The sequence below is a fragment of the Microcebus murinus genome, chromosome 20, assembly GCF_040939455.1.
Source record: "Microcebus murinus isolate Inina chromosome 20, M.murinus_Inina_mat1.0, whole genome shotgun sequence".
Classification (NCBI taxonomy): Eukaryota; Metazoa; Chordata; class Mammalia; order Primates; family Cheirogaleidae; genus Microcebus; species Microcebus murinus.
This window is the reverse complement of record NC_134123.1, coordinates 27,086,289-27,230,467: the sequence shown is the minus strand read 5'-3', so window position 1 is coordinate 27,230,467 and position 144,179 is coordinate 27,086,289. Positions and strand designations below refer to the sequence as shown.

General features: G+C 44.2%; 1 protein-coding gene and 1 non-coding gene across 2 annotated transcripts; one reads left to right on the top strand and one right to left on the bottom strand.

Annotated features, from left to right (window-relative positions):
- Positions 1 to 48,615: 48,615 nt before the first annotated feature.
- Positions 48,616 to 127,431, bottom strand: VAT1L (vesicle amine transport 1 like). Its single transcript, XM_012749328.3, has 10 exons — positions 127,412 to 127,431; positions 126,866 to 126,910; positions 124,845 to 125,005; positions 119,626 to 120,103; positions 97,140 to 97,269; positions 90,146 to 90,361; positions 59,526 to 59,668; positions 54,253 to 54,356; positions 53,786 to 53,841; positions 48,616 to 49,485 (listed from the first exon to the last, which is right to left on the bottom strand). Exons 1-10 carry the CDS (start codon positions 127,429 to 127,431, stop codon positions 49,213 to 49,215), a joined length of 1,626 nt encoding a protein of 541 aa, XP_012604782.2. The 3' UTR covers positions 48,616 to 49,212.
- Positions 93,826 to 93,973, top strand: LOC142863007 (small nucleolar RNA SNORA15). The gene has a single exon (XR_012913894.1). It is a non-coding gene; the product is annotated as a small nucleolar RNA SNORA15 (small nucleolar RNA).
- Positions 127,432 to 144,179: the final 16,748 nt, after the last annotated feature.

Genomic DNA, 144,179 nt, shown 5'->3' with positions numbered 1-144,179 from the left:
GCAATGAGAGTTAATAATGCTCAATCTTTGTTTGGGGTCGCATTTAGTGCTTCATAATATTCAATTTCCTTTTGAATGGTGTGAAAGGCACAAAGTCATTAGGGTACAAATGACACCACTTAATAACCACAGTGCTCAGCTTGTGCTATGAACAGTAATAAGCATAGCCAGCTAAAATAGGACAAAAAAAAATAAAGATGAATAATTCCACGGATGACTGTTTCTATTAGATGATAAATTAAAAGCTTTGAAAAGAAGAAATGAGTAATACTATAATTAAGAAGCACATCTACCAAAGTCATCTGTGAAATATTACTCGTATTAGCGATGCCCATCTTTGGGAGGGATTGATTGTTTAAAATCCAATGTGGGTGTTTCAATGTAACACACAGCATTGCAGGCAGGCTTGGAATCTGGAATTTCTGGGCTCTGCCAAGTAACTGCTGAGTGAGCCCCAAGATTTTGACCTAGATGTTAGAGTGACTGGAAAAGTAAAATGTCAATAATCTTGGATTGACCTACTGGGAAGGGAGAGAAAACATTCAGACACTTGACTCTGGGATCATTAGCAGGAACACTGGCTTAGAAGAGGTGAGAGTGAACAAAGAAAGGCACAAAGCAAGGCAGTGAAATATGGATGGTGTCACCGGTCCTTTTGTCCTGCTCTCTTGGATGACACTGACTATCTTGATACATCATGGTCATATGTGGTTCAAATGAATGAAGCATTGAACCAAAGCCAGAATGTTCTGTAGAAATCTGCCTAATCCTTAATCAAACCAAACTATATGTTCTTGTCCTATTGTATTTTTGAACTGAAGCAAAAGATGAGAAAAAGATCTAGTGAATTGGCTCCAGTGTTTGTGTTATTAACAATGTACTGCAATGTTGGATCTAGGTGGTTGAATAGCACTGAAATGGACACCCCGTGGGTGCTGATTCCAATGTGGGAGTAAGAACCGGGGAGGAGGACAGAAAGGATTGTGAGATGCTTCCTCTTCTTTGGTCTCTCATGAAGACCTGCAAAATTACATCGATGCACAATTGATAAGAGATGTTTGAAGTGTGAAGAGGAGGAAGGAATTTGTTTGGGATGGGAGAAGGAGGAAAACTAGAGGAAGCTATGGAAAAGGAGTAACTTTTAGCCAGGGACTTGGAGGTCTAGTAGAAGTTTTTCACCTAGCCACACAGAAGGACATATAAATAATCTAAGGAAATACTGGTCTACTTAGAGAAAAGAAGGGTTAGAATAACAACCTGAGCTCCTGTTGCACCTGAAATTCCATATGACAAGGGTAGAACTTACAACATATATTTTTAACGTGTTCTTGCTTTGAATCCTTAGCAAAACCCTCAAATCAGGGAGAGAGATGCTGTATTTGTGGTTGGAGGACTCTAGTTCTTTACTAATGATGTAACTACCTTGCTTCCAGATAATACTGGTTTTATTTATTCCTAGAATGATAACAACATCATTCCATAATGCCACAGGGTTTTCACCTGGAATTGTTGAAATGAGAGTTTATGGAAAAGGGCTAAAATTATAAGGCATCCAAAGACCCCTCAAAGCCTTGAAAGTTCCCAAGTTCCGACCCATCTTTGAAACAGATGACAGCCCCACCTAATAACGTTTTAGAAAGTACAGTTTGGAAGACAGAGGTGACCACTCCTTAGGCTTGGAGAGAAAGGGCTGGTTTGCAAGGATATGGGGATATTTTTAGCACTAAGGGAATTGAGGTATGTTGACTATATCATTTAAATATAACTGTCATCTAGACAAATGCTAGGGGGCCTGGGCTGCAAAATTAGAGGTGCCAACAGAGGCAGGGTCCATGCCTGGGATAAGCTGTCTGGGAACTGTGGAGTGGTCTAAAGAATAGAGTGGAAATAAAAGAGTGATCCTGTTTGTGTAAGGAGCATTTGCAACCAAAGTGCAACTGTAGAAAGATGGTTCTCCCATGTTTCGACTAAATGGGAGTATCTATTGGATCCTCCCACTTAGAGGGGAGGGCTGGAAGGGGCTATTTTCTCTGGACCGAGGAATGTAGGAATATGAGAGTCACCACCTGCCCATAGGTTGTACTGGGAAAAGGTGAGAGTCTCAAGGAAAGAGCCGAACCCCAAAGCCAGCTAAATTTAAAGGAAAAGGCAGAGGTGGTGAATCTATGGGATGGCAGAGGTTGTTGCTCATCATCATCACAGCAGCTGACATGTGACAAGTGCTCACTAGGGGATGTCACTGAGCAAAGCATCCTATATGCATAATCTCATTTCATTGCATCAACCCCGAGACACAAGTGGGAGTTTGTCAGCCTGTCACCCCGGGGTACATAAAAATATTCACCTCTTTTCTTCTTGCATCTCTGTGGCTCATGGAGGAGAGTTGAGATGACAATGAGGTTCAGTGAGGTTAAGCGAGGCTTGCCCAAGGTTAGACAGTGGCATATGGAGAATACTGGCTTCAAACCGAGCTCCACACAACTTGATAAAGCTTGATGCATGGTTGCCAGGTATGAGACAGAGGGTTGGAAAGCAAGGGAGAGTGACGCAGTGGGAGAGAGGAAGGAAGGAGGTAGAATGCTGGGTACCACATCACCGGGCTAGTAATGTGTTATTTCCTCCATACTTTTATATGCATCTTCCTTGTTCCTGGGTTCTTAGACTTATTCTATTCTCTCTTTGAGAATTTCTCCACCTAGAAACTATTGGCGTGTTGGGTCAGATAATTCTTTGTTGTCGCATCTGTTCTGTGTGTGCATTGCAAGATGTTTAGCAGCATCCTTGGTCTCTACCTGCTAGATGCCAGTAGCACTCATTATTTGTGACAAACAAAAATGTTTCCAGGCACTGCCAAACATCTCTTGGGCGACAGAATCACCTCCAGCTGAAAACTGCAGTATTATGAGAACTCCCCCCCCACCCCACCCCCCCGTTTCCATCTATCCCTCCCATTCGTCTATGGGCTCTTGAAGGGCAGACCTGTCTCATCTCAGTACCCATATAACACCTTGGACAGGGACCTACCCACAGGAGATTTGGTTCTGCTCAATTCCCAGGACTGGGAAGAGACTGGGAAGGCACGCAACTTAATAGGTGCTCACTAACAAAAGAACACAATATGCTCTCTGACTTCAAAACGCTCATTGATTACATTAGATTTTCTAAAATATGCATTGAAGACTGCCTGTGTGAATATCACGTGTGCTGCTTTTAAAAAGTGACATGTTGGCCTCACCCTAGACCTACTTGTTGGGACTGGACAGGTAGCCCGCTCCTGCTGATTCTGGGCCTCTGGCATTCCAGAACCTCTGACTTCAAACAGTGCTTCACTTAACAAACATCGCCTGCCTACTGTGAGTCAGGCGTCACACTTGGCTGACTCAGGCAAGGACGGAGAAAGACAAATCCCCTGCTCGTTCCGAGGGACAAGTCACCCTGAGAGAGTAAGGCGGCATTCCACTTTTTAATATCTGGATGGGGCCTAGTTTTAGGCTTGGCTTAAATATCATGGCATGCAGGAAAGCAGCAGAGAGCTACAGTTACAACCCCTTTCATTCTAGGGCAACAGAGAAGGAATTGGATCTCAGCTTTGGTTCTACACAAGCATCAGACAACTTGATTTCTGCTCAGTGCATGAAGCAACCCATAGCATATTGTTTTACTGTTAATTAAACCCACTCATTCTCTCTCTGTGGCCCCTTAAAAAGGACCTGGCAGCTGAGTTTCATCTGCTTATGGTTTGAGGGACGGAGCTCCGTGGTGGTGGGACCAAGGATATGTGTGAGGAGTTAGAATCAGCGAGTTACTAGAGGGACCAACAGCCTGCAGTATAATGAGCCAAATCTTATTGCAACGTGAGCAGGAAAATTAGAAGGAGAGTTGCACGCTGGAAATGTAGCAGGTGGGCTTGCTTCTTTTCAAAATAGGAAACAGCAGGATCGAGTGTTAATCAATGGCTAGTAGAGATGTACATGCTTGAATTAAGAAACACAAACTGGTACTCGATCAAGCTAAAAAATGTCCAGAAATAAAACTCTATTTGGCTATAACTACAACCAAGTAAATAATTGTTTGTATATGAACAAGGATCTAGAAATAATGCTTTGAAAAATCATACCCAGGTTTTCAGCTAAACTGATTCTTTTCCTTTTTTTTAACAAAAATTATGAACACATGGTAATGTTGGGATCATATATTAGTTTCCTAAGGATGCTGTAGCAAAGTACTGCAAACCAGATGGCTTGAAACAACAGAAATTTGTTTTCTCACAGCTCTGTAGGCTAGGAGTCCGAAACCAAAGTGTCAGCAGGGCTGATTGTTTATGGAGAGAATCTTTTCCACACTTTTCTCCTGTGTCCTGGTGGTTGCCAGTATCCTTGGTGGCCTTTGGCTTGGAGACATATCACTCCAGTCTCTGTCTCCATCATACACCATTTTCTCTCGGTCTCTGTATCTCTTCCCCTCTTTCTATAAGGACACCACTCATATTGGATTAAGGGTCCACCCTAACGCAGCATGACCTCATCTTAGCTATCTGCAATGTCGCAATATCTCTGCAACAACTCTATTTCCAAATAAGGTCACACTCTGTTTTTAATTTCAAAATATTAAGGGAGTACAAATGTTTTTGTGACATAGACACCTTGTATAATACTTAAGTCAGGGCTTTTAATGTGCCCATCACCAGAATAGTGTTCGCTGTACCCAACAGGTACGTTCTTACCCCCTAGCCCCCCACCTTGATTCTAAATGAAGCACAGAATCAATTTTTCTAGATATGTGAAATATGACATTGATATTTTAATAGGGATTAGGTTGAATCTATAAATCACTTTGAGCAGTATAAAATAAGGATACATTCTGAGGTTCAGGGAGGAACATGATTTTGAGGAAACATCTAACCCAATACAGGAAGTAACAGTCTTTAAAGTTTGTTTTCTTCTTCTTTTTAGTGTTTGTTTTGGATTTTAAAACCTTTTTTAAATTATAAAACACAGCTAATACATAGAAGAACTTTGCCAACCACCCCCAAATCCTATTTGTGCACCCTATGCTAATCTCAGCTCCTTCCCCTCCCCCAATGTCATTATCCTGACTTTTAGAGTGATCACTTCCTTGCATTTCTTTAGTTTTTACCCAACTATGCATCCCTAGGCACCACAGTTTTGTCTTGCCCATGACAAAAATTACATAACACACACTTGTTCATACATATCTTTAAGCTCTCTTAAATCTACAAGTTTTCCTTCCATTTTGCTGTTGTTCCCTGCAAATTCTATTGACAAGCTCAGGTTGTTGAGCTCTGTGGAGTTTCCCACTGTCTGGATTTTGTAGGAGCTGGGATGCCAGTGCAGTCCAACGTATCCCCCATTCTCTGTATTTCCTCTGAGTGGTTGCAAGGTTTGACTACTAGTATGTTTCCTTTGCCAAGACCCTGGGAACTCGCTGTGTCCTCACTGCAGGGGACACACAGTGGCTGGTTGGCCCTCTTTCCAGGATAGCAGCTTAATGTCCAGATCTATTAATTTATCGAAGGCTGTAAAACAGTGATATTCTAACACCCTGTGTTCAATTATTAGCTGCTATAATTTTATAAGGAGATAATTCCCTTCATCCATTATTTGATTACCAGTGATCAACAGTTCATATAGGAAAGGAAGGATAAATAATTGATTGTTTTCTTACATGTACCAGTAAAAACTGATTTTTAAAAGAAGAAAAATTAAAGCAATGGAATAAAGCTTCATGAGTAAAACACTCACTAATTTAATAGTTACTATTTCTTATTTCATATTTAAAAGTAAGAAATTAGAGCAAAATGTCCATCAGGATTAGCATAGTTAAGGGTGTTACAGAATATACCTGTGAAATCACCTCTTTTCATTTCTGATTAACATGATAAGCAGAAAAAGTAATTGTATCTTCGGTGTGATATCTATGTAAAATATATATTAATACAAATAGTAGGTGTATCAACCGTACAGCCCTGGCTACATCTGAGTGGTAGGGTTAGAGCTAGCTTTCCTTTTCTCCATTGTTCTTTTTCTATGTTTTAAAAAGTGTCCACAATAAGCACATGCTCGTGGTATAATGAGTTATTAAAAGTGAACATAAGGAAACCACCAACTTCACTTTGATCACCACAGCAACGGAGTGAAGTTACAGAGCTGGGCTAACAGAAAGCCTGTGGGGCAGTGTAGTCTGGAATCTCCCATAGGGAGATGTGTAAGTAACTCTAAAAGAAAACCGACAGCCAGCTACATAAGAGAAGATGCACGTTTCACAAAAGGCAGAACAAGCTCGGTGATGGCATGATCAGCAGCCTCACACTCACGTCTCTTCAGCAGGATGCCCACCAGGGGGCGCCCCATCAGTACCGCAGAGACAGCGAGGCTAAGAAGAAACCCATTGTCTCCCACTGCCTCCTCCCCTTCCCCTGACTTACTCTCTCCAGGGACCAGAATCTAAACTTGGCCTTCCATTGCAGAAGCACGTCCCCTGCTGCAGCCAGTCAGTCGGGGGTCTTGGCTCCAATCTCCTTGTGTGTGTTGTCTCCACTCTCTGCCACTGCCCCACCCAAGGCCCCATCATCTCTGGCAGGATTCTTTTTCTAGCCTCCTATTTGGTCTCTGAGCTTCCTGCTTTTCCATGCTCCAATCTGCCCCAATTCTGCTGCCAGAGTCATGATTACTGATCGACACAGTCTTATGTCTTTTGCGTCCTAAGTGCTTAGGACGGTGCTGTCAATTCAGCAGTTATGATGATAATGATGGTGAATCTGATGGCTGACACTGGGCTGGGCACCTGCTAAGTGTCAAGTGTTTTTCCAAGACTGGTCTATTTGCTCCTCATTATAACCCTATGATGGACCCACCATAATTATTCTCATTTTACATGCATAGAAAATAAAGCATTAGGGAGGTTAATTAACCTACCTAAGGTCATAGGCAGAGTAGGTAGAAGAGGTAGGATTTCAACCTAGTCTGTTGATAAAATATATTTAGATAAAATATTATGCCTGGGATTCACCTTAAAATACCCCAGCAAAATAGTGAGGAAGGAAAGGCAACGAAGGAATCAAAATTGGCCAAATGTCAGTCGTTGTGGAAACTGGGTGCTGGGTACTGCTGGAAGAGGTGTCAGTATCCTATTATCACCGCTTTTGAATGAAAGTTTGTAAAATGTGAACTTTGACCTTTCTTCCCCAAACAACAACTATAACAACGTTACAAATCCTCAACCATGACACAACACTGCTAGGAACACAGTATGTGTTTGGTGATGATGTTACGAATTAAGGGTTTGGGGTTCCTCAGAAGTTTTATGCTACAGAAGTTCAAAGTGTTATTCCCATCTGCCCAGATAGAGGAATATATCCTTCCAACCAAAGAACCCATCTTTGTGAGGGTGATAACTTCCACCTACTATGTGCCAGGTAGCATGCAGAGATGAACGCATGTGGTCCCGCCCTCCAGAAGCCACCAGGCTAGGAGAGGAGGGGAGGTGGCCGCCAAGACCACGTAGTGTGGGAAGAGCTATACCCAAGGTATAAATGAGTTGGCGTGCGAACCCCAGGGCAGGATATGACTCAATTTAGAAAAATGGCATTTGGGTTGGGTTTTGAAGAGGTGGGAGGCATTTTTCAGGCAGAGAAACTGCATGAACTCAGGCAAGAGAACAGGATCCTGAAAGGGAATGCATGGCTCATTCGGGGGACTGAGTTGGTGAGAGTGGCACGGTGTGCTCTTGGGACGTCGTGTGCTCTCTTCCAGGGATAGTAGGGAGCTGGGAGTGGTCTTTACTTGGACATAATCAGAGGTGTGTCTGAAGAAGACAGCCTGAGAACAATGTCAGCAGGTGGGCACTGGATGAAGAGAAACTGGGAGACCAAGGACAGTGGGGAAGTAGGGATGCTGCCGAGGTAGAATTGACAAGATTTGAGGTGGGATATTGAAGTGTACTGTTAAAACCCACTTCATCTTTGAGATCAGTTGAGGTTGCTTGGAAGTCAAGTAATTCTCCAAAGGGCAGAGAGATTCTCTCAAAGGACCTACACAAGGAGACATGAGATCGGAGGTGATTTGGTTTATCTTCCTCCATTTTAATTAATGCTGGCAACAGATGGTCTTGCCAGCACTGGAATCTTCCTAATGTTCCCTCTGTCAGTGTCTGTGTGACTTTAAAATCTAATTTTTAATTATCTCTGCTCATTTGCAGAGAGGCATGGAGGGGAAACAGAAAAGGGCTCCGCTTTCCTTTCCTGTATCTCTCCCGCTTGCCTGTCAGCCGAGGTTTTTCCTCTAAGCAGCAAGGAATACCTATTAGCCTTGAGCCTGTGTTGCCATGGTAATGAGAAAAAACAGGCTCTCTCTATATGGAATAAAAGTCAGTGGCTGAAGGAAGTGTTGTCTTCCAGCAACTTTCCATTCCTGCTCAGAGGCCACTGGGCAATGTGTTGGGGAAGGAGTGGCCAGCTTTCAGCCATTATTGTTCCCAGCTGGGGTTCCCTGGGTGGTCAAACTGGGCTGATCCCCAAAGGGTGGCTTTCAGACCACAGTCAGATCCTCTGCAGTCAGGAAAGAAGGATGGGAAGTCCCTGCAACAGACAAAGAGTTTGGTGGAAGTTGGGGAGGTAGGTGGCAAATCACACACACTAAGAAACTGAATTATGTCCACCATGAGCAGTGTAGGAAATGTTTGCAGAGTCTTTAAAAGGTCTTACAAACATCTTGCAAAGTCTTCAAAATTCTCCAACCTAGCAATTCTATTTCTGATAATCTATCTCAAAGAAAGAATCCTCCGTGGAAAATTATTTTTTTAAAAGCTTTATATCCAAAATGTTTGTTGCAGCTATACCAATAAAAATGAAAAAGTAACTTAATTGTCCAGGAACAATGTCACCCAGGTGAGTGGCTGAGTGAACTCTGTTAAAGCTGCTTTGTTAGAATATTGTGTAGCCATTATAGTTTAAAATGCCTATAAGAGAGGAGAAGAGGAAAAAAGCAGTCCACAAATTTTTTATACAGTGTAATTATAATTTCTAAAAAATGTCAAGTCCCTAAACAAAATAAAGGCAAAAACAAAACCCTATATACATAAAAAGAAAACACTGGAAGAAAAGACAACGTAATATCCACAAGGGTTATTGTTGGGGATGGGAATATAGGTGATTCCTTTCTTTGATTTTTATTTCTTGAAGGGGCATATTTTTAAATATGTCCATTATGTACGTGTTACTTTTCTTATTGGGACAAAATAACAATTAAAAAATAAATTCTGGCTGGGCAAGGTGGTTCATGCCTGTAATGCTAGCACCTCTGGGGAGGCCAAGGCAGGAGGATCGCCTGAGGTCAGGAGTTCGAGAGCAGCCTGAGCAAGAGCATGACCCTGTCTCTACTAAAAATAGAAAAAAAAGTAAAAGAAAAAAAATTCTGCAATTTGTAATCAGCTGTGTTTCCAAGTGAATGAGTCAATGGTCTCACTAAGTATAGACACTAAAGCCACTTTATTTTTGCTGGGGGGGGGGCTCTTCTACATGTCAGAGCAGTTCTAGGCATTGTGAAAGCTATAAAAACAAATGATAGGGTTTCCTTGTCCCCACAGATTTGACAGACTAGGTTTGTTAGCTTCTGGATGATTCCAAAATTAAACACTCTGAATGGACTTTGACACAAGCTGAATAATCTGTATGAACACACAACCGACAGGCTTTTGTGCAATGCTGAGTCTATAATTAGCCTCATCATTCTTCATGACTTGGGATTCCATGCAGGTTTTAAAGAAATTACCCCACGGACGAAGGAAGCTTGAGAGAGCATTGAGTTTTTCTGAGTGTGTCGCTGGGGAGGGGAGGATTAGGAGACACCTGCCCTGGTGAAGGTCACATCTGTTTGGATTGTTTTCCTTTCCTACTGCTCATCAGTCTGCAGAGTCTGAGCACAAAGGAGAGACAGGTACACATGCCTCCCAGCCACCTACAACTGTTTGAGAAACTAAAATAAATCTAGAATAATAATATTGATGAGAATAGCTGTTCGAGCTCTGACTACCTTAGGCAGCATAATAGTAACAGTAGTAATGACAGATCGTTTATTAAATAATTGCAACATGCCAGCAGTAACTGGCTAACTGGTTTATAGGCATTCAGCCCCTTAATCTTCATAACAGCTTTGTACAAGGCAGGTGCATTGCTTATATTTTACAGATGAAGAAATGAAGGATCCTAGCACTTAATATGCTCAAGGTCACACAACTCAAAAAGTAGAAGAGTTAAGGACTTAAAAGCGGGAATCTGAGTGCTCAAAATCTATTCTATCATCCCCACCACTGTTTAGTCATTTAGTAGTTCTAATAAGCTGGAGGCATCTTTGTACCTCTGCCTGGGGAGGGGGAGATTTAGTTACAGTCCTCAGGGGTTAGGCCACTCCTTCTCAGGATGGGAGGCTAAGGAATCTCTCTGCTATTCTAGCGGACTAAATGCATCTTCCAGAGCGACCCGGCTCACTTAACCCTTGGAGCAGAGTTTTCATCCTTGGCATAGTGACATTTTGGGCCAGATAATTTTCTGCTGTGGGGGTTTATCTTGTGTTTTGTGGAATATTTAGCACCATCCCTGACCTCTACTCACGGGGTGCCAGTAGTATTCCTCCAGTTGTCAGAACCCCAAATGCCATCAGACATTGCCGACTGTCCCGTAAAGGACAAATTTGCTCCCGGTTGAGAACCATTGCCTTAGAGGTAGACATTAGAAATAAGAGGTTGGAGAGTCAGTCGCCAGGCATGAGGCAGGCAAATGCAGGTGGAACCAGAGCTCTAAAGGTATATATCATCTTTGAAACCGTCCTTTAAACAATGCTTCTTTGTCCTGATTGTGCAGTTGTGGCGGGTAAAATGGGATGGTGATCCTAATGGCATCCCCATAGCTGCCACTTGCTATGTGAGAGCCTTATGCTTTGTGCTAGTAAAAACATTATTGCTCTAGAGGTAAAATGACTGGCCTGAGGCCACACAGCTAGGGCGTGGCAGAGCTGGTTTAGAAATGTAAGAGGGATCCTAATTCAATCCACTGCGCTGCACTGTTTGCACAGGCAAGTGATCCTAGGGCCTCCTAAGCTGATCCTCTTAAACTGGAAGAGTCAGTAATTGCAAAAGGGAGAGAGAAGGCTGTACATGCAAGCCCCGTTTCTCCAAAGAAGTCTCTTCCTTTCAAAGATGTTGTAATACATTGCCACTGCTGCAATTACCACTCTGACCTCTGGGGGGGCGCTGCTTTCCTTCACTGTCTGGCTGGAGCATGGTGTCATTTTTTTTACTTAAGTACTGAACGAGTTGAGAATTGGCTATAACCTGTAAATAAGACTCAACTAAAGGATGGAAAAAACCGACTCTAATAATTTACTCATCTTTCTATTAAAGACATGACATATTCTCTTAGTCTCACGATAACCATGTGGTGATCGAGAGTAAAGAATTTAAAGGAAGAAATTATAGTGAGAGGTTATCTTGCCTAGGGACACACAGCTAATAAGTGACAAAGCTTAGATTAAAATCCAAGTTTGCTTGACTTGAAACGCCTGGCTTTTTCCACAATTTTTGGAAGGCAGGGAATCCACATGGAAGCTTAAAATCCAGACTGACTCTTACTGACTTCCAAGCAAGCCATGGTCATTCCTTCTTGGGCAGCAGCAGAAAGGAACAAGAAGGGAAAGAAAATCGGATCTAGTGTTTGGAAGACCTACTACGGACTTGACTTTGGACATCTCAGAGGAATTTTGAGCTTTGGAAGTCACTTCATTTTCTTGCCTTCAATTTTTTCATCTGAAATAAGGTGCAAGGTCTACCTGACTCCCAGGTACAGGTGTTTAAAAATCCATGGCTTGTCTATCTCATGGATTGTTTTAAAGATCCAATCAGAACATGCTTGCTGCTTCCTCAGTAGGGTTCTAGCAACTCATCCTCCCTGCCTCTTGAGAGAGCCACAACAACCTTTCTAGAAATGATTGTATAATATTTAAGGAGGCTTGGACAAGCAGTTAGGGGTACAGCCAAACTGCCACAATGTTAGACACTAGTCATTGGAGATTCTGGCCTCAGATCACATGCTCCCCCACCATGCAGACTCAAGACAGACTTACTGCTGAGCGCTTGTCTCTGAGACAGAGTGCTTGGGAGAATGATCCAGAAGCACCAGTGCAACCAATATGGATCCAACTGCTAATGCCTCCAGGTTTTTCTGCCCCGAAAAGCCCTACAAGCACACTCCGCAAGAAGCTGGGTCTCATCCTCTTGAAGCAGCCCTTTACACAAATCAATAACGGGGTGCACGGCAAGAACTATGGTAAAGGCCTAGCTAAGAATAACAATGATAATGACTTACTGTCCCCCTTGTTTGCTTCTCTATAATTGTCACTCCAGAGCCACACAGCTGGAGTCCATAAAGATTCTTAACTTCTCCCATAGCTAGTGTCCATAAGGAGTCTTTAACTTTCTCCATAGATAACATCACCTTTTTGAAACCTAAAGGTAGTTTTTAAGATATCTTCCACGCCTCACAATCCAGTGGATGGATTGCCCCACCCCCAGACCAGCAGCCCATACCAAGAAACTGACCCAACTGGAATTTTGACCCCAGGGACTAGAGCAACACAAGAAGATGATTTCTATACCCCTATGATTTTGCCCCAATTAACAAACCTAATTGCCTAATCCTTTGCCTGCCAAACTATCCTTAAAAACTCTGTCTCCTGAATTCTCAGGGAAGCGGATTTGAGAAATTTCTCCTGTCTCCCCACTTAGTGCTATGCAAAATAAAGACTCTTTCTCTGCAGTAAAACCTGCAGACTCAGATGATTGGCGGCTTCTTGGGCGTCAGGCAAATGAACCTGGTTGGGTGGCAACACTCTTAGGACTCTCAACTGCAAGTAATTTTTTCTTCATCCAGTTACCACTTTAGTCCAAGAAACAAACTAAGTAACATACTAGTAACATATTTAAAAGAAAATCCTGTCCTACTTCCATAAATGCGGAAAAAATCAGCAATCAGCAATATTTGCCATAAACCACTGAACATGATAAGTAAAATGAAAAGAAACCATTTTCTTACATTCTAGTCTGATACTGCTGGCTGCCAAAGACTCTGAACTTGAGACCTGTTGCCTCTTTGTTAAAAAGGGAACAGAGCATGTTCAAGAGGCATTAAAGCAGATTAGCACCCCACTGAGAATTTAATCTTGATATAATTGGGAGGATTGAGAGAGAAATGCAAAGGAAATAACTTGCTCACTAGGCCACTCCATGCGAGGCTATTCCATGCCTCAGTCCCAGCCCTAAGTTATCACACTTGAGAGCTCTTTGGGAAACGTATATTAGATAATGCTGGAAGATTTGAAGGCACAGAGAAAAACACTATTAATATTTTTAAATTAAACCTGAATATATCACTGAGCTGAATGCAAAATTCGTATAAACTTTTAAGCTAACGTCAGTAGTGTGTTGGTCTGGCTTGTACTAGCTCATGTGACTTGAAAGCTAAATTTCCAGGAATTTAGCAAGTCAGTTGAAAGCACATCAAAAACTTAAAATTGGTCATGGTGGGAATCTTTATACTATGGAAATTAGCTACACATCAGAGCTCCCCTACACCAAAGATCTGGCCGTTAAAAAATTCACTAGCATACCACTGGTGAAAGATTTTGTGCGATTTTAAGCTTGCTTAAACTCTTTAGATTATAGCCTTGGACACCTGGGGATGGTCATTCTTTTTTCTCCTGCCTTGGGGAATTTGTGTGGAAAAACTTGAGATGCACTGAGCAACTTCCTTAAGTCTGATGATCTCATTTCCATTATTACATATTAAAGATGAGTGATAGAAACTGCGGCTGAGAAATCGGCTGTGATTGATTATTGTATATAAAGTAGACTAACAAGCCTTCTTCCCAACCCACACTCTTTAACGAGCTATTTTAGTACTGGCCCTGCTAAGTATTTGAAATTTATAATGCCCTGGAAACACATTAATTTCTGAGGGTGTAATCACTATTAGGAAAAAAAAAGCCAAAAAAAAAAAAACCACAAAAAACAAAACCAAAGTATAAGACAATAAATTGAATGCAGGAATTTTTTAACCTTTTGTATTCCCTCAAGTAACTACTGTCTCTTTTATTCCAAGCCTTTCTGTGTATTTTTTGGATCTAGAATCTCAAACCCTTTGGTCTTTACTACCCATGAGGCAAGAGAGGGACTAAACCTAGCTTCCTGGATATAAGGGGAAAGATAGGATGTTGGAATTATGCTGTGTGGCTGTTTTTAGCACCTAAGTGTTAGCTTTGGTGGGATGATAAATATGTAACCACAGGTTCTCCAGATGCTGATTTGTTACAGTCCTTGGTGTAACTACTCCCACCTCCAGCTGATTTCAAGCTATGATACAAAATCACTGATGCAGAGCTGGAAAGAGACACACAGGGCTGGCCCTTGGGGGCCGGTGCACGCTGGCTCTCGCACGCCACTGAGTATGGCTCAAATAAATCTCCAGTCCTTCCAATGTTTCAGAGAATTGGCAAGTGCTCAGTCCTACAGAGAGGCATAGATAGGTATTATAGTTCCCCAGAATTTGCTTGGAGAAACGGTGACAAATTCTAGCAACTGGCAAAGCAAGGTTACAGGGCTATGTGCTGTGGGCGGAGCGCACAGGAGAGAAGGGTACTGCAGAAGAAGCCCAGAGCTAACCCATCCTGTGGGGACAGGCAGGAAAGATTTGAAGCTTCAGTCTAGGAGTGGGAAAGAATCCAGGGACACACCAGCCAACCACCCCTCTCTCCCATCCCCGCACTTATGTTCCCTGTTTATCTCCCTGTATTTGTTTTTCTTAGCATTCGTCACCTTCTGATATTAAGTGGAAAACAATTGACTTATTGATTATGTTTCTTGCTTATTATTTTCCTTCCCCACTTATCTACCCCTGCATAGTAGTACAATGTAAGCTCTAGAAAACAGACTTGTGGTTTTGTTGTGGCGGTGGTGTTTTTATTTTTATTTTTTGGGTCAGTTTTGTTTACAGGTGTATCCCAAGTGTATAAAACAGAGCCTGGCACACAGTTGGAGTTCAATAAATAACTGTTGGATCAGGATCTAGTAGGCTAGGGAGACACAAGACGGAAACTTAGAACGGTGGTTCCTAATTTGCAGTGTGCAACAGGACCACCAGGGGGAGCACTTTCCAACAGAAGACCCTGTGGTCCACCTGCAATAACTTCTGACTCATTAGGACCAAAGTGGAGCCCAGGAATTGGTCTCAGTGGTCCACACTGGATGCGGTCTCTGTAGTCAGAGGGTATAAGCAACAGTGACCAGTGCTCATAGAGGAAGCGTTCTGCCCTTTAAGCTCTTAGAGTCATTTTTTCCAGGTAGGGGCAAGAAGCTGAGTGGACCTACCCAAGTTTACCTGGTCAAGGAGACAGTGGCAAGCCGTGGTCATCCCTCTAGGTGGATTCAAATTAGCTATTGGTGGCAACAAATAGATTTGACAGTGACATAAGTGACCATTCTACCTATTCAGAACAATGCTTTTTATTTTTAGAATTGCATATTTTCCTAAAAATCTTAAAAATTCAATGACTCAGCATCTTCCTTCAGAACACCATGATTCTATCTCAAGTATTTGGTCAAGTTCCCTTAAGTAATTTTCAACTCTCTTTAAACTTCTTGTGAATCCCCATCTGGTTGGGAATCACTGTTAGTTTAAGGCTCATATTGTCTTCTCCCTTCATGTAATTCTAGGGCTCCAACTCTGCTTGTCAAGGAGGTCTCTCTCCTGGTCTCTGAACTTGGATCCTCCTCTCTGCTCTTGGCTTTTACATAAAGGTGTGCAGCAGGTGCAGTGTGGCAAAAAGAGTGACGTGGGTGAATTGAGAAGATTCAGCCTCCTCCTCCTGAATATAGTGGTCTTAGGCAAGCTATGAAGCCACTCTGAGCCTCAGTATCTTTAGCCATAAAGTAGAGATATATATTGCCCCAGAGGCCTTTCATGGCGAGGAAACGTGGCTACAGAAGTACAAGTGTTCTGTAACCTTAAGTCTCATATAGCGCAATAACCAGGAATTTCTACTCTGGGCTAGGGGTGTGGAAGCTCCCATTGTTTCCCACCAGGGAATGTATAATAAAAGTCATTGGTGCTATGATCTCCTTGCAAGCTTCTAAAGCCTCCTCATTTCTTTTTTTTTTTTTTTGAGACAGAGTCTCGCTTTGTTGTCCAGGCTAGAGTGAGTGCCGTGGCGTCAGCCTAGCTCATAGCAACCTCAAACTCCTGGGCTCAAGCAATCCTCCTGCCTCAGCCTCCCACGTAGCTGGGACTACAGGCATGTGCCACCATGCCCGGCTAATTTTTTCTATATATATCAGTTGGCCAATTAATTTCTTTCTATTTATAGTAGAGACGGGGGTCTCGCTCTTGCTCAGGCTGGTTTTGAACTCCTGACCTTGAGCAATCCGCCCGCTTCGGCCTCCCAAGAGGTAGGATTACAGGCGTGAGCCACAGCGCCCGGCCAAGCCTCCTCATTTCTTCCTACCTCATTTCCCTTCCCCAAGCCTATATCACTGATTCCTGGGAGAGGAAAGTCAGGGAGTGTCAAGAACAGAGAGACAGAGGCAGGATGCTCTAGAGAATGAAATGAATACTTATTAGGTATCTACAATGTTTTAGATGGCGCTGTGTACTTTAGATACAGTTTCACATCACTATTCCTAATAGCAACACTTGCAAATAAGTGTTACGACTGCAACGTGATGGATAAAAAACACTGAAGCTATATCATACTACTAAGTGAAGTATCCCAAGAATGGAAAAACAAGCACCACATATATTCACCTGCAAACTGGTATTAACTGAGTAGCACCTAAGTGGACACATAGGTACTACAGTAATAGGGTATTGGGTAGGGGGGAGAGGGGAGGGGGGCGGGTATATACATACATAATGAGTGAGATGTGCACCATCTGGGGGATGGTCATGCTGGAAACTCAGACTTGTGGGGGGGAAGGGCATTTATTGAAAACTTAAAATCTGTACCCCCATAATATGCTGAAATAAAAACAAAACAAAAAAACCCAAAAACACTGAAGCTCAGAGCAGCGAGACATTTTGTCCCTGGTCATGCAGGTCTTGTGTGCCAGAGATGAACTTCAAATTCTGGCCAGCTGAACCTTATAGTCACGGCTGAGTTTACTGAGCAACTCTGTCTCCAGCAGTGGCTGTAGACCAATCCAATAAGTGAACTTCTTTGCCACATTTCTCACATTGCCTTCTGATCTGCCTTCTCTCCCTCTCCCTCTCTGATTTGGAATAAAGGTAGGATTTTTTTTTTAAGCATCATTGCGTGGGGAGTGGAGGAAGTACTAAGCACCAGGCTCCTCCTGATTGGAAGGTGCCCCAAAGAGGTTGCTCACCTCCAATTTCCCAAAGAGCTGTAATTCTGTAGAATATCAATTCCATTACCTGCACTGCCAATTTATTTCATTATCTGTAATAAGCAGTAATGACATTTCTTAATTGCACTCTATAAAAATCTCAATTATCACTTTAGAATTATATCAGATTAAATTAAGAGACATCTCATACAACCCCCCAAAATTAACTCTTCAAATGAATCTCTTACTCTTTTTTCAGCGATGCCATATACTCTGTAAGTCATTTTGCTGATTTCAGTCAAAAGTCCAGACCAAGTGGAATAAACTAAATTTGGTGATGTAAGTATGAGAGAGAGAAGACCTGTCAGAAGAAACATTCCGTGGGACCACAAGGGAACTGAGCACCGTGACACCTATTTTTCTCAACTCAAAGATGAAAACTAGATCAGAGTCCCTTTTAGAGGTGAAAAGAGATGCAGGCCCATTAAGCTGCCATGAAATTGTTCCCCATCCTGCAAATTCATCCACCACGCCTGGCCTGCATCTTCCTCATCCTTACAGCTCCCCAGTTTGATGTAGGATCTGCCATAAACTGATGCCTCCTGCTTGTCAGTGAAATTTGGGATACCACACAGTTAAGTACTTCTTCATTTTAAGGTTGAATGATAAATCTATCCTGTCTCCCTCTGTCCTCCCTGCTATAATTCCTAGTTTTCTGTGGGGATCACCCTGTAGTGTTTTACAGGTTTAAAAGCATTTTTCCACATACCGTTGTATTAGTTTCCCGTTGCTGCTATAACAAATTCCTGCAAACTGAGTGGCTTAAACCAACACAGATTTATTATCTTACAGTTCTGGGGGTCACACCTCCAAGATGGCTTTCTCTGGCCTCAAATCAAGGTGTCAGCTGAGCTGTGCTTCTTCTGGATGCTCTTGGGGAGCATCTGTTTCTTTGGATTCCACCTGCATACCTTGGATCGAGGCTGCTTCCTCCACCTTCAAAGTCAGCAGCCTCTCCAAATCTCTTTCTCACTTTGGCCTCATGCTTCCCTCTTTCGATGACCTTTGAAATTATATTGGGCCCACCTGCATAATCTCCCCACCTCAAGATATTTCAGTTAACCATGTGTATAAAGTCTCTTTTGTCATGTAAGGTGATACATTCACAGGTCCAAGGGATTAGAATGTAGACATCTTTGGTGGGGGGGGGGAATTATCTGTCTACCACAACCATAATTCACTTGATTTCTCAGGGTGAGTGATTCTCTCCTCCCTCAATCTTTACATCCAATCTGCCAGTAAATGTGGTGGGCTCAACATCTGAAATAAATCCTGAATTGAACCACTTTTCACCTCCTCTTTGAGCACTCTTATCCAGGCTACTGTCACCTTTTCCGTGAATGACTTTAGTAGCTTCCTAATTCCTCTCCCTACCTCTATTCTTGTTCCCCCTTTCCCAGATGGTCTATTTTACACAAAGGAACCAGAAGGACCTTTGAAAAACAAGAAAATCAGGCTTCGTCAATCCATTGCCCAAAGCACTCCAATGGCTTCCTTCCCATCATGGTTAGAAAATTCTCAGGCTCCTGACTACAGCCCCTTGCCTAGACTCTGATATGATCTACACCTGCCTCCTTCATATGCTTCCCTACTCCAACCATATCTGACTTAAAGCTGTTCACCTCAGGACCTTTGCACGTGCTGTTTCTTCTTCCTCCAGCTCTGTTGAAGACTGCTGCTTACTTCCTGCAAGATCCTGTCCTCAAACCACTTCCTTGAGCTTTCCTTGACTTCCTCTACCTGAAATCGCTGCCCTCCCCATCCCCATCACTCCATTCCCTTAGCTTGTTTCATTTTTCCTCCTACAATTTTCCATTATTGAAGTTATTTGGTTATTGTTTATTATTTTATCCTAATATGAACTTAAGTTCTATGAGAGCAGTGTCTGCCAAATCTCCCCGCCCCCTGTATCCTGAATAGTGAATGGTACATGTCGGTGTTTAATAAATATTGGAATGAATGAAAGGATTTCTGATTTAATCAACCCTTATAACATCCTTGCGAGGTAAATACAGTTTTGGGAGTCAGGCAGAAATGGGTTTGAGTCTGGCTTTGTCACTTAGTAGCTGAAGGAACCTTGGGCAAGTTACTTCATCACACTGAGTTTCTCAATTGAAAATGGGAACTAAGATATACTGCAGGTTTGCTATAAGTTCAAAAAAGATAAAGCAATGAAACTTCAAGGTGTGACAGCTGAAGTATTCTATCACATTAATTTCCTTTTCTCCTCTTGGCCACTGAAATTCCTAAGGGGTTAAGGCTTGAGGTAGAGACATCTGTACTTACCCATATGTGGTTCTCCTCTTCCCGGGCACTCAGAAATACTACACTTCCCAGCCTCCTTGTGGGCAGGTGGGGCCATGGGACCAGCTTTAGTCAATACATTTGTGCAGGAGAATGTTCCCCAAGTCCTTGGACCCACACTGCATTGTCCCTCTATTTGCGTAGAGTTCTAACATGCTTGAATCCTAACATCCGTTTTTCTGCAAGCTATCTCAGCACTCCTGGGAAAGAAAGACCCCCTTTGTGTTTTCCCTGTGGATTTCTGTGAATCTATTGAGGCAAGCAAGAATGCAAGTTTGTGGGCAGAATAGAGAAGGGGAAGCTTGGGGTACAGTGGCCCATAAAGAACGAGCAGTCCTATCTCAGGGATTGCTTTGTTGGGAGGAGGCAGCATTCTCTTCCCCAGACACTTTCTTTTTTCTACTGCAGGTTCCAAATGGCAAAAGATTGTCCTATTCTTCTCCCAAATTTGAAATAATTGCATTGCTGGCATTTGGCAATCTAATGGCAGAGACTAAGCTCTATACTTGTAAAGAAGTTAGTTTCCCAAACCCTGTTTCGTGGGACACAAATATCTTGTGAAATTTTATTAAGTGAGATACAAAAAGTTTCCACAATCAAATAATTAGGAAAATGCTATATACTCTGTCAATGAGAAGTCCTGTGGCAAAGAAACTTAACTTAGTTTAATCTAATGTCTTTTAAATTTACTATATTTCAAGCCTATATGATGCATTTCCTGCCCTGCACCAAAGAATAAGAATCCACACATTATGTTGTACTAAAGGCTCAGGTATGGATGGATGAGTGAATGAAAACTCAAGGAAAAATAATACACAATGACCACCTTACTGGTAACATAGGCAATGTCAAAACATCACAGTAGGCCGGGCACGGTGGCTCAAGCCCGTAATCCTAGCACTCTGGGAGGCTGAGGTGGGTGGATTGCTCAAGGTTAAGAGTTCAAAACCAGCCTGAGCAAGAGTGAGAGCCTGTCTCTACTATAAATAGAAAGAAATTAATTGGCCAAGTAAATATATATATATATGTACATATATATATATATATATATATATATATATATATATATATATATATATATATATAAAATTAGCTGGCCATGGTGGTGCATGCCTGTAGTCCCAGCTACTTGGGAGGCTGAGGCAAGAGGATCACTTGAGCCCAGGAGTTTGAGTTTGCTGTGAGCTAAGCTGACGCCACGGCACTCTAGCCCAGGCAACAAAAGTGAGACTCTGTCTCAAAAAAAAAAAAGAAGAAATCACAGTAAAGATATAACTTTTTACATTAGATTGAAGTTTTCTTATCCAATCTAGCAAGCTAAAGTCCACACAGATGCTTACGTGTAGAGTTTGGGTGGTTCTCTTAAATTTATTACTACTAACCCTACCATGTACCAGCATTTAATAAGCCCAATATGCTTCTTTCAGATGTGTGATTTTCACATCTCTCCTGCCTGCAAGGGTTTGTAAGATATTACTATGTTTCCAGACGTAATGATTTCCTGCTAGGATTCCACAGTACAGCAATCTGCATTTACATGAATAAATTATTTTCCTCTATAATGATGAAAAGTACTTTCTTGCATGGAATTTCTTTATAGGATGGGGTTATGTTTCATATAACTGATGAATTTTACACATCCACAAATATAGTATTTGACACCAGAACCCTTCCCTCCCTTCTCCAAGAACTGTTTTCTTAACATCTCATAGGCCTACTCCTCTGTGGAACACATTTTGGGAAATCTGATGTCAAAGTTAATTCTATGTAGGCTGTTTTGTTTGTTTCCCAGAAGTAAAATGTGTGATCTTGGCTGAGTTATTTCTTTTCTTTGGATCTTGGGTTCCTTATTTAAAAGGAGCTATTGAAAGGGTTAAAGACCAGAACCTTTCATTTCCAATATTCTGTCATTTTGTGTGTGCTGATGTCATTTTATATGGAGCTAAGCTGCCTATTGCCCACCCACCCTATTCAATAAAAGAAATGTTTTTATGAAGCAATAACTGTGATCTAGGATGCAATCTAATAAAAGAGTTAAGGCATTGGGCTCCAGGGTAGAATAACCTGGGTTTGAACTGCAGCTCCATAACTGATCGGCCATGTGCTCCTGAGCAAGCGACCACTTTTTAGCCACATTTATAAAATTGGAAGAATAACCATAATCCACCTCTAGAGTTCTGAGGTTTCAATGAGATTGAATTTAGGATGCTTAGTACGGTGCCCGGCACATCATAAGCACTCAACAAATTATGTTGAATATTGTATCTTAGGTCAGGTTATAGCCAGAGAGAATGCAACGTCAAGAGACCAGCCCACCTTTGTCCACTTGCTCTTTCTAGAAGGACAGACACACTAGGCAGGAGAGAGAAGAAGGAATCTCATTTGTATGTTCCTGTGGATAATTCTCCAATACTGGGGCAAGCCAAGGGGAGATGTGCATGTCCCAGGAACAAGAGTGAAGAGTTTTCTTAATAGTTGAGGCTTTCAACACCATGAGATTAGGACTGTCCAAGCACACAGGTGATCCCTGCCTTGCAGAAGGTTTTATTAGGTGCCAGAGAAGTTATCTTGAGATGCCTGAGGCCAGAGGCCTAGGAACTGTCTAGAATGTTGGATTAGGTTTGGGAGTGTCTCTTTGAGTTTGATTCAGTGAGGTGACATTTACATCGCACCTCTTTGGAAACAAGTCTCACCTGCCATGGCACAGGGCCATGCCAAGGATAGGGTCAGACTAAACTGCTCCTGGCCCTCCTCCCTGTGGTGAGAGATGGGACTTATGGATGGGGTAGGAGGAGGTGGTCATTGTGTGGGAGACAGCTGAGCAGTGTCCCGCATAGAACAAAAGTGGTGGTAACTCTAGGGAAACCTACTGGCTCCCACTGAGGCCACACACGACCAGGCAAGATAGACAACATGGGCTTGGGGTGGAACTCCATGGTTCATCTCAAGAATGATAAGGAATATGGGCTGTGGGGGTGGTGAGTGCTGGCGGTTCATTGCAAGGAAGAGAAGGAATTTGGACTGGGAGGTGGTTCATTCCAAAAAGGATGAGGAGTATGGGCTATGAGTATGGGTTAGAAGTTCATTTGGAAATAAGGCATCTTTTTCTGGAAAGGTACATAGGAAGCAAAGTATATTAAGCTGGATAGAATAGTGGCTTGGAGGGCAGTTTGGGAATTACTATGCTGACTTCAAATACCAGTTCTACCACTACCTAGCTGGGTCTCCTCAGACAGATCGTTCAATCTGTGCTTCATCAAATACAAAATGGGGATAACTCTAGCACCCACCTCATGTCATCTTGTGAGTATTAAAGCACATAGTAAGGGTGAGGGTGGCCCTCAGTTTCTTTTGTGAGCAGTCTTTAACTAGCAAAAGTGTTCCCGTCTGATTCTCTGTCTCCCACCCTCTCTAGCCTGAAAACATAGGTGGTTTGAGATATGTTGTCTCTTTGGGAAAATGGGGCTCTTTTCTTCCACTTGCAATTGACTTTTATATTTTAAATGTTCTCTGCAATACATCCATGATTTCCTGGCACTAAGAATGGCCCCTAAGGCTTTATTTATGAAGTATTAAACACGGAAGGAAATTCAGCATGTCTTGAAACTCCTTAGGGCATAATACAAATATGTGTACTTAAAAAACACATGCACAGAGAGCTCGTGTAAATCCTGCTTCTGGCGATGCTGAAAAATGTTGCTGTGCTTTCCCTTGCTGATGGTCCCTGCCTGGAAGAGACTATCCCATTGTTCAGGCGGCACTGAGTCAAGAGACTAATTATTGAAGGAAAGGGAGGAGACTTTCTGGTGACAAAGAAAGATGTCGCATTCCATCAACTCAGAGAATGCAGAGTTTGAATAGAGACCATTCAGAGTACATCAGCATCACGCAGAATAAAATAACAGAGGATCCTGGCACAGCCACCTAGAAGGCTTCAACCCTCATTTAAGGAAAACATTTCTTACTTTTCTGACTCTTCCATCAATGTAAGACATTTTGTACAATTGTTATTATAACTGATTTTGGTGAGTAACATGAAACGCGTCATTTAGGAGGGGCTTGCTTTCAAATTTTATTTCCTTGGGTATAACTAATTTTTTAAATATCATCGTGGTTAGAGGAGGGGGCTAAAAATGTTTCATTTAAGGAGGAAACATGGGATGCAACAGACACCCATGGGAGAGGTCTCTAAGATGTCAATTATGGAACATTTGGATATGACTTTTGTCTGACATATAATAGTATTGTAAAAAAAAAAAAAACAACAAACCTCTCAGTACTTAATGATCCTTTAAAATGTGAGAGTCAACCTCCCTTTATCCCTGAATCCTCCCCCCACTGTGATATATAGTAATAGTAAGAGAGAAATAATAGCAGTAACAATAGCAAGAGTAGGGAACAGTTAATGAGTTTTTATAAATGTGCTGAGTGATTGTATAATTTTTCTCATTTAGAGTTCTTATCACACTCATTTGCCAGAGGGGAGGGAGCCTGGCAACCAGAAAGGTGATGGCTTCCCACAGGTAGCAAATGGTCCAGAATCAGGTCTTGCAATCCTCAAATCTTCACAGAGGGAGGCCAGCTCTGGGGTCTTCCATGGGACTCAACTACATCAAAATGACTTTGTCAATAAGTTCTGCTGTGAGAATGACCCACTCGAGCCCAGCAGACACTGAAGATACTAAATCGCTTTATTACTCTGATATTGTGAGTAATATATAAAGCATAAAGGGAAGGATCGAGTTAGAGGTCAAACGACTTTTGATTTCCATAAACAAACTGTATGTAGATCAAGATTTTTAAAAGAATTTTTAAGGTCAAAACTTTATTTTTTGAACTGCAAATCAGAAGACAGGTGACCTGCTGTGGAATAAGGGGTGTCCCTGGAGTGGCTAAGTGTGCAGAATCTGGAGATGGTCCGATTGGTTTTGACCCTGGTTCTTCTTCTTACTAGTCGTGTGACCTTGCTGAGCCTCAGTTTATTCATCTGTAAAATAGTGATGATAGTAGAAATCTCTCTATGCAAAGCCCTCCTAGCAGTGTGATGCGTGTGCTGATTCCTCAGTAAATAGCTGATGATTGTTACCTTGCGTCGTCTATTCCTAACCATAGAGGTGGCATGTGCAGATGTGTAATGGTCCTCGAAAATCTGGAAGAAGTGACTGGTTGATGTATCACTTCAGGGGCAACCAGGACGGAGTGACCTGAGGAGCCAGTGTCCCTTTGTAGGTCACTTGTGGAGGTGTGGGACACACCTGTGTCTCAGGGCTGGAACAAAGGGTCAGGCAGTGCTCTAGGTGGGAAAGGCGCAGGATGAGAAGGGTCACTGGATGTGGGTTGGAGCTGTAGGTGTGAAGAATCTGAAGCCAACCCCCTACCTTTTATTCTGAAATACTTTTTAGAAAATCCGGCCACACTTCCATGTACTTAATCAACCACCACCTCTTCCAGTGGTCTTCCCTCACCACTCCCCCCCCCCCTTATTTTTTAATGACAGATCATTGGCAGGAAAAGGATCAAATACACATGTGCTATTGATCATCAAAGGGGCCGATACGGCATCTAGTCAACTTCATGGTCAAGGACTTTCAAAGCAAGAAGGAGCGGGGGGGAGAATGAAAGAAAGATGATGCCTCTGGCTTTTTATGTTGTTTTAAAGATTTCTCAAAAGGCAATGTGCCATGGCCCGGCAACAACTCTGCAGCTCCACGATCTATTTTATCTTTTCAATTTCCTTTAGTCCCTCTTCTAGACTTTACATCATCCGCAGGGCCAGGGAAAAGCAAAATTGATTTTAGGAAGGGAAACTGTGAAAAAAATGTTTCTGGGTTAATCTTGTCTCCCGCTGAGTTCATTTTTATTAAAGGAAGCAGAGAAAACGCTAAAACTTGGAAAGCTGAGATGGTTCCTTTTTCTTGTATTAACTCTGGGCAGAGGAAAGCACTTTTTTACTGAGTGAAGTGTTTTGCATATATAGACACTTTGAATCCCCTCAACAACCCTTTCCCTGAAGGGGTACTAATATATTAGCTCGATTTTATAAATGGGACACTCAAGCAACTTGATTGAGGTCAAATAGTGACTTCTTGATAAAACTGGGATCAAATTCACATCTGTCAGATTCAAGTAACTACAAGGGATTGACAGTTATAGTCAGTCCTCTTACTGGGGCCAGGACTAGGTAAGGCAAGGAAGAGATCAGGGGTGCAAAAGGTAAGCAGGGTCTCACTCCCCAGCTGTCTGTGAACACGAGGATGAGTCCCTTCTTAAGCTTTACACACTAGGCACTTCGTTTGCCGTACCCTAGTCTGCCCTGGCTGTTGTCATTGGTAGTGGTGGGGTAGGCAAATTAGCTGTTAACTTTAAGGACCTGCTATGAGCTACACACTCCACCAGGAGCTTCGAATAAAGGAGTGCCATCTGCACAAAAGCCTCATGGGAGGGTTCACTTATCTCCAATGCATGCATGATTAGATAGAGGTGGTTTTACATACCAGAATCCCTCTTATGGAGAAGGTTATATGTTTAGAAAGATTTTTTTTTAGTGTTAATAAAATGAAAAGGGACACATACTGAGCTGGCTGTCTCCCTTTCTGGGGCTGAAGTGTTTGCTGATGCTTTTAAGGGTCTTAAGGGAAAGGAAGAAATGACCATGCTAGGTAGAGGGAAATGAATGGGAATGTCTTGGAAGCTGGGATGAAGGAATATGGACAACAAAGGAAACACATAGAAGGTTAGCAGAGACTGAGGGTGACAACCACCTTGTTGTACCCTAAGGCTCAAAGTGCTTGATGTGTGTGGGAGGAGGGGGTGTCTTAGGGGACCCAGTGAAGGTGCTCAGCTTGATGCCAGGGTGGTCCTGGTTGAAACAGAGACCCTGCCCACAGTCACGACGACAACCACCACATCATAACCCCCAGGAAATAGCATATATTAAGGAAGAGTTTTAGACTTTTATAGATCACAAGATTAATGATGGGGTCTGAGTCAATGTAGCTCCTCCAGGGAAATGGGGGACCTCAGCTGACATCTGTATTATGTACAAATGGAGACAATGAGGTTCAGAGAGGTTGAGTTAGCTGTTCCATGTCTGGTAGGAGACAATGCAACCTCCAGTGTAGTTAGCTTCAGAGCTGCATAAACACCTCCTGACATGCGCTGGGGGAGGGCAAGGTGGGAAGGTAGGCCCCAAACCATGAGGGAGACACCCAGGCTTGTGGAGACTAAGCCAGCTTGACAAAAGGCGTCCCGTGCACACCAGTGCGTGGGCTGCCGTGCTCCTATTGGCTGTCCTCGGATAGTTTCCCGGCAGCCATTTTTTCGGTGAAGGCAGCTTGTTTTCCAAAGCTGTGCACCCCAGCCTGGTGGAAACTCTGAGCAAGAGGCCTTGAGGGAATTAGAATTCCTGGGGATCTTTAAAATGCAGATTCTTGGGCCCCAACCCAGGCCTATTTGTTCAGCTTCTTGGCTGACTTCTACATGCACTGAATCTTAGGAGCCACCATGCTGTACTGGTAGCCTCTCAAAGCCAGAAAGGACCTTACCTGTCCTTCTTATTTTAGAGACTGGGAAACTGAGACCCAGAGGAGAAAGACTATGACCAGGCAGGGGGCTGGAAAAGCCAAAGGGATTCTACGGGAGCCCAACAGACACCAGAAAAAGGCTGACAAGGGAAGAAGTCTCCTCGATTTTGTTCACCTCAATCTCCCAGGAACAGGGATTTTAAGACCTGATTCTGAGACCCTGAGGTCACCCCTTTTACTGGATGCTGCTGGCTCGCTGCCCAGTCCCCTTCCCAGCTCCTGTGACTGTCTGCAGATACATTCACAGCTGCCTCTTCTCCCCACAACTGCCCTCCAGACTCTGACGTCTAGGGGGGTCATCCAGGCTCCTGGGCCTGGTGGCGGGGGAGGCGTTTTGAATTTGGGGAAGTCTCCAAAGTCCACCACTGTAGCAAGGACCTGCTGGCTTTGAGAGGCCACCAGTACAGCACGGTGGCTCCTAAGATTCACTGCATGTAGAAGTCAGCTGAGACGCTGAACAAATAGGCTTGGGTTGGGGCCCCAGAATCTGCATTTTAAAGATTCCCCAGGAATTCCAACTCAGGTGGTTCACATTCCCACACTCTGAGGGACGTTGGCATGGTGAAAGTCGCATGGGCTGGGAAGCTGGGCAAAGCAGAGTTTAAATCCTGGCTCCGGGAAGAGGAGATTTCATGTGTCTGTGTTTCACCTCTTTTCATCCATCAATCAGATTGGAAGTGTTTTGGGGAGTACAGGTTTAAGGAGAGTTTCTAAAAAGCACCTGAGTGCCAGGCACACAGTAGGAGCAGTGTTCAGTTTAACCCCCACCTCCCTCTGTGCCCCTATTTTTGAGGCCACTTTCCTGGTTCTCCCTTAAGTCCTGTCCTTGCTGTCACATGTCACATCGCTTCTCTTGTCGTCACATGCCCAGCTGTGACAAGCCGCCAGCAGCTGCCTGTCTCCTCATCATAAAGAATTAATGCCATTGTATTCTGAGGCCAAGGCAGGAAAAGAACGTCCCCTCGAAGCCATTAATAGGCAGCACGTTTCTAACAATGGCTTAGGGTCCCTTTGTCTGTTCAGTCGAAACGTGTCTAGCTCTGCTGCCTTGGTGGAAATAACCTTGCTTATTACTGTAATTCTGCGGCTCCGAGCAGCTCAGCTGGAACATGGTGCCTTTTAATTCCAAGACCTAATAAGAGTCACATAGATTCTATACACATATGTGTGCACATACAGATACATGCACAGATACACACAGACACTCTGCCTCACACACAAGGAGTCTTCATTTATCAAATATAACATTCCACATGTTTGAATTCATATGATAATAACAACTTGTCTCAATAGGTGCTAATCTGAAACAAAAAGTTTTTTGAAAGTGCACACAATTCCCTGATTGTTATGTATTCAAGCAGGATTGGAAATGACTTTGAAAAATACAAATGCCTGAAAGTTGCAAATAAAGCGATCAAATCAGGACAAAGGGAAAATATTAATAGAGGCATAAAATTAAGTCAGGGGTAAGATGAGCAGATAAAACACACAAAAGAGGTTTACAGTAGACCTGTATTTGCCAATGCAACGAGGGGAATGTGACCCATTACAGGGTTTGTGGTGCTAAGAAGATCGATTCCGCAAGAGAAACATGGTTCTTTCTCTCCCCGGATGTATTTCTCCCATGAGTCCTCATAAAGGGGAATATATTAAGCGGATAAAGTTTTCAAACACCCCTATGAGATACACAGTTGAGATTCTTTTTATTGCAATATCTCTCAGTGTAAGAGAGGGAAAATGTCAACACCCTGTTCATTAAAGCAGCTCAATGAGGATTCAGAGCAATAGTCTTGATGTACAATGTTCTTGGGTTATGATTCGTTCCCACTGGAAAGAGTAGGAAGACTGACTTGGTTCTCTGCCACGCCCATGACACTTATATTCCCATCAGCAATAGCCCTTCTTACCTCCAAGACAAGATTTGGCCTCAGAATCCTTCTCCACACAGATTTCCAGGTAGCCACTGCCAACCCATCAAAGTCAGCATATGCGATAAAACTGCCACTGCTGAGCTACGGCAATGGATATTTGTGTTAACTTCTGAAGAACTCTCTCTATATTTCATGTGTGTGTGTGTGTATGCACATATACACATACATACAGTTATTCATCACTTAATGATGGGGACATGTTCTGAGAAATGTATCATTAGGCGATTTTTTCATTGTGCGAACATCATAGAGTGTACTTACACAAACCTGGATGGAACAGCCTACTACATATCTAGTATAGTATAGTTTTTTGCTCTGGGCTACGAAGCTGTATAGCATGCTACTATACTGAATACTGTAGGCAGATGTAACACAATGGTAAGTATTTGTGTATCTAAACATAGAAAAGGTAAAGTAAAAACACCGTGTTATAATCTTATGGGACTACTGTCTTATATGTGCAGTCTGTCCTTGACCAAAATGTCATTATATGGAGCATGACTATATATATAAATGTACATAATATTATGTACAATATATATGAAGTATATTATATAATATATAAATGTGTATATATATTTATATATTAGGTGCATTCATATACATATTATATATATATTTAGATACTCAGTCTTCTAAGTATAATTCACTGGGGGTTTCAAGAGCTGATGAGGTGTGTAGAATTGTTTTGTTCCTATACAAATGGCAGCTGTGTTTTGGTGAGTCCATTAGGGGGCATTAGGAGGTCTGCTCTGCTGCTTCTTCCTCCCTTGCTGGGCTAGTGGCTGTCACTTCTGGCAGTTGTAAATATACCTGCCTCTATCAGCTCCTCCACCTTGTGAACCTTCAGACCCCACACCAGATCAGATTGGACGCAGCCAAGATTTGCAGAGGTGAGAAAAGCAAAAGTTCCCAGGAACTGAGCCAGGTCTCGCTTGACGAAGCATACGCTTTGGCAGCTCCGTGGCTTCCCTACAGTGATCGCTTTGCTCTTCTTTCGGGAATTTTGGCTGTGTCTGCATAGGGTTTGCTTTGTAGATAAATGAGATACGCCAAACCTGTCTTAATAGTACCAGGTATCTCTTCCTTTCTGAATTCCTACTTTCCTAATTCTTGCTATGAAAACTCAGGAGCCAAAGACATTAGACAGTAAGAAATATTTTATCATTTCTTTCCCTTTATCACAGTCATCTTTCCTCTGATTCACATCCAGGCTCACTTTAGCTTATCTGCATGAGAGCCACAACTTGAAAAAACAGGACCTGCGGAGGCAGCTCAAACTCATTCAAAGAACACTTGTAAATTCCCACATCCTATTCATCCTGCCTCAGCCCTGTTAGGCAGGGGAGGGGAGGATGTTCTTTAGTTCCACATATCTCCATCTCTAATTAATTTTAAATAGGCTGCCTGGCAACATTGTTGCTGAACACTCCACATCCCAGCTCCAGCCTCTATTTCTGTTAATTAGAGAATGTTTTGTTTCAACTCATCGGCCAGGCATCCTTTCCAATCTAAATAGCATCCTGGTCTAGGTGCAGCACCCAGCACGAAAAGGCACAAACCGGTTTGCAAGTCAGGGAACACAAGGGGCTTTCTGTTTTCCCCTGGACACCCAGATTGCAGGCAAAGCATCCTGACACACACACACCCCTCCAAACTCCAGAGGGACTTTTAGGGTTTCACCAGTGGCTAGTAGATTTCAATGCCCTGCCCTTCCCCCTAGCTGCAGCTGTACTGTGAGAAGCCTCCGTCTCATCTAGCCAGGGCTCCCTTGAGTAAACAAGCAGCTAGATAGGAAGGAATGATGTGCGCTGCCTGCTTCCTGAACAACCTAATTTTATAGTAAGTAATATAAGCTCACAAAAGAGAGAACTCATTCCACCGAGCAAACATTTACTGGGAGCCTGTCTCAGGCCGGTTGTTGTGCTGAACATTCTGAACCTTGAAATGAGTAAGAGAAGGTTCCTGCCTCCCAGGAGCTCAGAGTTGGAAGAAAGAGAAAAATGGGTGAAAGTAAGAATTGTATACGAGCAGCTTGGGAGGGCCTGATGCGTCACCTTCCTATTTAAACCTGTATTTTCAGAGATGGAGTTGGATGTTGAGAAGTGACTGGGAGAGGAGATTCTCCATCCTCCCTAGAGCACCAGGCAGCCAAGTGCACCATGGGTAGCACCTCCACTCCCAGCATGCACTGGGGCCTGGCATTCTCGTGTTGGTCACAGTGAGACAAGGAGGGACAGCAGGAGTCAAGGGATGGGACAGGAGGCAGGGAGGCAAGTGGCCAGAAAAGGAGTCTAACAGAGGCAGTATGGCAGGTGGAATTATAGCAGTTGCTGTGGGATGGAGAGAAAAGACTAGATTCAAGAGAAATTTAGAGAGAAAGGGGACAACATACGTGTTTGAGCATGTGCTTGCAGAGAAGGAGAGATGTCTACTGTGGTTTCCCGTGTGGACGAATGGTAGTATGATTACTTGAGATGGAATGAGAAAAACGTTTCTAAGTGTCTGAGTCAGTACTTAGCTTATTGGGCTCACTGGAGCACCTGGTCCTGGCCCCGGAGACACCACAGAATAAACAGCTTGCAGGGCCAGCTGCTGCGGGGTCAATGAGAGAACCTTCCAGTTTCTTGAGCCAATTAGCAGGTTCCTTAATGGCTTTGCTTTGCATCCCCGGAGCACCCCATTCACATACTTATCGGACATGAAATTCTTCAACATGTGTCTTTTTGACAGAAAAGATGCAGGCCTATGTCTCTGTTATCTATTTTCCCATTTCTCTGCCTAGTCGTGGGACAAATCATTGGTGGTTTCCTAGGGAGATGGGAAGAGGTATCCCAGATCTAGAGAGTCTCGTATTATCCAGAACTTCAGTGTTTGGCTTCAACTGACTTCTAGCCCTGGGGCTTCCCCCAAACACGAAGACTAGGGAAGTCTGGGCATTCGGAATCCTTCCAACCCATGAATCTCCTCCTCGAAGGCAGAACAAATCATATACCCTCTTTATTACTCTGTAGCGTATTTTCGTAATAATCTTTCCCACATTCCAAGATAATTCACTGGAACTCAAAAGGCAAGGCAGCATAGAGGCTGACCATTAGATTAGATAAATACAATCTAAATCTCTGCTCCACCCTGTACCAGTCCTTTTCAGCCTAAGTTTTCTTATCCGTTGCCCTTTAATCCACCTGTGAATAGTAGCTGCAAACAAGTCAAAACGTAAGGAAACTATGGCTAGTTCTCTGAGCTGGATTACAATGTGCCTTTTTAATTGCAACAATCTGAAGTTGAACAGAGATCTTTGGGACTGAATTAGGATGAATTTAATTATCTCTGTTAAATTTGCACTGGGACCTGAGTCTCTGAAGCCATTTTTATTTTCCAATATTAAAGGTAACATGGTTAAAGGCAATCCTTTAATAAAAGGTAATATCATTGATATTATGAAGCACAGATATACCTTTCCACGCAGTGGCTACCTCTTAGAGCTCAGGATGTCTTAACCTTTCCTTTTTCATCTATTCTAATTTTCTTCTCTTCTGGCCCCACCTCCTTGTCTCTCATCTTACTGTTAACTGGAAAGATGAGCTTAGATTTCCTCTAACCCCTTCCCCTTTTTCCTTCTCATCACGCTTCTAAATTGATCCTCAATTAATGAAGTTAGGCTTTCATGGCGACTCTGAGAATCTAAGTTATATTTCAAAGGCTCCATTAGGCCGAGAAGACAAATCGCTCAACAATATATCTTATCTTAATATGTCAAGTGCTGGTGGATGAATAATAAACTTTGATTCACTGAAGTAATACACAGAGATGGTTATTTATCAAAGCAATGTCTGTTAGAACTCCTGCCCGGCACGGCTGAGACTGTGAAAATGACTCATGTCCCCATGAATGCCATCACCACTCATCAGAGGGCACTCTTTGTGCAGGATGCCAACAACAAAACGGGCAAATGACAGAGGTCGCTTTGAAGATGTGCCAGGCTTTAAAAAAAAAGGGGGGGGGCAAAAATTTAATACAGCATAAGAAGCATCCCCTTAGGAGTAGACAAAAAAAAAAAAAAATCACAAACTCCAACCATAGATTCTTTTGAAAATCTCATTCTTGTGATATGTTTACCTGTGATAAAAATAACAAGGTAACAATTTACAAAACACCCTCATCTATATTTTTTATGCTCAGAACAATCCAATGGGGGGAGTAGTAACATTCCCATTTTACAGAAGAGGAGAAGATAAGTAAGAGTCTTTCTGAGCTTTGTGGCCATACCGCTACTAAGTGGCAAAGGCAGGACTTGAACTCTGATCTTCTGAACACGAGCCCCTCACACTGTACCATGTTGTAGGGACCCTATTATAAGTCCTAGGGAGGCAGCATTTCCAAGGACACTTCTTTGCTCAAGAATATATAGTGAATGCCTATCGGTGAATGCACTAAACCCAAACTGACTTGCGGGTACAGCAGTTGCTGTCATTGTCCTTTCCCTGGCCTTGTTCCTACAGACCCCACAGCACAGCCAGCCCATTTCTTCGAAGGCTTTTCTCTTGCTGAAATTGCTGCACAGCAGACCAGAAGTGCCAGGGAATCAGTGTTCCAGCCAGTGACTGCTGGGAGTTGATGCTTCAGTTTGTCGGTTCCCTCGTTCCTTAGACGTGTTACTCTGAGCTGAGTGTTCCCTACACCCTCTCACAGTGCCCCAGGAGGATTCACCTCCACTTACCCACAGGACTAGCTGGCTTGATGATGCACTTCTTAAAGGCTGCTTTCTTGTCCTTGTCTAATGTTCCCACCTCTCCCACTAGTGTGTTCTAGGGGCCCAAAGATACACCTTATACCTGATCCCTGACTCTGGGTCTGCTTCTGGCATAACAGGCTCTCTGTCTGGTTCCATCTTCTTTTCAGCCTCAGTCACTATTATTTAGTTTGCCATTTGTTCATGCATTCCCATAGGCTCAGTCTTGCAATGCACGCAGTAATGGACCACCAACATGCTCTCCTGCCTCTGGGCCTTTGCTTGTGTGGATTTTACCCATGCTTGTCGCCAATCATGTTTTATGCCTCCTTCAAGGTTTTGCTCCAATCCAGCTCCTCTGGGAGGCCTTCTCTCAGGGCTCTTACACGGGCCCACTCACCAGGCCTTTGGTGATATTTCCCCATGTTAAACAATGTCACATAGTGCCTTGTCCCCTAACTCTTCTTTTGTCTGTGCCATTTGTTTCCTTGCAAGTAGACTTTAAAGCTTCTGCATATCCGGATTATACTCACAGCTGGTGGTGGGCTAGCAAGTGTTTAATAACTGACTCTGTAAACAAAACCCTTATGTGCACATAGTTAAGTTTATGATAAATTTTACTAACATAGACAATGTATAGTATATAATTTACAAATGAGAATAAGAGTCTACAGCCATGCCACCGTAAATGTGTCTGATCTTATCTGATCTCAGAAGCTAAGCAGGGTTGGGCCTGGTTAGTACTTGGATGGGAGACAAATGTTAATAAGATATAGTATACTCTTTATTATAAAGCCCACATAGCCAATTTATTCCCAGAGAATCCTCTTGTTGATTTTTGCCAGACTCTTTTATCTGTAACCAATCAATGGGTACAATTCAATCATGATTTGACAAATAGAGCTATATCCACATCCAATTACTCTTTCCCAATACATTTGGCATTATTAAATCTGATAGGTATTTGATATCAGATCTATGGTAAAATTATTTCTCATCCTCACACAATTTTTATTTGATACACTACAACCTCTTTCAGCTTCAGTCCTAAACATGACACATTTTTCAAGTTTAATTTGCACTGTTCACATATTCTCTGTTAACTTTAAGTCCAGACATTCAACAAAATGATAGATCAAGCCCTGATTGTAGCGTTTGCCAATTATAATGGTGTAAATATTCCCACCATGGATGATTTTCAAGCTACCAGAGTGATGTCCCTGAGTGTGGAGTTGGGACAAAATGCACAGTGGCACACCGTGATATAGTACATCCGCCATACAGATCCCATAAATGCAAACAACCTCAAGACCATAGATTGCCAAATGTAGTAAAATTATTAAAATGTGATAAGTTTTAAATATTTATCACCTTTGTTTGCAGTAAACATTTTAAATTACAAATTTGTATCACTTAATATCTAACATAATAGTTTTGTTGAGTGTATCCCAGATTCTTAAATATTTAACAATGGGCTCTTGTGAGCTGGTATGAGCCGGGGCCAGCACACCACTGTATCTAGTTTGCAATTCAGATTGTCTAACATGGTTCTGGGCTGCAGTCAAAGCTCTCATAATACTTGTTGTGTGAGTGAGTGGCTTTAGTTTTCCAAAAGGCAGATGACCAAAGAGCTTGAGAAAATAAGGCAGACTTTAGAGAGTTTCTCAATAAATGCTGTTGCTGAACAGCAGCTGTCTAGACAGAGGGAGCCCTCGGCATCCTCATGAGGTCAAAGACTTGGGCCTGGATCTTTTACATGCTATACTTTGTTGTATTTCTTATGTACTGATTCTGTGCCTGACTATGGTCTCAGACTTATCCCTTTAGATCTGGTATCCAATATTGTCTTGGGAGACTCCTGGCCTGTTTCCTTTGTCACAGTATCCATTAACTCATGGACCACGCCTCCTTCCAATCACATCAGGGACTAACCTAGCCCACTCTAGGGGCCAACATGTCCCACAGTTGAGTCCCAAGCACTGAGCCCTGGGACATTCTGACACGAAGCGGTCAGGGAGACCAGAGAAGTCTCCATCAACGGAGACTAACAGGAAGCAGCCAGCAAGGTAGGATGAACACGAAGGAAGTGAGGTATCCTAAAAGCCAACTGGAAAAATCATTCCAGTAGAGGGAGCGTTCACCATCTCAAGATGATAAGGACTGAGAGTTGATCACTGGATTTAACCACGTGGGGGTCAGTGTTGACTTTGATGAGGGTGGGCTTGGTAGAGTGTAGGGGCAAAAGTTTCTTTGGACTGATTTGAAAAGAGAACGCAGAGAAATAATTAGGGACAGAAAGCACAGACAACTCCTTTGATGAGCTTTGCAGCAAAGGGGATCAGGGCAAGAAACAGGGCAATGGCTGCTGCAGATGGGATGTTTGTTCCTCCCCAAATGCACATGTTGAAGCCCTCATGCCCATTGTGAGTGTATTGGGAGGTGGAGCCTCTGGGAGGTAGTTAGGTTTAGAGAGAATGGTTTAGGTAGTTAGGTAGTTAGATTTAGGTAGTTAGGTCATGAGAATGGAGTCTCCAAGATGGGAGTAGTGTCCTTACAAGAAGAGGAAGAAACACCAGAACTTCCTCTCTCTGCCACGTAAGGACACAGCAAGAAGGTGGCCGTTCACAAGCCAAGAAGGAGACCATCACCAAACACCTAATCAGGTACCTTGATTCTGAACTTCCCAGCCTCCAGAACTGTGGGAAATACATGTCTGTTGTGTAAGCCACCCGGTCTTTGGTGTTCTGTCCCAGCATCCCGGGCAGACGAAGACAATAGCTGTTGGGGGATGTGTGATGAAGAGATACTTTAAAATGGGAGAATTAGCAGCATGTTTGCTTGGCCAGTGAGAACCCCCCCCCCTCCAGCTGACATTTGATGATGCTATGTTTAGTTTTTAAATTTTCATTCTATTGGAAAGAACATGAAACATAAAACTAAAGCAGACTTGCATCATGAAGCCCCTTGCCCCCCTTGCTTAGCTTCCATAGTTATTCACATTTTGCCATTTGGGTTTCGATGTTTTTCATCACGTGATTTTGTGTATTGAGCACATACCATGTGCGAGGCTCGATCCTGGGAACTTTACATACGTTAACTTCATACCTGCCTTGCTGGTGTCTCACGGAGGTGAATCAACCCCACTTTATCAAGGATGAAACTAATGCTGAAAACAACTAAAAAGATAACTTTACCCAGGAAGTGGTGGAGACAGGATTTTAACTCAGGCTCGACTCTTTCTAGACAGTTCATGGTCAAAAAGCAGGCACTCTGCAAATGCTTATTGAATGTCTGTCTTTCCACCCACTTACAGTGTCCTAGAGGGATCGAAATAAAGAGATGCGGTGGACCCACTCCTTATACTGTGGCCCCCAGGGTGAGAGACAGATGACACATGGAGGCCCATGTGTCCATGTGCCACATGTCTAAATATTTAGTAGACCTAAATCAACCTAACTGTGAGTTTGTTATAAATGAGTTATTTTTTATCCACCTTCCTTTACAAATATACCACCATAGAGTCCAGAAGGACTAGGTTCCCATTTAGAATTCTCATATTCCTGGATTCCATGTCAGAGGTGGGGAGCTGAGAACAGCTGACCCCTAGCCCCCGGGGAGTTCCTTTCCTCCCGCCCCAGCTCTGCCCATCACTGTGGGTTGTTTGTATACAGTCATGCAGACCCCCAGCCCACTCATCTGAGTTCCTTCCACAGCCTCCACAAACAGCCATTCCTCGGGCTTTGGGAGGTACACAGTCAGGCGTCATGTCTGACTCGCAGGAGGAAGGACTAAGAGAGAAGTCTGTGAAGACCCTGCCAGTAGGCTCAGAGCCACTGGGTCAGGGGAGCCGGGAGTCCTGGGTACGCAAAGAGAAGGTGCTAGAAGGGCATAGCCCCTTGGCCTTGCAGACTGGGAAGGGTGAGGCTGGACGAAGGTCAGTGTGGGGCCCTCTGAAGCCCAGAGCCTTGGGCAGGGGCTCCCTTTTTTGTGGGTTTCAGTGAAGCACTGAATCCTCAGGACTGCTCAGGGCACCAAAGCAAAGGATGAGAGTATCTGATCTCCCCTGGGAAAATGATCAGGTAATTGAAGCTGCTAATCATCCCTTTTTTTCTTGCTTCTTCATCATAACCAAGGACCTTGTCCAGGTCACTTCACCCTCTCTCTGAGCCTCAGTTTCCTCACCTGTAAAATGGTAATAATAATAGTTTCTTCCTTATAGGATTGCCATGAGTCTAGATGAGCTAATGCAAGCAGTGTGTTCAGCACAAGTGCCTGACTCTGGGCAAACGTCAAACTTTGGCCACGACTATCACTTTGTCATCTGCCCAGGGCTCTGCAGGCAGCTGCTCACTTAGAGTTTATTAAATGACTAACCAGAGCCTGGCACTTTCCTGGCAACGCCTCCCCAAACAAGCTAACGGTTTAGTAATCAGAGACGAGACGGTTGGAGGATTGGAAGAGTGCAAACACCAGCATGTGTTTATCATTTGTGCCGTTGGGAGCTTCTGTTCCATAACGCGGCTCCCAAAAATGCCTTTGGAAATGAGTATACACACAGGGAAAGAGCCCCAGGGAACCTGTTTGCATCACGGCAGTGGCAAATTGGGGAGGAAACCAACCCTGGGAGGTTTGACTGCAAGGTGATGGGAAGGCAGGGCCCCACCCACCCCACCCCCAGAGCTGCCGACAGAGGTTGACGTTTACTCTATGCCGGGGCATGCCCCGAGAGCTCCCACACTCTGCCCCATCCGCTTTCCCAGCAACCTCGGAGAGGGGCACTGTCATTACCCCCATTTCACAGATGAGGAAAGCAAAGCTCAGGAAAGAACTCAAGTCACTTTCCCAAGGACTCCCAGCTATAACTGGAGGAAGGAAGACTTGAACCTGTTCTGGAGGCTGCCCTTTGAACCCTGATACCAAATTTTGTCTCTTCTGCCCTTTATAATTCACAGAACACTTTCTTCCTCTTGATCATATCTGGCTCACAATTTTTGATGGGTGCAATTGTGTCCCTCCTCCCCTCTCCAAATTCACATGTTGAAGTCCTAACCCTTAGGACCTCTGACTGTGACCTTATTTGGAAATAGGGTCTTTGCAGATGTAATTAGTTCAGATGAGGTCCCATTGGAGTAGGGCGGGCTCTAATCTGGATGCCTGATCTTCGCACTTCTGGCCTCTAGAACTGGGAAATGATGAATTTATTCTGTTTAAGCTTCTCATCTTGCAGTACTTAGTTACAATAGCCCTAGCAAGCTCATACACAACTGTTCCGGGGCATAGGTGAGGAAAATAGAAAAATGAAGTGCCACAGGCCAAACAGCTAGGAAGTGTGGGGGGGGGAGGGGTAAAGAAGCCCAACCTGTGGGTTCAAGTGCTTGTCTCATCTAATTAGAGCTGCTCCTGCACATCAAAGACACCTTGTGCCGTCAGAATGGTTTACGGTTTACCAGAGGTCAACACATATGGACTCAATTGATTGCACGATAATCATAAAATCCTATGCGACAGCAGGGAACGTGGTCGTATCCCCATTTCTAATGAGGAAGCTGATGCTCAGAGAGGAGGAGGGATGCCAGAGGGTGAGAGTCGAGGCGATACCCACAGCATGTTTACCTGTCAGGACATGACCTGTATTCAGGCATTCTCTGATTTAAATACATGTTCTGATATTCACATGAATCTCGGTCTGCAGCACAGGTACCCTTTTTACGTAGTCTAGTGAATAGGTCAGAGTCTGTGATTAACAAATCAGTACAGATACCTCAGAAGATCTTGAAAAGGGTCCTCTGTTGCCTTCTTGCATATAAGATATGGAAAAGAATTTCTCCATCAATTACAAAGGCAAAAATTTAATCACATCTGTGAGGTCCCCTTTGCCATATAAGGTAACATATCCAAAGACTCCAGGGATTAGGACGTGGGCATCTTTAGGGGGTCGTGATTCAGCTTCCCACAGGCAGAGAAGCTGAACAGGGGTATGCCTTAGTTTGGTCTGTTGGGTAGCTCAGAGCAGAGCTGGGAGCAGGTGCATGGAGGCGAGCTGGTGCTGGCATGTTTGAGCTGCAGAAAACACGCGTGACTGGGGCATGCTGGGAATATGTGTGTGGAAATTGGGAGTGTGTGTGTTTATGGATGGGATGATTACATTGATCCGAAAAATCTAAGATTCCACTTGAGGGAAAGGGGAAAGAAAAGAAGGGTGGGGACATAGAGCAAACATAAGAGTCGTTTTTGGAGCCTCAGTGTCCTCATCTGGAAACTGGGAGAACAGACCAGGTGGAATGGTTTTTCAAGGCCATGCAGCTGGGGAAGACTTCACAGGCTGGGCCTCTTCCCCAGCTCCCAAGTGACCTTGAGCTGGTACCTTATCCCAAATTTAAATAGCCCTTCAATCTCTCTCTTTCTCAATGTAGAATGTACAGTGCATATGAGGGATGTCTGAAAAGTATCCGGCCATGTAACTGTTTTCATTAATAAGGGCTGGGTACTTTCTGGACAGCCCTACACACACACACACACACACACACACACACACACACACACACACACAATCAGTATACCTGTCTCAGCACATATATGATACCTGCATATTGGCTTTAGGTATAATTCACATGCCATGTAATTCACCCCTTTAAAGTGTCCAATTCAATGGTTTTTAGTATATCCAGAGTTGTGTAACCATCACCACCATTAATTTAAATACATTTTTATCCCTCCCAAAAAATGATGCACCTGTTAGCAGTCTCTGATGCTTTACCCGAAACCACCCCAGCCCTAGGCAACCACTGGTCGACTTTGCAAATAGCCCCACTCTGGCCTCTGCTCCTCCTGGCTCTAGTCCAGGCATTTCTCCTGCTCAGCGGCGAGTGGGTGGCTAGAGCCAGCTGTCAGCCTGTCCTCCCACACGTCCCCTCTCTGACCCCTTGCATTCAGACTTCTGCCCCTGTCATTCTACTTTCATGGCTTTCTGGGACCAAATCCCAAGGCTTTTTCTCTATGTGCTTCCTGACTTAGCAGCAGCCGACACTAAGGACCCAATCGATGGCCATGGTGGGCCCTTTACTGCCACCTGTCTGTGGCTGCCCCGTGCTCTTCCCGCGGTGGAGGGGTGTCAGATGCTTGGGTTGTGGCCTTTCCCTGCGTAGTGGAGACAGACGTGCATGCCCATGGCACGGACTTGAGAGCCACACCACATAGGTACCTAGCTTGGCCACACACTAGCTGGACGACCTCGGGCACTTCAGTAATCTCTGCATGCCTCCACCTCTTCCTCGGCATCACAGTGGTAGAAACAGGACTCCCCACCTGGGGCTGTCGTGAGGATTTAATGAGTTAATTAACGCAAAGTACTCGGCGCATATAAACATGCTAAGTGTTTCCTAATATAATTATTTTGCTCATTCCTTTGTTCAATGAGTTTATTCACTGCCATTTTTTTTCAACAATTTCTATGCATGAGACCTCCCTGAGGTTCAAATTTCCACCAAATTCAATTATAAGCAGGGGCTTTGGGTAAGTATCATTTCCCCAAAGCCTCATTTTCGTGATCTGTCATAGTGTCTGGATTTTCAGTTTGTTGGGGCGTTTCAATGAGTTAATACGGAAAGCACGTAGGACAATGCTTGGCACTTAGCAGATCCTCTGCAAATGCCAGTACTGCAGCAGCAGCAGCAGCAGTAGATATTCATCCCTCCTCTCTCGCCTCCATGTGATCATGGGTCTGACTCGCCTGTGAACATCTCCAGCTAAATGCTCTAACATTGCTTTAAACCAAACTCACATCTCAGCTCATCAATGTTTTCCCATTGGCTTCCATCCTGCGAACTAAAACAATACTGCCAGCCTCCTTGTTTCTGGTCCTCTGGGTTAGAAGACTCTTGCTCATCTCTGACTCTTGTTTCTTCTCTCCTCTTTCTTTCTCACTTCCTTTCTTTCTAATGACTCAACTTTGCTTATTCTCTCCGGTTCCACATCCTGACCTATTCATGCCCCCAAAATCACCAAGGCCTCCTGGGTAGACCAGCCGTCCCCAGTCCATCCTCCAAACCACTGTGCACGTGACACAACACACTCTTCCTGCTTTGGGGTGGCACTTTTACATACCCTCCCCACAGTGTGCTCAGGGCCACAGAAACAGCTTCTAGAAGGACCACGCCAGCTCGTTGCCACCTGCTACACTGAAGTTGGACTTTCCATGGCTTCTCCTTGAGTCTTTGCCTCCTGGTTTGGGTCGGGGCATGTGTTTCAGATGGTTGGTTTGTTCATCCTGTCTTAACTTCCTAGTCTGGTGTTAGAGTTGAAGCCTGGAGCTTCTTTAAAACTGACAATAACATCCCCCTGCCACCCAGCCCTGTCTCTCAGATCATTCTATCTTCCCTATGGCTGGGAGACTTAATCTTCCTTTTATCAAGTCACCCTCTCGTCTTAGGACAGATAAGAATGTCCCTATCAAGTTCAGTATCACATCTTTTTCCTTCATTTTTTTTTTCTTTTTAGATAAATCTATCTATCTGTATTTGCCTTTGTGATGGCTCAGAATGAGAGATGCAAATCTAAGTAAACCACAACAATTAACGTGGAGGCAAAAATGCAGGAGACTAGGGGTACTTAAATCAAATAAGCAATTGCATTTGGGCAGTGCCCTTCCATGAGCCAAGGCAAAGAGAGAGATACAAGGAAGGGCACTTTGAACACTGAACACAACTTATTAAAAGATAATCATGCCGAATTGCTGCAAGACACATATTTTTTTTATTTTCCTGTCTTCCAACAGAAGGATGACATCATCTCATAGACCAGCCCCAACAGAACTTTCTGCAGTGGTGGTTCCTATAGTTCTTCTATCTATAACTGTGCTGCATTGAGGACTTGAAATGTGGCTAGTGCAACTGAGCAACTAAATGTTTGATGTGACCTAACTTTACCTACTTTAAATTTAAATAGCCACACGTGACCAGTGGTACAGTACTGGAGAGGGTTGTCGTAGACTTTTATGTAAATAATGTAAAACACTACAGATAATGTCTTTTTTATTTTTTGCTGGGCTCCGTAGAATCATGGGTGCTCAAACAAATAATGTCTTAACAAAAGATTTTAGAAATTATTGCAATCTCCATCCAGCCGTCTGTATCCTCCAAAATGGTAGAGGGAGGAGGCAATTTTAATCAGAGGGCATAGCTCTATTTAGGTGTGTCTTTATAGGGGTTATACTTGGGGCCAGGTGGGCCTCAGGAGATTGAGAGGATGCTGTGGTGCCGTGCTTTTCACCCACACTCTCTGATAGCAATGCCCCCCTGGCCCAGCATGTCAGCTCAGACGCCTCAGCCTGGCAGTGCAGGTGTCAATGACTTGACCCCATGGACCAAACCAACCTTAATTCCTTTCCCCCTCAGCCAGCGACTTCTGCTTTGCTTAGCTCCGACTTCTCTTTCTACCCCACCTACCTCACACTCATTCCCACTTCAGTGATTTTTGTTCACGGTGTCCCTCCGGCTTATAATGCTTCTTTTTTTTTTTGTAACTCCAACATCATGCAAATAATTTCTGTCCTTCCAATCTCAACCAAGCCCCACCTCGTTCTTCAAACTATCTCTGAATATTCATTCTTAATTAACCTCGTTCTCTCTCATGTTCAAATCTAGTTGCGGTTGAAACCAATACCCCCTGATTGACTACTAAGTTGTGTTGTCTCCAAAACTAAATCCTCAATTCAAGGGCAGGGAAAATGTTGTCTAGGACTGCTGCCGACTTTACAACCTAAAATAGTATCAGCACATAGTAGGTGCTCAACGTTATTGCCGCTTGGTTGACAAATGCAAGTATGTTTTCATCCCTTTCCCACCTCTGAACTGTTTGAAGAGGTTAACTTTTTCCCCAACTTAATGTACTGCTGCACAATTTGTGTCTGGAAGCAAACCTGAGGCTGCAGTGGACCCACTCTGCTTTGTGTGTTAAATTAAATCTCTGACAATAAAGTCAGAGACAGATGGCTAAAAAGAAACCTTAATCATTCCTGATATTATTAAATCTTCTAGTTTGAGGGCTCAGAGAGCCCAAGAAAATTTTCTTTTAGTCCCTGTTGGCTTTCTAGTCCACAGATGGAGTTATAGAGCTGGCCTGAAAAGCAATTTTGTGCAACTGTTTACCAAAGGGGAGGGGAAAAAAATCATTATATCACCCTTCTGAGGTTCGCAAGTAATAAGCGTGCTGTCCTCTCTCCCAGCCCAGAGAGCTGCATGGGCTTGATAAATAGCCAGATTTGCTCCAACTGCAGCTCTAAACAGATGTCTGCAAATATTTCAGAAAACCCTCAGAAAGTGGGTGGGTGTTACTGATGCCTGGCCGCGGATGCTTTTGTTGGCAAACAGGCAGCAGCCGTCTGTCTCCTCTCCACGGAAGACGAGCCTGCCACTGGGCCCTAACACTCCTTTCTCTTGCTGGTGACTGTGTTAGCCATGCATCGTGGCTTATTTTGAAAGCAGCGGTTCTCAATGAGGGGTGATTTTGTCCCGCACTCTTGTCCCACCCAGGGGATATTTTCCAACTTCTGGAGACATTTTTTATTGCCACGGCTGATGATAAGGGAGATGCTACTGACAGCTACTGGGCAGAAGCCAGGGCTGCTGTGAACCATCCTACAATGCATGGGGCAACCCCCAAAACAAAGAATTATTCACTCTCAAATGTCATTCATGCCCAGGTTGAGAACTCTTGCTTTTTTTTTTTTTTTTTTAGTAACCCTGTCTTAAAGTAATATCTTTTTTTTTTTAGTACAGCCAGTTCATTCATGCATGTATTCATTCAACAAATATTTATTGTTAAGCATAGAAAATATCCAATTAGTCACATCTCTGTGTGTCGGTGGATTCGTTAATTCACTCACGTAATATGTACGTATTGACGCCTCCTCTGTGCCAGGCACGGGGGTCTAGACAACACAGCCTAGTCTTTCCTCACAGAGGGGTTATGTTCTAGGGAAGGGAGGCAAGAGTCTAAACACGTTGACAAAGTAAAGAACAAGATCATTTCAGCCAGTGAGAGGTACAATGGAGCATATCAAACAGGGCAAGGGGAGAGAGATGCTAGTGGGGTTTGGGGAAGGTTTCTCTGCATAGGTCATATTGAAGCTGTGACATGAATGATGAGAAGGATGGAGATTGGCAAAAATTGGGAGGACGAGTGTCCAACATAGAAGCAGCAACAGGCTTAGAGGCTAAAGACCTGGAAGGCTAGGGGGGCGGGTTCCGGATCAGAAACATGCGCTCAGCTGAAGCTGGGATGGAGGATGTCAGGTGGACAGAGTGAGGATGATGAGATGGGCACGGGTCAGAGGGGGCAGGGTTTATAGCCTTGGGGAAGGCACCTGGACGGCATGTCAGGCTCAGGAGGAAGCCAGGGGAGGATGTTAAGCAAGGTGGAACGTGAACTGGCTCAGGTATTGCTAAATCAGCTCTGGCCGCTGGGCAGGTTGCCCTGGACAGGGGCGAGATGGAAGTGAGGGGCCAGGCAGGAGACTCCTTGCAGGAGGGACATCAGCACTGGGCGTGGAGACAGAAGGAAGCGTGTGGACTCGGGAAGCGTTTTTGAGGTAAAGTGCCTGACTTGCTTGCACGTGGCCCATGCCTCAGTCAAGCAAGCTGCCAGCCCTGGTTTTCCCACCTCCAGTGGGTCCCAGTGCTGGGTCCCTTTGCACGGCATCCTCAGTGGACTCGGTCCTTGAGCCAGCCCTGGCAACTCCAGCATGCGTGAAGGTTGGGAATTCGTCTTGCTGCCTTCCATACACCAGCTGTGCCTGGTCAGACCCTTCCTAACCAGGACTGAGCTTCCCCGCTATGAGGCCTCCTGATCTGTAATTTAGCCTTTCCCATTCCTTAGCTGGATTCAGATCTTCCTTGAATATCAGACCTCTGTAGTTGCCTATGACCCTGAACAGCAATTTCAGCTTCTTCCCTGGTGGACAATGCCCTGGGGGCCAGGATGCGGCACCTCCTGACTCTGACCCTATGGCAGCCCCCCATGGTACTTGGAATGAAATCCAAATTTCCATCTGGCCCTTGCTGAGCTATTCAGACTCGCCTTGCATCATTCCCTCCTTGGCTCACAGCAACCCATCCCTGGAATTCACCACGATCTTTCCTCATCCCTTTGTTTTTGAGGGTCTCTCTGCTTTGAATATTCTTTGCCTACTTCATGTCCCAACTCAAATGACACTTACTCAGAGAAACCTTCCTTCTTTAAAGTAACTCTATAGCATGCAATGTCAATGAGCATGGTATCACCCCAAAGGGGTGAAAATTGGTTCTTGAAAGACTTAAAATATTCTTCTTTTTTTTTTTTTAATTAGAGACAGGGTCTTCTTGCTCTGTTGCCCAGGCTGGAGTGCAATTGGCATCATTATAGCTCACCAAAGCCTCGAACTGCTGGGCTCAAGTGATCCTCCTGGTTCAGCCTCTCAAACAGGTGAGACTACAGGTATGTGCCAGCATGCCTGGCTAAGTTTTTAATTTTTTTTTTTTTTTATAGAGACAGGATCTTGCTATATTGCCCAGGCTGGTCTAAAACTCCTGGCTTTGAGAAATCCTCAATATTACTCATTTAATGCATGAAAGCACCAGATATACATTGAGGACATAAATACACACACGCACACATAGACACATACACATATATGATATTAAATTTCATGGGGAAGTTGATTAGGCAAAATCATGTCTAAAGAGGCTCCTTATGGGGACAACCATTAAAAAGAGACTGGAAAACACTGCTTTGTAGAAACTAAGTCCCCTGCCTCCACTTACTCACCAACATACACCCTCATTTATTTTCTTCCATGAACTTACCACAGTTGGCAATTGCCCTGCTTATCTTTGTTGACATCAGTATTTTCTGTCCCTTCCCTGTCTTCTGACCATAAGCTACAATGAAGTCTTGAGATCTTGCCTTTTGTTCACCATTGTATCTCTAGCATCTGCACAGTACTGGGCACATAGTAGTTGTTCAATAAATACTTGGTGATTCAGTTACCATTGTGGTCAAAGAGCGATTTCATGTACTCGAACTAGAACTCACTGGACTCCCGCTTGGACTTCAATGCTTGCTGAAATGCTACTGATTTGTTGGGTTCCTTTGGGCACTGAGTTCAAGCATAGGTCCCCTTCTCTGCCCCATGGGGAAGGTCCTCTTCTCAGCCCCGGTCTTGCCTATTCCCAGTTTCCTCTCTTCCTCAACCCTTGAGAACCGAGGAACCATGTAGCCCAACCCTGCCCTTTTCCACTGAGATGCCACAGTGAGTACCATATGGATGTCTTAACTCATTACAAACGTTTTCAAGAAAATTATAGCAATAGGCAAGGTCTATTAGCAGTGACACAGCAGAAAGCATGCACGATGATCAGATTTGATTTAGCAATAAATTGAGTTATGGTGAGCGTCTGCAATAGAAAAAAGGCTGGAAGGAAGCAAACCAAAACGTTCTTGATGTTATTCTTCCCTGGAATGTGCACTGGCTGTTTATTTTCTTCTTATGTTTTTGGTTAATTTAGGAATTTCTGTACTGTGTATGCCTTTATTTTTTTCACAAGAAACGAGGTTTTTTTGGTAGTTGGGGTTTTAAGACCATCCATGACACTGCGGTATTACAGAGACATATGTAATATAGGCACATTCCTGGTCCATAGATCCAGGACCAGTTGTATTTGATTATATAGTGACCCCCCAAAAGAGCCTTTTTTGGGAGGATTTCTGTTTTTAGAGAAACCATTGGATTTGAGCCACCTTAGTCCATTAGGCGAATAGCAACAGCCCTCTTGCCAGAAGCACTCCCTGCTATCTGTCCCATAGATCTTAGTGCTTGTTAGATTTTTTAAAGTTGTCTGTGACTCCCCAAAACACAAAAAAGTACTCCTACTATAAGGCATCTGACTCATCAAAATACAAGGCAAACAAACAAAAAACCTTTTCTGCGTATCTTAAAATGAGGGCTTTATTGCTCCGCCATGCCAAGGGTTTCAAAATTCTGACTTAGAAAATTTGTTTTTCATGAAATGCCTCTATTTTTTTGAGACAGAGTCTCGCTTTGTTGCCCAGGCTAGAGTGAGTGCCATGGCGTCAGCCTAACTCACAGCAACCTCAAACTCCTGGGCTCAAGCAATCCTCCTGCCTCAGCCTCCCGAGTAGCTGGGACTACAGGCATGCGCCACCATGCCCGGCTAATTTTTTCTATATATATTAGTTGGCCAATTAATTTCTTTCTATTTATAGTAGAGACGGGGTCTCGCTCTTGCTCAGGCTGGTTTCGACCTCCTGACCTCGAGCAATCCGCCGGCCTCAGCCTCCCAGAGTGCTAGGATTACAGGCGTGAGCCACCGCGCCCGGCCGAGCGTCTCATTTTATTAGAAACAGTTTGACCCTCTCGCTCTTGCTCAGGCTGGTTTTGAACTCCTGACCGTGAGCGATCCACCCACCTCAGCCTCCCAGAGTGCTAGGATTACAGGCGTGAGCTACCGTGCCCGGCAGAAATGCCTCTTGAAACCCAGGCCACACAGCTCTTCCTTTCTCCTCATGAGTTAAGGAGAAAGGAGTTGTGTTCCCAAATGCCCAAACATTTCTTGGTCCTGGAGGATTTTTCTAGACCCTTGCCTCCTCCTAGCCAGTCTCGTATGAACCAATACAAGCAGCTCATGCTTCAAGGCTACATTAGGGGTTCTTAATTTTTTTCAAGATCAAGGAATGCTTTCACATACTAAGACTTTCGGTGGATTCCTTAACAAAAAGACTCAATCTGACACTGGATCCAACAATTCAGCAATCATTCCAAAGCCCATCACGATAGCTGGTACCTCACAAGGGCTCAAAGTATCAGGCTTAGCACAGAAATCCTTTTAGCTCTGAGCCATTTTGTGATCTCTTGTATACTCCCAAGGCAGCAGTATATACATGGTACTGCAACAATGTCCACACTCTCCAAGACAAGGAATTGTACACATCCATCAAAACTTGGTGGCCTCCCTGGGAAGGGATCCTAGCACAAATGGTGTGGTGAGGCACATGGTTTGAGAGCCACTAAGGAACTTAAACCTTTCTTTAGTAAGAAAGTACTCTTTGGAGTACTCTAGTACTCCAGCACTCCAAAGTACTATATTATGGGAAAATGATTTTTAGGACCTTCATTTAAAACAAATAAATCTGGGGGAAAAATCATTTAGTAAAGGATTGTATCTGGCTGCCCCCACCTGCCTGGGTTAAAAAGAAGAGGCGATTTGCTGAGCGCCGTTCTTACCTCCTCCAGAGCCCACAAGGAGTCCACCACCGGCTTGATCTTCTTCTGGTTGTAGAGCCCTAGGAGTTTGTCCACCACTCCTCGAATGAGGCCTGCCCGGCCCTGTTTGAAGAGCAGATTTAACAGGGAAAAGCCCGCGATGACTTTGTTCTCTTCGTACAGCTTGATGGGGTTCACTTTCTCCACCTGCCACCACTGCAAGGAGAGATGGCGCTGCGTTAGAGGGACCCAACAGTGGGCTGTGTTGGCAGCATCGCCAACGTTGTCGGCTGTCCAGGGAGTGTGGGGCCACAGCTGAGCAGATTCCAGCTGGCCGAGGGGTAGCTCTTGGTGGTGGGTTTTTTTTTTTTTTTTTTTTTTTTTTTTGCTTTTGAGACAGGGTTTCACTCCCGTTGCCCAGGCTAGAGTGCCGTGGCATCAGCCTAGCTCACAGCAACCTCAAACTCCTGGGCTAAAGCGATCCTCTTGCCTCAGCCTCCTGAGTAGCTGAGACTACAGGCATGCCCAGCTAATTTTTACTATTAGTAGAGATGGGGTCTCATTCTTGCTCAGGCTGGTCTCGAACTCCCGAGCTCAAATGACCTTCTCGCCTTGGCCTCCCAGCATGCCAGGATTACAGCACGTGAGCCACCGCGCCAGGCTTTGGTGGTGTATTTTTTAAAGCATCTATTTCACTAGACACTGCTGCAAGTGTGCAGGAAACAACACACAGTGATGCTTGTGAGAAGCGCGGGGTCTAGGTAGGGGGGACAGCCCAAAACCAATGACTAAAAGGCCACATGTAGTTGAAACACAGGATGGTCGGCTCTGGAGTTGAATCCTGGCTCTACCATGAACTCCCTAGTGTTCTCTGGGCTTCATTTTTCTCAACTGACCCCCGTGGCAGGATATGGCCTCTGATGTTTCTGGGAGAGTGAAGCATAGAGCACTTGGCGAACGGTGGTGGTGGGGACGGGTTGGTGAAGGGTTAGGATGGCAGAGACGTTTACCAAGTGTGGTGGGGGCACAGTGGAGGGAGGTGGCCACGCTGACTGCAGGAGCAGCTTTCCTGGGGAGAGAATAGATAATGGCCAGGCTAAACCCAGAAAGGTGAGCAGGGATCCAACAGACAAAGAAGGGAAAGGAAGGGTAATTTAGAAGGAAGGAACAGCATGAAGGAGTAATGAAGCCAAAGTGTTGGGACTGAACCAGTGGTTCTCAACTGGGGGCAGTTGTGCCCCCCAGAGGACATTTGGTAATGTCTGGGGATATTTTTGGTTGAGATGACTGAAGGGGGTCAATGCCCCTACTGGCAGAGATGCTGCTAAACATCCTACAACTCTAGGGACAAGCTCCACAACAAAGAATTATCCAGCCCAAGTTATCAACAGCACTAAGGTTGAGAAGCCCTGGGTGGAAGACACCCAGCCGGTAAATGTGGTTGTCCCTTTTCCAGCCTCTCATCCCCCACCTTCAGACACCAAGATAAGTAAAGAATCCATTGGCAACCTATGGAACTGGTTAGCCAATTGCTTTGTTCTGATTTTTTTTTTTTTTTTGCTTTGTTCTGATTTAATTGCTTTTCCTTTGGTGCTGGTTATAGATTAGAAATTCAAACTTCCAATTCCTGAAGGGTTCTAAGAGGTAAAATGTTTGATCTCAGTCTCAATATAGAATGCCAAAAGGAATGTGATGGGCACTAAGGGTTATGATGTTTATGTTATTGATGTGCATATGTATATATATATATGTATATATATATATATATATATATATATATATCCTGTCTCTTTCCAAAGAGAATCAAAACGCCTCCTCAAAGTGAAAGCTTTTGTTTATGTGTTTGTTTTAAATTGGGAAACTCAGGAAAATAAGTGTGGGAAAGATGAGTTGAAAACAACGATAAAGTTCATACACAAAATTCTTTACTAAAGTACATTTAGTAAAGGCCTGGGGGCTGGCTCGAGAACAGCCATGCATTTGACCATGGGGTTCCTGGCACAAAACAAAAGTAAAAAAATAATTAACAACTTGATTCCCAGTGTATCTGTGACGCCTAAATGTGTGTTTATGGAATGAATGCTTGCTGAATCCACAATTGCTGCACAGTTGTAGTTAAGAGAGTTCTAGAGCCGAATGCCTGGTTTTGAATCCCACCTCTGTCACTCACTAGCTGTGTGACTTTAGGCAAGTCACCTAACATCTCTGTGCTCAGTTGCCTCACTGTACCTCATTGGGAGGGGGGATGTGAGGAGTAAATGTGTTAATGCATAAAAGATGCTTAGAACAGTGTCATGTCCAAGGTGATGTATAAACATAAGCCATTTTTATTATTTTAATTTGAAAGGGATGTTTTTGAGTGAGTGAAGAAGAGCTCCGATTTGGATTCAGACTGCTCCCTAAATGTTAACTTCCCCTTAGTGTCATCATCTCTGCGGCTCGAAGCCGATGGCATGTTTGACAAAGAGTGAAGTACAAGTTCTGCAGCAGCTTTAAGATGAAACAAAAGTAATACAGATAAGTGAAAAAAAAAATCTATGTACGATTCCAATACACCTTTAATTTCTAAGTCTTTCTTGAGTGTACTGAAAAAAAAAATTGTTTTCTAGAACCTTCCAGATCAGTCATCATTCCATTTCTTGGCATCCCCTTTCTTCAGTTTTCTTCTAACCGACCGACTAGTTTTTGACCAGGCCTCTGAAAGGGAACATCTTCCCTCTGGACCCCCAGCTACAAAGCGTTCTGGTAATGGGCACCCCTGTTTCGGGCAGAGAATCTCAGTCGCCACACTGGCTGTCTTTGATGAATGCCTTCGCTGAGCTTGGAATTCACTGCAATTGCTTCGTTAACGCTATGTGTTGGGATTGTGCATTGAGGGGGAGAAAGGGAAAACACTTTTATGATACAATTGTGCGTGATTTGGGATCAGCGTGGTTACCCACAGCAGTCTGCCAGCAGCCACAGCCCAGAACAGCTGTGAGTGGCACGAAGCCCGTCTTCAGGGGAGATACTCCAGACTGCATCTGTCGTTAGGCTCCAGTCTTGCTCCTCTGTAGACTCTGCAGTCGAGATGATCCTTGACCCAGGCCTTAAAGCTCACACGCAAAGAGAGTCCCTTTGATTCGACTCTCACAAGTGCAGGGAGCGTGATCCGTTCAGAGTCAGGGAATGTTTGGGGGTGAAGTTTCAAGCAGCCAGTATCGGCACTTCAGGGGCATATGAATACTTAGAATGAATTCTAACCCCTCACCATGGATTCCCCTGACCACCCTATTCTAAGTTCCTCCACCCTATCCCACTGTTTTCTATTTTTTAGCACCCTGTTTTAGCCCACTTCAGAGGTTCCATAGCTATGGGCAACTACGTTATTAGTATGTCTTTCTTATTTTGGGTTTCTCTTTCCCATTAGAATATAAGGGCCACAAACATCAAAAGTGTACCTATCTTAATTAGCTGTGTAACTAAAAGTAGAAAAAATTAGCCAGGCACAATGATGTGCATCTGTAGTCCCAGCTACTTGGGAGGCTGAGGCAGGAGGATTGCCTAAGCCCAGGAGTTCCAGGTTGCTGTGAGCTAAGCTGACGCCATGGCACTCTAGCTGGGAAAACAGAGTGAACCCTGTCTCGCAACAAAAAAACTTTGCTAAAATTTTTTAAAAAATACACTTATCCCATTCCCTGTGATATCCCAGGACCTGGCGCAGTGCCACAAATAGCAGGTGCTGGGAAAATGCTTGTCAAGCGTGCAGATCAGTCAATGCTGAACCACCTTCAAAGGAGGCCAAGCGCAGAGGGGTAAGCAACAGGCACTTTTGAGAAGCAGCAATCCCCTGTTGAGGTGGGTGGGGTAAAAACCAAAGCTCAAGCCCACATTCATTTAATTCTAGCCAGGGCAGCTCCAGATGGGAATAAAGATATGAGTCAGTTTGCGGTGGGGTAAATGCCCAGGCATGTGGCTTCTCAATAGCAGAGAAGTAGTGACCACATTCACAGCGTGATCACCTAACACAGGGGTTCACAAACCTGTCTGTGTCTAAAAATCACCCCATGAGCTTGTTAAAGTCATAGAGTCCCCATTCATAGCTCCCACTCAGTGGGATGGGACATAGAGAAGTCTCAAGTCCCCCCAGGGACCTGGTCAGAATGTGGCCAAACTGAAAGGCTGGCCTCTCTATGGAGCAGATAAATATTACTAAGGCCAAGTTCATTTTTGATTCATGATCAAAAACACCAACACATGAGCCATCTGTGCTGAAATCAAAATGAAGCTCTCTTGAGTTTTGCTGACACTCCTGCCACTCTGCTTTGTATATGGGACAGAAGTAGCCCAAAGTCCTGGTCCAGCCCCCATGAGCAGTGAGCAGCGCAGGAAGGTGGGCTTTATTGACACTGAGTGATGCAAATGAAGGATAAAAAAGATTAGGTCAGTGTCTTGTGACTGAGTGGGGGGAAGGGCTCATGACATGCAAATCCAAGCAGTACCCCAATATGTACATCAGACGTGCACAGATACTTACTGATTTTGCAAAGCTAAAGAAGCTCTTGGTCTCTCCAGTTACCATGTTGGATGAACCTGCAAATGGAAGATTCCCAAATCAAGCCACGCTAACGAAAACCAACATCTCTTGCTTAAAAAAATAGTGGCAATGGTTTGGTCCAGAACTGGCAAGAACTTGAAAACAAATTTAATATTTTCCACCTGGGCCACTTCCTGTGGATCAAGTCCTTTAATGGTTCTACTCATATTAGTGACCACATTGGCTGGGCCTCATTGGATCCCACTTGAAATGACACAATATAGAGTGGTAGGCACACCTGTTATTTGACAACTCGCAGCAATAGAAATATTACAGAAAACATTAAACACCCCTAAACCCACTTCCCCAGCATAGCAACACATTTCACTTTTTAGAGCCTCTGTCTAAAGACACACATGCAACATTCCCTGCCACTAACCGCATCCCTGCGGTCCTTGAGCACTCACCATATAAAATGTAGGTTCCCAGGGGTTTGAGAAGACTGAGACCTTTCCCGGTGTTGTCCCCGCAGAGGCAATCTAAAACGATGTCCACACCTTCAGCAGAGATCCTACACGAGAACACAAAGCCAAAGCCTGTCACCTCTCAGGAACCAAACTATTGATCCATTTCCATTCCGTGCCATATTGTTTGACTACCAAGAAGTAGGAAATGGGAGAGCTCCAGGAGCAGCAAGAAATAGGGGGGGCAGGAGCCCAGGAGATAGAGTTTCCTCCTGGGTCCATCTACAGGAATTTCCCAGAGCTGGAGGCTGTTGAGAATTTGGCGGGTAGAGAAGTGAACATGTTCCTTCAGGCAAGAGCTTCAAGATGGAAAAGCACTCTACCACCCCCACTCCATCATTGCAAGCCCCGCAAATGGACCATACTGAATCGGACTCAGTTGGGTCTATTTAAGATGTCCCAGGTTCCATCAGCAGCCATGGGACTAGCTCTGCCTGGTTCACGCTCATGTGGAAAAGCACCACTGCAGTCCTTTTTAGTGAAATAATCATGACAGTCACTTGCAAAGGCACAAGGACCATTCTCTTTCCTCCCCGCTCCACTTTCTGGGGGTGTCCACCCTGCCACATAGGTACGTATAATAATTACACAAAGCAGAGAGGGTGGGAGTGGAGGCTCCATGCAGCAGTTCCTATGGGCACTGTCTCCTGCTGACATAAATCTCTGCGGATTTAAAAAGCCAACACACATAGCCCAAGCTTGGGGAGTCTCACTCAGCAGCAAGATATTTTGGAGTTGCTGATTCAAGACCTTCGTGTCTGTCCTTCCTGTGTTCCCTTAGTCCCTTGACTGTGAACATGGTCTCTCTTCTTCCTACCCACATGGGACAGGGAAGGACTTCTCTTGAGTGGGGGTAGGTTCCGGCAGAGCCAGTACTGGGAGAGACACCCTTGGACCTTGCCAAGACCCGCACTCCCCTGCACTGCGACTTGCATATCCAGCGGGTCCTTGGCCCTTCACGCGGTTTCTCCTGCTGAAAACTCATCTGTACCACAGCTTTAACTGTCACTGCAGGAGATGGCTTCAGAGTGCCTGGCACACAGTAGGCTTCTCACAGAGGGCTTGGACACGGCAGCCTGGCTTCCTCTCTGGCCCAGGGGCACGCCACCCCTGCTGCCTTTCCGACAGTGAGTGTGGGTGCTAGAAAGACCACAAACTCTGCAACCGGAACCAGCTGGGGTTGAGTCTGGCCATGTGTGTGTCTGCGTGACACTTACTTATAACCAAGCTGCACCTTGCCTCCCACCTCTGAAAAATAAGGACAACATCTGCTTCATAAAATTTGCACAGCCTGGAAGCAGCTCATGCATATTCTTTCGGCTTTCATTTAGACGGTGCTCACCTGTGCTCCCTGGTGCCCTGTACCCCCCACCTCGTGCTAACCCCACTGTTGTCTTGCAATTGCTCATTTAACTGTCCCCACTAGTTTGGACACTTCAGGTCCCAGGGACATGCTCATCTTGCTCACCCTTGCATCTTTGTAGTCCTCATGCCTATCGATTACTTGAATGGTCCTCGATTTCCAGTGGCTTAATGTAACGATTTTTCAGCTTTATGATAGCACCCACCCCACCGTTCTGTTTTCCACTCTAGGTATTTAATAAACCAAGCGGAGTTTTGCAGAGCAGAAAGTTCATAGAATCACACACCTCTGAGGCCAAATATGATGCTAAGTCTCAATTTCCTTATCTATATAATGAGGAATTTTTGCCTTGCGGGATTGTCTGAGATGCACGTAAAATGGTCTAATGGAACTCTCAGCAGGGTGGCATGAGACCAACAAAGAGTGGCTGCTGTTATCCACCTCGCTCCAGCCCAGCTTCCCTTGTCTGGGACTCTCTTCCACTTCGCTCTATTACAGGAATTGTTCTCACTCTTCAAATGCCACCTGGGGCCTGTCCACTTGACACACTCTCTCTGATCTTCCTCTTTTCTCTGCTTCTAAAGCCCTGGCAGTCCGGTGCACACGACTCAAGGTTTCCAGTTCTTTTGCTTGGTTTCCCTCGTAGTCGTCTCTCTCCTCCCAAACAGAGAGATGGTAACTGATACAAAGGGTAGGTCTGGATCACAAATATTTTTTCTCTATTCCCTTTACAACACCTGGCTCAAGGCTGCAGATGAATTCAAAAGAGGCTTACCGATTGACTGCTTTATAAAAGAGTTTTCATCTCAAGAAATTTTAGATTATTATTTTTTTCTAGTTCATCATACACGTAATATTGTAACAGTATCTGTGATCAAAAAGCAAAGAGAAATCACTCTGCGTTCCATTCCTGTTGCATGTGAGCGGGTGGATATTTTCCCTTTCTTTCTCTTGATGTCTCTATGCACTGAGCATTTGTACAAAACTGTGATCACAGCCTGGATGGAATTTGGCATTCTGCTTTTTTCCCTCAATATGCTGCCATGGGCAGTTTTCATTTTGTGCTAGAGTCTTCATAATTCTCATTTTCTTTTAGGGGCTGCACGATACTCAAGTCTGTGGGTGTACACTGAACTGTTTCCTTTTTGTGGATCGCGGAAGCTGGTTCCGAATTTCCACTCTTACAGACGATGCTATAATTCACCCTGTTGACATCTGCTGAGCCCTTACAATGAGGCAGAAGCAGTGCTTGGCTCTGCAGCCGGCGTCTTTGTACCTACAGATTTTCTCTTCCTCTGGATTATTGCCTGAGGGTGGGATGGCTGGGACAGAAGGAATTATGGACATGTTTGTGGCTGCCCCATCATTTTTAGTCTAATCCCAGAGTCTGTACTTCAATGCACAATAACTGTTGGAAGTCTCGCTGCAGGCAGGTGGTGGCGAGTAGGGTCTTGGAGACTGTCGTCTTCTACTCTTCTGACATCAGCAGAAATCATTGGTTCAGGGGCAAAGGTGGCAGGTCCAGGACAGTGAGGACATGAGGGGATAGGGTGGCAGGAGTTCCCTTGGTCGTGGGCTTTTTCAGAAGAGCTGCCATCTCTAGATCCCTTTCTCTTCTCACTCCCCACATCCTACCACTTCCAGCTGCTCTGGTCTCCTTTCAGATTCTTAAATATACCAAGCTGTTACCGGAACCTTAGCACATGGCATTCTCCCTAGTTGGAAATGCTCTTCCCCTGGCCAACTTCTCACCCCCACCCCCAACTCTCAACATCCCACTGTGTGATTCACCACGTTTCTGATTTCCCCATTGGCAAATGTTCGCTAGCACCTTGCATGTTTCCACCAGAGCACATACCAAAAGTGTGAATCAGTGAATTCTCATTATAGTTTTATTTTTGTCCCCTCCCCTCCAATTAGACTGTAAGCTCTGTGAGGACAGTGACTCTCAAGGGTCCCTATTGCTGGATCCCCCACCCTGGCACAGCCCCTAGCCCTTCAGAGACACTGAGCACATATTTATTGAGCAGACACTGAGCACGTATTTATTTATGCTTGCAAATATAGCATTGAAGGGGTGAAAGAAATGATAACTGAAAGGGATAGTGGTAGTTCATTTTCCAGAACACAGCTTGAGAGATGGGAGTTAAAGGCAGGAAGGGCTGCCCGAGAGCCGCGGAACTGGGCAAGTGGGTGTCTTCAAAATGAGCCTGCATCTGAGAAGCAGAGAGTGAACTTCTCATCCCTAGCTTTAAAGCTCTCCTTTCATCTCCTGCTGGAACTATGGGGACGACTTTAAAAAATATATAAATCTCTACATTCAACATTTTAAAACAAATGTGAAAATTCAGACCATCAGAAGATCCTTTTTTCCAAGAAACTTGACAAGTTTCACCAAATCTGTTCTAAATCTACCACCTCAAAAACCAAGCTCTCCCATTCACTTGCCATTCAGTTTTCCATCCAAATCTGTGATTTGGAGAAAAGTGTTTCTTTATCACGAAGCATCCGGGCAATTTAATATGTCTTTGTACCTTATAATTTAGTGTGAGAAAATGAAAATGCTGAAACAATGGCTCTGGACCGTCTCTGCATCTCCCCAGGAGCTGTGAGCAGAGTGGACCCTGTGAGTAGCCCGCAAATCACCTACAACCTGGTGGAGCTGCACTTTCCATCTGATTCCACGTGTTGACACACACATGGCCACCATCAACAGCTTTAGGGTCTCAGGTTATAAACCAACATTCTCAAGGTGACTGCAGCCGCCAGCACCTGACCTCCTAGCCCCAGAATCCCCCTCTCATCCAGTCTGTTCACACCCCTGGGGATTGTTCAAAGCCCACATTGGATCATGTTACCACTTTGGTCCTTTGGTGGCTCTCGGTCACATTTCCTAGCTTGGTGTGTGTGGTCTTCATGTGCATCTGACACCAGTCTCCTGCCCAGCCTCACCTCATGCCCCACCCACCCTTCCCTCCACAGGTACCCCTTTGCTTCCCTCCACAGGTACCTGTGCTTAGAGCAGATAACCAGATATCCCTGGACTTGAATCCCATTAAGATTTCTTCCAGTTCTCTCAGCCTCTGAGGCATGTCTATTCCTCAGGATGCACAAAATATCCCTTCTTCCCAGCTCCTTTCTTCCTATGGGGAACTTCAGCTCATGCCTCACTCTTTAGGAGCTATCTGTATAGCAAAAGTGTGGGCCCCAAAGTCGGAATGCCTGGTTTGACCCCAAGGACCACCCTTTCCTACCTGTGCCACGCCTGCCAGGCACACAGCTTGGCAACATTTCCCAATTCACTTTCAGTAAGATGTGGCCAAGGACCTGAGTACGAGCACTAGAATATGAGCACGGTGGATGTTCCTTCTGGGACTGGCCTCGAAAATCCTCCCATGCATGACCCTTCAGCGCTTTCTCCCTTTCTGCCAGCTAGAAGCAAAGGACCATAAGACCCAAGACAAGGGCGGAACCACAAGATGGAAAGAGCCTGGGTCCCTGAATGTCCTTATGGAAGATCATCCACCAAACATCCACTTTGTGCTGTCATGTGAATGAATGAGAAATAAGCCTCTATGTGTTCAGATAGTGTAATAGCAGCTAGCACGACTTTAATACATTAGCTTTGCAAGTTACTTAACTGCTTTGTTCCTTTGGAATAATAATAGAGGTGCTAAGAGGATTAAATGAGCTAATACATGTGAAGTATTCAGCACAAAGCCAGTAATACTAAGTCCTCAGTATGTTTGTTATTATCACTATTATCATCATTATCCCCCCTTTATAGGAATGCTACTATTCATTGAGAGAAGAGCAAGGGCCAATCCAGTGCTCTGTAGCACAGACACTTTACCTTTTTACTTCTTGCACATAGTCTGCATTTCTGTCGAAGAGGTGGGTCACGGAGTCTTTGATTGCTTCATGCTTGAAAGTAGAAGCTGTTCCAAAGACAGTCACGTTGGGGACAGTGGAACACAACTGAGCCACAGCTTGGCCCTGGAAGTGAAAGACAACAGACAAGTCTCACGTGACAGCCACCAACTAACATCCAGTCCTGCTGGGGGTAGAGTGGGATTTCTCAACTGGTGCTATTGGACTTTTCAGGTTGGATTAGTCTTTGTTGTAAGGGGGCTGAACTGTGCACTGTCAGATGTTTAGCAGCATCCCTGGTCTCTACCTGCCAGATGCAAGTAGCAGCCCCCATTGCGACAACCAAAAATGCATCCAGACATTACAAAATGTCCCCCAGGAAACAAAAACTGCCTTGAATGAGAATCACTGATGTAGAGAAAAGTGAACGGAAGTCAGACAAACTCAGCACCAAGACTTAGCAACTGTTATTTAACCGCAATGAGTTGTAAATTGGCAATAACGTTACCTACTCCAAAGAGATCTTGGGGGATGTCTCAGTTTGGAAAAGGCCCTGAGACAAAGATTTGAATGTAACTACTTTATTTGGAAGATGATTTCAGGAAATAGCATGGTGGTAAGACAGAAAAAGGCCAGGTGTGGGAGTTCATGCCTATAATCCTAGCCCTTTTGGAGGCTGAGGAGAGTGGATCACTTGAGGCCAGGAGTTTGAGACCAGACTGATGGCACATGCCTATAGTCCCAGCTACTTAGGAGGTTGAGGCAGGAGGATTACTTGAGCCCAGGAGTTTGAGGTTGCAGTGAGCTATGATGACACCACTATACTTTAGCCCAGGCAACAGAATGAGACCCTGTCTCAGAAAAAAAAAAACAAAAAAAAAAACAGAAAAAGAAGACAACCAATAAAGGATGTGTCACCAAAACCATATCCACCATGGACAACTGGAGCTCAACTGGAGCTCCGAGTTATCCCAACGAAGGGGTGAGGAAGCTGGTGTATTTATCCACCAAATTTCCATCTGCTACTGGTTGAGTGCTGCTTCTGCAGTAGGAATTCTTATGCCAATCCGGCTTGTTCTCGTGGGCTGAGTGTGGTCCCACAGCCAGGCAGAAGCCCTCTGAGCAGCCTTCAGCAGGCTGAATTGAGTGCAGAGAAGCTGTGGTGTGGCTGACAGCATCTGCTCCAGGGAGGCGTTAAGTGAGTTATTACATAACAGGGGTCAAGGACCTGGCACAAAATGTGACACTAAATAGATGTCCAATAAATCCTAATTATCTTTCTCCCTTAGGGCTTATTACATTCAGGGCTGAGATGTCCAGACATAGAAAGAAAAGGTCAACATGAGTTTTAAATATGAAATGGTCCAGGGGAAATCACAAATGCAATCAGGAGTGGGTGATTTTCCATATCCCCCCCTTCCATGTGGTTGAAATTTAAGTCATTGGACAAAATACCATGATCACATGCGTTCCGAAACCTTCCAGTAAAACCCAATTTCCTTGGTGATGAAGATGCATTCTAAAACCGAGCGCTGTCCCAGCTGCCATTTTGAAGGAGGGAAATTATTCTACCGAAGTCGTCTGTGATATTTAATTCCTGCCCGTCATCCTGTTTTCATGCCTTCACGCTGGCGGACTAAATCGGGGTGGCAGGTCAATTTATGGAAATGTTATCTTATGACTAGTTGCAATTAAAGGCAAAATTGAGAGAATGTCAGAGTTGAAAGATCATCCAAATACCACTTCCCCATGACTGTTTATAGACGAAGGAAGGGAGACCCAGAAAGGTTGAGGTCATCCACCTTTTCGGAGGCAGTTCTAGAATTCAAAAGAAGGTCTCCTGGCTCCCAGTCATTGCTATTTTTCTATTAGGCCACCCTGTCTACTTATTTTGACATTTGAAGCTGAGTAGACTTTAAGGTTACTACCTAAAATAGCCATGCTACCGGCACACTCACTTGCAGGTCAATATTTCAGAACGCGGGCATGCACCTAAGACTCTCGACAGGCCTTAGTTCTCTGTTACAAGAATAGCTTTGATGTTTAATTTTTCCCCCCATAATTTACAGAACAAAGAAGGAACTATCCTTCCCACTGAGGATAAATATTAGCAACCAACAGAACAATTCTCTAAAATTCACTGGCCTCAGATAGGCCACCGTGACATTTCCGTGTTACTAGGATTTGCACTAACCTCCTCAGTAGTGGGATGGGAAATTCGAATTGGTTCCAATATCCTTGTAGTCCCTCCTGCCCTCTGTCCTTAGGCAAACACAACATTTATTCATTCAACTAGTTTTCAAATTTCCATTACATACTAGCCAGGCTGTGCTGTAGATGTCAGTGTCAGAAATGATGAGCACGTGTTCATCTCTAGTCCCCAGGTGCCCACTGAATCCTGGACCTGCATCTCTGACTACCATTTTGGCGTTTTTGTCTCCACCTGGCTGTCTCAAAGCCACCAGTCAAACTCACCTGATCCCAGACATAACTCATGGCTATCTCCGAACCAGTTACTCCTGGTGTTAGTTTGCTAGGACTTCTATAACAGAGTTCCTAGATAGGGTGGCTTAAGTATCAGAACTCTTTTCTCATGGTTCTGAAGGCTCAAAGTCCACAATCAAGTGTCAGCATGGTTGGTTCTTTCCGAGAGCTATGATGGAAGAAGGGTCTGTCCCTAGCTTGTAGGTGGCCATATTCTCCCTGTGTCTCTTCCTAGCATCATCTCTCTGTGATATCTGTGTCCAAATTTTGTGGAATAGGGCTCACTCTAATGACCTCACTTTAACTTGATCACCTGTAAAGACCCTATTTCCAACTAGAGTTGCATCCTGTAGTACTGGGGATTAGGACTTCAACATATGCATTTCGGCGGGGATGCAATTCAGCCCATAGCATTCCTTTTACTGTATCCCCTGCTTCAGGGGGTTGGGACTGCACCCTTCACTCATTGCTAAACCCAGGAATCTGGGCCACCCTGGGCCTTCCTCCCTCATCCAATTAGTCAGCAGTTGCATTATTTATTTCTCCTCAGCATCTCTTGTAACTGTCCCTTCCCAGCCTGGATCATCCTGTTTCCTCCCCTGGATTGTGACAACTCTCTTCTAACTGGCTGGCCTGTTTCCACGTGTCTTCCTGTGGTCACAGTGATTTTTCTCAAACACAACACAGAGAATTTCACCTTTTGTTTCAAAACTTTCAATGACAAGCACAGCATTCAGAAGAAAATGCACACTCTTTTGTTTATCACTCAAATCTGACCCTCCTTGATCTGACCCCGTCTGCCTCATTCACATCCCTCTACTTTTCCAATACTCGAGCCACCACTTGTCAACATTTGCCACCAGCGTGGCACTGTGTTAGCTCTCATCTGTGGCCTTCTCAGAATGAGCCTGGGTCAGGGCCATTAGAGTAACAAGTGGCCTTGATCTTAGGAGCTTGGCATGCTTCACTCCTGGCTGCTGCACTCACCACCTGAGCAATATGTTGGCACCTCTGTTCACTCAAACAGGTGGACAATAATACTATATACAGGATAGGTTTGTTGCGGTGTTATATGATACAATGCATCAAACAGCTTGGAACAGTGAATGCTCAATAAATATCTGACATTAGCTATCATTGCTACTAAGACTACTCGTCCTATGTCTCTTGGTCTTACTCCATCGGCAGTAGTACCACACCCACCATTCTGCCATCAGCTCCCGAGAGGTGGTGTTTTGTTCAGCATCCATGCCAGTTTCCTTGCATGCTTTTCCACCACTTGTCATGCCTTCCCTGCCTCTTTCTTCTTCAGATCAGAGTCACTCCCTGTCTAGCATCTCCCCCAGGAATCCTTTCCAGCGTCCCAGACAGAGTCGGTTGCCCTCTTCTGTGCCCCCATTGACCTTTCGTTCCCTCCTCTAGGACGGTGGCCACCACAGTCTTCTCTGGCTACTGCCTGACCATGTGTGAGCTCCGTGAGGACAGGGACTGTGTCTCCCTGGCTCTCTGCCCCAGGGCCCATACAGAGACTGGTACATAGCAGGTGTTTAGTGAAACTGGTGGGATGGATGCATGAGGAACTAGAGGAGCTCAGTGTATTGGGGCATCACTCCCCCATCATTTTGCAGCCTTCATGTCCTTTAGTGTGGTAGAGCTGGAATAAAGCATAGATTTAATCAATGTATGTAGGCTCTGACCCAAGCAAAACTTTACCATTTCCATTTTAAAGAGAAAGATATTCATGATTTAAAAAATGAGATTATACAAGTAATCCAGGCTACTTATCTATTTACATTCTTATATGACATATATGAGTATTATATACAATAATTTATAAGTATAGTATATATAACATAATTGTAGACAATTAGAATAATGTATAATTAGCATTATATAGGTACTGGTACTACATGTATATTTGAATAATTAGTATTATATACATAAATAATGTTAGTATATGACATTTAATTAGTAGCATAGAATTAGAATTATATTAGTAATAAGTAGTATGCTATATAAGTGTTATGTATATTATATAATTTATATTACTGTATAAATATTAATGAGTGGAAAACACAAATTCAGTACGCATCTATGTGCAGCCTTTCAGTTCTCTATCAACTCACTTAGGGAAGGGGAGGCCCTTATAAGATCCTCAATGATTTTTTTTTTAAAGGAAATCATACTCAGTATTCTGTATGTAAGCAGAAAAGTGCTTTCCCTCACATTTATGGAAAACCTGTACTCTCCTTTCTCCACCTTGCAAGGTGAGTGCAAGGATTAGCATCTCATTTATCCTCGTTTCTCCTGCATGCCTAGCAAATAGTGTGGACTCAATAAACATTTGTGGAAGCCAGAATGATCTTTCAATAAGAAGGACTTTGCAATTTATCTCTGGACCCAGAACATAAAATGAACAAGACGATCCATTCTCTCAGTAACTGCAGTAAATGGAGATTTGCATTCACTTGTTTTTCATTGACTTCCCTTCCTGCTTTTGAATGTAAGAACGCTCCACCAGCTTCACCAGCCTCACCAGCCTCCAGCTCTCTTCCCTGGGGCTGGCAACACAGCAGTAATAGCAGCTGCTGTCCTTGCTTCCTTTTGTCCCCCCATGGGGCAGGCACCCTACTAAAGTGCTTCGTTTAATCCTTAAAGCACCTTCAGAGTAAGTATTTTTGTTTCTCTTTTATACCTACAATTGGGCATTCAGAGAGGAAAAGGAAACTTGGCCAAGGTTACCTGGCTTGTAAATGATACAGTTGGGAGTCAAACTCAGGCGGCCCTGATTTCCAAGGCCACTCTGCTATTAATCTTCTTATCTCCATGCAGCTAAGCGCTCAAGCTGCAATCTCAGAGAAAACCACAGGTCTTTGCCACCAATCTGGAAGGCTTCATTGATCCGCTTTTGGGTAGCTTTGTTTCAGGTTCAGATGGGTGGGCAGATTTTCAACCAGATGTGAATCAGCTCAATTCTTATTCCAGGGCTGCTGAGGTCTCTTCAAACAGAGCACAGACAGCAGGAAATCCAGGGACAGTAGTTATAAAGGAGCTAATTTGGGTCCCTGAGATATGACTCTTAACACCAGACTGGTAGTTCAAAGCAAGATCCTATTCCAGAAAAGCTAGGCACAGTAAACCAATGATTTGTGGAGCAAACGCATCTCTGTAAAAGGCTTACTACATTTCCTGGCACATAGTAAGTACTGAGTAAGTGTCAGCTTTTAGCTGTAATAGTTTTGGAATTGTGACTGAGCTGGTTGAAATTCTGGTCACCCACTCAATGGGAATTTAGGATAGATGATCCTACCAGTGCACTGCGATTCAGGATTCAGCAAAAGAGACTCAACTAAGAAAGAGACAGAGAATGGGTGGCTTACAAAGGTCTCTACAATGTAAATATTGTCTACCTCCCTAGCCCTGTCTCTCACCACATTCCAGAATTCTTGCTTTGACCATAAGGAAAAACTCAGTCCTTCCTAAGTGCCATCCTCCCTCTCTCACCACAGGATCTTTGCACATGCAGTCTCCCCTGCCTGGAATCCTCTTCCCTGTCTTTTCTCCTGGCCGATTCATTTGAATCTCAGTCTCTCTGTTACTTCACTGAGTCATTCATTTCATTACCATGGGGCTGTGGAATGAGTGCTGTCATGGAGGAGACTATGACAGGTGCTGGAAATACAAAGGTGAACAGATTATACATGGCCCCTGTTTTGGAGCTTGTGTTCTAATGGAGTCAACAGATATTAATAAAATAAACATACCCTTAAAAGTACGATTATATACCTAAGTCATGAGGATGAGAACACGAATTCCAGTCACAGCGATAAGACCATGTTAGTACACTATGATCTTGCACATGTGCAGACGATGTGGGCAGAATATGAATGTGGAGTCTGTGGGCACGTGGGGAGGGGGGGAGGCTAGACAAGGAGAAGGACAAGACTCTCCTGTGGTCACGTTACCTGTTCTCAAATGTGTGATTGGGTGCAAGCTAATCTCTCTGTGCCTTGGTTTCCCCATTTTTAAATGTGAACTCACATTTAATGATCTCTGCTGTGGTCTCCCCAGTTCTAAGATCATGTCACACTGCCTGGTAATTTAGCTGGGCCAAAGAAAGTCTATTTGAAGAAATCTCCACAAAGTCTATTTGAAGAAACCTCCACAGAAGAACCAAAGTTGACTCATGACCCTAAATCTGATGGAAAAATGGAACTTTCTATTGCTAACTTGATCATTTTTAATTCCTTTTTTAAAACAGAACTTAGTATATCTCTTTCCAAAATTGTTTTTACTCTTGAACACCTCATGGAAGCCACAGACCAAAAATGTGGTCAAAGAATGGAAAATTATTAGCAGTGGGAGCTTGTGAATGTACAAAGAAGGTGCTTGGAGGAAATGGTGAGGTTAGATTTTTTTTTTTTTATTCCAAAGAATTGTCAGTTTATTTATTTTTTTCATCTTCATCAAGGCATGGAGGTGCTCAGACTAGCAAAGGCAGTTAATGCAAAACCTAGCACATTGGATACTTGAGCTGTATTTATGCTTTTCTCATGACAATACAAACTCCCACACTGAGGCTGAGACAGAGGGTCAGAAACACTTTCTTCAGATCATGCTGTCACTTGCCTGCTCAATGATTCAGCTGACTCAGTTGTTGTTAAGAAGAGGAAATTCAGATCCCACTGTGTGGGCCGATCCATGTGACCTGCCACCGAAGGCAGCAAAGAATTGTCTAACTACGGTTGAGAGAGGAATCATATTATTCTGTGTTCTCACCCTTGACGCTCTAAGAATCAGCCAGCTTCTCTTTATCTTTATCTTGTTTGTCACTGCAAAGCTGTTGACCTACACATGACACTCGCTGTGACACACGGGTGCTGGGCATTTCAATGCAACGAGCAACAGGGGCACATGGCTGGGATAGGAGAGAGGGAAGAGACATTGAAAAGGGGCAGGACGGGCACTTTTTAATTGTTCCAGATATAAATTAGGATGATTTGTTTTCAAATCCACAAAAAGAAGTGGGACCTAGTCTTTGGACTAGGAGAGTGGACTCTCCCTTTGGTCTAGGGACTGTGGAGAGTGTTTTTTGTTTTCTTTCTTTTCCTCTTTTCAGTCATTGTGTAGACCAATGCTTGTCAGAGTATGGGGCCAGGATCAGCAGTAACCACATCCCCTGGGGACTTGCAGAAATGCAGGTTCCCAGGCCCCACCCCGGACCTATGGAATCACGAGCTCTCAGGAGGGGGCCCCTGCAATATAATTTTTAATGGGCCTTCTAGAAGATTCTAATGCAGCCACAGGCTGAGAACCATGGATGTAAATCATCCTCCTGGCACACTCCCTGTGATTGAGATGAGAAGGCTCCCATGATGCTCAGAATATCTTATCTACTATCTGATATTTTATTTAAAGCCTGGAAGGAGGCCTGGCTATCAGTATATACTTTGTAAGTTCCCCGGGGAGTTCTGACATGCAGCCAGTGCCGAGATCCGCTGCTCTGTAAGGGCGCCCTTCCCCTAATTTGCTCAATTACGGCATTGTAACAATCCACTTCCTCTTTTCCTAGTAGAGGTTGGTATCACGGCCCATGGGTCTAGTGCATAGGATGTTGTAGATCAGAGCATGACTAATGCGGTCTTCTGTGAATCAGAGGAACAAGAAGAGGAAATAAGCCCCCATCCCCATTAGCAGGGCTTGAAGCTCTTTATGCTCAAACTTCCGGCTCCCTGGGCCACAGCCATGGCTACTGTGCTCCAGGTTCTCCCATCCTGTCACAGCGATGCTCTATCCCTGACAGCAAAAATGACTACATAAACCTTTCTCTCTGCTCAGACTGCTCTGAGCTCATGGCCGAGGCACTGGGTTAAGAATCAACTGCAGCAAAGTGGTGAAGCATGTGGGTTGATTCAATCCTAGCTCCACAGAGCTTCCTGTGGGCCAGGCAGGGTTTGATGTGCTCGAAAATATCAGCTCATTTGACCTTCATCACGACCTCCATGGGGTCATCATTTCCCAGATGGAGGAACGGAAGCACAGAGAAGTTAAGGAACTGCCCAAAGTCACACAGCAATAGGAGAGAGAAGATTTGAACCCATGTAGTCTGTATTCAGCTTCCACAATCCTAACCACTGTGCGGCACTACACAGGAGTAGTGGATCTGTAGGAAGAAGGAGAGAAGGAAAGGGAACCATCTCTGACTGACTGGTTGCTCTTTGTCAAGCACTGCGCTGTGCACTTTACAAGCGTCTCATTCTACCCTCCTACCGTCATGTTCCTACCGTGAAGACAGGCTCAGAAAAAGCAAGTGAACGTGGGTAGATTTATCCTGCCCAGATCATTGGAAACTAGGGCTGAGAAAGTCTAGGTCTTAGCAACTGTAAGTGATGGGATTTAAACCCAAGCCTCCTCGTTGCTAGGCCCAAGGTCTTCATGGTTGTCACTGATCTCCAAAATGACACAGAGGTTACAGAGCAAGGTAGAGCTCCCAGCACCCACACCTCAGTCAGTCTTGGGTTCTCATGACCTGGCTGACCTTGAAGGGCTGGCTAGGTGCCCACATGTAAACAGGTGGCATACTTAGTACAGGGCCAAGCACATGGCAAACGCTCAGTACACTTTAGTGCCCTGCTCTTCTTACTCTAGAGACCAGACCATTCTGTCTTGTGGTCTTCAGTCTACTGATTCCAGATTAAATAGTTTTTTCTCAGGGCCTCTGGGATTGTTGAGTGCACGGCAGGTACTGGCTCGGAAAGGTTCAATATGTAACCATGGCCACCTCTACCTCTGCCCCAACAACCCCACCACAATTTTGCGTGAATTAGAGAGAGAGGCCCATAACCCCTGGCAGGCAGAGCTATGAGCCCTGGCACCTGGAATGTGGACATACCTCACTTGTCCCATGGGCTGCTGGCCCAACCGCACATGGTAACTCTACTAATCCACCCTCTTGGGGAGAGTACTGAGTCTTGTGTCTTAATACTCTCCAAGTGACAGAAGCCATGCATGACCACAGGACAGCCCAGAGCCCACAGACTGCCACATTGCTTAAGAGCTGGACTCCAGCTAGCGTGGAGCTGGACTCCTGGCCAGAGAGAAGTCCAGTCCACCAGATGGCAAAGTCCCCTTCACAGGGCTCTAAATCAGGGAGGGTCAGAGTCACTTCCAGGCTGGCTGCCTTCCACGTGGTGCATTTGGATATATTTCCTGGAAGATCGTGTGTGCGTGGTGGGATGCCGGATTCACATTTCCAGCCAAGTTACAATTTGTACCCACAGTTGGGAGCTGTGGTTTTTGATAAATGCATCTCTTTTCACCAAAAATAATAGATAAAAGAATTGAACTACTGTTAGGTAGGGTGATGACAGAACGTATTATCTAAATTGGGACTTGTTTTGAGAACAAAAGGGGATACTGTTTTTAATTTTCCTTGATTTAAAATTTGGTTTAAACTAGAAGTGTCTTGGGAAAGTCAGGTTATATAGTCACTCTAATATTAAGTCAAGGGAAAAGAATCAACAGGGTGTCCAGGCGAGAAAAGCAGAGGGGTGACACTGGGATTCTGACCCTGGAATTTACTGCTCAGCACCTGAGGGACATTGACCTAGTTATTCTGAACTGAGAGCTTTATTTATATAGTTGAGATGACATTGCCAACCTCACCAGGTCACCCCATGAGCATGGGATCAACATGAAAGTATAGAACCTCACACAAGATCAAGTACAAAGTGGGGGCTTAGGGACTATACACTATCATCCCCAGTTCCTGGTCTTTACCCATCTCCTGCAAAGCCTTCGCCCCAAACACAGAGATTTGCAAACCAGCGTGCAATCGTGCCTGGCAGAAAGCAAGCGCCTTCACTCTGGGCGATTGTTTTCACAACCCAGCAGTCTGCCTTCCTGCCTTGCTCCGGGTGTCTGTGTTCATTGAGGCACCTCGTTAACCAGGTGTCTCGACAGGATCAGGAGGCCGACCTTGGTTTCAGCACTTTCTGATGTGATCAACAATGTCATCGGAAAGCAGCTGCCCTGGACAAGACCTACTCAAACTCTCCAATGACTGCTCTGCTCCTGCTGCCGGTCCTCAGAGATCAGACATCGAGATTCTTTCTGTGACTTCAAATCCCGCGGCTCAGGTTCTGAACTGGGTGGGACAAGGCCCGTCACAGAGAGAAGGTGACTTCTGGATGCTCTTGGATCAGAGTACGTTTAACTGTCAGTCCTGTAGGGAACCGAAATGCAAGGGACGGGTCTGCAGATGGCAATTCCCACTGGGATGTTCAGTCGTAGTCCTGTCACCTTTTCTTCTTCTGCATCCTCAGGGCAGAACCCTTCCTGGAGCTCTTTGTCCTGTGGTTTCATGTCAATGTTAAACGTTTGAAGTTAACTGGCTTTCTTTGTGAATGCAACAAGAGTAAAATTATTTTATTCTTAATAGTGTTTACTGAGCCATATGCCTTATTTAAACACCACCAGGGCCAATGCCATGTGCTTAGTCACCTACTTACCAGCAGCCCCCGGCACAGAGCCAGGCACGTGGAGAGTGCTCATAAAACACAGAGGTGCGTGAATGAATGAATGAATGATCTCTTTGCATTTTCCCCCTCTTTGACATCTTTGTAAGGCAACATCCTGCTTTTTTCATGGAATCCTTCTCACTGTCCCACACATTTTACATGTTCATTTCTTATTTCATTCAGTGACTATTTATGTGCCATGCACCTGAATGTGCCGTGCGCTCTGCACCTATTTTTATCTCATGCTGTAATAGGTTCTGGGGATACTAAATGGCGTGTTCTGGAGGTAGATTGCCCGCGGAAGGACCCCAGATGACAATACCAGCCAGCTGGAATGGAGCAAGTCACATAAGCATTCAGAGTATTAGTTTTTGCACGTGTGCCTGGTCATGGTACCCTCCTCAAGGAGAGAAGGGAGTGACCCTTACAAAGGGTCTCAGACATGCCTGGCACCAGCTGGTATCAGCATTGAGGACTTCAGTTCCTTGCCTGCCTCTCCGACAAGATCGTGGACCAGGAAATCCCATGTGGTGGAGCCAAGAAGGGAGAAAAATGAGGAGCATTAAAAGCACAGATTTGGGGACCCTTCAGACTGACAACCTTCCTGGGTCATCCACGCCAACCTCCACCTGACCCAGGGGGAGCTTCCTGACTCAGCTTCCTCCCATAACACTTTCAGGATGAACACTAATGAGATGGAGATGGAGAACTAATTGCTTCCCGAGTTAGTCCATTCTATTTTGAGGCTACTCTAATGGTTTAGAAGGTCTTATTTATATCACGCTAGGGGTATAAAATTTTGCTCCTAGAAGCCATGGTCCATAAAACGGTAGATGTTTGTGTCTCCCACCCCTCCTGTGGGTATTTCCAACATCACTCCTGCATCCTGAGTCTTCTCTTTTCCAGCCTGAGTATGTTTATTTAACCCTTTCGATTCTTCTCTTTGGCATAAGGAACTATATCCAGTCGATAATGGCTTGGCAGGTGATAATCTTCTCATCTGTGGCCCAGTGGGGCCTTCTCCTCTGACTCGAACATCAGTGGTTCTAGTTATTTCTGTGTTCACAGCCTACCCTTTGTATAACAGAATTTGGGGTAGCACACCTGAATGGATCCAAAAGACTAAAATAACAGTAAGAAAGTAGGAGGGATTACGTTGCCATGCATGACTACAGCATCACAATATCTCACAGTCTCTATGAAGGCAGTGACAGTCATCTCACTGTCCCCTTGGTTTTGCCACTTGACTTGTCCATAATTAGTTAGAACCGCTCAGTGGCCTGACCAGGCTCTTTCGACTTTCTCGCATGGTCTAGTGAACCAAGGCGATCTTCCTTAGGCAACTGTTTCAATTTAGGTTTCAGTTTCTCCTTTGCCTCCCAGGAAGTGGCACTGCATACTACACTGCATTTCCGAGCTCTGTCCTGCTGCACTCTGACGGGCGGGCAGGACATGTATGCTCAGTTGTACCAAAAGTTTATTGTACACATGGGTTAGAATAAGGCGATCTGCTTTGCCGAGGTTTCGAGGTGCACTGTTGGCGCATAGTAAAAGGGCAACACATTGCAAGGACCACAGGTTTACTATCCAAAATTAGAATTTGCTTCTTCTATCTCACTATAGTTAGTGACAATATATTATAGATTTCAAGGTAGCTAGAAAAGAGGACTTGAAATGTTACCAACACATAGAAATGATAAACACTTAAGGTGACGGATATTTTAAATACCCTGACTTAATCATTACATAGTCTATGCCTATAAAAAATGGTCACATGTACCCCATTAATATATAAAATATCATGTATTAATAAAACAAAAAAGAGTAATTATGACCACAGGTTTATATGCAGGGAAGACCGAGGGAGAGAGAGGTGGTCAGTTTGGCTTTTGTCCCCCTGCCTCTTCCCACCCACTCACTGCTTTTGGTCACTAAATATTTACAGGTCACAATCAACAAAAGTAGGAAAAGGTGATCACTCACAGTTTCAGAGTTCTTTTTTCTTTTTCTTTTTTTCTGTTTCCTCATTCTCAAAAAGCTTTTGGTGTCACCGAAAACACTTACTTCCCCAAGCACAGCACCAACTCTGAATATATTAATAAGCTCTTCTGATGCACTTAAACATCAGATAATGAAATGCCACATTTCCCAGTTGAAGGATCTACTCTGAACTCTACTAAGCTCTTTTGAGAAAGTATTATGATGAAAGCAACACATGTTCATGCCATTGTAAAGAATGAAATTTGGAAAATAAAGGAAACTATAAAAATGTCAACTACAATGCCATATCTTGGAGATAAACACTTCACATAATTTGGCTTAGTTTGTTCCCATAGTTTCCAATATGTATTGTCAATAATTGGTTATCCATAGGATTAGAATCACAGCGAATATGCCACTGTGTATCCTGATTATTTTTTTTTCTTTTGAAGCTTATATTGTGAGCATTTCAGTGGGTCATGAAAAATTCTTTAACACCACCATTTTGTATGGATATACTATAATCCCTTTTAACCAATCTCTGTCTTATAGGAAATTATAGTGTTGTACTATTATAAACTGTATTTCAGGGAACATCTTTGGATATAGAGCTTTGATTGTAAGTTTCAGAAGACAGAGTTTAAATCTGCCTTATCTACTATACAATGTATATACAATGTATATAATAGTATACATTGTGTCTATAGTTGTATACATTGTGTCTCTAGTAGTATACATTGTGTCTACAGTTGTATACATTGTGTCTAGCACATTGCTGGGAAAACTGCTCAATGTTTGCAAAGAGACTTTCGGTCTGTTTGACACACTCTGATTATTTCTTCAGAAGATATCGCCAGAAGTGAGGGATATGGCAATCCTACCAGTATGAAAGTCCAGGGCCAAAGGGCTCAGTCAAGTTTTAAAAAGGAGACCTGCAGCTACAGAGCTGGAATTTCAGTCTCTGTGGTCCACAGAGAAAGAGTCTAGAACCTGCTAAGGGCTTTTTCTGCTTTGAAAAGCACATTTTGATAGTGAAATCAAAGATGGTCACTGGCTTCTTAATGGCTTACAAGCTGTTTTAAGTAATGAAGCTGTGTCTACATGGAGCTCACAGTTTGATGATAATGTACTCATTTACTAATTTCACATAATTCATGTCATGCTCCCTTGTGTAATTAAGAACCTCATTATCATTGCACAGAATAGGTGAAGTTCACCCATTTAATTTGATCCACCAATTGCCAAGGAGCCACTCCATCCTAAGACCCTATGCTTTGTGCAGGAAGTGCAGAGATGCCTGAGACCCACTCTGACTTCAGGAAGACCCATCTAGCACAGGAAGACTGGTGAGTAATCGCACACACCAGTGCCTGGCATGTGGAGGCAGTTCCTGCATAGCTGCTGAGCGGATGGATGGATGCATGCATGCATATGGTGAGTGCAATATTAGGAAGACAATATTGCAGAGGATGTATAGACAGGAGAGCAAGAAAGGCTTCCAAGAGGAGATGGCATTTAAATAATGAATAGAGATTTGCCAGGAGGAGAAACACAGGGAGCCTGCCGAGGCCCTCAGACAGGAGAGTGCAGGATGGGGAGGAAGAACAGATAGGTGCGGCTACAGATAATGAAATTGGTGGAACACAGTAGTGGGGAGGCATGCGTGCATCAATCTTTGCTGATCGTGAAAGACTTGTTCAGAGGATTTGGGTTTCCCCAAAAGCGGACCCTAAGGAGAACATTTACGTGCATGTAGCTTACCTGGGAATGGATCTCAGGAAGTGAGATGAAGGGGTAGGCTGGTGAGGCAGGGAGGGAGGGAAGCCTACGGAGTGGCTCACCCCAGTGAACAACAGAGGGTAACTCTAGTGGGGACCCTCTGAGTGTTACACCGAACACATCTCAGAACTCTCCCACCATGGAGGGGGAGGAAGCTGAGGAATTTCTCTCCCAATTCTCTTGCACTTGCTAAGTGATGCTCCTGGGGGCATTAATTCCAGGGCACTTGCAGTTTGCCCCAGGCATGGGCCAAGTCACAAACCAGGAAAGAACCTCAGGCAGAGCTGCGGAAATCCCGCCCCACCCCATGAACCATAACCATCTGCACTGACCTCAGGGATGGGGACATACATGTGTCTGCTACAGAGCCCAGTGACCGACAGGCTAGATCTCAGCAAGCAAACTCTGTGGCGAGACTACACACAGAATCCCGTTCCAGTGACTTCATCCTATTGGCAATTCCTGCCTGGGGTGTTTGCTGGTTCCCAAAGCCTGCAATGTGCTTCTTTCTTGCTTTTCACATAACTGTCTCCTTGTCTCTGATGAAATGTCACCCACTCAGTGAGGACATGTTTGATGACTTCACCTGTGGTAGGTCTCTCTTTGTGATATCTCTAGGATAGCATCTTCATCCTTCCCTTGATTTAATACACACACACACACACATATATTTATTACATATGTATGTAAGTATGTGTACATATACAGGCATCCCTTGGTATCCATGGGGAATTGGTTCCAGGACCCCTGTGATTGCCAAAATCTACCACGCTCAAGTCCCTGATAGAAAATAGCATAGTATTTGCATATAATCTATGCACATCCCCCTATACAATTTAAATCTCTTCTAGATTAGTTCTAATACCTAATACGATGTAGAAGGTATGTCAATAGATGTTATACTGCAGGGGTCCTCAAACTTTTTAAACAGGGGGCCAGTTCACTGTCCCTCAGACCATTGGAGGGCCGGACTATAGTTTAAAAAAACTATGAACAAATTCCTATGCACACAGCACATATCTTATTTTGAAGTAAAAAAAAACAAACAGGCAAAAACACCCGCATGTGGCCCATGGGCCGTAGTTTCAGGACGTTTGTTATACTGTAGTGTTTAGGGAATAATGCCAAGAGAAAAAGTTGTACATGCTCAGTACAGATGCAACTATCTATTTGTTTTAGAATATTTCGATCTGTCGTTGGTCGAATCCGTGGATACGGAGGGCTGACTGTATCGTATGTACAAACACACGCATGTATGTGTACACACTTGTTTGTTATGTAGCTGTGCGCTTCTCTCCCTTATACATCGTCCCTGAGGACAGCGCCTGTTTTGTTTGCCATCGTATTCCATTTACCTAGCATGCTAGCACGCTGCCTGGCACCGTAAGTGCTCAATAAGGATCCATTAAGCGATCAAATAAGGTTCACCACCCGCCTCCAGCGCTACCTGGCAAAGAAAGGCTCCTCTCTCTCATGTCCCTCCTCCACGGGCCCAGGCCTCGAGGTGTGGCTGTCCCTCCACACTGTGGGGTCCTGGGGCTGGGGAACAACTCTGAGTGACAAGGGGGTAAGACCAGCCTCTGCTTGGCTCTGCAAAGGGGAGTCCGGGTCTTGGCACTGGACGCGCAGCCTTTTTCTCATCGTAAGGACGGGCTGTAGAGAACAGGGCTCCTTTTAGTTCTTGAGGCTTAAAATATTTGCCATCCTTAATGCATTCTTGACCTGACGTGCCTCCTAATCACCTCAAATCCGGGCTTTTGGCCTCACTGGTGCAATTCATTCCTTGGAAGGCTTAGAGCTTTCTGTGGGAGAACTCAGGAGCCCTGGGAAGTAAGGGTGGCCAGATAAAATATGTTTGCCAAATCTAGCAGCCCTACTGGGTTGACCTTCTGTTGGGGCTCTAGAAACCGGGGGAGTAACAAGCCACCCCTCAGAGCTGGGGTGTTTGGTGCACACCCACCACCCTGCCAGCCCTGCAAGCTTCACCCCTGCCCTCCCACTGCCCAGCTGGCTTCTCAGAGGCCAACACAACCCTATACGCCATAGAAAATGACAGCCTGCAGCAATGTCACTTCGATACTCCAAAAATAGTTGAGTGGACAGAAGTAACTAGCAGATGGGTAGACCCGTACCTGCTGTCTCCCTCCTCGTTTCCTGACCTATCTTTGTGGCTTCAAATGTGGGTTTTTAGAAAGACCCATCCAAGTGTGAATTTTGCCAACCATGTGACTTTGAATGACTGGCTCTATTTCAGTAAATCTCAATTTTTCAAATCTCAAAATGAGTTGAGAGTAGTCTATACCTCATAGAGCTGTGTGCAGAAATAAAATAACGAATGCAAAGCACTTAGCAGCATGCTTGTGAAAAATGGAACATGGAAAAATACATTTCCATGTTTAATTTTATATATATATTATGTATATAAATTTACATAGTAAAATTAGAAATATTGCTACTTGGTATTATCTTGGAAATCAATCATCCGTCAATTTATCCATTCAAAGAGTTATGCATAAAACTCAATCAGTGGAGCCAGGAGCTGGGAGAGTGGAAGGGTTTTGAGAAGCTGACATCCCCCCACTGCCCCAAGACCACTGTCAGTGAGCATGACAATCTGTCATGGGCAATGGGTTGACAAGGAGGGACTACAAGTGGGTACTCCTGCCTGATGCTAGAATTATATATGAGCATTAAATGCTCAAAGAAATGTGTTATTGTTTGCATACAGGGCCATTTGATTAAATAGTTAACTTTTAAATCCACGTAGCTTGCTTAAGGTTTGAAGCTGGAGTTATTGTAAGCCCAATTTAACCTGAAAATGGACAGGGCAAAAAAGAAAGTGTTAAACAAGCATGCTTGTGTAATTTGAATTTCTGCCTCTTTTAATCCGTGCTGGGTAGTCTAACAAGATCATGTCCCAAACTATAGTTAAAAATAGCTAAGTGAGTATTATGTACCAGACCCTTTGCTGACTCCTCAATGTAGTTAAGTGAGGAAACTGAGACTTAAGAGAGGTTAAGGAATGCACCCCAGATCACACGAGCAGCAAACCACAGTGTCGGGGGTTGAACCCACACCTGCCAGGTCCAGAGCCCTGACCACTGCACTCTACTACCACATGGGTAAACACATATTCAGTACCAAGTGGCTATGTACTTTATAAATACAGCTAGTCTATCGCATTTTCTCCTGCTACACAAAACGGAATGCATGATCCAAAATGAGGGCCACAGACCTGAATGCCAGACAGATTTTATGGACACAAAAAATAAAACTTGAAGAAAACAAGCAGTATCCAAATACCCTCAGGGACTGTTTCTCTTGTTATTTTACACTAAGGAATGTTACTGACACTCTCTTAACTGCTGGCTTCATGGTGCAGGAGGAAGTTGGCCTTTCCGCCAGCTGGGCCAGTGGCCAGGGAGCTTGGGTGTAAGAACAATTCAAACAGGGAAGAGGTTATAGGTTTGGTTTTGAGAGCTTCTGAAAATAACCTTTCATGAGTGACACAGATGGGTCACCCCTTTATGAGCACTTCCCTGTCCACCCGCCTCCTCCCTCAATATGCTGGGTTGCCCCATCTGCTTTTATCAGCAAACACTAAAATGTGTACAAGGTAATTATTCTATCACCTATTATCTCTGCAGTTGGGCATGGTGTGGACATTGTCATAGCACCTTTCCCTGCAGGCTCACTCGGAACTGGCACTGTGCTAATGATTCGATAGATTATCTCATTAAACTCCGCAGCTACCTTCGGAGGGAGGCGTTATGCCAATTTTATACTTAAGGAAGCAGTTTTGCAGAGGTGAGGCAACTGAATTAAGGTATCCAACGAGGTGCTGAAGCTGGGATTCAAGTACAGGTCACTCCCACCCCACAGACTCAACTTCTGTGCCATCATAGACACACACTAACATACGCTAAGTCCGAGGGTTGAAATGAGTAATAGTACATCCTTCAAATCCATATTTAATGTGCTTTACACATTACAAAGCACCACCATGTGAGGACAGTGATATCGAATTCTCACTGAACTTCTGCTGAGTGTTGTAGGGGCTGGGCTTAGAAGAAAGGATGGATGGATGGATGGATGGATGGATGGATGGATGGATGGATGGATGGATGGATGGATGGATGGAAAGAACATGAGCAAGGTGAATGAAGGGTCAGGTGAAAACACCTGCCCAAAGCTGCGTGTTTGCTGTTTTCAGCTGACCTGTATGGAAGTGGTTAAATTAACAAGTGGCCCTGACCCTGTGCACGTGTCCTTGGAAATAAATACGGGGAAGAACTTTAGCTGAGGAGGCCATTTTCTTCTTTAGATTTTGGTCTCTCCTGTTCTCTCTAAACACTATGTGTTTCAAGTAATCCTTCATTCCTTTGCTACCAAGCTCAGGAGCGAAAAAGTAGCTGCAACAGCGTGTCAGCCTCTGTTCTAAGTGCCTGTGTCAGTGCTTCTCAAGCTTGAGCATGTGTTAGAGTCTCTGGCGGGCCTGTCAACACACGGGTTGCAGGCCCCACCACAGAGTTTCTGATTCAGTAGCAGGTCAGGAGAAGGGGGGGGGGAGAACTTGCATTTTTAACAAGTTAACAGGTGAGATGGATGATCCAGAAACTACATTTTGAAAATTATTGCCCTCTGTATATTAACTCACTTAACGTTCATACCAATGCTTTGATCCTCCTTAGGAAGATGAAAAAAACAAGGTCCAGAGAGGTTAAGTGACTTGCCCAAATAAACAGAAATATACCTTCAGTCTTTCACTTATGCCCTTCTTCTGTAAGCCGAGCCCAGGATAACTTCACTTCTCTCTGTGACACTGCTGGGCACCCCCACCAGGCCCGGGTCACTCAGCCCAGGCCATGCAGTGAAGTGACTCTGATGTCTTGGCTGCCTATGCCCTGGGTTTATTAATACCTGGAGGATGCCAAACAGTTACAGGGATGGGGAACCTGTGGCCTTCTAGGTCCTTAAATGCAGCCTTTTGACTTTTAAACTTTGAATCCAAATTTTACAGAACAAATCCTTTTATTAAAAGGGATGCAGCAGAGAAAGATGAAGCTTTTCTTGCCTCCTTTGGTGCTTAACAAAGAACAATTTTGAAATCACCTCCTTTGTCCACCTGTTTATTCAACCCATTAGCTTTTTTTTTTTTTTTTTTTAATTATTTTTTTTTATTTTGGCATATTATGGGGGTACAGATTTTAAGGTTTCAATAAATGCCCATTTCCCCCCCTCCCCCCAAAAGTCTGAGTCTCCATCATGACCATCCCCCAGATGGTGCACATCTCACTCACTATGTATGTATATACCCGCCCCCCTCCCCCCTCCCACCTGCCCAATACCCTATTACTGTAGCACCTATGTGTCCACTTAGGTGCTACTCAGTTAATACCAGTTTGCTTTTATGAGCTGCTTCTGGGCACTCAGCAGTTCTGGACAACACGGGGAGTTCTCAGGGAGCAGAGGATGAGCTTCCTGAACTCAGTGTGCTTATGGCTGCAAAGCCAGGTCTACATGAGGCTCTTTCCTGGGGAATTCTACCAACAGGCCAGGCCAATGGCAGGTTTGCATGAGCTACGGATACGATGCCTGATCCTTGGAGTGATCATCGCAGTAATTGCCATAGCCCAGGTCCCCTGGACAAGGGAGCTCTGCGTGCAGGTGGTTTGCTGGGCAGTGTGCTCAGGAACAGCATCTGCAGAGAACAAGACTGGGCAGAGAGAGACATTGGGCTGTGTTGCTCCAGCCAGTCCCGCAAGGAGCCCTAAAGCTGGGCTAGCCCTTCAGAGCTATCCCTGTTGAGGTAAGGGGACTGGCCTTTGTAGCCCTGCGTCCAACAGCGACTTGATGTGAGCTGCCCCAACAAGGGGAGAAACGTTGAGCCAGGCAGCTTCCTTCCCCTCTGGGAAGAGGGATGCAGCCCTCCACGTCCAACACTCCAGCAGCCAGAGGAGTGAGTGCCTCAGTCCTCAAGGGTGTTTCTAGATGGTATATCACAGCATCTGCTACAGTTTCTTTTAAATTGCCTTTCTATTTCAAAGTATAACAAGTATAACAAAGTATAACAAAGCACGGGCACCCGTGCTTTTGTTACATGAATAGCTTTTATAATGCTTAAGTCAGGGATATCATTGTACCTGTTGGGTAGGCATTTACCTCCCTCCCACCCCACTCCTTGCTTGATTTCCAGAGACTTTTACTTCTCTCTGTGCCCATGTGCACCCATTGATTAGTTCCGAATTATTAGAGAGTACATGTGGTGTTGGTGGAGTCGACCCACGTGCCCGTCAATTCATGAGTTGGATTAACAGAATGTGGTGTACATTTATACCATGGAGTACTACTCAGCCATAAAAAGAAATGAATTAATGTCTCCTGCGGCAATTTGGATGGAACTGAAGACCATTAACGTAAGTGAAGTATCTCAAGAATGGAAAAATAAACACCACTATGGTTTTATTAGGTGACACTGGGTACTTACTGTGTGCCCGGCATGGTTTAAATGTTTTATACATATTGATTCATTCAAGCCACATGACACTGTGAGGTATGAAGTACAATGATTATATCATATATGGGTAAACTAAGCACGGCTAAGGAACCAAATAGAAAGCAGGATTCAAATTCAGGAAGTCTGCCCCAAAGACTGAACGCTTGACCCCTGTCATTAATCGACTCTCTGACTCTCTAAGGATTTAAAGAATAGGACCATGGCAGGGGCAAAGGGTTAGAGGAGGGATGGTGGTGAGGTGAGAGATGATGTTTTCGTCCACTGGCAGTATCAGTATGACAAAGAAAACATGGGGTCACTGATGAGGGGAGACAGGGCCATAGAGACCATTGAGTCTGCCTCAATGTTTACAGAGGAAACCTCAGACACCAGGTAGGAAGGAGCTTGTCCGGGTCACACTGTGATGATAGCAGACCAAAGGGTGGAGCCCCGGATGCCTGAGTCTCTGGACATAACCCTTCCCCAACCCCCAGCTGCTGTAAAGAGAAGTTGCAGAAGGACACTCTGCAGCACAGCTACCTCTTCTTACTCACCTGCTTCCACACTGGCTCGTTCCAACCTATTCACCCTCTAGCAACTTGGGATCTTGTAAAAGTGTCAACCAGGAACTAAATCCCTGCTCAAAACCTTCTAATGACTCCACATGGCTTTGGGATAGGGATAAAATGGCCGCCATGCTACATGGCCGTGCACCAACCAATTAGTTGCCGTCCCTTCTTTCTCTCTTCTCCTCCTCAATTGCCATCCTCATTTCAGCTCCTCTGATGGGCCCAGGTCTCATATTGGTGCCTGGAATACTCTATCCCTTCTCCCTTTCACCCTTTCTCCTCCCATTCCCTCCTCATCCTTCCGACTCCAGTTCTCAGATCAGTTCCTGAGCACAGTGGTCCCTGACCCTCCAGACCAGGTGCTCAGGGCCTTGTGTTCCATGTGACAGCATCCCTTACTCCTCCCTCCAGTCTAGTAGCATCAGCACCACCATTGATGGCTGCTGTGCCTCTTTGCTAAGTCTGTGTCACATCCACAGGACTGTGGGCTTCGCACAGTGGGACCAGACCTGGGTTTACTGGATATGGAGTTTCCAGAGAATCAACACAGTTACCCCAAGGCTTGCACTTCGCAGATGTTGAGAGAAAGAGAAGGAAGGAAGGGAAGAGAGAGAAAAAAAAATAAGGAAGAATAGAAAGAAAGAAAAAAGAGAGGGAGAGGAGTAAGAGAAACAAAGATACAGAGAAAGAGAGAACCCTATCTCAGAGGCCAAATTCACCTATACAATATTTATGATAAACGTCATTCCTTTGAACCAATCATGATTTACTGTCAAGGAATTAAAAACAGGATAAAAATAAAAATAAAAAAACAAAACAAAACAGGATAAAGATCAAGCGAGGCTTTTTCAGACGTAGACATAGCTTGGAAGAAACATTTTTAGACTTAACGTTTTTAACCTCAGGCCCACTGCTGATATGAGGAACTGGGTCTCTGGCTGTTGGCACCAGAGGTTCCCGGGAGCAGGGTGGTGGGAGCTACTTCATGACACATCTCAGGAACGTCTCTGACAATTACGAAGGCAAGGGCCTGTTTCCTAGGGTCAGCAGCCAGAGAGAGAGGGAGGAACCAGTCCTGCTGCCATGCAGATGCAGTTAATCCTCATCACTTTGATTATTTATGAAGGACACGAATGAAGCCGCTTTGTTCTCTTTAAATTTTCAGGGGTTCCATTTCCCATCATTGCAGGTTCCTGGGGACCAGGTATCTTGCTATAGTGAAATTTCCCTTATCCTGGGACACAAGGTGGGGCAAGAGGAAGAAAGGTACAGGCATTTGTGAGGCCACTGCTATGGTGTAGTAGCAAGAGCACTGCCTGGGGAGGCCCTAGCCCTGGGTATCTGGGTTCAGATTCGATCTTCTGACTAATTAACATCGCAGCCTTGAAAACATCACCGAGACTCTTCATCTGGGAAATGATAACAGCTAAATTGCAATGGATGTTTCTCATGTGCCAAGCACCACTCCAAATTCACATGGAGTACCTATTGCCGGCACTAATAACCATACCCACTTGACAGATGAGGAAACTGAGTCTTAGTGTGGCCAGGAAAATGGAGCAGAGATTTAACCCAGGGAGTCTGACTTTGGAGCTCCTACTCTGCTCTCTTCCCTATCACATACTATTCAACACAGAGGGTTTTACAGGGGTGTTAAATGAATCACGTTTTCAAAGAGCCTAGCTGGTGACTGACAAAAGTTGGGGCATGTCTTTGTTTCCTTCCAGCTCTGAGTGCCCATGCATGTGCTGGCTAGTTGGGGCCTGGAGGGATATGGGCTCAGCACAGCTGGGACAAGGGACGGTCCAGGGGTGGATGAGCAAGAACCCCAAAGACCCCTTAATCGGTTGAAATTTACAAGAGAGCTGGGAATGATTTTATTTTTCCCCTGGGATTAACTCAATTGACAGGGCCCTTCTGAGTTCAGCAAGAAACTCTTCTAGAATATAGGAAAAAAATGTTTCGTGATGGTTTTTTGGTTCATAAATGTTTACTGCATTTGCCATGTGGCAGAGACCAGGCACAAAAATAAATACATACACACGTACATAAATAAAATAAGTAAGACGCCATTGCTCTGATAGAGGAACTTATAGATTTGGGGGATGTGATAAAATAAGCAAAGCAGCACTTACTGATATTACTGACAGCTAGCACTTACTCTATGCCTGGTGCTGTGTTAAGTGCCTCTCAGCTCATTTAACATGCATGGAGATGCTCTGAGGAATAAATGTATTGTTAATCTCTCTATTACGTGAATGAGGAAACTGAGAAGTGAAGTGGCTTGCCCAGGGTGGTGGGCTTAGGACACAGACTGACTCCAGAGCCCAAGCCTCAGCCATCCCCCTTGATGAGCAGAGACAAGAGGAAGCAGAAAAGCCAGATACACTGTGTAAAGGGAATCCTAGCTGCCGGGAACTAGAGCAGAGAGCTTTGGGGGTCGAGGGCACACACTTTACGAAAGCTTCAAGTCCTTCTGTGGTGCTGGAGTGCGGTGCAATGGAGGGAAGGTGGCCAGAGAAAGAGAGAGGGAGAGAGGGAGAGATCATGAGGGTGGTGCATGCCCAGAAGCTACAGGGATGGAATTTATGCTCAGAACAATGGTAGCCAGAAGCAACAAGAGCAGGTGGGTACACTGGCAGGACCCTTCTGGCTGCAAGAGTGAAAAAGAATAACGAGAAAACTCTTAACTGGCTGCTGCAGTGACCTGGGTGAGGGATGCTGGGGCCAGAAGTAACGCAGCAGTAGGTGGGACGGAGGGAGGGAGGTAGATATAAGAAAGGTCCCCCCCATTGCCTGCAGTTCTTTATATGAAGGCCAGCCCTCACTGTCCCCATGTCATCAAGGTCCCCAACCACCCAGGAATGCCCATTCCTGCCTCCACGTCCACTTCTGTCTGATTTACCTCTGCACCATTCTCAGATCGGGGAAACCTCCCCAAGTCCACCCCATACCTCCCCTTCCCCCTCCAGGTCAGGACTCTGATCAGCTTGCATTATTAAATCTACTTTTCGTAGCCCTTGGCAAAGTTATCCACGTGATTATCTGATTTATAAGCCTGCCATTGACTTATAAGACTTCACATTAAACGAAGATAATCTGTCTCATTCGCTACTGCTTTCCTAGTATCTAATGCAGTGTCTTACACAGTCGGCCCTCGATATGTAGGTGTTGAATGAGTGAACGATGCAAGGAACGAATCGCAGGATCCGTAAACTCGCAGCACATTGGAGAAGGGCTAACTGCGGGTGGCTGGCTTGAGTAGCCGGCTGGATGTTGGAGCCTCTCATCATCAACAGCAGTTTTGTTTTCAACAAAATACACCCTGTGGTGATGCTGCAGATGGTCATGTATTTTTCTGCTGACACCGTTGGGCTCCCCCCCATGTCCAAATCCCTCAACACCCCGAGGGTCCTCAGTGACCCCATGCACTCGCGGTGAAACGTTAAAATGATGTGTGGGTTGGTTGGTCACCCAGGGAGGACCACAGATGCTGTGCGGAGCCTGACGGCGCCCTCAGTGGATCGCATCTCTCCCTCCTGGGGCGTCTCCTATGAAATCGTTTGAATGATGCTGGAAGTGCCCCATCCGTAATGAATAGAAGGCAGTCATTGAGTGGCAGCCCCTTAGCTCTGTGTGAAAGCTAAGCCCTGACTTCCTGCCCAAGATCCCTGGCTCAGCTCAGACTGCCGTGAGGACCCACTTCTCTCAACCTGCTTATGTCCTGCCAACATCTTCATTGGATGCCTGAGGAGAAAACCTCATCCGAGCCCGGTGGAGATTCAGAGATGCTTCACCCAGCCCCGGCCCCTGGTTTGCAACTGGGGCCAGACCAGAAGAACAGCCAGCTGTCTTTAGGTTGTCTCTAAAATATCCTAAAACTAAGACCACACCATGGCAGGGATGGAGAATATGCCGAAGTGGAGGGGAAGAATTTGAAAATTCTTTTGCCTGAGGGGACTCCTTTGGATAGATAGTGTCTGCCCATTTTTCTTTCCAACTGTGTATCTTGGAACAATTTTTAGTTTTACAGAGAAAAGTTGAAAAGACGATACAGAGACATCCCATATACATTTTGCCCCAATTTTCTTAATGTCAACGTTATGCATTGCTATGGTCCACTTATCAAAACCGAAGAATTTACACCAGCACTGGACTATTAACTAAACCATAGACTTTATATGGATTCCATCAGTTTTCCATTCACGTCCTTTTTTCTGTTTAGGATTCATTCAGTCCAGGGGATCGCATTGCATTTATTTGTCATGGCTCTTTTGTCTCTTCTGATCTGCGAGAGTTTTTCAGTCTCTCTTTGGTTTTCATTTCCTTGATGGTTTTGAGGCATCCTGAAGTCCTGGAGTATTTTATAGAATTTCTCTCAATTTGGGCTTGTATAGTGTTTTATGATGATTAAATTGGGGTCATACGTTTTGGGGAAGAATGTCATGAAGCTGAAGTGCCGTCTCATTGTATCAATCATCTCAGGGTCTGTGTATAATGTATACATGGAAGTAGTATCTTTTCTGCATCAAATATTTAGCCAGAAGTAATTCAATGAATATTCATTAAGTCCTTCCTATGTATCTGGTGTTGTGCCCAGTACTATGAATATAAAGAGATCTCTCTCTTTCTTTCTCCTTACTATTTATAGACTACATGTCGGTATTCTGCTAAGCTCTTTGTTTCTCGCTTAATCCTCCCATGAGGTGGGCATTATTATTTCCAGTTTACAGAAACTGAGTTGACCAAAGCCACCCAGCTATTATTAATAAATGGCCAAGGGAAAGGTGGGATTTAGGTTTGCCCGTCTTCCCACCACACAACCCTCCCTGCCTTCCCTGGAGGACAGCCCTACCAATGAAATGCTGCTCAGAGGATGAACCCATAAACAAATGAAAAACTGTGAGGATTATCCTACAGCTTTTATGAAAGGTCTAAGGTTGCCCAGACAAGGCAGTAGAAGATGGCTTCTTAGAGGAGGTGATATCAGAATTAAGAGAGAAGATCATTCTGGAAGGAAGACACAGTATGTGAAAAGGCACAGAGGTTCAAAGAGGCTGGGGTGCTCTGAGAAGGGTGAGATGTCCAGTGTGGCTAGAAGGGAGGGTGCGAGGAAGATGCTGATCTTGTACATTCCCAGAGATGTTTTACGAAGAGGTATGTGAGAGAGACGCATGCCATCTCCCCCTCATCTGTCTGGTGCTAAGGGGCTGACTGGGCAGTGGAGCAGTGAGAGCATCAAACAGGACTAGGAAGCTTGGGGCACTTGCTGGCATAGACTTTCATGATCACTGCAACTTCTCTAACCACCAGCTTCTGCCAAATGGGAATGGTGATCACCATCTCCAGAAATTTCTGTTCAGATGACATGGACCATAAAGGGAAAAGATCCGGAAAAGACTCGGAAAGCATCAAATGTCAGACACAAATGCAAACAACCTCATAGTCACAGTAATGCCACTGTCCAGAAATTGAGCATACCCTAGACAAAAATGTTCAAAGTCACAGGAGCTTCATGGATAAGGCGTGTTAACTGGGATTGACAGTGAAACCCTTGACGTTCCTGACGTGAGTTCTGCTCTATTGCTTAATTTTGTTACTTTCTCTATAAGGAATGGTGAGCCAATTTTCAACCAGATTTTAAAGATTTGATTAGGGGCATTGCCATCTCAGGCCCATCTGGTCATGCTATTGTCATAGGAAAACAGTGTCTACAAAGATGTGACGGAGCAGTGGAAGCACTTGGGCAATAACAATGAGAGTGTGTCTTGCTCTGCATTGAATTATTTTCCTTTGCTACATTTATGTTTCCTTAAAATCACAGTTAAGACTGGTGTCCCTCGCATGCCGTCTGCAAATTCCCCATCCCAACCTTTGATGAAAATCAGAAGTCTTGGTGCCAAATAGGACCACACACTTTATATAAACCTAATCGATATTTACAAAAGGTAACTTTATTCTAATTAGGTTTTATCGTCTTTGTCATCTCATCAACATCAAGTTAGGAAATGGGTCACAGACCTTTGGCTCTTTTAAACACTGAGCATAGGTAGAACAAATATGTGTTAAATGAAGGAATGAGTGATTTGGGTTCTCCCAGCTTTTCTGGGTTGTTGAGTGAGAAGAGAATAGATTTTTGGAATGAGGCAGATTAAGGTACGAATCCTAGTTCTGCAATTTGCTACCTGAGTTTTCTTTAGACCTCTATGGGCTCTCTGCGAAGAAAAGGGAGGGAGAGACACAGCCCAGGGAAAGTGGGGGTATTAATTTCCTATTGGTGCTATAACCAGTGACCACAAACTCAGATTATTAAATGTTACAGTTCTGGAGGTCTGAAGTCCAAAATGGATTTCACTAGGCTAACATCAAGGTCTTAGCAGGCTCTGTTCCTTCTGGAAGCTCCAGAGGAGACTGCATTTCCCGTCTCTTCCAGCATCTAGAAGCTTCCTGCGTTCCTTGGCTCACAGCCCCTCCCTCCACCGTCAGAGCCAGCAGCGTCTCATCTTTAGATCTCTCTCTCTGACACTTCTGCTTCCAGCTTCCAGCTTTAAGGACCCTTGTGATTACACCATGTCCACCGGAAAAATCCAGAATAATCTCTGCATCGCAAGGTCCTTACCTTAATCACAACTGTAAAACTCCTTTTGCCATCTAAAGTAAAGTGCTCATAGGTGCCAGGGATTTGGATGTGGACATCGGTGGGGCCACCACCCTGCCTACTACAGCAACAACATATTCAGTGGCTGCACTTATCAGATTTGGCAAATGAAGATGGGAAGCACCTCTGTTCCTTTCTAGGGCATCACAGAGAATGCATAGAAAAGCTCCCAGTGGGGCCTCCCCCCACCATGAGAACAGTAGTGGCCAACTGTCTTCTTGAGGGCCATCCAGTTCTAACAGGGAAGGACATGGAAATAGTAGAATTCACTGTAACAGTTTTGTTGAGGGGGTTCATTGCATTTCAGCACACATTTCTTATGAGAAACCACAGAGAAATATTCTGGTCTCAAAAGCCATTGCTAGTTACTGTTTCCCCTAGTAACTGCTTTGTTTCCCTCAAATGAACAGGGATAATCATTTTCCCCTATCTTCACTCACTATTAGGAAGCTAACAGACAACATTTTTGTACATCTTCAGCAAAGCTTTAGAACTTTCCTAGCCTCACCATCCCTTTTCCCCAGTTCCTTCACCTGTTTTGTATTTTATTAATAATTCTTATTGCTGGTAGGATCTGTGAGCCCAGAGTAAGGTATGGTAAAAACTTCTGTTATTTCCAGAGATTATTTTTCTCTTTTGTGAGACACATGCCCCTGATACATTCCTCTTTGTTCCAGGGACCAAAAAAAAAAAAAAATTAAAAACATGATATGAAACAGCATAGGTGCCAATGTATAAATACACTCAGAAGAACTGAGTTCAGCATCATTGTAAAGACTAGAGTGTATGCTGAGATTATGAAAATAAGTCTTTTAATGCTTTTTGTACTGAGCATGCTAAGGTCCTAAATGCCAGCATTTTAAATGGCTGGCTTGCTGTTAGAAGATTTTCTGGGGCTGGAATCCATTTCTTTTCTAAGGGATGTTTAGCTTTTATTATATCTTTACTCATGGTCACAAGGCATCAGCAAATTTGCTAAAGTGATTGAAGATATTCTTATTCAGGCATTCCTAAAGTTTCATATCCTTGCCTTCATAGTTTTGGATGTGAGCTTGTTTTCTTAGAAAGGAAAAAAAATGAAATGTGCTTTACATTGCATAGGATTTTGATAGTTGTAGAAAGACAAGATTAAAAAAAAAAATCAATGTTAGCAAAACCTCCAGCGAAAATACTTCTGAGATATACCCAAGTGTAAGACTTCATTTCTGAGTTAATCAAACCACAGGATCACCTACTCCGAGAACCTCTCAAACCCTATTAGATGGTGTGTCAGGACCTTTTCTTATTAATCTCTATATCCTTAGAGTCTAGAATATGGAAAGTGCTTAATAAATATTTACTGAATTAGTGAGTAATGCCTTCCACTCTCAGAAAGACTAGAGTTCTATCCAAACCCCAGCAGACTGTGACAGGCACACAATGGTTGCCAAGTGGCAGGCATGCAATGTGCATTGAATGACTGGCACTGAGGCACAGCCAAACCATGGAAGAAATTTCTACCATCCGTGAACTCCAGAGGAGCAGTTTTGACTTCCATTATTTTCCCCCTTGGCAAAGACACACTTGACAGATAACATTGATATGTGTGACCACTCAAATGGGTATATTTAGATTCATGTGCAATTCTCAGTGTGCTAGTACCTTTCTCCCACTCAAGAAAATACATCAGAACACAAATGAATAAGAATGTCATTCATATAGGAACTATCTTGTATCCACTGCAATTTGTTGAAAAAGTAAGTCATCCAGGATTTGGGCATTTTAAGTAATATTGGTAGTCCATGGCTTGTGAGGCTTCTCACAATGATAGACGCAACATTTCATCATGATACCAAGACTGAGATGCCTTCTTGACAGAAACCATCTCTGAGAGCCACTGTGTCCTCACACGCCATCTTGGAGACCCTCCTAAACTCTACAGAAACCATCTCTTGGGCTCACCTATCCCCAATGCAATCCTTTGTGTGGGCTCTGCCATCCCTGAGGTCTCCATCAGAACCATAGCGATGACTCCTGTTGATGGGCATAGCTCATGTAAGAATCTCCTTTTCGTGCAAGTGCCATGCCACTTGCACCACCGTGACCTTAAAGAAGAGAAACCACAAGCAGTCAACTCACCACGCCACCACCAGCCGAGTGCACGAGCACAGACATCCCTTCCCGGAGGTTGGCAACTTCAAAGAGCATCATGTAGGCTGTGACGAAGTTCATGGGGAATGCGGCAGCCTCGGAGAAGCTCATGTCCTCTGGGATCTTGTAGACAAACTCCACTGGTGTGCAGACCACCTCGGCCCAGGCGTTGTAATTGACAAATGCCATGACACGGTCCCCGATCTGGGCATGGGGAAACAGAAGGTTAGTGGAGGTTCAAGGTGGGATTAACATTATCAGGAGCTGTCCATGGTACAAAGCGCCATCGTTTTTCTTAACTCATACACTCATGACCTGTATCCAAATTTTTTTAGTTTTATGGTCATTTATTTTATACTTTGATAAAACAAATGACTTTTAAAAATACATTTGCAGTTAAAGAAACAAATTTCTACTTAAGTTTCACAAGTTATATGACTGATTTGAGGAACTGTTGATAGCTCTATATTTTCCTGCCCACTCATCTTCATCTCACAACCCCCTCCTCCCCAGCACCAGGGAAGCTGGTTGATTGAGGACCCATTCCCTCTGAGAAATTCTGGACATCATTCATGTTGTAGCAAGAGGCCTGAGTGGTATCAGGACACCCAGTGAAGGTAGAAAAATGATGCATATCCCTCCTCCATTCTTTCAAAACCAACCTGTCGCCTGGCCAGCTTGTCCCCTTCCTTTAAGGATTCTCAGGAACTTTAGTTCCTGTAGCCAGGCTGGAGAATGGATTCCTCTTCATGAGAGGTTTTTCTACATGTACTTTTGATCACAACAGAAAAGCTACCACTTACTGAACAATAACAATGCATTCTGTAATCTTCCTTTTTATGTCAGTTATTTATCCACATGATAGCTTTATAGAATATTATCTTCATTATACCCATGACAAAACTGAGGCAAAGGAAGGCTAAGTATTTTGCCTAAGGACATAGACACTAAGGCTTGTCTGATTCCAAATATCTTTCCATGACATCACAATAATTGCCCACCATGTTTGTACATTATGCCCACTTTTGGTCTTAGGTTCTAGGCACTGGAGATATAATTGTAAATTAGGTGCAGTTCATGCTTTGAAATTGTTCACATTCCCTGAAATTTTCATGTGGCAAGTACTATGCGTGACAGAGCTTAGAGGCAAATCCACTTAGAAGGGATATTTTAGTAGAGAATGCAGTCTTAAGCCAAAGGCATGAAACTATGATGGTGATGTTTCAGACAATGGCCCTCCCCAAATTACACTTCGCTTTTTGTATGTGGGGAAGGGTGGGTGGGGCCAAGGAATGTCACAGGAGCCTGGAAATGAGCTCCATACAGCTTTGGGGACTTGCCAGTTTAGCCAGGTCTGTGTATATTGGAATAGAGCTATGACAGCCTCTGTTGTATATGGCTGGCAGTGTCTACAAGGACCAGGGGACAAGGTAGAGGAAAGATAATGGACTGATCCTGACACTGTTCAGGCCTGGGTAATGGGGGGACAATTGGGGATAGCATCCACAGTGCTCTGAGCCTGGGCACCTCTGCTCCAGCTGCCAGGGCATCCCTGCCAGGAGTTGGGTTAGCCTAATTCAGGAAAGACACCTGAACCACTGAATCAAATTACTGTGTCCAAGCATGTCTTCTGGGGCTCTCTTGCTAGCAACAGGAGCAAAGCAGAGCCTGGTCTGCTCGCTCTGAGAAAGAGGCAAGCAATTAATCAACATGATGTCCTGATAGCTGGGTAGGGAGGACTTTTCCACTGTCTCCTCACATCTCCTTTCCTTATCCTTGGGAAGCTTGGCATAAACAAAGGCAGGTCTTCCCTTCCCTATATCTTCCCTGATGCTGCTAGAGAGAGAGAATCTTACCTAGACTCATCTGCCTGTGATCTACGGCTCCAGCTCCCACCTTCCTTCTCTCTCCTCCCAATTTAGTCCCTAAATGACCCTAGACTTCTCAGATACTGGAAGGGGTGGCTCTCCACTCTGGCTGTGGCAGCAGTCTGTCCCAGAGAAGAGACAAGTAAAAATAAAACATTAGCCAACAATAACAAAGTGGCAGCAGGGATGGAAGTTCAGACAATGTGAAAAAAGGAGAAGGGAAGGCTTGGCCCCCGTGCCTGTCTGGTACCAAGTACCTTCTGAGTCTCCCAGGTGTGTATACTGGAAAATCATCAAGAAAAACCTGGGGAAGTGCATGTTCACACCCTTGTGCCTTTGCACCCATAGTGTGTACAGTTGGCATCCCTTCTCTTTGCTTTACTTTTGGAAAATCTTTTATTTTTCCTTCAAAGCTCAGCTCAGACATTGCCTTTTCTCTGAAACTTTCCCCAATGACCAACTTTCCCCCTACAAAAGCAGAACTGGCAACTCTTCTCGGTGTTACTAGTATTTATATTTACTGAGTGCTCCCCGTGGGCTGGCGCTAGTTATACAGCGAAGGTTAGTACATTCATTAATCTTCACAGCAACCCTATGAAGTGGCTTTTATTTTTGTCCCCATTTTGCAGACTGAAAACCGAAGCTCAGAGAAGTTAAATTACTTGCCCAAGACCACACGGTTGTAAGTGGTGAAAACAGGATTTCAATAGAATTCCACCTGATTCCTTACACGACCCTTCATCATCACACTGGTCCCGTTATATTGGGTTATTTTACGTGGCTGGTGCCCCCTTTAAATGGGGAGCTCTCAGGGGGCAGAAACTGGGACTTACTGATTCATGGATTCCCAATGCATGGCCCAGTGCTCGGCACATAGTGAGTGGTGGCTTGATGGAGGATTAGGTGTAACTGAACCTTGTCTAACTTCTCCATGGGTGAGAAATGGGGAAGGGGAAGATGTTCATTCCTGGAGAAGTCTCCAAAAGTTTCATAGGATGTACCTCTGGGTATGAAGGGAAAATTGGTATCTGCATGAACTAGAACTCCAGGAAACTCTGCCGGGGCTGGGGCTGCTTGGAGCTGGTCTTCAGTTAAATGTGTGTTCTCACTGATTTTAGGGGGATTTTAAGGCAGCACTGGTTCATGCAGCTGGCAGCAGCCTCAGCCAAGGTCATGGTGAGTCGTCTTATTGCTAATATTTTTGTATAGGGAGAATCAAGGAAACCCTAGGACTTGCCATATCTATTGTCATCTCCTCCTGGCTGCAGGTGAAAAGTCAGTCTTCCCAGGCATGGGAGACCACCTCAGACCTCTTGAAACCATGAAATAAATGGCTGCAGTGCCCTGAACCTGGATTCAAATCCTCCTTGTTCTTTGCCTTTGAGCTGTGTGGCCATAGGCAAGGTGCTTAACCTGTCTGTTTCTCAGGGAGTGTAGATCAGAGATGGTCCTGCCTCTCTCACAGGGCTCATCATGAAGGTGGAGTGATGACAGGGTCTCACTCTGTCACCCAAGCTGGAGTACAGTGGCTCATAGCTCACGTAACCTGGAACTCCTGGGCTCAAGCGACCCTCCTGCCTCAGCCTCCCAAGTAGCTGGGACTACAGGCACGCACCACCACACTTGACTAATTTTTCTATTTTTTTTTTTTTTTTAGAAACCGGGTCTTGCTCTATTGCCCAGCTGGTCTCAAACTCTTGGCCTCTGATCCTCCTGCCTCAGCCTCCCAAAGTGCTGAGATGATGGATGTGAGCCACTGCATCCGGCAACTCACCAAATTTTTACAAAAATCCTATGAAGGCATAGATGAATATTGTGTTCTTTTTATTAGCAGTTTTCATAGCCAGACACTATGCAGAAAAATCCCCCCAAACCAAAAAGAAAGCACTCTACCCTTTAACTTGTGATCTTATTCCATAGCCTCCCATTATCAAAGGTGAATACAAATATGTTAATTCATACTAACAGCTTACATGAGCTGCCAAGTACAAGTTACATTGAGCCATTCTGCTATTTCATATGTAAGCTGCTTGTATCACAGCTCTCAAATGTATTATTTAAATTGCTGTGAGTACATGTGGTGCTTGCTTTTCTTAAAATTGATTCTACTGCTTTAATTTCTTTGTAGCTTAGCATTTCTCTTCTACCCTTACCTAACAACAATAAAAATCTTCCTATGAGATGGGTTCTGTAACAGCTCCATATTACAGATGAATGATCATAGATTTTTACAGACATTTAAATTGAGCTAAAGAGATTAAATCACCCAAGGTCATGGAGCTAGAGAGTAGTAAAGCCAGGATTTGAATCTAGATAAATTGACTCCAGATAAATAATTAATTCATTACACCTGAGATAAGTGCTACAAGGACAAAGTTAGCTGCAAAATAAGGCTGCACAACAGGGGAACCTACAAAGTCTGGGAATATTAGTTTGAACTCTTTAGTTCTCAGTTTCCTCAGCTCTGAAATGGGTATAATATTAGTAAAGGGTCCTTGTGAAGATGAAATGACATAATGTACATGCAATGCATTCAGCACAGTGCATGGAATATGAGGAAAGAGTGATGCATGTTAGCTCTTTAAAAGAACACATTGTTTCCTGACCTCATGGAGTTCCTAGTTCAATGATCGACAGCTAGGCAGAGACTCACTGTATTTCATAGAGCAGAAGAAACAGCTGTCTAATAAAGAAACGGAGGGGAAAGAGAGGTTATCTCACTGGCACTGAGTGTCCCAGTCCCTCGCAGGATTCAAGACCAAGTGATGAGCGTCAGGAATCTCATGTTCAATGCAAGGATTTGCATCAGAGGATAAGAAGGGTCTCTAACACTAGCATCCTCTTCTTTACAGACTCAGGAAACCCCAAAGACACAAATTCAATACCATAGAGTAGCTGATGGCCTCTGGCATCAACACAGAGAGTAAAGACTAGAGTATTTCAACCACCTGGACGGTGGTTGCACCTGGTGGCACCTGGACAGTGCAGCCTGCCACTGCAGGGCAGACTGCGCCCAGGTCTCTCATTCAACTTGGCCCCATTGCTTCCATTTCATTATCAAAATGGCAAATGTGTCTAAGCCACAGGATGAGCGCCAGCCTCAGAGTTTAGCGGTAGACACCTCTAAAAGAATACCTGATTCACTCCGTTATTTGAATCTGCTAAGAAAATAACTCAGTCCTGGGAAAATTATTCCTTTACTTGTGATGACTTTTCAATCCTCCTTTGCAATCCATCAAACCAAGAGAGCTATTCAGTGTGCCGCTACATGCAATTGTATCTCCAACACAACTGACAATCTCAAGTCAAAATTATAGAGGAGATAGATATTACTACCGGTTCTTTCCTCTGTCATACCCTAATTGGAAATATGTAGGTGACTTCTTTTGTTTGTTTGTGCAGTCACTGAAGAGAAGAGAGTTGGAAGGGTGGGTTTGATAATTAACAAGCCAGTGCTAACTAGAGGAAGATAAATCATATTTAAAGGAAAAACACACGTGATCAAGTATAGGATGTTCTCCCTCTAAACCAGGTCCAACAATGCCCCTGTTTCCTGTTATATTCTAAAATAATTGGTTATTTATTCAATGCTCAGGGTTATTGCAGTGAGCAGTATGAGCTTTTCTCTTTTGGGGCTACGTGGAACAGGGGAAAGCAGATAATCTTTCTTATTTGCAGCACTTTTAGGGTGAGATAGCGTGCTCCTGGTTATATTGCTTACCTAGGGACAGAAAATGTAAATGCATATGAAAGAAAAGAAAAAGCTCATTTACTACTTCTTTCTCAACATTTTTCTGCTGTATTATCTGGAAACCGTTGGCAAAAAGGACTGATAAGTGGGATGAGATTTCCAGACAGACATTCATCATAATGAATTTGGAACATATTGATGTTTTCAGAGCATAGTGAGGCTTAGATACACTGAGACTAAGAAGCGGGCTCCAATTCAATTTCAAGGGCATTTTGGCATTGCAGTTTATAGGATTTTTCTTCATTTCTCCTTTCCTGCAGCATTTAGGGGCTGGGAGCAAGGCTAAAGATTATGAGACTGTAGGAATAATAAAAAAGCTCTGGGCACTTGAATCCAGGTTCTACTAGTGCTTACTACCCCTCTGAGCTCTCAGAAAATTACTCAACTCTCCTGAATCTCACCTGCAAAGAGACAGTAATAATGTTTATCTTGTAGGGTTACGGTGAGGCTGGAAAAGAAAAAAAGAGATAACTTCCCCATGGTTCTAATTAGAGTGGGTTCTAGAATGTTCATTCCTCACCAGGGGAGCATTCAGTTATGAGTGAGAATTCTTGTGTTTGATTTGCATTGGTTTTATGACTCCAAACTACTGCAATTTTGTGCAACTGGTTTGCCCACAATTTTCAGTGTTTATAGAGCTGTTTCTATTTAACTTGTATTATAATGGTAGGAAGGGTCATACATCTTTCTACAAATTAAATGTTTTGTTACAGAGAATTTCAAACAAGTACAAAAGGAGTCAGGATAATATCGTAGACCCTTTTACCCATTGTCCTACTCCCAAAGCCATTAATTCATGGCTAATTCTGTTTCATTGTCCGGTACCTCTCTCCTCTTTGACTTGCTGATCTTCTTCATCTCAAAATGCTACTTCCCCAATTCTTGAAATAGTTAGGTGTTTGTAAATGATCACTTAAATGTATCAGTTAAGTAAATACTTAAAGGAACCAAATTATAAAATACAGAGGCTATTTTCCCCGAACTTTTGTGTTTTGTAATTGAATTTTGAGCACAAGGTGATAGGAAAATGGGAAGCCTGAATGGTGGAGGGTTCTATACACACATAGTTAATCTAAAGCCAAATGCTCTTCTTTAATAGCAGCACAACACAAATAAAGGGGAAGATGAGATTTGCCCCGCCCACTTTGCTAGGCTGTTGCCAGGAGCAACCAAGGTAGGACGTGAGAAAGGCATGAGACTTTTAGGAAGTCTTAGCATTCCAAACATTGTTCATAAAACTCAATAATAAGACAACTATATCGATACATATCACAGGGTATTTCAAATATTTTTGGCATAATCTTTTATTATCTCAAGGGATTCCACATGAACATCACTCTTGAAGTCACAGTCAAAACATTACCTCGTATCCTTTCACGCTGTCTCCCAGAGCTTCGACAATCCCAGAACACTCAAATCCCGGCACCAGGGGAGTCTTGGGAGGGTTGTCAATATTCCCCTGTCGAACCATCAAGTCAATGAAGTTTAAACCACTGTGAAGAGCAAATGTGAAAAGAAAGAAATCCAAAATGAGATCCATATTAAAGTACTGGCCTGGTTTTCTGTTCTTCCCTTCCCTTCTCCTACTCTTATCCCTCCCTTCCTCTCTCCTTCTTCTCTCCCCCCCCCCTTTTTTTTTTATCTTTCTGGCAAAGTGTCCCTAAGAGTAATGCCACTTAGCTAGATGCTACCAATAAAGCAAAATTCAATTATCTCTATGCAGATAATTGAATATCTCTTTTCTGGCAATGGCAGTCATAGTTGCAAAGTTTACACTAATTCAAAAGAGGGTCCCTTTAGTATCTCGCAGAACAGCATTTTACTCTTACTTTAAAAACACATATTGACTAGCTTGATCATTAGACCATTCTAGCACTTAATCAAGGGTGAAATATATACTAGGAAGATGTTATAAACAGACACGTGGAAAACAGCCAGACACAATGGCCACCAACTAATGTATGAAAAAAAGGAGAAAGAAAAAGAAGACCTAAAAGCAATCACCCATCTCTCCTCAATCATCAACCACATTTCTGCCAGTACTGTGCCTAAACAGCACCCATCATGGTAAACAGGAAACATCAAGAGACTGCATTATGTCCTGCTAAAGGAGGATGACTCAGGAGACAGGTCAAAGAGATGGCTGACAGTTACGGGGATATTGGAGTGTCTGTTTCAAATATCAAAGTTGTCTCTGGCTGAGAGATACTAGTAGGTATTTTCTGTGAACACATTACTTTTGAAATAAGAAAATGATCGTTAAAACACATCCAAGCCATTGCCATGGAAAACCACATACTTGATTCCACTGATGCTGCCAATGCTCCAAACTCTTTTATTTTTTCAGAACCACTCTTGGGAATTACATGTAACACCCGTTTACTAATCACGTGGGAAAACCCACATCCCACTGAACATGAATTGTTTTTTTCCCCCAGCAGATGGGGTTCTAAAGTACTTCCTGTTTTTATAAGCCACCATCTAAGAAAGACTTGGGTTATAGAAAACAAACTCCTTAGTCAACCCAACACCCATTAGCAACTGGCGACAGCTTCTTTTCTGAGCAAGATGACTTGAACTGTTTCTCAAGTACGTTCCTTGGCCTCTTTGGAGCCAAGGATGCATCAGGCTCCACCTCCATGCCCTGGTCTCACTCATCATTCTCATTCACAGACACCGGATAAAGATGAGGAGGTGACTTCCATGAAGAGTGAGTTGAAAAGTCACCACCTTCTCAAAGTTTTCCTGATCATGAATCAGTCAAGTTTCACATATTACTCCAGTTGGTGTCTCTCTAAAACAGGCTCTCCTTGAAGGCAGCTGCGTGTCTCATATTTCTTTGCTTCTAGAATGCATGGCATGTGACCGGCCCAAAGTGATATAGTAGGTGCTCAACTAACATCTCCTGAATAAATAGTCACGGATATTCTAAAATGTGTGTTGCCAGTTTGAGGACTAATTACTTCTAAAAAATACCCAAGGCATTCTCAGAGTAATGGATACATTTGTGAACTGTATGTGTAGCCTCCCAAAAGTCTTACTTTGATGGTCAGTAGTGATTCAGGTCATTTGTCAACCAAAATGTTCTCCAATAACATGGCTAGTTTCTTAAGAGCTTGAGGAGACCTGGGTACAAATCCTAATTCTATCACTTCTACTGATGTAACTTTGAATAAGGTACCAAATTCCTCCACCTCTTTTTCCCATCCGTAAAGTGGGGGTTACAACAGTATCAACTTCAAGGGTTGTCATGAAAATTAATGAGAGTAAAGCACTTAAGCATGATGCTAAATACATAGAAAGTATTTAATAAATGGTAGCTTTTAGAGTCACATCTTCAGTTAAGAAGGCAGAAGTGTATGATACATTTTAGGAAGATTCCCATTAAAACAGGGTTAGTTATCCAGGCATGGTGGTTTGTGCCTACAGTCCCAGCTACTTGGAGGATGAGAGGGGAGGACTGATTGAGCTCAGGAATTAACTTGAGTCCAGCCTGGGCAACAAACATTGTGAGACCCTGTACAAAATAAATAAATAAAACAAAACTAAATAAATAAAAATAAAATAAAACATTTTTAAAAGGTTAACAATTGTTTCAGAGCTGGCATGGTAAAGCTTCAGCTATCTCTGAACTTCAGTTCTATGAAATGGCCCATTTTGTTACACAACCAAATAAATAAAGCATCACTATATAACAATAACAGAAAAATTTCTACACCCCAAATCAAGCGCTCCCTCTCATTTCACACATAATGTTAGCTCACTATATGTACCTTTAAGTGAAAGGCAATGATTTCCCAATAGCCTGGTAAGGAAATACCAGAAAAAATTACTTGACAATTCTGCAAACACGGTAGCCCCTGGAGAAGGGCTCATCCCAGACACTTACTATGCTGCTCAATTGGGCTGACTTTAATCGCCATCAGCATGCATTGGGCCTGGTGATTGTAAATTGAGACCAGCCACTTAAACCCCAGGGAGAAGGGCTAATACTGACTTATAAAGCCTGCAGCATGCCCCTCCCTCAGTGAGGCATTTGGTGATACTGTCAGGTCACGGAAATTGCCACCTTTACTCAGGAAGCAGGCATATGAGTGTAGTTTATCTCCACAGAGAGGAGATAAACAGTTGTTAATGAAATACCCTCCCATGTTGTGTCAGACCTGTCTCTACTTCCGGCCTGCCCACCCACCATCTCCTGATACAGATACAGCTAGCACTTACCAAGGATTTAATTTGTGGCAGGAACTGTTTGACAAGGGCTTTACTTTTGTTATTTAAGACTCAAGACAATCCCATGAGGTATGAACCATCATCCCCATTTTTTTCAGATCAGGACGCTGAGATCCAGCAAAATTATGTAACTTGCTTAAGGTCACATCTTCAGAAAATGTCAAGGTTAGGATGTGAATTCAAGCAAAGTCTAGAAACCGGAGCCCTCATGTAATGCACTCTACTATCTCTTCATGGGAACTTCCCCACGCACCGCCCTGGCTGAAGGGACATGTTCAGAGGCCATGTTGATAACTCCTTATCTCTTTCTCCTTGCTGAGAGGTGATTGTACCAATGGTGGGCCCAGTGTTGAAGGAATGGCCACTCATAGTCTAGGCAGGAACTCATTCCTTAATAGGAATAAATTAGCCAGTCCAAGAACTGTGTGTTCTCTCAAAAACTATGAACTGGGAAACAAGTACCATGAGAACTTAGCAATAGGAAGGATGTCAAAAGATAGAAATGAGCTAGAGGGACCTAGTGGACCTGAGCTTTGGAGAAGCCTAAGTGAAAAAGCCAAGAGGTAGGGGAATTAAAAGAAAAGAAAAAAACAAAAAGATCAGTAGAGTTAACCCAACAGCCTGCTCCAGGCTTTACAGACTCCCATTGCTGAGTTCCCAGAATGAGATGGTCCAGTCTCTAGACTTGAGGAGGTCCGGCTCCACCATGCTTCCTGCTAAGATATCTGCAAATTCCTTTATGACTGTTTACTTTGTTACTATTTCCTTTGTTACTGTTTGCAACAGAACCTCTTTGCTTGGGTGCCTGTGTGGTCTCCCATGAAACAGAAAGATACAAACTAAAACAAATACCATAATCAATTACCCCCAATCACCCACTGAGGCGGACATTATTGACTCTATTTCCCTCCCCAGACAAAACAAGTAACACTGTTTAAAGATAACAAGTTATTTACCCAAGGGCCACACAGACAGTGCCTAGTAAAGCCATAGACTTAAACTTGGGTCTCTCTAATACTTTCATTTTCCCACCACAACAGAAGAAAAAACCAGGAGCATATCAAACTATACATCTTCACAATTACAGTTTCCAGCATTCTCTAAAATAATTTTATTTTTTACCTGGAAATGTTTGGGGGTGGCAATGACTATGCCAATGACTCAGGCCCCTACAGGGGTAAAATTATTATACAGCTCTTAAACATTTGAGATCATTGCAAAAAAAAAAAAAGAAAAAAGAAAAAAAAAAACAGGACTGGAGAGTACTTGACATAATGTTCTGCTAGGTAATCCTATTTTTCTCAAAGATTGGTATAATTTTAATAAATAATATGAGACTGTTTCAGTTTTCCTCCCATACTAAATTATTAGTCAGAGGCTAGGTTTAAAGAGTTATCATAGAGATACAGCATCCTGAAGGAATGAAGGCAGAGATTTGAAAAAGGGACCCTGAAAAACTCAAAACACAGGATGAGGGATCTGCAGATACATGAGAAAGAAGACACAGGAAAATTATCTGGGGACATTCCCTTTAAATAACAATGTCTTACATTGTCATAGCATAGCACAGTTTTCAATGTGCTTTCATACAAATCTCATTAAAGTTTGTGACAAGCCAAGAAAAGCAAGAAGTGCAGATTATTCCCATTACATAGATGTGAACATTGAGACTCAGATGAAAAAACTGACTTGTCAAAGGCAGCACAATTAGCAGGTGACAGAGCTGAGACTTAGAGTCAAGATCCCCAAATTCCTTGATGATTGTACATGTATATCCCATGACACCATAAAATTCCAAATGCAAGTAAATCACATGTTACTGAAATCAGTAATTTCAAGATTCAGGGATAAGAAGACTAAGAGGAAACAGTGAAAGGAAACAGAGGTAGGTGCATGGGCGTCAGTCCCTGCATTGCCACCAGTCAGCTGTAGAGCTTGGTTGAATCTCCAAAGCTCTCAACGCCTCTCACACTGCTTCAAATATTATCAACCTCAAAGCTTAGCAATTAGGGAGAGATGCTTGGTGGTCTTGGTAAAATACACTGACATGGATGCTTAGACTCTATGCAGAAGCTGAAAGCTAGCCCTGGCCTTCATACTTTCTTTTCTGTTATCTATTAAGTGAGGGATGTCACCCTGTAAAGTCTCCTGAGAGATGTCTGGCTGTGTTCATTGTATGTTCGACCAAAGTCAACAAACGGTATTCCTGTCATGCTGCTGCGACAAGTTAGGCATGAAGGTATGGGCCATTTTAATCTACATTCTGTGCAAAAGGAAGCCGAGGAGTAGAAAGAGAAATAAAGTACCTTGTCCAAGGTTATATACTAGGTACAAGAACTGAGAATATGAGCCCTTGTCTGTATGACTGCCAAGCTTGAGGTTTTGAATGCTAGGATATCATTCTGTTATCTATAAACCATGGTGTGTATGGCTGCTATGTACGCTTGTCATTTGGGATATGTTAATTGTTTGATATGCTAACAATATCAAATGAAGACACAAATGATCTCTTAAAAGACATCACTGGCTGGATGACAAAGGAATCATCCCAGCTAGAGTGATACTAATTTTCCAATTTGAGATGAAAATTGACCTAAAGAAGGGATTTAGCAAAGAAGATACAGGTAGCCATTGAGAAGGTCCCTTGTCTTTTATTCTCCTGGTAAAATGAAGCCAGGTGTTGCTCAGATGAAAGGATTTTAGGGCTCTTGCCATCCTGTCTTGCCCTCAGGTTGTCAGTTTTCTCAGCACTGACTATGGGAATCCAAACATTGTCAGACTGTTACATAACACCCTGATGAAAATCTCCCTCTTCTTGCAAACTACTTCTTTATCGATGCAGATCAACAGAGCTCTATCATATACTTTGATTTTATGCTCAACAGAAATCACAAGTCTTATGCCATCATTGGCTCAATTAAGAGACACATCGCTAAAGAACTAACTTCAGAAACCCATTGTTTTACTTACTGAAGGGATATTGTTGAGCATGTCATTTGTTACAACATACATTCACTTCTTTATGAAGATAGGAATTTTTCCACAAATCTCAGCACAAGGATTGGTTGTATGGGTTTTATAAGCCCAGGACAGTATATAAACTGGGTATGTTTCTTTCTTTGCATTCATTGGCTGTTAGGAAGGTCTGAGCCAAATTTGTGGCATTCATTCTCTATGTCATCTTAACACTCAACTTTATCTTACCTTATGAATGATTTGGAGTTTCCATTTTTAAAAATCTTATACCTTATTAACAATGGTTCTCAAATTTTATTGTGCATCAGAATTCCAAGAAGGGCTTGTCAAGATACGGATTGTTGGGCCCCATCTCTGAGTTCCTGACTCAGTAGGTCTGGGATGAGGTCTAGGATTTTTGCATTTCTAACAGTTTCCAGGTTATACGGATGGTTCAGATCTGTGCACCATGCTTATAGAATCACTGATCTAATCATTTTTTAAAAAGCTAATTCAAGTCCTATTTTGAATGAGACAGGGTAAAAATTAATAGATGATGACTAAATAGATAAGAAAAATGAAAATCTCCCTCATTATCCTCTAGGGCAGTTGAATTTTTTTTGATCCTAGTCCAGAGGATTATATTCACCCTTATTAAATTTGGTTTTATTGGATTAAGTTTCATCGTTCCAAATTGTCTCTTTCTTGGATCCTAATTCTCTCACCCAAAAAATTGGCTCTCCCTTCTGGACTTGTATCCTTTGAAAATGTGGTTATCATGCTGTTGACTTCTATGTCTACGCTACTGATAAAAAATATTGGATAGACCATCACATTCCTGGTTCATAAAGATGTTTGTGAAGACCATGAAAGATGTCACGGGGGGAATTTAAAACATAAGACCAGCTGACATCCTAAGTTTCTTCCAATCATGAGCTCTTATGGCTCTGTGAAATAGCTCCAAGTCATTTTGAATTTGTGTGTAATAAGCTCAGTAAAGACCAAGACCACACCTCTTCAGAGGCGATGGCAGTTGATCCTCTCCCCCCATGGCAGTAAGTGCCCAGTAGAGGAGGTATGGCCTGATGGAGCCTTGAGTACAATCATTTCTGGGTGTATGTCAGGATCTGCATGGCATTTGTTTATTTTATTTTTTTTTATTTTTAATGTGCACAACCCAGCCCCAGCTCTGAGAGTCTCTTTAGCCCAGACACACACTCCCATGTGTCCCACGGGTTGCAAAGACCCACTCTAGTAGCCCAACGTCAGCTGTTCCCAAGAAGAATGTTCGAGAAGGGATGGATGCTTTTTGGGAGGCCTCCTGCATAGGGCTTTATGACTGTTGGAAGGGTTCCCAAGATGGTAGCAGAAATCTGGAAATCGGTCTTCTAATTTCTCTGATGACAGAGCATGGGGAGAAAAAGAAATGATCTGTGGCCAGTAACTGTGATAGATAACATTTATGGGGTACCACTATGTATCAAGCATGGTGCTAAGTGCTTTCCATGTGTGATATCATCTAATTTTTATAATAACCATAAACAACGCTAAGAGGTAAAATGACCCCCAGTTTACAGAGAACAAAACTGAGGCACCTGGAGGTTTACAAAGCCAACGTGTGAAAGCAAACGATGAAAATCCAGAGCCGGTACTCTTGGATACTGTACTTTGCTTTCCTGTAGAGAGATCATCACTCAGTTTTCCCAGTTACAAAGACAGGGCCTCTCCACTCAATCAACACATTGAGCACTTACACTATACTTATTGAGCAGTATACTAGCCAGTGGATACCCACAATTAACAAGGGGCTCCACGTTCTTATGTGGAAATGGAATCTTAAAAGCTGATCAGAATATGATGTGACAAGTGGTTTTATGGTGTGTAAGCAAAGTACTCACATGGCCACCAGGAGAGGTGTTAACATACAAGGTAACCATGAAGTCAAAACATTGACCTCCAGAAAGTTTTTCCCCAAAGGGTTATTCTAGGGTTCCTCTGCAGTCACCAGGGCTGAGTTTTAGCTTTATCTCTTTGGCTCCTCCTCAAGTGGGTTGCTTAACCTCCTTGAGCCTCAGTTTGTTCATCTCATAAATGGGATAGTTACATACCCGCCCTTTGAGGTGTTGGTGTGGATGCAGTATGATGGTATATGCAGAACCGAACACCTCACACACAGTGAGCACTCAATAAGTGTGAGCTCCATCATCATCATCATCATCATCATCATCATCATCATCATCCAAATAAGGTATCATAGGTCAGGCTCCCTGTACAAGCAGGAGGTCCAACAGGGAGTATTCTAGGCAACAACCTGGGTGGGAGCGAGAGAAGCTGCACAGGGCATGGGCAGAAGGTGAACTCTGATGTACTAATAAAGAGGTCTCAGTTCATTCTTGGAAAGTTCCAGAACTAGTATGGTCTCTTGAGTCATTCTGAAAGAAGGCACGAGGACTGGGCCTTTGTCCCTATGCATCAACGAGTCATGGGATAAAGGCTGCCCACAGGGAGGGGGTGCAAACTTGGGCAAGGAGGCTTCCTTCAGCTTAGGGCAGTTCCTTGGGAGGGACCCATTGTGTGTTGTCAGCCGCCGTCACTCCTGGTGGCTGGAGTAGGGAGCACCAGGTCCTAAAAGGATGTTCTGGGTGGTGTATCCCAGCATCTGCTATGAAGGGGGTGGTATGATCTCCTCTTTCAGGGTCTTATTCCTTTGAGGTCACAGAAAAGTTGTCAAAGGTGGTGAATTATCTATGGGGTGGTCCCCCAGGAGAAAAGATCTAGCAGTTCTTGTAACTAATGGTGCAACATAAAACAAAAAAGAATAAAATCTTTAAATAGAGACCTAGAACAATGAGAGAACAGAAAAATGGAGGAATGAAGAGATAAAAAATCAAGCAAGGGGCAGAGACGAAGGAAAAGGAAAACAGGAAAGAGTAGCAGGCAGGTGAACTACAAAAGTACATGTGAGATTGCACACTGCTTGGGGGAGTCTATGAAAAGTGTTAATAGGCATTCAGGGCTTTCTATGTGACTACAGGAAGTTGGAGATCATAGAACGCTGGGGGAGTAGGAGGCACCAGGGAAAACACCCTCAAATTCCAGATGGGAAGCTTCTACTAGCCCTCTGCCCTCAGACAGAACGTGAGCCATTGCACCCAGCCAAAGCTGCAAGCGAAGGGGCTCCCTTTTTTTTATTCTGCTCTTGCGTTGCTGATAATGTGTTCATCAAAGCACTTAACTCCCAATCCACATGGGGTCAAACAAGCAGATGTTTGATTCATTTTCCCATCGCCCCAGAACTGAAGTTTTCATTTTTGTTTCTTAAGTCTTAACTGAAAACTTGCAAACGCTCAGGGTTTGCAAATAGGCATTGATCTCAGAGAATCGCGTTCACAATTGTGTTTTCTTCTTTGGTTCGTTCAAGCGCCAGTTTTGTTATCTTGAGACGGTGAGAAGGGACTGACACAAATTGGCTACGGAAGAATAAAAACACTCGGTGACCAAAGCAAGGACGCCTTTTATGCAAATCTCAAAGGGCACAGCTCTTGCTTGAGAAGAGCCAGAATTGTCCTATGTGGATCTCAGGATAGAGAAGCCACTTGTGTTCAATCCGAGGGGGGAATGGGTATGTTACGGGTGCTGAGATGCCCTTCTCCCCATTGCGGGTCCATGGCCCTTGACGCTGGTCCTCGTATCCGGTTCCACATAACCCTCCCCACCTTCTGTTTTAGATGAACAAGCCAGTGTAGCCATCTGAGATAGAGGAAGTTTTCTGACCCATCTGATGTTTTTCACATTAAGTAAAAAAAAAAAAAAATGCTGTTTTTTGCTCCACTTAGAGCCCTCTGTGCATAATACATGCAGAGAGGCTGACAGAAATACAACTGGGGATACAATTGTACAAGTGCTTTGTTTCTACGGTGTCTGAGAACAAAATTATATTCGGATATTATGTCTAAATTAGTATTCAAAACACATTTCAGGAGTATTTCCAACGCAGAACAAAATGGCCAAGGAGACATATTGAGAATCTAAATATCTACAGCCAGATTTCAATGGAAACGGAAAAGCATGGTCCAAATGGGTCCGAAACAAGCTCTCCTTGATGCCAGGGCTAACCCTCTTGATTCTGAGACCGGGAGTTAGTCACCTACTCTTGGCTGCTCTTGGGAACACCACAGGAGGGATCTATTCCTAAGGATCCCACAGAGGTTACCATCTCAACAGTCCATAGTTGATGCCGTCCAAGGCATCGACTTCAAACAGATGCTTGACAGTGGCTGGCCACCTAGAACATTCAATCTCATCCAATTTAAACCCAACAGACCTTCTGTGTTTTGGGGCTTGGCTAGGCACTAATGGTACAAGAGTGACAGTGACATCTCTGCTTCCCAAGAGGTCAAGGATCAATAAATAAATGACTACACAGTATGGCAATTCCATAAGAAGAGGCTGTACAAGGGTCATAGCACAGAGACAAGAGAGTTATTAACTCACTGTGCTGGGATCTGGTGCTTCTTGTGGGAAAGTATCACTTGCGAATGGGCATGACCCTCACTCCTACTATCTCAACCTCTGCAGCCCCATCTTTCTCTCCGTGGAAGGGAGAAGACAGCACAGAGGGGTCATGGGTTGATGTCTTCCTGGAGCCAGAGGGGCAGGGTCCCCATGGAGAAATAGTCCATTTTTTTTAGTAAAAACATGACAGCTACTTACTGAGATAGTTTTGCTGATAAAACGTATGTTTAGTAAAACAGTTGTTTCAATAGAAAAAAAAAAAGAGGTGAAGACTAGAGCAGCAATATCCAAGAAAACATCCTACGATGATAAAACCATACTGCACCCCCCACACTGTCCAATATGGTGGCCACTGGCCACGTGTGGTTTCTGAACACTTGAAATGTGGTCAGTGTGATTGAGGAACTGAACTTTTAATTTTCATTAATTAATATTTAAGTGTGATTCACCAAAGACGGATACAGGAGGGGGATTACTACCCTATTATCTTCCCCACAGATTATGAGAAAGTGTAGTAGGGTACCAGGCTTGTCTTCGAATCCATCTTTCAATGTTTGATGCTTAGCACAAAGCACACTAAATAAAGGCTGGAAGACAATGATTTCTCTGCTGAAGGCATAGATAGGAAAATACCTCGGAGTGATTTGAGCTCTTCCCTTCCTTCTTCTTGCTAAAGGTGCTATCTCCTAGCCATGCTTGGCTGGCAGCTGTGTTGCGTACACCTGTATGATGGTAGCAGGGAGGACCAAGATCAAAGCCCCGCTTGATTGATGTGCTTTGGAAAGAGCTAAGATTTACTCCTGGAAGATTAAAGAGTAGATGTGGAAGATGAGCAAAGATAGATGCAAAAGACAAGAGACAGTGAGGGCAAGGTTTGAAAGATTGGGAGACTTTGAAGAGAGCAGGAGAGAGTGTGGAGGAAGCAGAGACGTTGGGGGGATGGAGATGGGAAAAGAAAACCTCTGAGAAGCTTTTCTCTGTAGCATGAATGTATCCAACTTTGGTGCTTTCTAAAGGACTCAACACTTTGACAGTGTTTTTCAATTACTTTGGAAGTTCAGTCTCTATTCAAGAGCAAACAGGCCCAGCTCCCTTAAGGATACAAAAGGAAAGAAGAAATCTAAGAAAAGGAAAGAAAACTATTAAAAGAGCAAAGGAAGGAGGGTCCCACAAGGGCTGCTGGCTGAGGACAGAGATGTTGAGGCTTAAAGAAGGTGGGAAGGTGAAAATTGCCTTTGCTACTTATTTCCTTTGAAGTATTAGTCCCAGAGACACGGACTGTCTCTCTGTGGTCAGACAGAGAAGGTCTTCAAATCTGAAAGGACTGTTCATGAAGATGGCACATTGATGGCTGCGTCATGCCTCCCTGGTTCCGGCTGTGAAACACTGAGTCAGAGTTTATTACAAAGTCCCCAGTTGGAACCATTTCAGTGAGTTTAGCTGGGAGGATAAAGAGAATCCGATTACAAATCATTCAGACCAGTCATAGGAACAGTGGGTTTAATAGCTCCCTGTTAGCAGATTGAACTAGGCATAGCATAGATAAATGAAAAGCAGTTCTTTCTGATCATAGACAAGGGATGCATTTTTATTTTTATTTTTTTAAGAAAGTCTGTAACTTGATGGACAGTCTGCTCAAAGATCCAAGTGTATCTGTGTTGGGAGGAGAGGCGGGGGCCATGGAGAGTGGAGTTTGAAAGTCTTATCTTGAGTTCTCTGGAATCACAGGACTCAGACTGTCTGGGCCAGCAGGAATGCCCTCCCATGCATCTCTTCTCATGAAGAACAACCACGTCTTCTGAACAATAACAAACCTCAGTCTAAGGGAAGTGTGTGTTGGAGAATGCAGGCCTGGGGGACACAGCCTGTGGCTGGACTCTGAGTGTGGGATGTGCCACCATTCAGGCCACCTTTCAGCTCTGGGGGCTTGTGTCTGGGACAGAGCAGTGAAAGGCAGGGACAACAAAGTGAAGGCATGGGTCCCTGAGAGAGACAGACCCTGGCCCAAGTCCCAGCTGTCTGTAGCTTATTAGTTGTGTGATCTTTAGCAAGTCCTTTCACCTCTTTCATCATGTTTTGTCATTGGTCAAATGTCTGGTACCATACAGATCCCTATGAAACACTTAGCATAGAGCCTGTGGCACATGGAAAGTACTTAATAAAGGCCATTATGATGAAAATGATGAAACAGAATTAATATATCTGATTAACTTCAAGCAGCATGAGCATTAAATATATAAGGTAGCACATGCTGCTTCGTAGCCTGTATTGGGGGAAAGGGGGCCACAGTCCAAGCAGGGGGCCTCACTCTATGTGGAAGGGAAAAGAGATGGGGACATGTCCAGGGTGGCTTTAGTGTCCAGTAGTGGGAGCAGAACAGGGGGATGGGAAAGGGTCAGAATCAATGGGCAACTATGCAACACCCCCTAGATGTTTGCAACCCTCTGGAGGCATCAAAGGGTGAAGATTGGAGGGCTTGACACCTATAAAGGAGGGCAGGGACAGAGTCATGGAAATCCTGTTTGTTTTACAATTTCTTTTTAACATCAAGGGTGGTGGAGCCTGAGGTCTTGAGATATCCAGGCATTGCAGGAATGCTTGAGTGAGTGCTCTTGGAATAACTGTCTCCCACAGAGCTCTGGCCTGCAGCTCCTGATGGAGGCAGATGTCAATAAGGAGAAAATTACTGAGCATCTTGAGAAGCCAGAGGCCCACATTTTCCCAGTCCAGGCAGAGCAGTTATTAGAGAGCACAAAAAGTGAATTTCTGGTTCCAAGAGAACAGATTGTGTTAAAGAGAAGTAAAACTCCCTGAAAACATGGTTTTTCTGGTATTTTTCCAGGTTCCTACTCAAAGATCTTCATGGTAAAGGCCGGAGGACAGATTTGGGGTTTTTGGTGGTGAAAAATGCTAGAGAGATTTAGGTTTCTTTTTGGAGAAAGCTGAGATGAGGGAGGGGAGCTTGAAGCCATGCTCCCTTGGAATGGCCACTATTTGTTTTAGGAAGGTCATATTTACTAGAAAATCAGTAATATATTTGCTCATCTCCCAATGCCTATGGTTAACCAAGAACCATGTTTGCTTGGCATTCAACAGTTTATTGATAATAGAGAAAGTTCCTAGAATTTTCAAGATTGCCAAAGAGCTTTAAAAGACAATGGGGCCTTGCAGTAGAAAATACTATATTTGTTATTTAATGTAGAATAATGTTGTGCTGAGAAATGTAAGATCCTAGGATAGAGAAGGGAGTTGCCTTCTCCAGTTCCCTCTGATTCTTCCCTTAAGAGTCTCATTATCTGCCCATGATGGAGACAGAGAGAGAGAGAGAGGGAGGGGAGGGAGGGAAGGAGGGGGGGGAGAGAGAGAGAGAGAGGGAGGGGGGGAGAGAGGGAGAGAGAGAGAGAGAGAGAGAGAGAGAGAGAGAGAGAGAGAGAGAGAGAGAGAGAGAGATCTTCAGGGGCCAGTATGTGATTCATAAATGACTAATGAGACTCATTCCTTGATACAAATTGGGGGAAAAAAGTTCTCTTGGCAACAGAGTTTGCTAAACTTGTATTAGACAGGCAGCTGGAGCTAAAGGCCACCACCTTCCCCAGCATCAAGAAGAAAGCTCATTGCAGCAGGAGACATGAAGCTAATTCACAAGGAGAGAGAGGATAAAAGATGCAAGGGAAAGGGGAAGAGAGAGCCTAGAAGCCCAGGGGCAAATCCACAATGATGGCCGGCATGGCTGAAATAAAGAAGAGAGAAGTCAGGGAGAAAGTAACTGGTCTTTCTCAATCAGATCTCTAAGTTGGTCCCCCTTTCTGACACACAGTAGGGGCACAGGACATTTTGGTTCCATTTCCTCTCTTAATCCTTCAGGAATTAATCTTGATCTTCTTGTATGTGTCATAGCACGGTGGCACATCCTGCTCGGGCTACTTTTGATGCTCTTGCACCCTTTGCAGGAGACATGTGGAGTCTGAAGGGGGAAGAGCCTTCAGAAAACTTCAGGAGGTACAAAGGGACTTTCTAATATCCTATTTCTTTGCATCTCTTCCCCACCATTAACTACTATATGACACAGACTTCATTCATTCATTCATTCATTCATTCAACAAATATTAAATATGTCACCATTATAGCTGGCACTTTAGATGCATTATATATATATATTTTTTAATCTTCATACAACAAATTTTACCCCACACTATCTATTATTATACCCATATTACAGATGAGTAAAGTAAGGTTTTCAAAAGACTAAATCATTTTCCTGAGGTTACATAGGTTGCTAAAATTATTATAGCCAGGATTTGAATCCTGGCCTGTTTTACTTCAAACATTAACTATTTTTTTTTTTTTACATACTGCCTGCCATCTAACTGTGTGTGTATTCAGTGCCAGTTTAAGAAATGAATCTAATCTCTCCTTACTCACAAGATAATTATTCTGCATGGGGTTTTGGGGGCCACAGTCACATAGAGAAGTCAGGAGTAGGATGACCCAGTGGTTTAGCTTGCCCAGGGGGGTTCTGTGTGGGAAAGTGCCATTTCACAGGTCCCCAACTCCAAGGCAGTGCTGGGGGTGGGGCTCAGCTGAGGTGTCAGGGGTCACTGATGGGAGATTAAGTACAGGAACTGGCTGCAAGCTCTCATCAAGAAAATATCACGATGAAACAGATTCTTTCACTGGAGCATCTATTTTGTCTCCTGGGCCTTCAGACATAAAATTAACTCATTTTAATACCACGGCTCCAACTGATTTTTTTGTATGAAATCACACACAGAGGAATCAAACTAATTTGAGATTACACACTCGCTGCCCTTTCCTATGAAGAGCCTCTTCTTTCTTCTAATTAAACTTTTTCTTCCATGACAAATGCCAAAATGTCAAAAAGGATCTCTCCTAGGAAAGAGAAGTGCTGGGAATTTGATGTCACGGGCATACTGTTCTCCACGCCTGGGTAAGCTTTGCTGTCAGTGGTGAATGTCAGCGAGGTGCCCAGAGGTTGTAGGATTTTGATTCTTTAGAATGCGAGTGAGCCAAACTGCAGAGGCCGGATTGTCTGTGCACGCCCAGCTAGCAAAGAGTCCCTGCCGCCACCCATGGGTGGGCGTGAGAGGCTGGTGGGATAGAAGCAACAGATGGGTCCAAATCTATTCCCAACCCTGGGAATAAGGTTCCTAAGCCAGCATCCTAGTCCCTGCTACCTGTGTAGTTTGGTGTGAGAACTGTTGGGCGGTGAACCAGGAGGTGCTGAGTCCAGTCTCGGTTCTGTCTTTGACAGCCCAAGTGACTTAGGAAGGGAAATGACTTTTATTGAGCATCTGCTATGTGCAAGGCATGGTCAGGACTTCTCCATACTCACAGGTAGTCTTCATAATGATGCTTTAAAGTGGGTGTGATCAGCAAGGTGAGGATGCAGACATGTTGACAGTGCTATTTGCTTAAGCACTTAGCGAGGCAGAGTTAGGGTCTGAACCCAAATCTATGATAGCTTCTCACTATTTCCACTTCATCTCTGGGTCCCAGTTTCCTCTCCTAGGAAATACGGGCGGTAATTCCTGAGCCACCTACCTCCCCAGAGGATCAGGGGAAAAGCTGACGTGCGTACCTGGCTTTGTCGCTGCGAAGATGCTGCACCTAGAAGGCAGGGTGGGCGTGTCAGTCCCACCACTCCTGCCACCTGCCATGATCCACCTGCCTGTGGTTTCTGACTAGGGCCTGTGTATTTGACATCTGGCTGCTGTTTATGAGAACCTGCTATATGTCAGATGTTCTATAAGGTTTTATCTCCGTTTTTAAATAAAGCAAACAGGTCTTAAAGAGCTAAGCAACCTGTCCAAACGCACGTGGTTAATAAGGTTAATAAGCAAAATGTTAACCCACGTCCACCGAAACCAAAGCCCTGCACTTTCCACAGCTAGCTAATCACCTCCACCTGATTCCAACTCTGAGCAGCATTTCTAAAGCCCGAATGAAAGAACCTTTTTCTGAATGGACCCAACCACCTTCCTTCCTGCTCTTCCTTCAGGCACTTGCTTTTGATCCCAGCTTATTCTTAATTCCATCTACATTTTTGATCCCCTCCCCAAAGCTTTTAATCCTGAGGACATACCTACTACAAACAAGTAATCAGAATCACGACAACATCAATGATTTTGAGCAAATTAAAATGTTCTAAATGGCACTGTTAAGCTGTTTGCCATTTACTTCATTTTTATTTTACTGAAATTATTTCCACTTGGATGAACCCTATTCCACATAAAATATCATTACAACCAATTTTGATTTCTCCATCTTTTTTTTTCTCTCTGCTGTAAATTTTACCAATTATTGCTTCTGTTAGTGGGGTTATTCTCTGGTGGCTATTACTTTTTTTTTTTTTTGGTAGCAGTGGAATGGAAAAATTGTGAGGAGGAGAGAATTATGTAGAGATGCAGATTGATGGGAAAGGGATGCAGAAAGTAGAAAAAAAAAAATCAAAGTTTCTCTATTGATAATGAGGTCAAAATATTCTCAGGGGGCCAGATGGCTCAGTGTAAATTGTGGGTTCAAATGATGGTTCTTTTCTCCTGTGAGACATAAGAATTTCTGATTCTGGATTCCCATTCCTCCTTGAATTGCTAGGGACACAAGAAGTCCATTCCATTATTGGACAAGGAGCAGATATTGTCACCACACTCAGCCCTCATCAGCCAGGATATAGCTAATTAGAAAATGCCAAGTTCAATAAATAAGCCTGACCCCTGAGCTGGCACCTCCGTCTTCTCATCACCAAATGAGGTTCAGAGATGACTCAGCATAGAGTCATCCTTTCCTGTCAAATCCCAATGCCTCCATCCGACACAGAGTGACTCAGAACACTTTATTCCCATCTCCACGTCAGGAGTGGCTTCGGCTTGGCTATTAGAGACCCCCTGAGCAATTTCTCCGTTTTGCAAACATCTGTGTCACTTAACCTCATGGACTCCATTCGTTTATTTGAATAAACACAGGGAACATCATGTTGGCCACGTGTCATTGCATCAACCTTGTTAGTGACAGTTTAATGCTATGTTGCTTTGGGATCTTTTATACTCCAGTTGCCAATGTAGCAATGGCGCAGTCAAGGAGAAGGAGGCAGAGGGAGGAATCCGATATCTAGGGTGGATCCAGGGAATGGTGATTAGTTTAATCCGCATGGATATTCTGGGTCGGTCAACAGTCACAGTAACTCCATCCTAGGTGGGTCCCCCAAACACCCCATAGCTCAGAAGCGTAGGCAAAACGTAAATGGTGCAGAAACACAATGGCCATTTGGGGGGAGGACAAAATGGCACTGTGCGATCTGGGGTCTTACCAGTTCTATTTCAAATCAATCAGAGGCATTCATGGCTCTTCCTCTATATTCCTGTTTCTGTGTCTGTCTGCCTCTCTCTGTCTCTTGGTTTCCCATCTTCTCTCTGTCTCTGTCTTTCTCTTTTATGCCTTTGTCACTGTGTCTCTCTGATGCTCTCACTCCCAAACATAAAGAGTCCAAGAACAAGGCACACTTGGATTTTCAGAAAGCTCTTCCACTTAGTAGTTTAGCCCTCATCTAAATGTCAGTGCCCTCATTTTAAAAATAGAGAGACTAATACTGATCTTGTTGAGTTGGCACGAGGATGAAATGAAACAAAGTGTATATAGCAGGAAACTCAGTTCCTGACCCATAACGACTGGTCAATAAATGTTTGTTCCTTCTCTTGTCTCCTGCTTACTATATATGGGTGGCATATTAGCATCCCACCAATCTGGTGGCTTTCTTCTGGTGTGGCCTGCCCTCGGCCCATTTTCAGATCAGCCAATGGAACCACGGCTCGCTGGAACCATTTTTCATCCAATTGGTCTCTTTCCAGTAGTTTCATGTAGCCTTTCGCTGTAAATCACTCTGGGAAAATAAATGTCCCCAATCCATTAGTGCCTTTCTACCACAAGCCAATTTGAGCCACAAACCAGACAAGGCTTGTTAATGGCCACTTAAATACATTCCTGCAGCCCAACCTGGAGACCCTCTACCAGCCTCAAATCCTAGCGGCTGCTGTCCAAGAGACATTCCACTATGACAAGACTGATGGCAGCAAAGGCACAAATGTGACCCTTATCACTTAGGGGAGAACCACACACCTGGTTTGCCTAAGACAATTCCAGTTTGCTCCAGCTACCCAGGAGTAATTGTGAACAGTGTCCCTTTCACTTTGCCTCACCCAGACCCCTTCTATGGGCTGTGTACCCGTCCCCCATTTCTGGGTGTGTTGGCTGCTCAAGGCTCAGAGCTGTCCCCAGCTCAGAACTGTACTCAGTCAAATACAAGCCACCTCTGGTCGAGAGGTTCTATGCCCTCACTTAGGAAGTATCCCAATGACACAATGGCATTGTGACACAAGCCAATGACACAAATGGCTCTCTGTGCTCCTGGCGTCTTGGTAGGACTGACTCCATGGTGGGATCCAGGTGCAACCACCTTGCTTAGCTCCTTCCTCTGCTTTAGCCTATTTCCCTTGCTCCCATAGGCCTGAAAGCACCCCTTCAATATGCCACTTGGAAAAGCATCCCTGTGACAGTCTCTGCCTTCAAGAAGTCAGACCTAAGACATTCAGTTAACAAGTAGCAGAGCTGGGACTCATGTCTAGGAAAGTCTGACTCTAATGCACTAAGCAGATGGGGCATAATATTATCTATATTATATGATTCAAAAGATGGCCCCCAGGTTGTCAGGTCACCGAGAAGCATATGTCATCTAGGTGTAGCTATGACGACAGCAATGATGACAACAGTAACAACAACTGCTACTTATCGAATGCTGACAAAAGGCTAGTCTTTTTATTGCATCTGATCCTCTCAACAGTACCATAAGATTCATCTTACGATCCCTGTTTTGCAGATGAAGCTCAGGAAGCTTGGAGAAGTTGGGACATGTCCACCACTGAGGTCACATGCATGGGAAGAGGTGTGGCTTAAGCTTACATCCAAGTCCATCTTTCTTCAAAGGCAACACGCTTCTTCACCTTAGCCACTTAAACCTCTTGCTGTGTAAATTATTCGATGAATAATTGTAGACATAGGTCTGCCATCAGAGATGATGTCTTTAAAAAAAATTTAGACACAAGACTATGCAACCCCCAATCTCGTGTGATAGTTCTTTTTGAGCTACGTTTGACCAAAATGTCTCCACTTTCTGGGAAAAGTCATATTACTTTGGGAATAGCTAGAGAATGTTCTCTTTAGCCAGACATAAAGAGATCAAAGAAACCATATACATTGAAGAAAAGAAAGAAATTGAGAGTACATGCCAAGGTTCAGAGAGGAGAATCACAATACTTATGGTTTTTCCACCAAGAGAGACAAAATAGAATAAAAGAAAAACAGCAAAGCTTGAAGGAGAGGCAGATTCAAATCTTAACCCTACTATTGTGTGATGTTTTCGGCAAATGATTCAATATTTCCAAGCCACAAATGTGCTCTTCTGTAATATAGGAAAAATACCTGTCCCATCGGGCCATGAATGAAAGAGGATAAATGAGATAAAATATGTATTTCTTCCTGCCTCTTCTCCTCTGTTTCCATAAAATTTATAGACTAACCAACTGGAACTCTCATTCCAGCTCTGACTAATACCAGTTCAGATGGACTATGCATTCTTCCCAAGTAAAAAGCATTACCCTATTTAATGATAAAAAGGTTTCTATTAAAAATAGCAGATAAAAGGGGGACCTTCATCCAGGCAGCCATTCGCTGATTCATAAAAATACAGAATGAGTCATCTTGGATCCCAAGGCTAAAACTTTCAATCAATGGGCATCTTTGGCCAGCCAATCCCAGCCCAGCAGAGAACGAAGGGCCCAGCGGGCCATCTTTACAAGCTTATTCCAACCCTCCCTTGCAAAAACCGATTAACTTTGCTTCCAGCTTGGTGAAAGAAAAATCAATCTAGGCCCTTTGCAACACTGTATTGCAAATGCACCCCTGTGCCTGGTTGGTTTCCTGAACAACTAGGGTAGGGGATCTGCAACGATTCCTCTGTGTGTGTGTGTGTGTGTGTGTGTGTGTGTGTGTGTGTGTGTACAGCTCCACTGAAGAACAGGCTTGTGTGTCTGGCTTTGAAAAATCAATCTCCTGGCCTTCATCTTGACATTTATTACTTCAAAACGTAACAGTTCCTTTCAGCAATTATGCAGTTAGCATAAGGCTAGAGAACACAGACATGTGTACTGTGGATGATGCTCTTTCCTTTAAAAAAATAGCTTCTTTCTTTTTCACGCTCCAAACCATATGAGGGCTGTCCAGAAAGTAGCCAGCCATTGTCGTATATAATTTTCACAGGACATGGCTGGATAGTTTCTGGAAAGCCCTCCTATACTCTGACATACAGTCCTAGAATCCAATCTTCAATTTGGAGGGAGGGTCATATGTTACATATGTATATATAAAATTGCATATATTTACATATATGCACACATATATGTGTGTATATACATATATTATTTTTCGGTGACAAGGTTAAGGAAGGAGAGTTATAAATATACCATGGTTTTAATTGTACTAACCAGAAGCTCTTCCACCAGCAAGTGAATAAAAATAATGACTCCACAAGCCCCGTCCAAGCTCTTTCCTCAATCCATTCATTAGACAATAACTTATTTAGGACACGGTGTGCCAAGCACTTTGCTAGGCATTGTGGATTTATCAGTGAAGGGCAGATATAAGCTCTGCATTCTGGGATCAATGGCGTGCAGTAAGAGTTAGCAAAAACAATTGCTCAGGATCCCCCAGTTTGCAAAAAAAAGCCTCTTACCCCAAATCCCCCATAGAGGCCCAGACATGACCAGCTTCATATATTAGGAGCCAGCCAGAGATCACTGCCCACTTCTCCCACCAGCTGCCTTCTAATCTGCCAAATGAAGTCTGCGTGCTCTCAGCACGGCCAAAGGGAGGGGACTTTCCTTTGCATTTTTCCTGTCTCTAGATTCGATCCTGACTCTGAGTTTCTGATCTAACCTGGGAACCCCTGAGGTGGCTGCTGCTTTAGGGAGCAGTGCGCGCGTGTTGGGGGCTTTGAAACAGAGATGGGAGGAGACAGGATCCTCTCACCTTAATACCTGCAAAATTCCCCTTATAAGTTTCACAGGCACCGCACAGTTTCGGGTTCAGGGACCCTCTGTCCAGGGTCCGCCCTTCCCAGAACTTCAGGGATGTGATCACACAGTGCCCAGGCGCACACAGAGAGGCTTAAACTCTCCCGGGAGAATCCCAGCTGGGCCTTCGTCTGGAGAAGTTTTCCCCAGGAGAAATGGGGGATGGAGGGCGTCTTAGAGAGCAGGGCTCTTTCTGAGACCCGAGCAGGAGTTCTCGAAGGGGATGGATCAGGGTTTTTTCTCCTCTGGCAGAAACACAGAGGATGCTAGTGGCGGAGGGACAGGGCTGGCCTGCAACCCTTGCCTCACCCCTCACCAAGCCTGGAGGCTGGATACCTAACCTTCCTGCCTCCCAGTTCCCTTCCCCACACCAGGCCACAGGGAGGGAGGCGAGCGGGAGGCGGGGCCCGGCGGTGCGCCCTGTCCCGGCCCCATCGGGACAGCACAGAGGTTAAAAAGATCGGGTGTCCAATCCTGTTGCCGAGCCACTCAGTGGCAGCTGAGCGATCTCGGGCAAATCACTCATTCTCTCTGAGCGGCCGTTTCTCACCTGTAACGGGGGTGCTCCTGCCACCTAACTCATTAGGTCCCAGGAAGTATTAAATAAGATCGCACACGTAAAACTTTAAAAGCGGCGCCTGGCACACTGTAAGCCTGCGGTTATTATGTTTTAATCCTGTTAACCCTCAACTCCGCTGTGCTGTCCTACCCGAAGGAGAACTCCGGCAGCGCAATCGGGGCGCCACCTTCCTCCCCGTCCCCAAGAGCTCACAGGTTCCCCTGGTCACCCCCTAGATCTGGCTTTTGGAGAGGCAGGGCCACCTCTCCGCATCCTCCCCAGCTCCGGCCGGCTGCGGGGCGGCTCCGAGACCCGGCGGCCGAGCGCGGAGCGGGCGCCCGCCGGGGCTGTCCCCGGGGCAGCGACCCCGCCGGGGCTCTCCCACCCCCTCCCGCAGCGCCGAGCGCGCAAAGAGAGAGAAAGCGAGAGAGGCGCGGATACTGGACCAGGCTTTGACGCGGATCTTGAGCTCGCCGTCCTGCGGCTCGGGCATGGCCTTCCTGCTGAGCCGCAGCTTGTTGAGCCCCCCGAAGCCGGCCAGCACCACGGCGCGCATCTCCTGGGCGTCCCCGAGGCGGTGCGAGCCGTCGCCGCCGCCGCCCTCCGCGGGCTCCTTGCTCGCCTCCTTCTCGATCATTTGCTCCGTCTCCTCCGCCTTCTCCACGCCTTCCTTGGCCATGGCGCGCCGGGCCGCGGGGCGCACGGGCTGCGGGGGCTTTGGCGCGGGGGGCTCGGCGCTCGTCTCCGGCGGGTTCCTCCTGTTGAATGTGGGATGCTCCGCTGTGCAATGGCTGCAGCCCCTGCGAGCCGCGGCGCCGCGGTCCACAGCCTCCGCCGTAATCCTCGCAAGAGCGGAGCCGCCGTCCGCCCCACCTGCGCCCCCACACCTCCCGTCCTTGCTCAGACGAAGCCTCACTCCGGTTCCTGAAGCAATCTCACACTAGGCTCTTGATCGCAGCCCTAAAATCCGGATTCGCCCAAGACCCGTGTGTAAATAAAGCACACCTAGAAAGGCCACCGTGTCATCCTCCGTGGGCGCAGTACTTGGTTATATACGGCGCAGGCTGGGGCGCCTTGAAATGGACAGAGATGAATGTCTGGGCCTGGAGGATGCCTTCCCGCGACAAGGTTGCCTCCTCTCCCACGGATCTGCGGGGGCGGGCGGGATAGCCGGGAAACTGGGCTGTTTCCCAACCCGCTGGTTCTGGGCGGAAGGGCAGAGAGAGTCGGGAAGCGGGAAGCCAGAGGTCCCGCTCACTGCCCTGCAGCGTCTGATCCAGAGTCTTTTGGCTCCGGACCTCCAGGGTCAGCCAGGATGCTCCTTCCCAGGCACCACCAGGGGCTTTCTTACTGATGGCTAATTCTCACCACCTGCACCATCTTGGGCCATTAGCGAGGCTCCGGAAAAGACTCCTGTACCAGAAAAGGGTCCTGTTCTTATTCCAACCCCGCAGTAGACCAATGTGTACCTGCTCCCGACACGCACGCACACGCACACACACACACACACACACACACACACACACACACACAGAGAGAGAGAGAGAGAGAGAGAGAGAGAGAGAAATAACTGGCTTTTTGCTTTGTTTTTTGCTATCAGGCCCTTTGGGGGAGAAAAGCTCATAGAAAAACTTGGGTTTTCTGGGAAAAAAAATGTGGGGGGCAGATAGTGGTTTGCCTTGTGGCAGGTTAAGGAAAGAGATGCAGTTGAGGAATAGTGGGGATATATTCTAGTTGCTATGCCACTGCCAGCCTCAGGATCTTCGTCAACTCATTCAACCTTCCAGAGCCTCAACACTCTCGTCCATAAGTTGGGCATGTTAGTTTTGTTCTCTGCATTGTGCAAAGCGCTGGAGTGGATCTGATTTCAGTGATGGGTGGTCCTTATGTTCGAGGAGCTCAACCTCAGAGCACAAATAGACATGGCATCGTGAATTATATAAATGCTTCTTCTCCCTCCATTCTCTCTGTGCCTCTCTGCCTCTCTGGTCTTCTATTTCTCAAAAAGAGCATTATGTCCCCTCCTACCACAGGGCTCTGCACCTGCTGTCCCCTTGGCCTGGGATGTATGTTTCACCTCCTTCATCTGATATTAACTCCTGCTTCACTCACACCCCAAGTGCCCATTCCTTGTGGAAGGCATTCCAAGCCCTAGGCTGGGTCTGTACATTTTACTGTAAACTCTCACGTCACTTTGTAACTAACTTTCATATGATTACCTGATAATGTCTGTTTCCTTTATCCAACTGTGAACTGCAGGTGAGCAGAAGCTGTCTCTGCTTTTATCCAGCATAGTTTCTCCAGGGCTTAGCCCATGATTACATAGTACATAGTAGAATGTGCACAGAAACGGCTTGTTGAATGAAACATGAGTCAGTGCATGTGGGTGCTATTGTGGGAGCCCAGAGGAAGACACTGTTAACTTGGACAGAGAGTTGGAGAAGTCCTCATACAAGAGGGGACATTTGAGCTAGATGTTGAAGGATGAGCCAGGTTCTTCAGGTAGGAAAGGTCACAAGCACATTCAAACATGTAGAAAGGGGAAAGGTAAAAGGACTTTTGAGAAGTTGCTGGTTAGTTCTCTATGTAGGCAGGGCATTGGCTGTGTTTAGCTGTCACTGAACATGAGGCTGGAAGGTCTTAAGCCATGCTATAAAATTTAAGACATCATCATAGGGTCAATGGACACCACTAAAGTCTTAAAAAACAAACACAGGGGAAGAGCATTATCAGAACAGCACTTTAGGGTGATAGCTTTGGTAGTAGGTGATGGATTCGATGATAGAATTACTAGAAGCATGGAGATCAGCTAGAGGTTATAATGCAGGCAAAAAAACAAAACAAGTGAGAAGGTCCCCAGCTGAGGCGATGACTGTGGAATGGAAGGGAGGGAGTTGAAAGGAGGCTGAATAGACAGGGCTTGGTTAGTGAGTTGAGCATTTTATTGCAAACCCAAGTACTCAATACTGTTAATCCTGTTTACATTGTGAAATGTAGTATTTAGGCTGGATTCTATCCTAAAACAAGAATCTGAGTGCCAGTGGTTTATTTTGGAGATAATCCCAGGAAGCTCCAGTTGAGAAGCAGGGAATAAGACAGAGAATTGACAGTAGCCAATATGCAGTGCATTCGTAAGCAGGTTACCACAAGGGACAAATGGGGTTCAAAACCCATAGGGGGCCCTTGAGAGACAGTGTGGAACAAGCCTCAGAGTTTTCCTAGCCAAAGAGTGAGGACGTAGGTATTTATTCACTCAATTCTATACCTGATCATCCAAGAGCTGTTTCTGGAAGTGTTATCTCCCTGGCATTTCAAGCCTGTCCCATGTCTCTGGGCTGAAAGAATTCCGAGGCAGGGAACTTTGGATGTTCTCCATAGGAGAATAGGGAATTCCCAGGGGATGTAACTTTGGCACTGATAACATCTGCAACATATGGTCTTGTTTTGGGAGTGTCTACTGTTCTTGCCACTTTAGGTATATTTTATAATTTGATCCTCAGAATAACCTCATGAAATAAGAATTACTATTCCTACTTTCTCAGAAGAGGAAATTGAGTCTTAACATGGTGAATTGCCATGCCCAAAGGAATACACTGAACACACTGGTTGTGGTGAGAGTGACTCCAAATCCATGCTGTTAACATCTCCCCGTGCATGTTTATTTGGATGGGTCAGACCAGTTTTTTGCCCTTGATTGATAACACTCCGTGGCATTTTTGGATGCTCTGTGCTCCTTTCTTGGCCTCCTCATATCTCTGTCTCACCAAGTTCCCTTGCCTTGGTTCTGAGTGTTTTCCTTTGGCATTAGGAAAGTGAATCTACTTTGTAGTCAGCACATGGCACATTTAAGAGAAAGTGTTTGTCTTATAGTGTGTTAAAGGGCATATAATTACTCCCTCCAAGGAAATCTTCTGGCTGTTTACAAACCCCAGATTATAATTGGTAGGCAGCTGATTATCACAGAAACCCAGAGGGAATATACCCCAGTCTGTGCTGCTTGGGGAGGAATACCCTCCTCTGAGTCCTATATACCACTATTGTTAAGTATTCTCAACTCTGCTCATCTCTGATGGAATGTGGCAAGAGCCATAGTGCATGGCATACGTCCAAATAAACACAATAAATCAATTTTTAATTTATAAAATTGATTTCTCGGGCATTCACTCACGGCCCCAGTTGTGAAATTTCTTACATTGCAGAATAACATCTAACAGCAGCCACTGATGGTGAAACATAGTATTACAGCTCAGGTCTGTTAGCTTCTAAATGGCCTGGGAAAGTAAGTTTGTGTGTGCGCGTGCGTGTCTGTGTGTGTGTGTGTGTGTGTGTGTGTGTGTGTGTGTGTGTGTGTAAAAAGAGAGTGCAGATGGCCATATAAATACAGGAACCCCTCAAGGTATTGGCATCTGAGGGGGGTGTCACACAATAGAGATGACATCTTTGAGTAATAAGATACGGAAAACAATCTTAGTATGATTTTTAGGAATGGTTTTCTAAATAGTTTGAAATGGTTCAGTAACATTCTAGAGAAATATTAATATACTACTTGGGACAGTCAATGTCTTCAACTATATCCTTTAGTAATATTTATTCTATTACATCATTATACATATATTAGAATCATTATACATATATTATTATTTAATCTTCAGAATAATCCTTTGCCATAGGTACTATTATCCCTACTTTATGGAGGAGAAAGTTTATTGTATTATAGTCTGAGAAACTTTCCCAAGATTGCCTACTTGGTAAGTGGTAGAGTTGGGACTTGGAAGTTGGAAACATTTGACTCTGAAATGTGAGTTCTTAACCACTATGCTATAATGTCTCTTGTTTTATGTATTGCTCTATCTTTCACTCATAAAATATGCCATAGAATAGGTCAGGAGGAAGGAGACAAATTTAGAAGGCCAATAATGGAAAGTGTTAGAAGAGTCTGTCTAATGAAATATCTTAGCAAAATCCAGGGGCTTATACTTAAGAATGTGTGCCATAATTTCTTATAGCTTGTGTTGATGCCATTTAAAAGGTAATGGAACATAATTGCCTTGAATGCAACATAATAATGTTGTTCAAAGAAGTACTGGAGCCCATTCTGAAGTCGGCAGCCCATTCTGAAGATGGTAGGGTAAACTTCCTATTTATACCTTGTAGGACCAGTCGTATGCGGTAAACTCTAGTTGTGTCAGAGGGAAAAAAAAAAGTGAACTGGTATTTATCCATCACCTTTTGAATGCTTACCTAGTGCTATTGCCAAATACTGGAGCTAAAATGGTAAATAATACAAACATATTCTCAGTTCTCATGGAGCTAGCAGCCTACTCAAGGAGGGGTATATATATATATATATATATATATTTAGGTTGGGTTACCCAAAAGCAAACTTTTCTTAATTTGAAAATTTGAGTGCAAATGGTTTATTGGAGAGGTGATCCCAGGAAGTGCTGGAAGGGGTCTGTGGAAGTGAGACAGGGGAAGGAAAGAAGTTACTACAAGGTGCATTATTACATGGCAGGTTATCGCTGCCGTAACTCAGGTTAAATCCTACTGGGGAACTCTAGGAGACAGTGTAGAACACACCTCAAGGGGCAAAGTAAATGGAGTATCCATCAACTCCTGTCAATCCTTGTTTGAGGACTGTTTATGGGGGGCACCAACCAACTACCACATCTGGCCTGCCCTGCACAGGGGCTGTTTGGGAACTGGCAGCTGACACAGCTGTCCTGAAAGAGTTGCAAGTGTTTACAGTTGGAAGAAGCCAAGACGTAATTGTGCATAGCCATGGTGAGCTCCGAGAGGGTGTAGGGGGGACACTGACCATCTCCACTACAGATATTAAGCCAAAAAACACAGAAGTAATTAATCATTTATCAGTTTGAAAGTGCCATGAGGGAGAAATATAAGTTGCTGTCTGGAGGGTCAGGAAAATCACCTTCACTGTGAAAGTGATGTTAAAATATTAGAATCAGCTACAAGTAAGAAAATAATAATAATAAATGACTTAAAGGAGATAGAATATATCAGGATGGTATGGAGGTGCCACTAAATCATCAAGGATGAATGTTCCTTCTAGCTCCATACTTCAATTCCTGAAGGATTGGCCCTTATTCCCATGGTTCAAGATATAGTCATCATGTCCATGGAAGGACATGTCCATGTCCTAGGAAGCAGGACATGTCCATGTCCTAGGAAGCAGGACGGCAGGAAAAAAAGACTTATATCTCTGTCTTAAAGTCTTCTCAGGAATCCACCATAATCCAGCTACTTACTTCTTATTGGCCAGAGCCTAGTCACATGGACACACCCACTGCAAAGGAGGCTGGGAGTTGTAGTTTTTCTGAGTCAAGTCACAATGTCCCAGGTAAAGGTGAGTGTTCTATAACTGATGGGAAAAGGGAGAGAGAACATTAGGAGGTATAGCAGTATCTTCCACTTAAGATGTCACTTAGGGGCTTTAAAGAAATTAATGATAGACTGTGTGAAGAATGGAGGTGAGTTCCTGTTCCTCCCTACAGCACAGCACTATCCAAAGACCCCAGTCTCCGGGACTCAAGGCTGCCCTCTCAACAATTCCTAAGACAGGTTTCCGCCCTATTGGTTTCTCTCTGTAGGAATTCAACTGCAATTTTTTAATGGAAGTTAACAGGAAAACCCTAACCAAAAGGTGCTATTCCTAAGACCCTGAAAATCATTAGCTCTGCATTAAACTGACCATTATGAATAGAATTAGAAACATTTCACCTGCTCTTACTCTTTTTCCCATAAGTAGCTATAATCCGCAGAGAGATGCTGATCGATTGTTTTGTGTCATTTGGTAAACATGGTTGGCCAAGTGAGGAGGAAAATATACCACCAAGGGCTGAGTAAAGATTTTAAATCAGGTAGTTTATGTTTTTGAAACCTCATTCATGCTAAAGGATAATTTCTGAATGATTTCTTTTGCCCTCTTCCCCTGAATACTACCTAGGGTTTTTCTCTTAGTGTGATGCTGCATGATCCCTTGAATGAATCACTGTGCAATAATGCCATCTACTTCTTCCAAATGCTGCAGGGAGCTGTGTTTTCCCCAAAGTACTTTGATATAGATCATTGTGAGTAATGGTAATGGGATAGGGATGTAAGATTCAGGTTCAGAAGGAAACAAAGCATTTACTCCTCAAATAGGGTCTCAGAGAAACAAGAAAGGGGGAGAATTCCTCCCCTGCACTTTTTTTTCCCCTTTCCAAGCTGAGAGCATCATATTATAAATTGGGAGAATTAGCCCTCCAGCTAGCTCAGTCTCTTATTTCCCTGATGTCTCTGGTTTGGATTGAGGGCTGATTTCCCTGAGAGTTTTGTTTCCTTTGTTGTCACATTGGCCCACATCCAGTCGGTTGGGGCTTTCTCAGAGCAATAACTCTGTGTAGCTATAAGACCTTAATGTAGCTGAAAATGCTCAATTTGAGAAGGACACATTTTGCCTTTCCTGTTCTGAGGTTAGAAGGCTTAAATCCCAGGATACAGGGAAATGTTCTTCAGGGGAAGGAATCCTGGCCCTATTTCTTTTAGTTTTCCCTTCCTCTTCACAGAGCCTATTAGGGTGCTTTACACAAATTAAGTGAGCAAGAAGTATTGTCTGTCTATCCATCCAACCGTACAATTTCTGCATTTTTCCTATGCACTAAAAAGAGTGGAAGGACCACTTACCTTGTTTCCAGGACTTGTTCAGATCCCAGTTTTTCCACTTCCTGGCTATGGGAATTTTAGGCTCTGAGAGGTTAAAGGAGTTGCTCAATAAATGAGAATCAGAATACCTAATCTTCAGATAGGATGTGAAAACTGCACAAGGTCTTTATGGCAAACACTTCCAAGTATTATTTCCCATGCATGATAGTTGATCAATGAGCAATAATTCCCTTTCTGCTTCCTTCACAAATAAGGCCTGGCACATGTCTGGAGCAGGGAGACAGACACATAAACAACATGGTGCCATGTCCCAGGGAGGCAGGGCAATGTAAACGGAGGCGAAGCACACAGGCCTTGGGGTCAGACAAGCTGCGTTCCTGGCTTGACCTCTTCCTAGCTGTGTAATCCTGGGCGAGTTCCTTAATTTTTCTGTTGTTTCACTTTCTAATCTTTATGATGTAGTTTTTGATCACACTGTCCTCACAAATATGTGGGGGAATTTAAAAGAGGTAATCCAAAGAGATGTCTATGCTTGGGGGGTGGAGGACCCTCTTGACATGTTAGTACTTTGCAATTTCCTTCGTCATATTGCTTAATATTTCAACAACTGTGTTTAATCTGAAAAGTTTCGAGTTCGAGTCCAGCCTTTTCTAAAGTCTATTCAATGGAACAGTGGTTTCCTAGAATTTTGATTGAGACTAGAATAAAAGGGGGTTCTGTGATCAAATTAGCCTGGCACACTCTGACAAAGTACAGTCAAACAGCTTTCTCTAATGCGGATTTACAGCCTTGTGTTAGCACAACTTTGAAATCTTCAAAAAGGGGATACAGAATGCAGCTTCATCCAAACTTCCTTGGCTTCTAGCTCTTTTCCCTTGAAGGTCATAAGACCAGCATTCGGCAGGGTATCTTTTGGGAAAAAGCTCCTATGGAGAAATCAGTGGCTAAGTATTTCTGAGTGTCTGCTCAGGGCTAGGCACTAAGGAACAAAACAAGAAAATACTGTGACCCTGCCCTCAAGGAACCCACAAACGGTTTTGAGGAGACATCTAAATTTAGGCCCAAGAAGATCATGGAACAATTGAAGGGGACCCGGTGTGGGGCACAGTAGAGAGTGCTGAGGACTGTGGCACATGGGAGTGCAGATGGCTTTCTAAAGGGGGTGGCATCACCTCCACTTGGCGCCATCACTGTCGTGTGGGAATATGCACTCAGGGTTGCCAGGCCTTCCGAATGTTCCCAAGAAGCCAAACGTCTGCATTTTTTTTTTATGTGAAATATACCAGTTTTATACAATCCTGACAAATATTACATAAGATGCATAAAACATGTCTGAGAGCCAAATTTAGCCCATGTGGCTTCGATTTGCAATCTTTGCTCTAAGTTAGCGCTTCTCAATCACGGGCGGTTTTGCCCCTTGGGGACATTTTTGGTTGTCACAGCTGGTGCTACAAGCATCTCATGAGTAGAGGGCAGGGGCTGCTGCTAATTATCCTACAGTGCACGGGATGGGCCCCACAACAAAGAATTTATCCAGCCCCAAATGTCAATATCGCCAAAGTCGAAAAACCCTGCTGCAAGCCACAAAGTCTTAGATCCTGGGAGATAGAGGGCCTGGAGTTTTGACTTGCTGCCTGTGTGACTTTGGAAATGTCCTTGTTCTGGTTGGTAAAATAAGGTCCTTGAACTAATGGATGCTCAGGGGACTTTCCAGCCCAGGGGCTGAGGTCACATTAGTCATCTGTGTTGGCAGTGGCCTGGCAAAGGGCTCTCTCTGCAGAAACAACATTGATCGGAAATGATAGCTATTGATGTGACAACACACACCAGGGGAATGTCCCCAACCTGGAATACCGTTTGTCCTTTTCATGAGTTCAGAAGCCTGTTTCATGCACATCTCACTGCAGACACGTGCATAAATTTGAAGCTGCTGTTAGAAGGCTACTAAATCATTTCTGGGCAGTTTTGTTTTAGAGACCATTCGTACTTTTGTGGAGGGAAAAAAAATCAAAGGACACACTTTTATTTAATGTGCCCCTGCCTTTCGGAATAAAGACAGCCTCTCAGATACTGATTTTGAGTTTTGGCATTGCATGTGGCTGTTTATCTAGTTGGCCATCATGAGCAAAGTTGGGTTTTTGTCTTAAGGATTTAATTCAATGGTGACCACAGTGAAGCAGGCAGCAGGATGAGGTGTGTGGCAAAGGGGGTGACACCTTGACCAGGATTAGCCGTGATGGAGGCACAAAAAGCACCTGTGCATCCAAGTCCCAAAGCTTGCGGCCTCCAATACGTACACACAGCACATCACTGCTAATGCCCTTCTCCGGCCACTGTGAGTCACTCGGGCTGCTGTCTTGGTCCATTCAGCTGCTGTAGCAAAATACCATAAATGGAGTGGCTTGTAAATAACAGAAATGTATTTCTCGCAGTTGTGGAGGCTGGAAGTCCAAGGTCAAGGTGCCATCAGTTTTGATGTCTAGTAAGGGTCTATTTCCTGGTTCAAGGAGTGGTGCCTTCTGGCTGTGTCCTCATATGATGGAAAGGAAAGAGGTCTTTCTTGGATCTCTCTTATAAGAACATTAATCTCTCATGACCCAATCATCTCTCAAAGGCCCCACCTTGGGCCTTGGCTAATACCATCACCTTGGGGTTGAGGATTTCAGCGTTTGAATTTGGATGGGGAGGGGGGCACAATCATTCAGTGCATTGCACCACCCTTGCATGATGTCACTGCTTCTTTACTCAACAGGGTTTCTCAAACCAGGGTACACTTCCAGGGAGAGTGAGATTTCTGTGATTCTGGAGAGGTAGAGAAGAAGATGTCGTTTAGGGATTTCTAGACGCTGATTTTGTCCTGCCTTCCCAGTGATGATGCTGCTGAGTTTCACTCAGACACAAGGGGAGCCAGGTGTTTGCAACATTTGCTTTAATAGCAGCATTTAGATTGTTAGGGACATTCTCCTGGAATGGTGATACAAGAGCTGTAGCAAAGTGAAACCCCACCCTGTGCCGACAGTGCCGTCTGCCCCCTGTGCTCCTGATGGAAGATCTGGGGCCCAGAGGAACTGCACCAAAACATGCCCCACCTGCCCCTTCTCTGCGCAGCAATTTCTCTTCCAATAGCTTCCTGTTCCCTTAGTTTATTAAGCTGGGAAATCAATATACTTGTATGGGAGGTGTCTGAGCAAATGTAGGCAATCCCTGCCAATCGCTAGCACACCTGAAATGCAGTAGGTAAAGATTCACTTTACACGTGAAGGTCCAATTTGCCGCCTGATGTGCAGGTGTCTTAGTTTAAGTTTCCCTGAAAGCAGACCCTGCAACTAGAACTTGAGGCCAAGCAGTTTATTCGGGAAAGGATTGCAGAAAGCACTGGTAGTGGAGTAGGGAAGTTAGGGAAATGAAAAGAAACAGGAAAACGGTCCCTTTTCAAGCAGTAGTTACCTGAGGCTTATCCTCACTGGAAAATTCCAGAAAACAGTGTAGAATGTGTTTTTGGGTGAAGCTGGGATACTTATGCACCTGTAATTCCCCTTCTATCATGTGTTGAGGACTGCTTCCAGGAGCATTGACTTTCCAGAACTTCTGGCTTGCTCTGCTGTCAGGCCAACCAGGCCAAAGCCCTCCGGTGGAGAGTAGCAGCCATGCCCAGTGAGCAGTTTGAGGAATGCAGAGGTGAGTAAAGGGGATATAGGTTGGGGAGGGACGACACTTGCTATAACACGGTGACTTAAATTGTTATTATCATCCTACTATGTATATGAACGCAAGCCAATTGTACTACCTTTATGCTTATAGCTCTTACAAATAACTCTAAAAAGCAAAACATGCCTACCTATTCCATTTCTAAAGCAGTAAAAAGCAATGCCAGTCAAAATAACAGTAATAACTCGATGCATGGTGGTGTTTGGTCAAATGAAATCAAGGTTTGCAACACAACTATGGTATTGGCTACCGAGAAGCAGGTTGTTTTGAATCCAACGCGCCCATAATAGCCTGTGATACGTAGGCTCCCCCTGCTTTTGTATCTTTCAGCTGCTACCAAAAAAAAAAAAAAAAAAATCAGTCCTACAGATATGAAGTCATTCGGTCTTCCCATGACATGAGTGCATGTTTTTGTATTAATTTCTTTTATCAGTCGAGGTTCTTACTTGAAACTGGCTGATTTAACATATTAAGGAATCAATTGAAAGGATGTTGGGTAGCTCACGGAATCCCCGGGAAGTCTGCACCTGTGCTCCTGGAGGTTGAGAAAGGGCCAGGACCTCAGCTGAAATCACAGCTGTCTGATAAGGACACTGCTCGCACCATTTCTGCCAATAGAGGACATTTTTGTTTGTGCCACTACCCCCACCACCAAACACCGGGTACCATTGCTGCTCTATTGCCCCATTGCCACTAAAATCTTGGCACTGAGGCTGGGTGTGAATCTCCGGCAGAGCTTGAACCCTGAGCCTAACAGGGAGGGAGGCTAGAAAAGCAACTGATGCGTGTCATCAGTTCTGGAGTGGGAGGTGGGTTCTATCTACCTCTGGGGCTCAAGATGGGGCATTCCCCAGGCATAGGAAGGGGGTTCAGATGCTGGGCAGCCAAAAAGAGTGGCTAAAAGTCCCCTAAAGTCTTTCCTTTTTTTTTTTTTTTTATCTTGTTAGCATGTCACAATTAAAACAAGGAAGGAAAGTGTTGATAGGCAGGTCACAGTCTACTGAAAATATCCCCCCGAAATTTTGAAGTGGTCAAAATAAGAAAGGTTTTTATTTAACATTTCAAATACAGGGAAATGACAAGTGCTGAGTGGGCGACGACAGCATTGTCTTGTCTCTGCGTGCCTGATGCTATATCTCATCCTAGAAGGCAGAAGTTACATCTTACACATTTCTTGATGAATAAGAATAGGCATTGAGTGCATATGCTTAAAGGAGAGGAAAGAGGTGGGAAAGAGGGAAGGAAACAGAATTTTTATTATGTCTTCAGCTCCAGAACATGAATGGACTGGGGCAGTGAGTTAATAGGAGCCAGAAGGCAATTTTTAGACTAGAACAGAAAATAATTCTACTTGGTAAGACCAAGGGGACCAAGAAAAGGTATTTTGAAGCCTCTGCCATGAAGAAAGAACACACGGTATTAAACCAAGAAAGAGCAGGGCATTTATAAGAATAGCAAATGTTCTGCAGAGCAAAGCTCTGGGGGAATATTCAAGGGCAACTGGGCTTTCTGTTATCCTTGCCCTGGAAATAGAACACAAAGGGAATTAACCAAGGCCCCTGAGCAGCTGCTCTCACTGGGCTCGGTTAACACGCTAGAGCTTGTTGGAGCAGCACATGGGGATGGAGACGCTGCTATCATTTTTAATAAAAAAAAAAAAAATCATAGGGTTCCAGGTAAATTTACCAACTTTTCTCTAATTATGTAAAAATGAAATGATTCCTATAAGAAGAATATTGGAGCAGATGGGCTGCATAATCTGAGATTTTTTTTTTTCCATCTGTATTTTTGGGCATCTGGGTATTAACTTGGGATTTCATGGGAAGGCGCATGCTCAGAGGTGAAAGTCATTTTTAGATAGACACAGCTCAGTTGAGAAGACCATTCATGGAAAAGGCCCAAGATGAACAATCAAGACAGGGCAGTGATTTAAGAATGTCCCAGTTTGTGAGCAAGAAGCATCTGAAAAAATAAGCTTAAAGAAGTGAGAATTTAAATGCTGACTTTCCTCCTTTTGATAATTATAGTCCACTGCGATTGCACCTGTAGGGTAAGGGACATGCATGGTGTGTTTTTGCAGGTATTTAATATAAAGTGATACAAGCACAGGAGAGGGTAATTTGGGCTGATGAAACAAAAGCCTTAAAAAGCTGAAATTTTTAACTCAGCAATTCCCTTTTTAGAAAAACAGTCTCAGGAAATAATTAAACATGTGTGGAAATATTTCAGCTCCAAGTGTTTTCATTAATTAAAATACTCCAAACCTTGGGATCTAAACTTATAACAATAGGAGTCAAGATAAAAGATTTATTTTTTGATATCTGTAAAATTGAAAATCATGGGAACTTTGTATTATCAATGGAAGACGATTTTAAGCAGATTAAAAAGGCATTTCAATAATGTCTTTGAGATGCTCACATACATGCATAAGTACTGAGTGTTAAGATTTGGAAAAACCAACGTCTTAATGGTGATTATGTGGTTGATGTTTTGATGGGTGTCCTGAAAATTTATTCGTTTTTGCATTTCTGTATTTTATAATTTTTTTTACAATTAACATACATATAATTAAACATTTTTAAATGACTGTTTTAAGGGGGAAAAAAATCAGCATTGTTCTTCCCTTCCAGTTCTGTTGATAGGAGAAGCAAGATGTAATTTTTTTTTTTTTTGAGACAGAGTCTCGCTTTGTTGCCCAGGCTAGAGTGAGTGCCGTGGCATCAGCCTAGCTCACAGCAACCTCAATCTCCTGGGCTCAAGCAATCCTCCTGCCTCAGCCTCCCGAGTAGCTGGGACTACAGGCACGCGCCACCATGCCCGGCTGATTTTATATATATATATATTAGTTGGTCAATTAATTTCTTTCTATTTTTATAGTAGAGACAGGGTCTCGCTCAGGCTGGTTTTGAACTCCTGACCTTGAGCAATCCGCCCGCCTCGGCCTCCCAGAGTGCTAGGATTACAAGCGTGAGCCACCACGCCCGGCCTGCAAGATGTAATTTTTAAGTAGGCAAATAGCTGTGCGGTTTTTGATGTTTTTATATACATCATCTCATGAATTAGCACAATCTCATGTTACGTAGAAAGTCCTTTGATCTTAAATTTGCTCCTAGTTCCAAGAAGCTAGGAGGAAGAGAGATCATATGTTGCTTGGGAGTGGAAAAGCTAGGTTCAAGCTGCCCAGGTTAGATGGTTTCAAAACCCTTATTATTTTCACCAAACCAGCTGTCACTCAGTGCCAAAAGGAGCTTCCAGAGGCCCCTTTTACCCATGCTTTTCATTTCCCAGAGTTTTAGAGAAGCCCATTATATTTTCTGCCATCCCGGGGGATAGGGGGATCAGCATAGGTTTTCCCTTCCTGTATTTACTTATCTGTTTATAGCTGAGATGCAGGCTACATAGGTTAAATTTGATTCAGAGAAACCAATGTGATATTTCTTGCACCCTGTGTATTAAAGTTAGATTCATTCTCCCTCCCTATATACTATCTTATTTGGTTCTTACAGAAATCCTGCCAATAAGATAATTCCCAACTTTGTAAGTTTCAAATCTAAGAACCAGAGAGGCTAAGCTTCTTGCCCAAGACCACACAGTATATTCAGTGTCACAATTGGAATTCATACCCTATGTACGACTTCAAATCCTCTAGTTCATCTTTTTCAAAAGTAGCACTTCTCAAAATAATGGAACCCACAATAAGTTCATGGTCAGGGAAATTCTACTTCTTCCAAGAGTCAAAAAATATATGTTGGTGTATTTTCTTCCTTCTATTCAAACTCGGCTAGTGCAGAGCAGTCCAAAGCATTATATGTTTTAGAGTCTAGACAAGCAAACCTGTAAGTATCCGGGAGTGGATACTTGTTTTTGAACTAGCAGATGAAGCAGTCATGGGTATTTATTTGGCATGCTTTGTGAATTACACAATTCAATTTCACCTCTTGGATAGGAGAGGGGAAATTCATTTCAAATAGGAGGAGAAGCAAGGAGAACTTCAAGAAGGGCTATACTGTGAATTAATTAGATTGACTATCACCCTGGCATTTGCTTTTTCATTACTGTCTTTGGTTAAAAGTAAAAGAAAACCTTTGACAGTGAGCTTAAAGAAAAAGTGAGGTGCTGTCTGGAAGGAAGCTGAGAGTGGGTGGGAGAGTGGAGCAGGAAACGGTCTGGAACCCAGACTGCCGCGTTTTCAGTGCAGTGTTGTGTCTTTGCTTGTCTCTGAAAATTTGCCTTTTCTCCCCACTTTTCTTTGCATATATGTTGGAAAGATATCGTTTCAGCTGTCAGCATGTCTCCCCTTGTTTTTTTCATGGACAAGAAAGGAAGTAAGTCAACCAGAGTGAATGAGAGTGAATGAGTTTCCTAGGAAATGAAGCATCTGAAAGAGACTTTTTCCTCCCAAGTTCTACCTAACTTTTCAGTAGGTGTAGAGTTGGCTCGGCAATGGTGTGGAACTTGCAACCAGCGGCGGGGCAGAAGGAGGCCCAGAGGCTCAGAGAAGGCAGATTTGCAAATTGCCTCGGGTCACATACTTTTAAGAGGCAGATACAGGATTTGCACCCAGCTCTCTCTGATTTAAAACCCCCACACTAGGACTGCAAAACAGAAATGCCTTTCCTTTTCCTAGCTCCCTGTGGGTTTTGGGGAACTTCAGATAAGAGAAATTGATGCTAATAACGTTTGGGGGATTAAAGAATACCCACCAGATGTGAAAAGTTTATTGCTAACAAACCCACCACATGCGAGATACTATTTATAGTAGCAGAGCCCAGGTTAGGCCAGAGAAGTGAGGCTGGATTGTGCAAATGCAGGGGTGGATTCTGTCCTGATTGAAAATATTGATCAATCAGTCATCATGGATTTGGGGTGTCAATTTTGATTTTTAGAATAATGCATCAGACTCTTATCTTAAATACTGAGGTTTGGTGACCCTTAAATTTTGCATTTGAGGCGAGCACTTCACTCTCCTGACCCTAGTTCCCCTTACAGCAAGGTTTCCTGAAATGTGGGACACATACAATATGTGGTGCACACAGTAATTTTAGGTGGCACTTCACCATGACATTAAATAACACTGGTCACGTCATGAGAGCGTTCTTTTTCCTTTCTAAAAAATTCTTTTCCATACCTTCTCACCAAGTGAAAGAGAAATTATCAGGTTGGGCACTAGCAAATATCTGACACCTCTCTGACACTTGCTAATCTAGTCTTCCAAGAGTAAGAGATTAGATTTTAGGCTGGAATCCTCAGGAGATGCACTGGTGTCTTCTATTTGCCCTCTGGGTCCACTGTCTTCCTTTTTCCACGCCCAGCTCTGTGCCCTGGAAGGCCGGTTTCCATGGAAACCATTGGATGGGGTCAACAGGCTCACTTGCCCTCTGGTTTCTGGATTGTTCTAATAATCAGAAATGCCAGCAGGCAATAGGGAGACCGAAGGAGGAGAGAGTTCAGGAATCTTTAATTCCCCATCTCATTCCCTGCTGCTCCCTGTGGTTTTGTTCCTGTCAGGGTGGCTGCAACTACCCCCACCTCTTTTCCCTTAGGCACATTCCTACGTGTTCCAATAGACACTCCCTCTGCTACTCTTTCACATCTAGGGTAGCGTTGCCAGAAAAATATGGAACATGCAGTTAAATTTGAATTTCAGATAAATGACAAATCATTTTTTAGTATAAATAGGTACCTCATCTTTATATTCATGGGATACAATTATACTAAAAATTATTTGATGTTTTCTGAAATTCAGATGTAACTGGATATCCTGTATCTTTATTTGAAAAATGTGGCAAACCTGGCCTAGTGGATAATCGCTCACTACTGTTGCCAACTCCTATTGATCTCCCTTAACCCTGTCCACCCCTTTGTTAAGAGTCTCTCCATTAAACACTCCTCTGTTTCCCTATTTGAGGGTGTCGTCTATTTTTTGATGAGTCCTGGAGTCATCCTAAGTAGGCACCAATACTATATCTGGCTAGAGTTTTATAACGGTTTGCTTTTCGTTTTCAGTTTATCTCTTCTTTGTGGCAAGTGATGTTCGTTTTCCTTTGATGGTAGTGAAAGAGATCTGCCTTCTAAAATCATGGAATTTAAGTTTGAAAAGAAGAGAGGTGGAAGGTAGCTAAGGCAAAATTTGTAGAGAGGGGTCACAAGTGGACAGGTTTTCGAGAAACACTCAGAGGCGAGCACCGTGGCTCTGGAGTCAGATCGACTCTGGTTCAAATCCCAGCTCCAGCACGCAGAGTTGTTGCAAAGACTGAAAGAGATCACGAATGCCAGGCCCTCAGCAGGGCGTGGGGACTTGGTTCATAGCAGTGTCACGCTTATGTAAATACTTGCACACACACATGCCATCGCCCACCCCGAGTGGTGACGTGACTCACCCAAGGGTACGCAGCAAGTGTGAGGAGGACTGAGTCTGCAGTGCAGGGACTTGGCCCTGAGCCCGGTGTTTTCCATATGATCACAGGCTCCGGCACCTTGTGTGCAGAGGAACGTCCATGTCAGCTCAGGCCCTGCTCGCTGCCCTGCAGGCCATCTGGAGAGAGTGGCCAGTTCCCGTGACTCTGATGTTTCAGAAGGCCGGAGTCAACACCTTTGAGTCTGGTCAGGTTGGTGTTTTAGAGGGAAATGCTAAAGACAAAATTTGCTGCTGAATGTATGAATGCATGAATTCAGGGAGGTGTGAGGTGAGTCTTGACCTGCCAAAGCCTGGCTACAGGGCCCCACCCCCACCACGCCTTCTGCACTCTCCCCACCAGCTGCAAATTGACTTCCTGTGGCATGTTCTCTGCTCTTGGAACCCATCTCAGACTTGGTCTGGCCTGGGCCCCTCTGCCCTCTGGAATGTTGGTTTACCTGCTTCTGCAGTGGCATTCTGATCTTCACCGATGCTAACCAAGGATCTCCTATGTGCAAAGCTATGTCCTTAAGCACAGGGACAGTACCCAAGGATGAGCAAGGATTGAGTATTTCCGTTTTCCCCAAGTCAAGGACAGGGATCGCTTGTATTGAGCCACTGTCACATTGCCATGGACAGTCCTAGGGACCTCACATGCAGACTTTCCTTTAAGCCCCACCCCAGGCCTGAGATGAGGAAACTGTGCCCGCTACACCCGCAATGTTACCCAGAGCACCCATCCCATCAACTCACTGAACCTCACAACTGCTTGGGGAAGAAGATGCTATTGTTTTCTCAACTTACAGAGGTAGATGCTGAGGCTTAGCGGTGAGGTTAATGACTTGCCTGAAATCACACAGATGCTACGTGCTGTGATGAAAACCCCAGATCTCAGCCTCTTAACACCAGGATCTCCCAGGATATGGTGATAAAGAAATTTGCTCACACAGCTGGCGAGAGGCAGAGCAGGGTTTGAATCCATGCTCGTTCCTCTGTAGTTATGCGTCGAAAGAAATTTAGTGTGCTGTAGTCTTGGAACCTCCATTTCTATTGAGCTGAACAAGTACTGCAAAAGTGCCATGGGACCAAAAGGGGAGTGAGGGAGGAGAGGGGAAAGAGAGAATGGCCACAGGTTGGTATAATAGGAGTTCATAGAGCAGGCAGCATTGAAGGTTGCCTAGATTTGAAGAGATGGTCACATGGAGCGGGCACTGCAGGGGAAGGGACAGTGTGCACAAAAGAGGAGGGCAGCGTAGGCACTACTGAAGAATCATCTAGATTGTCTGATGTGTCCTGTGCATGGAATCTTGGCTGTCTCTGTAGGCAGGGTTTCTGGTGCATGCTCACTGGGGCCCATTCTGTAGAGATCCTCCTTCTGGTATCGGACTCGGGGTGTCTTACTCCATAGCCACCAGCCACATAAATCTCCTGCCCCTTTGTCCTTAAGTTTTAATGAGCAAAGGGCTTGCTGGGAAAGCTAAAAGCAGGCAGATGTTGCAAAAATGGAGACTCAAACTTTTCCAGCCAAGAGCAGTTTTCATCAAACATTCCTGTCTTTCCCAGGTGGGTGGTGGGTCCTGGCCCTGACATCCCACGTAAGTGCCCCTGGAAGGGACAAACCCCTGCATGGAGGTGCATGTCAATTAGGTGACCAAACAGCTGGGTTGGCTTTGCTGGAAAGGAACAAGGTTTTTTTGTTTTGTTTTGTTTTGTTTTTGCGTGTGTGTGTGTGTGTGTGTGTGTATTGGCACAATGCCTTGCTGTATCAGGTGCTTTTCTCTGAAGCAAGGAACATTGTGACTTTCATATTTGCCTTCTCTGATGAAAGAACAAGCTGAGGACTTTGCATTTTTTCAACCTCTTTGCAAAGGAGGCCTTTCAAGAATGGTAAACAAGTAAAGAACTGACATCTGTACAGTTTACAAAACGCTTTAGCACCTTTGATCCTAATATAACTATTGGGAGGGACAGATGTTAAGTGTCCAGCGAGTCATTAATCTCTGCAGACAGTTGTGCAAAGTAAGACTGGGATTGGTTAGCATGAGAATGAGCAAAGCCTCCAGTACCTGATGCATTGCATGCAACATTGGATTATGCTGTCTCTCAGGTGTGTTTCTCCATCATTTAAATTTGGTAGCACATTACACATCCACTTAGCACAATGGCAACCACATAGTAAGGGCTTTAAAAATGTTAACTACAAAAATAACAAGTGTTGGTAAGGATGTGAAGGAATTGGAAGTCTTGAACACTGTTGGTAGAAATTCATAATGGTGCAGCCACTATGGAAAACAGTATGGAGGTTCCTCAAAAATGCAAAAATAGAAGGCCAGGCGCGGTGGCTCATGCCTGTAAGGGAGACCAAGGTGGGAGGATCGCTTGAGCTTGAGAGTTCAAGACCAGCCTGAGCAAGAATGGGACCCCGTCTTAAAAAAAATAAAAAAATGTTTTTAAACATTTTAAAATAGAACCACCAATTCTACTTCTGGGCATTTATCCAAAAGAATTGGAATCAGGATCTTGAAGAGATATTAGCACTTCCATGATCATTGCAGCACTATTCACAATGGCCAAGATGTGGCAACAACCTAAATGTCTATCACCAGATGAATGGATAAAAAGAGTGTGATATATATATACGATGGAATACTATTCAGCCTTAAAAAAGAAGGAAACTGTACAATATGCAACAACATGGATGAGCATTGAGAACATTATGTTACATGAAATAACCCAGTCACAGAAAAACAAATACTGCCTGATACCACTTATATGTGGTATCTAAAATAGTCAAATTCATAGAATCAAAGAGTGGAATAGTGGTTTCCAGGGGCTGGGGAGAGGGAGGAATGGAAAGTGACTAATTAACAGGCATAAAGTTTCTGGAGTACCTTCTAGAGATCTGCAATAGAACGTTGTACCAATAGTCAATAATACCATATTGTACACTTAACATTTTAAGAAGGTAGAAATCATGCTCAGTGTTCTTATCATAATAAAATAAAAGGAATGGTGTTAAAAATATAATGCCATGTAAAGTTTAACCTGACATTAACATTATTTTAGAATATGTACAAAGAATTGTTTGCTATTATTTTTTTGTATCACAGTGGTTGCTATCATCACTTCTCTGCAGAGATGAGGCAATTTGTCCCGGCATCAGAGGCTCTGTGACTCATGGCCAGGGTGACACGATGTGAAGATAATGGAATTCGCAGACTGGGATTGGTGTTGCCTTGGGTGTCACTTAATCCCTTTCAGCCTGGATGGCTTTCAAAGGACAATGGGGACAACTGTACCTGCCTTTTGTCTTAAACTGCAGATCACTAAATCAATTTAGTGCATGAGGACCAATATTTAGAAAACAAAATAAAATACAGCAGAGTGGAATAGAAAATGCCACAGTGCCTTGCAGGCAATGAGTAGTTTTATGAATGTTTACACACGTCCATTATGCGTAAACCACATTACAACGTAAATTGAATTTCTTACTGTGGATGACAATCAAAAGTTTTAGGAACACTGTTGTAAAGATTAGAGGCCATTTATGGAGAGCAAGTGCTAGGCACACAAGGGATCAAATGGTCATGTCGTGACTATCATCTTCTTCCCTCTCCTCTCTGTCTGCAGTCATGCCAGGGGAATCCATGGCTGTCTGTCCACACTGAGCCACATGGACCATTGATCTCAGACACCCAAAGGGCAGCCCAATGGATGGGCCAGTGCACCTGAATCCTGCTGACCATCAGAAAGAACATCCTGGAAATGCCCATTAAAAAGACCATGATGAAAACTAACACAAGCGTGAGTCTGAGTAGTGCTGAGTGGAGAGCAAACTGAGCATGTCTTGAAGGAATCAAGGTGCCTTCCAGGCATGTTGTGCTAAGAGCTCTCTTTGCATGGAATACCCCACATTGCCAGTTAAAAAGGACTGAAACAGCAACTGGCGTGTTGATTACCAGTGAACAGCTGCACCCCCAACTCAGATCAGAGTGGCATCTGCTTGGAACAGATCATCTTGTGATTCTGGGTCCCTTTTCTCTGGCAGTTCAAATACGATGTTGCATATGAGAGATATTGAGCAGATACTCATTCAAACACCTGCCTAAAACCGAAAAGCTAATTGCTCTGAGCTTTTGTGAAATGGCCTCCACACTGTCAGCAGAAGGACCTTCCTTCAATGTTCCTCTGACCTTCTCAGTGCCCTGATTTTAACCCTTTAATGACAGTCTCTTACCTACAGGATGAACATCAGTTTCTTCAGTGAGGCATCAAAGCCCTCCCTAATGTGATTCCGACTTCTTTTGTTTCATTTTCTGATCTTCCTGGCTTCATGATTATGCTCAGTCGTCCCTGATACTTACAGCTCCCTGGATGGGCACCAGTGTTTCATGTCTTCTTTCATGCTTTTTCAAATGCAGTTTCCACCACCAAGAGCATCTCTTCCTGTCTCGGTCACCTGCTGAATTTCTAAACATTTTCCAGGACTGGGCTCACTTCTTTTGTGAAGCCTTCTAGGTCAATTAATCCCTTCCACCGGAAACATATCAACCTAAGGGATGCATTCATTAATACTGGATGATGATAGATTATAGTCAATTTATTTACTTGCCTTTCTCCATGAAGGTATCTCCAAGTGGTTGTATTCTAAACGTGACATCCACTAGATGATTAGAGATTTCACCCAGCTTTTATTAAAGACCTACTCAGTGCCAAATTAGGGACCCTAAGTATGGTAGGCTGTATAATGGCCCCCCCCAGACACCCACGTCCCAACCCCTGGAACCTGTGAATATTACCCTAAAAGGAACATTGCAGATGTGATTAAGTTATAGATCTTCAGATAGGAAGATGACGCTGGATTATGCAGGGGGGCCCAGCGTGTAGTCACAAGTGTCCTTATAATAGATGGTGGAAGGAGAGACACCAGGCAAGGCGTAGACGGAAGCAAGACACCACACTGCTGGCTTTGAAGATGGAGGAAGGAACCATGAGCCAAGGAAGGCAGCTCTGAGAGCTGAAAAAGGCAAGGAAACAGAATGCCCCAGAGCCTGCCAACACTTCGGGTTCACTCCAGGGAACCGATTTCAGACTTGAGGCCTCCAGAAGTTCGAGAGAATAAATTTGGGCTATTTTCAGCCACTAGGTATATCGTAATTTGTTACAGCCCAATGGGAACCTCATACATCAGATACCATGTATCATAGGGCAAGAATGACAGATGGTAATTACGGGGGAAGAGCGAAATAGAGCAGTGCTTCTCAAACGTCCTTAGACACATGAATCACTGGGGACCTTGTTAAAGTGCAGATTCTGAGTCACTGGGTCCAGGGAAGAGGCTGAGGCTTTGCATTTCTTACACGCTCCCAGGTGAGCGCCATGCTGCTTGCTCAGGGACCACACTTAGAATGGGAAAGGAGAGCACAGCAGATGAGTGTAAGTGAGACTGGTCAACGCGAAGAGTTCTAGAGGGGCTACTGTGTGTGCACAGAGTTCTAGAGACACAAATATGGTGGGTGGGGATCTCTGCAGAGATGCACCAGGATAGGCTTATGATCTTATTATGGAGTCTGGAGGGCTCTCTCTCTTAGTTCCCAAGAACCCTGCAGAATAATGTTTCTTTGACAGAGAAGGATGTGGAGGCCTAGAGCAGCTGTCCCCAACCTTTTTGGCACCAGGGACTGGATTCATGGAAGACAATTTTTCCATGGACTGGGGGTGGGGGTGGTTTCAAGATGATCCAAGTGCACTACATTTATGGTGCAGTCAAAACCTCTCTGCTAATGATAATCTGTATTTGCAGCCGCTCCCCAGTGCTAGCATCACCGTCCCAGCTCCACTGCAGATCATCAGGCATTAGATTCTCACGAGGAGCGGCAAGCTGGGTCCCTTGCATGCAGTTTGCAGTAGGGTTCTTGCTCCTGTGAGAATCTAATGCCACTGCTGATCTGACAGGAGGTGGAGCTTATGCAATGATGCAAGGCATACAGAGCCAGTGTAAATGCAGATGAAGCCACCACTGCTCACCCCCTGCTGTGCAACCCAGTTGCTAACAGGACACAGACTGGTACTCAGCCTGGGCTTTGGGGACCATAGCACTAGAGGATTAAATGACTTTGGCCACATCCACATGGAGCCAGAATTGTCTAACTCCAAAATATGTGAGTTTTTGTTTTTTTTTTTAACTTCACTACCTTTTCTCATTTATGGATAATACATATGTGCTCCGGGGCTTTGCAGAGACGACAGTGATTTTCAGTTTTCCTTCAATGTCTGGATCCCACCTAAATGGAGATTTTCAACTCCCTCCATGATATATGCTCAGATTACCAGGGACAGGCGTGGCAACTTGCCAAACTGAGGCTGAGCGAGAACCAGAGCTTTTGTTAGGGCATCGTCTCCGTCTCCGTGAAGGTGACAGTCCAGATGCTCAGGAGTCAGGGGAGCCCCTAGCAAGGTGTGAGGGCTGAGAGAGTGGGGAGGTGAAAGACATGCTCTTGGCCTTGTGGGTGTGGGGAAAGGAGAGGAAGGAGCATGTGCCAGAGCCAGGGCCAGCCCTTAAAGGACGCCAGGGGTCAGATCAGAGAAGCCAAATATATTCAACAAGCCCAAAGAGCAAGGGCAGGGCTATAATGGGAGGAGAAACTAGGTCAGGTGTGGCGGCTCATGCCTATAATCCTAGCATACTTCATTCTCTTTGTTTGTTGTCCCTGCAACTTCTAAACTAACATGTCCTATATTAGCAAGCTTTGCTTTTTATTTTTGGTATTGTTCAGGTTATATTGTTTCATAGCATGGAAGGTATAGGGAAATCTTTGTATTTTTCCTGAATTATTAAAGATCATCAGAGGTTAGGAGGAGAAAGGACAAATAAAATTTTGAAAAAAAGCTTTAATTTTGTGGGTGATATATTTGACTGCTGGCTGGTATGTATATAATACAGGATACAGAAAGGCCTTCCTCGAAGTCTCTTTTTATACCCACTCCCTCACCCCACGCCTAGAGGCTGCTATCCTAGACCCCAAAGCTACTTTTCTTTCCTGGGCAGCAGATTTTGTAGCATTTTAGAGAAACTTCGTAGTAAGGAAGGATAGTAGTATTATAGGCATTAGGAAGGCAGCATTGAAAATTCATTAGAATGAATGGAAGTTTTGCAATTAAAAGAGAGAAGTTGACTGAGCCCCAACTTCACTTGGAAAAGTTCCTTAATCCTTTCTGGGTCCCAGTTAT

What these genes read in the sequence shown, in the direction of transcription:
- VAT1L (XM_012749328.3), bottom strand. Translation starts at nt 127,431, where the DNA reads ATGACGAAGGAAATTGCAAA. An exon ending in ATGACGAAGGAAATTGCAAA is followed by an intron (nt 126,911 to 127,411) that starts GTACTAACATGT and finishes AAATTCCCATAG; the next exon opens with CCAGGAAGTGGAAAAACTGG. An exon ending in ACTCGGCTGGTGGTGGCGTG is followed by an intron (nt 59,669 to 90,145) that starts GTGAGTTGACTG and finishes TTTCACTTCCAG; the next exon opens with GGCCAAGCTGTGGCTCAGTT.